Source organism: Bos indicus, chromosome X (assembly GCF_029378745.1).
Source record: "Bos indicus isolate NIAB-ARS_2022 breed Sahiwal x Tharparkar chromosome X, NIAB-ARS_B.indTharparkar_mat_pri_1.0, whole genome shotgun sequence".
Taxonomy (NCBI): Eukaryota; Metazoa; Chordata; class Mammalia; order Artiodactyla; family Bovidae; genus Bos; species Bos indicus.
Window position 1 is genome coordinate 95,568,238 of NC_091789.1, and position 144,179 is coordinate 95,712,416.

A 144,179-nucleotide genomic window follows, 5' to 3' on the forward strand; every position below is an offset into this window, starting at 1 on the left:
CTCAGGTCCATTGAGTCAGTGATGCCATCCAACCATCTCTTCCTCTGTCGTCCCCATCTCCTCATGCCTTCAATTTTTCCCAGCATCAGGGTCTTCTCCAGTGAATCGGCTCTTCACATCATGTGGCTGAATTATTGGAGCTTCAGCCTCAGCATCAGTCCTTCCAATGAATATTTAGGGTTGTCCCTTAGGATTGACTGGTTTGATCTCTTTGCTGTCCAGTTCAGTCGCTTAGTCGTGTCCAACTCTTTGCGACCCCATGAATCACAGCACGCCAGGCCTCCCTGTCCATTACCAACTCCTGGAGTTCACCCAGACTCATGTCCATCGAATCAGTGATGCCATCCAGCCATCTCATCCTCTGTCGTCCCCTTCTCCTCCTGCCCCCAATCCCTCCCAGCATCAGGGTCCTTTCCAATGAGTCAACTCTTTGCATGAGGTGGCCAAAGTACTGGAGTTTCAGCTTCAGCATCATTCCTTCCAAAGAAATCCCAGGGCTGATGTCCTTCAGAATGGACTGGTTGGATCTCCTTGCAGTCCAAGGGACTCTCAAGAGTCTTCTCCAACACCACAGTTCAAAAGCATCAATTCTTCGGCCCTCAGCCTTCTTCACAGTCCAACTCTCACATCCATACATGATCACAGGAAAAACCATAGCCTTGACTAGACGAATCTTTGTTGGCAAAGTAATGTCTCTGCTTTTGAATATGCTGTCTAGGTTGGTCATAACTTTCCTTCCAAGGAGTAAGCGTCTTTTAATTTCATGGCTGCAGTCACCATCTGCAGTGATTTTGGAGCCCCAAAAAATAAAGTCTGACACTGTTTCCACTGTTTCCCCATCTATTTCCCATGAAGTGATGGGACCAGATGCCATGATCTTCGTTTTCTGAATGTTGGGACTCTCAAAAGTCTTCTCCAGCACCAAAGCTTGAAAGCATCAATTCTTCAGTGCTCAACTTTCTTTATGGTTCAACTCTCCCATCCATATATGACTACTGGAAAAACCAGACAGATGTTTTTGTCAGCAAAGTGATGTCTTTGCTTTTAACATGCTGTCTAGGTAAGTTATAGCTTTTCTTCCAAGGAGCAACTGTCATTTCATGGCTGCAGTCACCATCTGCAGTGATTCTGGAGCCCAAGAAAATAAAGTATGTCAGTGTTTCCATTTTTTCCCCCATCTATTTGCCATGAAGTTATGGGACCAGATGCCATGATCTTAGCTTTTTGAATGTAAAGTTTTAAGCCAGCTTTTTCACGCTCCTCTTTCACTTTCATCAAGAGGCTTTTTAGTTCCTCTTCACTTTCTGCCATTAGGGTGGTGTCATCTGCCTATCTGAGGTTATTGATATTTCTCCAGGCAATGTTGATTCGAGCTTGAGCTCATCCAGGCTTGCATTTCCCATGATGTACTCTGCATATAAATTAAATAAACAGGGTGACAATATACAGCCTTGATGTACTCCTTTCCCAATTTTCAACAAGGTTGCACTAGTACAACCCATTTCTATATTTTGATTTGAATCATTACTACATTTTTTCTTACTTAAAATTGTCTTTGATTTTCTGTTTTCCTCATAATTAAGCTCAAACTCCATAACATGGCATGCAAGGTTCTTCCTTGTCTGATCTCTTACATTCAGCCTTCATCTCTCATCACTGCTTCTTTCACACTATACTTCAAATCCACTATCTTTCTTCCTTTCCATTCATCCATTCCATCATGTAGTCAACATTAAACAAGTCTTCATTGAGTACCCTCTAGTATATAAGGAGTATTTTAGATTTTAATTATTCACCAATTGATGGAGTAGCCATAGTTTCAACACTGTCTTCTCTTCATCTATTATTATTGTCACATTATAGTGCTACTAGTTGTTTATGTGTTCATTTTGCTCACTGGTTGGAGGGTCTTGAAATCCAGGATTATATCTTAATCTTCTTCATATGGACAATATCAGAAACAGAACCTTACACCAAGTGGTTGTTCAAAATCTGTTGGTTGAATGACAAAACATGAGTCAAATGCTGAAATGAACTATACAAATACTAGCAAAAGTAAAGACCTTGTGCTAGCCCTTGTCATTACCCTGACCACATTTTGGTAATTTATTTATTCATTCCACAAGCATCTATAATCACCTATTTTATGCTAGACTCTTATGTGTTTAAATGTTGCCTTAGCTCCTAGGCTGTGGGCTTCTAGTGCCATGTCTCTGGGTCTAGCATAGTATTTGGTACACTTGCGAACTGGCTGAAAATAACCACAAAAGAGAAGAACTGGGGTATAGATTTTGGCCCTAGAGGAGTTTTCTGGAGGTAATAGCAATAGGTAACTCAATATTGAACTTTTAACCAAAGTAAGGCTTATTCTTATTATTGAAACTTTTTGTCATTTATCATTGTCTTCATTTGGGTGGGGGATATAAAAGTACACAAGAATGCTTTCTAAATGAGCTCACTTTCATTTGCAAATTTGAGTATGGAATGTCACTCTCTGGATACCATTTCAAGACAGAAATGATTCAGATTTAAGACTTTTTAAAGATCTTGAAATTTTTATACCAGTAATTAAAATGAACTTATTTTTTAATTCCAGAAAGCAGTTAATCAGTATGGTAAATATGTAACTGTAGACATCCGAGAGTTAAGGAAGGAACAGTACTTGAAAGTCTGAATCAGCAAGGCGAGGTGACAAATAGGATACATAGAGTTTGGCAGAGATGCCTCAGTTCCTGGGATGACTAGGGCTAGTAGGATTTGTAAAAAATTACTGATTCCTTCTTCCAGACATTCTACGTCACTATCCAGGTGCGCATCTGGTGAGAGAGCCATTGAGATACAGTATTTCAAAAGCTTGCTAGAAAGGCACAGGAAGTTGTCTGGAGTGAAGGCGGAGGTGGGGGCGGGGAGTGATGAGGGCGGGGGTGAGGGTGTGGCGTCCCGGGCAAAAGCTTCCGCCAACAAAAGAAATTAGCACTTCCGGTCACGCCTTCATCTTGTCGCGGCGTTCTTCACTAAGGTGAGTGTAAAGAAAGGGATTGATAATTTTCACAAGTGAGTCCCCAAACACTTCAGGAACGCTTTCCTCTTTGTTTCATCACGAGGTGGAAAGAATTCATCTCCAGGGTACACTGAAGGATGTTTGTGACGCTTGTGGTTCTGATCTCTATCTCCACTCTCTCACTCCTCAGGAGATGGCTGGCCGTCGTCCCCTCCTTCTGACTCTTATGGTCCTTTTATGCCTGATTATTCTTCACTTCACCTCTTTATCTCGAATCCTCTTCCTGGTCTTTATGAATTTGGGTCATTCCCTGTACCATCGATTTTCTTTCCTACCTCTTACTCCCACCTTCCACCCCGCCCTCCTCTTAGCTTCAGAACTTTTGCTACCCTCTTCCCCGACTCTGGCTTCCATGATGGCTCAGACAGTAAAGCGTCTGCTGCAATGCGGGAGACCTAGGTTCGATCCCTGGGTCGGGAAAATCCGCTGAAGAAGGAAATGGCACCCCACTCCAGTACTCTTGCCTGGAATATCCCATGGACGGAGGAGCCTGATAGGCTACAGTCCATGGGGTCGCAAAGAGTCGGAAACGACTGAGAGACTTCTGTTTTCTTTCCCCTAGTCTGAGCCTACATTCTTCCCTTTTTTTTCCCTTTAGACCCCAGTATTTTATTCCCCCTGAAGGCTTTTGATTCTCTTTGGTCCTACTTCTGCAGAGGACAGTGAATTATTTATTAATACTTTATAAAACCAGGTGTGGCTTCTATTTCAAGGGCAAGGCTGTTTTTGTTGTCTTTAAAAATAAGCAAAGGAGCAGAAAATTTTTAGAGCTCTCAGAGACGTAGGAACTTGTTCAGATTATGTACTTGTATTTATTTATTACCCTAAACGAAATCACATATCAGATATTGCACTGGTTTCAGCCTATGACATAAAAAAATTTTGGTATACAACTGAATCTCCAAATTTTGAGTGGCAAACATAGTGAGTTTTGCTTATAACTTGGTGTCAGCTTTAGAGGGTGGAAGCTTTCCCATCTTTAGAATTTCTCACAGGGCAGAAATGGTTGACAGATATGACATCCAATCACAAATTTATTAATTCATGTGAGTTGGGTTTATTATGTAAATATTTTCCTGGTGTTCAGTAGCAACATTGAAGAACAAGTTGACAGATTTTTAAGGCGATTTTTTTTTTTTTTGGAGCTATGCGTGTATTATCTATTTGGTGCAATATGAATTTTGTCTTTTTCATTTGTTGCAATGTGAATTTATGTTTTTGCACCATTTATCGTGTGTAAACTGTCTTGCAAGACTATTCATTAATTATCACAATTTATTATTTCAATTCCAAGAGAGAAAATTAAATTTATAATGAGGGTGAGGGGTATTTCAGGTTATAAAGAGGAATTTAACTAGCAGTCTCCTTGAACAAGCAACTTATTCCCTCTTCTGTAATGTGTTAGACTTGCCAAAATAAGGGATGATTAAGTATAGTTGAGAGACAATGAGTGAATATATCATAAATATATAATAGGTTGTGATAGAGAGGGTTGTACTATGTTAGATAGGAAAGGCAGAAAGGCCTCCCTGGTATTGTGACATTTGAGCAGAAATCTAAAGGAAAAGAGGGCACAGACTATACATATATGAGTGGGAAGCTGGGATATATTTATGACAGCGGCTTTGCATTTGTTGGTCATTTTGCTTCCAGCATTCCCTCTTCTCCCCTCTACCTGTGGTCACTAGCCAATGGCAACCCACTGCAGTATCCTTACCTGGAAAATCTTATGGACAGAAGAGCCTGGTGGGCTGCAGTCCATGGGGTCGCAAAGAGTCCGGCACAACTGGGCGACTAACACTTACTTACTGCCTACTCGAATGATCTAATCTGTCCATGTAGGTTCCCCATATTGTCTTTCTCCTGGCTAGCTTCTTGCTACATTTAGGTGAATTGTCAGTTACCAGCCCCTCTGGGAAGACATGTCTGCCTCTATCCTCACCTCTTCCTCAATGTGTTAATTTGTGGTGCACTGTATGCTAACCTGCAGCATATTCGCTTTCCTCTCTCACTGCTCTTTTCTCTGCATGTTCGTAATGTTGCCCATAAATGTTTGGTGTGGTAAATTGAAATGAATTTAGTGCCTGTCTTTTATATACAACCTTTTTAATGTAGTTGGCTCCCTAATTAATGTTCAGAACCACTGTTTAAAAGTCAGTATCATCATTGTCATTTTCCTGATGACAAAACCCAGACTCAGGTGGGCAGTAACTTGCTAAATGGTGGTGGAGTTAATGGAGTTAAAGTCTGTCAGATACTCAGTCCTGGCCTGATTGTCTCTTTCTCTCTCTCTGTCTCTGTTTATTAATGAGAAGTAGAAAATACACAAAATTTTATTAGACATAGTCTGGATATAAAAATTTCATTTTGTAAGCTCTCTTTCACAAGTCTGATTATATCAGGTACTTGATTTACTTCCTAGTTATAAATGTTAAGAGCTGAAAAGTGTGATGACTTTTTACTTTATTTTTTTTCCCATTTTCAAACTTTTTATTCTTTTTTTCCTTTTTAACTTTTATTGGGGTATGAATACGTAAGGGTACAGCTGAAAGCATTGTCACCACTGTGTAACCTACCACATGATCCAGCAATTCCACTCATGGTGTATATCTGGAAAAAGTGAAAACACTAATTTGGAAAGATGTGTGCACTCCAGTGTTCTTAGCAGTACTATTTACAATGGCCAGGATATGGAAACGACCCAAGTGTCCATCAGCAGATGAATGGATAAAGATATGGTGTATATGTACAATGGAATATTGTTCTTTAGTCACTAAGTCGTGTCCGACTCTTTTGCTACCCCCTGTACTGTAGCTCGCCAGGCTCCTCAGTCTGGGGGATTTCCCAGCAAGAATACTGGAGTAGGTTGCCATTTTCTTCTCAAGGGGATCTTCCTGACCCAGGGATCCAACTCGCATCTCCTACATTGGCAGGCAGATTCTTTACCACTGAGCTAGCAGTGAAGCTTTGCAATTACTCAGCCATAAAAAAGAATGAAATTCTGCCATTTGTAGCAGTGTTGTATGTACCTAGAGAATATTATGCTTAGTGAAACAGAGAAATACAGATACTTTATGGTATCACTTATATTTGGAATCTAAAAAATAATACAAATGAATATATATATAGCAAAACAGAAACAGACTTGGTGATATAGAAAACAAACTAGTGGTTACCAGTAGGGAGAGGGGCAAATAGCAGGTATGGGGTTAAGAGATACAAACTACTATGTATAAAATAGATAAGCAATAAGGATATATTGTATAGCACATGGATTTATAGCTATTATATTGTAATAATTTTAAATGGAGTATAATCTGAGTCACCATGCTATACACCTGAAACTAATATAATACTGTAAATCAACTGTAAATTCATGTTGGGCTTCCCTGGTGGCTCATTGTTAAAGAATCTGCATGCCAGTGCAGGCAATGCAGGTTCGATGCTTGGTCCTGGAAGATCCCCTGGAGAAGGAATGGCACCTTGCTTCAGTATTCTTGCCTGAAAAATCCATGGATAGAGGAGATTGCAAAAAAGTGGGACACAACTTAACGACTAAACAACAGCATACTTCATTTAAAAAAAGCAATTATCAGTATCTGAAATCCCTTGAATATATTTCCCTACCAGTTACAATCTAAACCTCAAATTAACCACATCTTGGCTTCTATCACTGTATAATAATTTTCCCGTTTTGGGACTTTATAAAGATTTGGTATGTTTTTGTGTGTGGTTGACTTTGGCTTAAGATTTTGTTTTTGATACTGAGCCAAGTTATCGAGTGTAGTAGTAATTCCTTCATTCTTATAGCTCTGTATTCCATTGTGTGAATATGCCACAACTGATAGGCAATTTGCAAATAGTACTATAAACATTCTACAACATGTCTTTTGGTGATATATACACAGATTTCTGTTGAACATATACCTAAGAGTAGAATTGATTAATTCATAGGTTATGGATAAGATTAGCTTTAGTACGTATTGCCAACCAATTTTCCAAAGCAGTTGTACTAAAAAAACTCCTAATAGAAAATTTTAAGAGTTCCAATGCTCTTGACTATTGCCAACACATACTGTGTTGTCTTTTTAAGGAAAAAATATGTAACCATTCTAGTGGTTATTAATAGTATCTTGTGGTTTTATTTTGCATATCTCTGCTGATAAATGTGCATCTTTTCCTGTTTGTTGGCTTAGATATCTTTTTTTCAAGGTACCTATTCAAGTCTTTTGACCACTTTTTCTCCTGGACCATCCTTTTCTTATTGTTCTGTAGAAGATCTTTCTTTAGTAAGGATGTGAATACTTTGTTAGATCTGTTTATTGCAAATTTTCAATTGCTTGCACTTTCAGACTCTTAATGGTGTCTTTTGATGAACTGAATACAACCACATTTTGGAGATATTGCAGGTTTGCTACTACCATTGCAGTAAAGTGAATATCACAATAAAACAAATCATACACATTTTTTGGTTTCAAGTGCGTTTAAAAGTCAATTTTGCACTATGCTGTAGTCAAGTAAGTGTGCAATGCATGCATGCTCAGTCGTTAAGTCTTGTCCAACTCTTTGCGACCCCATGGACTGTAACCCACCAGATTTCAGGCAAGACTACTGGAGTGGGTTGCCATTTCCTCCTCCAGGGGATCTTCCCAGCCCAAAATCTGTGTCTCCCGCATTGGCCACCTGGGAAACTCCAAGTGTGCAATAGCACTGTCTAAAAAAGAATATACCTTAATTAAAAAATACTTTATTACTAAAAAGTGTTAACCAGCATCACACAGGGTTGCCACAGACCTTTAATTTGTAAAAAATGCAGTATTTGTGAAGCACAGTAAAACAAGATATGCTTGTATCTCAATTTTAATATTGTTGAGTTCATAATTTTTCCTCTATATAGGTAGTGCTTGTTTGTCCTGGTTAAGAAATCTTTGCCTTTCTCAAAGTCATAGAGATGTTTTTCTATGTGATGTTATTGTTTAATCTCATTTATATTTCTAGTTCATTTGATACTGATTTTATTGTATGTTGCCAGTATGATATATGGATAAAGGCCCATTGTTGTTGTGTTGTTGTTTTGAAACAGACATCCAGCAATTCAATACCATTTATTGAAAAGATCATCCTTTCCCTCTAGCATCATCATCTTCTTCATAAATCAGATGATTAGGTTATATATGTGGGTTTATTTCTGAATTCATTTCATTTTGGTTTTTCTATTAGTACCACTGTCATAATTAATGTAACTTTATAATGTATCTTATATATGGTCAGTAAGTCCTACAATTTTGCTCTTTATCTTTAATAATGCTTTGGTTATTCTTGGCCTTTTGAATTCCATATACATTTAAAAAAACTAGTTAATATATTTATTTTAATTGGAGGCTAATTACTCTGCAATATTGTAGTGCTTTTTGCTATACACTGACATGAATCAGCCAGAGGTGTACATGTGTCCCTCATCCCGAACCCCTCCCCATCCCAGCCCTCTGGGTTGTCCCAGTGCACTGGCTTTGTGTGCCCTGTTTCATGCATCGAACTTGGACTGGTGATCTATTTCACATATGGTAATATACATGTTTCAATGCTATTCTCTAAAATCATCCCACCCTCACCTTCTCCCACCGAGTCCAAAAGTCTGTTCTTTATATTTGTGTCTCTTTTGCTGTCTCACGTATAGGGTCATTGTTGCCATCTTTCTAAATTCCATATATATGCATTAATGTACTATATTGGAGTTTTTCTTTCTGACTTACCTCACTCTGTATAGTAGGCTCCAGTTTCATCCACCTCATTACAACTGGTTCAAATGCATTGTTTTTAATAGCTGAGTAATATTGTATTGTGTATATGTACCACAGCTTTCTTATCCATTCATCTGCCGATGGACATCTAGGTTGCTTCCATGTCCTAGCTTCCATGTAAACAGTGCTGTCATGAACATTGGGGTACATGTGTCTCTTTCAATTCTGGTTTCCTCGATGTGTATGCCCAGCAGTGGGATTGCTAGGTCAAATGGCAGTTCTATTTCCAGTTTTTTAAGGAATCTCCACGCTGTTCTCCATAGTGGTTCTACTAGTGTGCATGCCCACCAACAGTGTAGGAGGGTTCCCTTTTCTCCACACCCTCTTCAGCATTTATTGTTGGTAGACTTTTTCATAGCAGCCATTTTGACCAGCATGAGATGGTACCTCATTGTGGTTTTGATTAGCATTTCTCTGATAATGAGTGATGTTGAGCATCTTTTCATGTGTTTGTTAGCCATCTGTATGTCTTCTTTGGAGAAATGTCTGTTTAGTTCTTTGGCCCATTTTTTCTTTGGGTCATTTATTTTTCTGGTATTGAGCTGCATGAGCTGCTTATATATTTTTGAGATTAATTGTTTGTCAACTGCTTCATTTGCTATTATTTTCTCCCATTCTGAAGGCTGTCTTTTCACCTTGCTTATAGTTTCCTTCGTTGTGCAAAAGCTTTTAAGTTCAGTTAGGTCCCATTTGTTTATTTTTGCTTTTATTTCCATTCCTCTAGGAAGTGGGTCATAGAGGATCCTTCTGTGATTTATGTCGTAGAGTGTTTAGCCTATGTTTTCCTCTAGGAGTTTTATAGTTTCTGGTCTTATGTTTAGATCTTTAACCCATTTTGAGTTTATTTTTGTGTATGGTGTTAGAAAGTGTTTTAGTTTCATTCTTTTACAGGTGGTTAACCAGTTTTCCCAGCACCACTTGTTAAAGAGATTGTCTTTAATCCATTGTGTATTTTTGCCTCCTTTGTCAAAGATAAGGTGTCCGTAGGTGTGTGGATTTATCTCTGGGCTTTCTATTTTGTTCCATTGATCTATATTTCTGTCTTTGTGCCAGTACCATACTGTCTTGATGACTGTAGCTTTGTAGTATAGTCTGAATTCAGGCAGGTTGATTCCTCCAGTTCCATTCTTTTCTCAAGATTGCTTTGGCTTTTCAAGGTTTTTTGTATTTCCATACAAATTGTGAAATAATTTGTTCTACTTCTGTGAAAAATACCATTGGTAGCTTGATACAGATTGCATTGAATCTATAGATTGATTTGGTTATTATACTCATTTTCACCCGTATATATTTTTTAGAGGGCTTCCCATGTGGCACTAGTTGTAAAGAACCTGCTTGCCAATGCAGAAGACTTAAGAGATGTGGGTTTGATCCGTCAGGAACATCCAGTGGAGGAGGGCATGGCAACCCACTTCAGTATTCATGCCTGGAGAATCCCATGGACAGAGGAGACTGAAGGGCTGCGGTCTCTAGGGTTGCCAAGAGTTGGACACGCCAGAATTGACTTAGCATGCACACATTTTAGAATCAGCTTGTCAGTTTTCACAAAAATCCTTGGCATTTTGATTCAGATACCAGTTTAATAGGTCAATTTGATACTTTTCCCACAAATATCTCATTGTTCATCTCCTAATATTAGGAACACTTTGTAAATAATTTAATTGCCATCATCTTACTAAGAAAACTTAACAATAATTCCCTAATATCATATACCTACCTACTGCATTTTCAGATTTTTTTCAAACTGTCTTTTATTTAAAACTATTATCCAACCTAATGTGTTTTTATATTTCTTACGATTTTATTGTTTTCTATATTTTATTGAACTTGTTATATATTTAGTACTTTTCAAGTCATTACTTCTTCTGTTGCTCAAACTGTCTGGTTTGGAAGTAGTCATATGAAACTCCTTCACGTTGACTTCTGTTTTTTTTTTCTTTTATTCCTGAAATTTTCAAATAGTTTTAAAGAAGAAAGTAGTAAGCACACGCACCACACATAACCATGCATAATCCTTTCCCAAGCTTCAACAATTAATACTGTTTAACCAATTTCGTTTTATTTTTTCTCCTCACCCACTTTTCTCACTGGGGTATTTGAGAAAACGGCACTCAGCCACTATGTCATTGGACAGATAAATAACTCATTATGGATCCTTAAGTCATAGGTGTGTTAAATAAGGAACCACAAGGGGACGACAGAGGATGAGATGCGTGGATGGCATCACTGACTCAATGGACGTGAGTCTGAGTGAACTCTGGGAGTTGGTGATAGACAGGAAGGCCTGGCGTGCTGCGATTCATGGGGTCGCAAAGAGTCGGACACGACTGAGTGACTGAACTGAACTGAGGCTGTTATACTTAATAAGATTAACAGTAATGCTTTATATTATCTAATACTCAGTTCATATTCAGATTTCCATGATTGTCTGAAAAATGTCTATTTACAGTAGCTTTGTTAAATCTATATCCAAAAAAGACCATTTATTGCTACTGGCTGTTTTTCTCTTGAGTCTCTTTTCCTGTAAATCCTCTAAAGCCCCCACCCCCATGCCCTGCCAGTTTTAAAGACTGTTGATTTATTGGAGAAACTAAGTCATTTGTCTGATTGACAAATGGACTTAGATGATTGCTTCTTTGATGTGGTTTTTATTGTTTTCTCCTTCCCATATTTCCTCTTCACTGGAATTTAGAGCTAGAGGCTTGATTAGCTTCAGTTTAATTATTTTTTAAAGGTAAGAATCATCTCAGGCAGTGTAATGCACTTTTTATTGCAATACCTCATGGGTGATTTTATCTTTTTAACTGATGCTGGGGTTGATTTGTGTTTTCAGGTGATCTCAGCCTGATCCCTCCATTGTAGCATTTCCTCCCAACCTTTCTCCTGTTGATTTTCAGAGCCATTGGAGATAACTGTCTAAATTCAGTATTTCAGTAGTGGTTGTAAAGTAGTGGTAGAATTCTACCAGTTATTCTGCATTTATTAGCTGGGATTATTTTATAAAGGAGAACTTTTCCTTGCCAGATATGTTTTTTTGTTCTAATTTATGTTTCATTAAAAGAAACTCAAGATTTATGAACAGAAATAGACTCACAGACATAGAAAACAAACTGACGTTTACCAAATGGGATAGTAGGATTAGGGGAGCAAGAGATAAATTAGAAGTTTGGGATTAAAATATACACTACTATTTATAAAACAGATAAACAGCAAGATCCTATTGTGTAGTACAGGGAACTGTGCTCAGTATCTCATAATAACTTACAATGGAAAAGAATGTGAAAAGCTATATATACATACACATATGTGTATATAACTGAGTCACTTTACCATACACTTGAAACTAACACAACAGTATAAATTAACTGTAGTTAAGTTAAAAACTGTTAACATTTAAAACAAAGGATAAATGCTTTTTTTCATATATCAGTTTTCAGAATTGATTTCCTAGAGACCTTCATTGCTTAATATCATTAAGAATTCATGGATTTTTATGTATTTAATGTGTATCCATTGTGATTAAAATTTTTCACTGAGGTATAGTTGGTTTACAATGCTGTGTTAGTTTCAGGTCTACAGCAAAGTGATTCAGTTACAGACATATATTTATTCTGATTATTTTCCATTAGAAGTTATTATAAGATATTGAATATAGTGCCTATGCTATACAGTAAATCCTTGTTACTTATCTGTTTTATATGTATATTAGTGTGTATTTATTAAACCCATCAGTTCAGTTCCATTCAGTCACTCATTCATGTCTGACTCTTTGTGATGCCATGAACTGCAGCACACCAGGCTTCCTGGTACATCACCAACTCCCAGAGCCTGCTCAAACTCATGTATGTCGAACTGGTGATGCCATCCAACCATCTCATCCTCTGTCGTCCCCTTCTTCTCCTGCCTTCAGTCTTTCCCAGCATCAGGGGCTTTTCCAGTGAATCAGTTCTTCACATCAGGTGGCCAAAGTATTGTAGTTTCAGCTTCAGTATCAGTCCTGCCAATGAACACTTAGGACTGATTTCCTTTAGGATTGACTGGTTGGATCTCCTTGCAGTCCAAGGGACTCTGAAGAGTATTCTCCAACACCCCAGCTCAAAAGCATCAATTCTTTGGTGCTCAGCTTTCTTTATAGTCCACCTCTCACAGCCATACATGACTACTGGAAAAACCATGGCTTTGACTACACAGACCTTTCTTGGCAGAGTAATGTGTCTGCTTTTTCATATGCTATCTAGGTTGGTCATAGCTTTTCTTCCAAGCAGCAAGTGTCTTTTAATTTCATTGTTGCAGTCTGCAGTGCAGTTCGCATCTGCAGTGATTTTTGAGCCCCCAAAATAAAGTCTCTCACTGTTTTCATTGTTTCCCCATCTATTTGCCATGAAATGATGAGACCAGATGCCATGAACTTAGTTTTCTGAATGTTGAGTTTTAAGCCATCTTTTTCACTCTCCTCTTTCACTTTCATCAAGAGGCTATTCAGTTCTTTGCTTTCTGCCATAAGGGTGGTGCTATCTGCACATCTGTTTTGCCCTGCTTCATTTTGTACTCCAAGGCCAAACTTGCCTGTTACTCTAGGTATCTCTTGACTTCCTAGTTTTGCATTCCAGTCCCCTATGATGAAAAGGGCATCTTTCTTTTGTTGTTAGTTCTAGAAGGTCTTGTAGCTCATCATAGAACCTTTCAACTTCAGCTTATTCGGCACTGGTGGTTGGGGCATAGACTTGTATTACTGTGGTATTGAATGTTTTGCCTTGGAAACCAGCAGAGATCACTCTGTCGTTTTTAACATTGTACCCAAATACTGCATTTTGGACTCGTTTGTTGAATGTGAGGGCTAGTCCATTTCTTCTAAGGGATTCTTGCCCACAGTAGTAGATACAGTGGTCTCCTGAATTAAATTCGCCCAAAGCGGGAGTATGGGTTTAATGGGGATTATTCAAGATGATGGAGTTGAAGGATGTACATTCATCTTCTCCTGTGAGAACTCTAAAACTGCAACTCACTCTGAACAACCATTGACAGGAGAATGTTGGATCCCACCAAAAAAGATACCCCACGTCCAAGGGCAAAGGAAAAACCCCAACAAGGCAGTAGGGAGGCAAAATCATGTTTAGAATCATACCTCACACCTGCCAGAGATGCTCAGAGGGATCAAACAAATTGTGCCATTTTAGAAATTAGAAGTAGTTTTCATTTGTTTCCTGTATCATTTGACAAGAATTCATTAGATCTTGACTTCATTGCTCTCTGATACATTTTAGGCTCATCATGTACACTGTCTGCCCCAGTGCTGGAATCAGTCATTTTGCAAGGAATCGTGTATTCTTTCAGTAAGGATTGGTACTTAGAAAACAAGATGTGAATGCTCAGGAGATTTTTTTTGTCATGTGCTCTTTTCCTCTCTATTTTGAATACATTTGAATGGCTTTATTTATGTAGTTTTTCATTCATTCAGCAAAAATTCACTTACAATGATATATATGGTGTTATGTTTGGTATAGGAGATGTGAAGGTAAATCTGACTAGTTTCTTGTCCTTGATGAAGGTTCATTATAGTGGTAATATGAATAAACAGTCAGTGACTAAAGTATGATCGGTACTCTGGTGGGCATAGGCAAGTGGGATTGACAGTCTGTGGCAGCAGAGAATGGGCATTTGAAAATGCCTTGGAAAGAGGAGATCAGATCAGATCAGTCGCTCAGTCGTGTCCGACTCTTTGCGACCCCATGAATCGCAGCACGCCAGGCCTCCCTGTCCATCACCAACTCCCGGAGTTCACTGAGACTCACGTCCATCGAGTCAGTGATGCCATCCAGCCATCTCATCCTCTGTCGTCCCCTTCTCCTCCTGCCCCCAATCCCTCCCAGCATCAGAGTCTTTTCCAATGAGTCAACTCTTCGCATGAAGTGGCCAAAGAACTGGAGTTTCAGCTTTAGCATCATTCCTTCCAAAGAAATCCCAGGGCTGATGTCCTTCAGAATGGACTGGTTGGATCTCCTTGCAGTCCAAGGGACTCTCAAGAGTCTTCTCCAACACCACAGTTCAAAAGCATCAATTCTTCGGCGCTCAGCCTTCTTCACGGTCCAACTCTCACATCCATACATGACCACAGGAAAAACCATAGCCTTGACTAGACGAACCTTTGTTGGCAAAGTAATGTCTCTGCTTTTGAATATGCTGTCTAGGTTGGTCATAACTTTCCTTCCAAGGAGTAAGTGTCTTTTAATTTCATGGCTGCAGTCACCATCTGTAGTGATTTTGGAGCCCAGAAAAATAAAGTCTGACACTGTTTCCACTGTTTCCCCATCTATTTCCCATGAAGTGATGGGACTGGATGCCATGATCTTTGTTTTCTGAATGTTGAGCTTTAAGCCAACTTTTTCACTCTCCTCTTTCACTTTCTTCAAGAGGCTTTTTAGTTCCTCTTCACTTTCTGCCATAAGGGTGGTGTCATCTGCATATCTGAGGTTATTGATATTTCTCCTGGCAGTCTTGATTCCAGCTTGGGTTTCTTCCAATCCAGCGTTTCTCATGATGTACTCTGCATATAAGTTAAATAAGCAGGGTGACAATATACAGCCTTGATGAACTCCTTTTCCTATTTGGAACCAGTCTGTTGTACCATGTCCAGTACTAACTGTTGCTTCCTGACCTGCATACAAATTTCTCAAGAGGCAGATCAGGTGGTCTGGTATTCCCATCTCTTTCAGAATTTTAATGTTTGATATTGGATGAATGAAGAAGTATGAAGGTAGAGGAGCTATGAAGGGTTTCAGTCAGAGGAAACTGAAAGAGGCAGAGGGATCTTGATGTATTTAAGGAAAGGTATGTATATAGTTGGTCATAACTGAAACATAAGTTTTATGTAGGGGAAGAGAGACAAAATTGGAGACCTGGATGGGGTCCAGGATGTTGAGAGCCCCAAAAGTCAGGTCAGAGAACTGAGATTTCACTCTGAAGGCTATGAAGGAGAAGTAATGAAATTGTCTAAAGCAGATAAGATATATAATCACCCCTGTGATGTACTGATGATACACTGGCTGGGTGGGGAGGAATGGGGCAGTAGGAGAATAATGAGGAGGAGAAACAGAGGAGGAAGAATGTCATGTTACAGTGAACCTCAGGTATGTGTGTAGCATGTGGGAGAAGTGTGTGTGTGCATTACAATAGGTTATAACATATATACTATAGAGTATATATATACACACGATAGATTATATATATTACACATAGAACTATATGCAACAGGTATATATAAAGTGTTTAATATATAATGTATATACATACACACACACATGACTGTCCCACACACCACACATACATATAGAATAATATATTAAAATAGATCTGTGCATACACACATAGATGTAGTGTTATGTGTTTATAATTCTGTATGTGGGTGTATATCCAGGGGCTGTCTCATTGCCATGGATGTAGACTTTAGAATATTTCAGTGGAGAAGCATTTCCCATGGAAGGCGGAGGGATGGGAAACCACAATAAAGATTCTCCTTGACCTAACATTAGTCATGCTCCTTTGAGCCCTTTTTTCAACTAAACTTTATCCTTGGGCATTGCTTGGCCTACTTAGCTCAGTTTTAGAAAGAATCCTGCCAAGTCAATTTAGCAAGAGTCCCCCCACCCTTGCTTGATATTTTAGCACTCTGATCTGCCTTCAGCGAGAATCCCAAGTCAGTTTAGCAAAGATCAACTTAGTTCTGATGTCTCCTTTTAGTAATTTTCTATAGCTCCATGCCTGTAGATCCCCAACTGTCTTTAACTGTATTCATAGTTGAGTCCAATCTCTCCCCTGTACTGCAGTAGTCTTGACACCTATCACAGTAGTCTTTAATAAAGTCTTTCTTACCATTTTAACAAGTATCAGAATGATTTTTTATTTAACAGGCCACACCAAAACTTTGGCTTATTGTGCTTTTCCTCTTCAAAGCTCCACCAGTTGGCACTGAGGCCCAATTGTGTATCCTTAAGTAATATTGAGAATTCCTCTTCCTCCTCTCCTTGGGATTTAAGGGTATGGAGAGGGAGGGAGTGAGGTGATTTTTTTTTGGCTTCTCCTGGAGGTTAGTATGTCGCTTTAACAGTTATCTCTGGGAGAGTGAAATGATGATTGAAGATGCGTATCTCCTTTTATATGTTTCTCTGTGCCGGGCATTGCTGTATACTAAAAAACGTGTATTGCACTTCTCTTTTAAAACTACTGTCTTAAACTTTTAAAAGTATATAATGTGAAATTCATCTACATGGATATATAAGATACAGACTTGAGACGGTTCTGTTAGGTTAAGGATTTAGGGGAAGCCAGGGCAGTGAGTGTGTATCGATCTGTGTTGGTGAAGGCAGAGAGAACCAGTAATGTAGTTGGCAAAGGTGTTGATGAAATGAATGTAGACTGTTGTCTATGAAAAGTAGAATAGATAACAAGTGGTATATGTATATTTTCAGGATGAGAAATTTGAGCATGTTTATATGCTCTGTAGTGGAGGAGCTAATAAAGTCAAAGAGGTTGTTGAAAATAGAGGAGAGAAATGGGGTAACTGGAGAAACAGGTGTGGAAAAGGTATGGTATAGTGAATATGTGGAAGAACTGGCCATGAGCAAGAGAAGGGGCATCACTTCTAATATCAGAGTTAAAGAGGGTCAGAAAGGCTTGTTTGTGAGGTTGTGGAGAGGCAAGAAATTGAGAGTTTCTTTCTTGCCCTGGTACATTCTCTGTGATAAGGTAGTAAGGGCTTTCTGGAGTGTGCGAGGGGATGAACAGGGGCCAGAGGAAGGAGGAGTGAGGTTGCACCCTTCTCTGGGGAATGGGAGAAGATTGATGGGCAGTAAGTAATAAATGCATATCTGAGCTGGAAATAAAGTGATTTTAGTCTTGTCCTTTTTTCCAGGTGTATTCAGCTGCCAAGAAGTGGGAGCAAGGAAGGCAAACGTTGAATTTGATTTTAGATTTATGAATGTGTGATGATGATTTTGAGTGGTGGGAGGTTTGAAGGGCTAAGTGGGTTGTTGAGGTTACTGATGAGGTTTGTTCAGGTTATAGACCATGGGATCTAGTCTTATCAGGAAAGAGTGTATTCTCAGTAGGATTCTGTAGAGAAGCTGGGAAGATATGAAGCTGTATGGCAACTTCAAAGCTCAAAGAGTGGATGTTTAAAAGGTGGAATTGCGAATAAGAAATTATGGTCAGAGTAGGATATTGGAGTTTAAGATTTCAGAGGAAAAGTAGTTCTGAATGATGAGAAGGTTCTGTGGGTGGGTGAATTGGAGTGGAGGAGGTCAAGTAACTGTGAAACTGGGAGATGAACAAGCTAGCCATGGGATCATCAAAGATGGGTAAAGATACAGGGTTTAAGAGTGGAGAGGAAGGTGAGAAAGATGCTCTATTTTGTAGAAGAAGGGGTGAGTGTGGCTGAGAAGCACATGGTATGACATTGATTGGACATTGGATATGACATTGATTGGACAAAGGATAGGACATTCCTATCCTTTGATAGGAATGGAGATTTTTACAGAAGGGAGGAGGATGGAAGCAGCTTTGCACCAGATCCCTTGGGTGGTCCTGGCCTTGTTTCAACTTTGTCTTTGCTTCACAAACTTTTTTTTTTTTTTTGGCCAAAAACCAGGACTAGGAAAAAACCAGTGGTAAAATCTTGAATGTAAGGGAAGCTAAGATAGCATTCTGTTCCCCGATTCCTGTGCTTGGAGGGACTTGAACAACTGCCCTTAGCAACTCTCAGGGAAATGGCACTGCTGGTAGGACCGTAGCCTGCCCGGGCTTCCCGTTCTAAGAATTCTATTATAAATGAATGTGGATAACCAGTGCCTATAGCTTTCACAAAGGGGTGGATGCTTTTTATATCATCCCTTATGAGATTGAGAACACATGCTCTTAGGGGATGCTTTAAAGGAGTTCTATATGAAGGCCCTAGATTCTTTTTTTTTTAATGTTTTTCATATTGTGTAATATAATAAAAATACCAAAAGTTGCATTAAGTGTAAAAGTACACTGAAATGAGTAATTATAAAGTAAACACCCATAAAAGAACCTTTCAACACCAAATATAGAACATTGCAAGTTATCTAGAAGCCTCAATTCTCTACCAGAGGTAATGGTTCTCTCTCAGAGGTAACCATTTATCCTGACTTGCCTTTTATGGTAATCATTTCTTCACATGTGTATACAGACACGTTTCCACATGCACACCTACTTGTGCATTCTACTACTTATGAACATTTGGATTGCTTTCAGTTTTTGGCTGTTGTGAACAGTACTGCTCCTGTTCCACATGTGCTTGAGATACATATCTGGGAGAGGGATTTGCTAGTAATAGTTTATGCATATCTTCAACTTTACTTTGTTGTTGTTCTTCAGTCACTCAGTCATGTCCGACTCTTTGTAACCCCATGGACTATAGCAAGCCAGGCTTCCCTGTCCTTCATTATCTCCCACAGTTTGCTCAAACTCCTGTCCATTGAGTTGGTGATGGTATCTAACGATCTCATCTTTTTCCCCCTTCTCCTCCTGCCCTCAATCTTTTCCAGCATCAGGGTCTTTTCTAATGAGTTCGCTCTTTGCATCAGGTGGCCAAAGTATTGGAAATTCAGCTTCAGCATCAGTCCTTCCAATGAATATTCAGGGTTGATTTCCTTTGGGATTGACTGGTTTGATCTCCTTGCTGTCCAAGGGACTCTCAAGAGTCTTCTCCAATACCACAGTTCAAAAGCATAAATTCTTCTGTGCTCAGCCTTCTTTAGGGTCCAACTCTCACATCTGTACATGACTACTAGAAAAACCATAATTTTGACTATATGGATCTTTGTTGGCAAAGTGATGTCATTGCTTTTTAACCTTAAAAGATAACTTTAAGAGATAATTAAAAGATAATGGAAAGTTGATTTTCAAAAGGATTGCACCAGTTTTGACTCCCAGTAAAAGTATATGAGGATTCATACTTTGGTTCTTTTCTCCCCTAGTTTTGAGGCCAGAATACTATGGCTTGGAGGTGATCAGAGATAGCCAAGGACTCGTGATTTGCTGTGAATATGGGGGACTTGATTACAATCTTACCTTTCTCCTGTAACAGTTGCCCTTAACTGCTTCAGTAGAGAACCTTGGTTTGGTCCTATCTTTCCCAGAATTGCTAGGCCCAAGAATTGGGCCATAGAATTCAGTGTGGTTGCTCAGCCTTTGAGGCCATTTGAGAATGCAGATAACCTGGGTTACCATCCTACAATACTCCTCTTTCTTGGATGGTCCAAACAATGATCTTAGCAATTAGCCAGGGGTTCTGTGTGTGGACTCTAACTCAGTTAACTCTTCCTCATACTCAGGGCTTAAGAACTGAAACCAGGAATTGATCAGAGATAATTAGCATATGTGGATAACAAGATATAAAGACTTAGATGACCCTGTGTCTTTGGAGGATCCTTGAATAACCGTCTTTAGCCAACTCCAAGGAGGGAGCTGGCTTGTTCCTTTCTTTCCCAGAGTCTGTCCCTTAGGGAATCTTTTCCTTAGGGAGGGCCATGGCTTGTTTGTTTCTTTCCCAAAGTCTCAACTATTGAGAACCTTGGTTGGTTTATTTCTGTGGCCAGTGTGAAGTGAAGCTGGCTGGGTAAGCATTTGGATTGCTTACCAAAGTCTGCTTACCAGACTCTCATTTTTTTTTTTTTTTCAGTTTCTTCTCTTATTTATTTGGGGTTTGATCTTTTCATACAATCATGCTCAACAGAAACCAAACTCTCTGGAAGATGCATGTTCAACTTTAAAATGCCTTACATTTCTAATACTGGGGAAAGGCATTGTCTTCTAAATTGTCTCGGGGTCTAGAAAGTTGCTTTTAAATTTTTATTTATTTTTTAAAATAATTTATTTTTTTGTTGAAGGATAATTGCTTTACAGAATTTTGCTGTCTCCTGTCAAACCTCAACATGAATCAGCCATAGGGATACATATATCCCCTCCCTTTTGAAGCTCCTTCTCATCACCCTCCCCATTCCACCTCTCTAGAGCCCCTGTTTGAGTTTCCTGAGCCATATAGCAAATTCCTGTTGGCTATCTGTTTTACGTATGGTATGTAAGTTTCCATGTTACTCTTTCCATACATCTCACCCTCTCCTCCCATAAGTCAATAAGTCCATAAGTCAATTCTCTATGTCTGTTTCTCCATTGTTGCCCTGTAAATAAATTCTTTGGTTCCATTTTTTTAGATTCCATATATATGTGTTAGAATATGGTATGTATATTTCTCTTTCTGACTCACTTCACTCTGTGTAATAGGTTCTAGGTTCATCCACCTCATTAGTACTGACTCAAATGCATTCCTTTTTATGGCTGAGTAATATTCCATTGTGTGTATATACCACAACTTCTTTATCTATTCATCTGTCGTCGGACATCTAGGTTGCTTCCATATTCTAGCTATTGTAAATAGTGCTGCAATGAACAATAGGCTACATATGTCTCTTTCAATTCTGGTTTCCTCAGGGTATATGCCTAGGAGTGGGATCCTGGGTTATATGGTGATTTTCTTCCTAGTTTTTTAAGTAATCTCCATACTGTCTTCCATAGTGGCTGTATCAATTTACATTCCCACCAACAGTGCAAGAGTGTTCCCTTTTCTGCACACCCTTTCCAGCATTTATTGTTTGTAGACTTTTTGATAACAGCCATTCTGACTGGTGTGAGGTGATATCTCATTGTAGTTTTGATTTGCATTCTCTAATAATGAGTGATGTTGAGCATCTTTTCATGTGTTTGTGAGCCATCTGTATGTCTTCTTTGTGTGTTTAGGTCTTTTTTCCACTTTTTGATTGGGTTGTTTGTTTTCCTGGTATTGAGTTGTATGAGCTGCTTGTATATTTTGGGAATTAATCCTTGGTCAGTTGTTTCATTTGCTATTATTTTCTCCCACTCTGAGGGTTGTCTTTTCACCTTGCTTATAGTTTCCTTTGCTGTGTAAACACTTTTAAGTTTAATCAGGTTCTACTTCTTTACTTTTGTTTTTATTTTTGTTACTCTAGGAGGTGGGTTATGGAGGATGTTGCTTTGATTTATGTCATCGAATGTTCTGCCTATGTTTTCCTCTAAGAGTTTTATAATTTCTGACCTTACATTTAGGTCTTTAATCCATTTTGAGTTTATTTTTGTGTATGGTGTTAGGAAGTATTCTAATTTCATTCTTTTACATGTAGCTTTCCATTTTTCCCAGCACCATTTATTGAAGAGGCTGTCTTTGCCCCATTGTATAGTCTTGCCTCCATTTTCAAGAGTAAGTTGCCCATAGGTGTATGGGTTTATTTCTGGGCTTTCTATCTTGTTCCATTGGTCTATATTTCTGTGTTTGTGCCAGTACCATACTGTCTTGATGACTGTAGCTTTGTAGTGTAATCTGAAATCAGGAAGCTTGATTATTCCAACTTCATTCTTTCTCAGGACTGCTTTGGCTATTCGGGGTCTTTTGTATTTCCATATGAATTGTGAAATTTTTTTGTTCCAGTTCTGTGAAAAATGCCACTGGTAATTTGATAGGGATTGCATTACATTTGTAGATTGCATTTGGTAGTATATTTTGATAGTATATTTGGTTATTTTCGCAATATTGATTCTTCCTAACCAGGATCATGGAATATCTCTCCATCTGTTTACATCATCTTTAATTTCTTTCATTAGTGTCTTATAATTTTCTGTGTACAGTTCTTTTGTCTCCTTAGGTAAGTCTATTCCTAGATATTTAATTCTTTTTTGTTGCAATGGTGAATGGGATTGATTCCTTTATTTCTCTTTCTGATTTTTCCTTGTTAGTATATAGAAATGCAAGTGATGTCATCTGCAAACAATGAGAGCTTTACTTCTTTTTTGATCTCAAATCCTTTTATTTCTTTTTCTTCTCTGATTGCTGAAACTGGAACTTCCAAAACTATGTTAAATAATAGTGGTGAATGTGGACACTCTTGTTATGTTCCTGATCTTAGGGGGAATGCTTTCAGTTTTTCACCATTGAGAATAATGTTTGCTGTAGGCTTATTATATATGGTCTTTACTATGTTCAGTTAGGTTCCTTCTATGCCCATTTTTTGAGGTTCCTTCTATGCCCATTTTTTGAAGAGTTTTAATCATAAGTTGTTGGTGAATTTTGTCAAAGGCTTTTTCTGCATCTATTGAGGTGATTATATGGTTTTTATCTTTCAATTTGTTAATATGGTGCATCACATTGATTGATTTCCATATATTGAATCCTTGGATCCCTGGAATAAACCCAACTTGATCATGGTGTATGAGCTTTTTGATGTGTTGCTGAATTGTTTGCTAAAATTTTATTGAGAATTTTTGCATCTATGTTCATCAGTGATATTGGCCTTTAGTTTTCTGTTTGTATGTTGTCTTTGTCCAGTTTTGGTATCAGGGTGATGGTGGCCTCATAGAATGCATTGGGAAGTGATCCTTCCTCTGCCATTTTTTTATTATAAATTTATTTATTTTAATTGGAGGCTAGTTACTTTACAATATTGTATAGGTCTGCCATTTTTTGACAGAGTTTTAGAAGGATCGGCATTAGCTCTTCTCTAAATGTTTGATAGAATTCTCCTGTGAAGCCATCTGGTCCTGGGCTTTTGATTTTTGGGAGATTTTGGATCACAGCTTCAATTTCAGTGCTTGTAATTGGGTTGCTCATAATTTCTATTTCTTCCTGGTTCAGTCTTGGAAGATTGAACTTTTCTAAGAATGTGTCCATTTCTTCTAGGTTATACATTTTATTGCCATATAGTTGTTCGTAATAGTCTCTTTTAGTCCTTTGTATTTCTTCATTGTCTATTGTAACCTCTCTTTTTTCATTTCTAATTTTGTTGATTTGATTCTTCTCTCTTTCTTGATGAGTCTTGCTAAGGGTTTGCCAATTTTGTTTATCCTCTCAAACAGCCAGCTTTTAGTTTTATTACTCTTTACTATTTTTTCTTTCATTTCTTTTTCATTTATTTCTGCTTGTTCTTTATGATTTCTTCCTTCTAATTTTGGGATTTTTTCTTCTTTTTCCAGTTGCTTTAGCTGTAAAGTTAGGTTGCCTCTTCGATGTTTTTCTTGTTTCTTGAGGTAGGATTGTATTGCTATAAACTTCCCTCTTAGAACTGCTTTTGCTGCATCCCATAGGTTTTGAGTTGTCCTGTATTCATTGTCATTTGTTTCTAGAAATTTTTTATTTCCATTTTGATTTCTTCAGTAACCTGTTAGTTATTTAGAAACATGTTATTTAATCTCCATGTGTTTGGGTTTCTTACAGTTTTTGTCTTGTAATTGATATCTAGTTTCATAGCATTGTGGTCAGAGAAAATACTTGATACAATTTCAGTTTTCTTAAATTTACTGAGCTTTGATTTGTGAGCCAGGATGTAGTCTATCCTGGAGAATGTTCCATGTGCCCTTGAGAAGAAGGTGTATTCTGCATTTGGATGGAATGTCCTGAAGATATCAATGAGATCCATCTGATCTAATGTATCATTTAAGACTTGTGTTTCCTTAGTAATTTTCTGTTTTGATGATCTGTCCATTGGTGTGAGTGGGGTGTTAAAATGTCCTATTATTACTGTGTTACTGTCAATTTCTCCTTTTATGTCTGTTAGTGTTTGTTTTATGTATTGAGGTGCTCCTATGTTGGGTGCATAGATATTTACAATTGTTATGTCTTCCTCTTGGATTGATCCCTTGATCATTATGCAGTGTCCTTCCTTATTTCTTGTAATCTTTATTTTAAGGCCTATTTTGTCTGATATGAGGATTACTGCTCCAGCTTTCTTTTGCTTCCCATTTGCATGGAATCTAATTTTCCATCCTGTCACTTTCAGTCTGTATGTGTCTTGAGGTCTGAAGTGGGTTTCTTGTAGACAGCATATATTGCATCTTGTTTTTGTATTCATTCAGCCAGTCTGTGTCTTTTGGTCAGAGCATTTAATCCATTTACATTTAAAGTAATTATTGACATATATGTTCCTGTTGCTATTTTCTAATTGTTTGGGGTTGATTTTGTAGACCTTTTTTCTTCTGTTGTATTTCTTGACTATGTAAGTCCGTTTAACATTTGTTGTGAAGCCAGTTTGGTGGTACTGAATTGTCTTAACTTTTGCTTGTCTGAAAAGCTTTTTATTTCTCCATCAATTTTGAATGAGATCCTTGCCAGGTACAGTAATCTTGGTTGTAGATTTTTCCCTTTCAATACTTTAAATATATCCTACCATTCTCTTCTGGCCTGCAGAGTTTCTGCTGAAAGATCAGCTGTTAAGCATATGGCGTTTCCCTTGTATGTTACTTGTTGCTTCTCCTTTGCTGTTTTTAATACTCTTTCTTTGTGTTTAGTCTTTGTTAGTTTGATTAGTATGTGTCTTGGCCTGTTTCTCCTTGGGTTTATCCTGTATGGGACTCTTTGTGCCTCTTAGACTTGATTGACTATTTCCTTTTCCATGTTGGGGCATTTTTCAAGTATAATCTCTTCAAAAATTTTCTCATACCCTTTCTTTTTCTCTTCTTCTTCTGAGACTTGTATAATTCGTATGTTGGTGCATTTGATATGGTTCCAGAGGTCTGTGAGACTGTCCTTAGCTCTTTTCATTCTTTTTACTCTATTCTGCTCTTCCGAAGTTATTTTCACCATTTTATCTTCCAGCTCACTGATTTGTTCTTCTGCTTCAGATTTTCTGCTATTGATTCCTTCTAAAGTATTTTTAGTTTCAGTAATTGTGTTGTTTGTCTCTGTATGCTTAGTCTTTAATTCTTCTAGGTCTCTGTTAATTGATTCTTGCATTTTCTCCATTTTGTTTTCAAGGTTTTTGATCATCTTTGCTGTCATTATTCTGATTATTTTTCAGGTAATTTTCCTATTTCCTCCTCATTTATTTGGACTTCTGTTTTTTTAGTTTGTTCCTTTATTTGTGCAGTATTTCACTGCCTTTTCATTTTTTTAAAAGTTATTGTGTTTGAGGTCTCTTTTTCCTAGGCTTTCCTTGAAGAAGATTGAGTTCTTTCTTCCTTTTGGTTTCTGCCTTCCTCAGGTTGGTCCAGTGGTTTGTGTGAGCATTGTATAGGGTGATATTTGTGCTGAGTTTTTGTTTGTTTGTTTGTTTTTCCTCTGATGGGCAAAACTGTCTGAGGTGGTACTCCTGTCTACTGATGATTGGGTTTGTGTTTTTTGGTTTGTTGTTTGGATGAGGCGTCCTGCACAGGGTGCTACTGGTGGTTGGGTAATGCCGGGTCTTGTATTCAAGTGGTTTCCTTTGTGTGAGTTCTCATGATTTGATACTCCCTAGGGTTAGTTCTCTGGTTGTCTAGGGTCTTGGAGTCAGTGCTCCCACTCCCAATGGCTCAGGGTTTGATCTCTGGTCAGGAACAAAGATTCCACAAGTGGTTTGTTATGGCATTAAGGGAGAGTAAAACAAATATCCAAAAATGAGAAACCAAAGATGAACCCCAGACAAATGGCAGTTACAAAATCAGACAAGTGATAATTAAAATAATGGAATATACACATATACACCCATGAGCAAAGTGAAAACAGTCCAACAAAAATACAGTACAGTAGATTGGTCTGGCGAACAAAGGAAAGAAAAAATTATATTTACCAGTTAACAAAACTAACTTAAGCACAAACTGGAAAACAAAAATAAAGCAAGGTGCCAAGTGGGGAATAAAGCAATGAAAACAAAACTAACAAATATGTTGAGAGGAAAGGAAAGAAAGAAAGAACAGATAAGTTAAATAGAGTGAGATAAAGAGGATTTATATACATTAAAGATTAACTACAAGGGGAAAAGAACAGTAGGAAAAGCAAAGAAAGGAATAAATTTGGAAAAAATAAAAATAGGTTTTAAAAATTAAAATGAAAAAAAGGAAAACTCCATACAACTGCAAAAGCCTAATGTAGAGGCAGAAGTTTATGACAACAATAAAAAATGTGAGTGAGAAAACAGAAAAAGCTCAAAAGTTTCATTGGATTTCTTAGTGCCAATAAAATCGACAACCACAACAGACCAGGGTGGGGGTGGCAGGGGGAAGGGGGAAAAAAATGAAAAAAAAAAAAAATCCAAAAGAATCTACAGAACAAGTCAAAAAATAAGAATAATAAATGTTTTTTTTTTTTTTTTGATTCTCTACTGTCAGAGTCCTTTCCCGTGCTGGGAATCACCATCCACCTTACCTCCCTAGGATGCCCTCCAATAGGGTACTGATCTTTGGACCTGCCGTCAGGGCTCTTCAGATTCTAATCTGGTCCTACTCCTGTGTGTTCTGCCTCCAATGTCCACAGCTATCACAGCCAGTGCGTTTTCTTTTGTGGGAGCTCTCAATGGCCTTTTATATATTCCATAGACACAGAGTCTGCTTAGTTGATTGTGTGGATTTAATCTGTAGCTTGTATAGCTGGTGGGAAGGTTTTGGGTCTTCTTCCTTAGCCATACTGCCCCTGGGTTTCAATTGTGGTTTTATTTCCACCTCTATATGTGGGTTGTCCACTGGGGTTTAGCTCCTGAGGCTGCCCTGGAGGGCTTGGGTTTGCCCCTTTGAGGGCCAGGTGTGGAAGTGGTGCAGCTGCTTGGGTCACAGAGGTTCTGGCAGCACCAGGTACTCAGGGGCATTGGCGGCTAGGGCAGCAGGAAATACCATGCTTTAGAAGGGTATGGCACCCAGTGTTTGCCAATATGCTCCAGTATTCTTGCCTGGAGGACTCCTTCTCTGACAGAGAAGCCTGGCAGGCCACACTCTACAGAGTCGCAAAGAGTCAGGACCAAAGCGACCCTGAGCGCATAAACACAAGACTTTTTTTTTTTTTTTTTTTTGCCAGTGGCAGCTCTGCTCCAGTGAGAGTTGAGCATGAAGGTGGTACAGCTGCTTGGCTTGCAGGGACCCTGGCGGAGCCAAGTGTTCAGGGACACAAACTGCCTCCATGGCAGGAATTATGTCCCTATCAGAGTCTTTTTTCGAGCCTCTTGTAGGTGGCAATCAGAAGGCCTCTTTGGCTAGTGTTTCTCTGTAGCTCTGCCCATTCAGGCACTTAAAGGCATCCCTTGCCTGGGGTCCTTCTTTGTTGTTCAGCACATCAGGCACATAGAGGCCCCCCCACCCCCGACTGGGGTCCTACTTTATAGTTCAGTACTTAAGTCACTTAAAGGATCACCCTGGGTGGGGTCCTACTTCATCGGCCAGCCTCTCTATTATTCAGCTGCTGATGCTGGCCTATGGAGAGGGAGAGGCTATGGTGATGACTCTAGCCCCTACATGTGACTCAGCAGTATCACCTTGCTTCGATGGCTGCCTGGCTTTCCTCCACAGGCATTTCCCACCATGATCTCCTCCCTCACATCCCCTTGATCCATCTTGCTGCAGTCAACAGCAGCCCTTGCCCTGGGATTACTCCACAATCCCTAAACTCCAGCTCCTAGCTGCTGCCACTTCCAGGACACCCGTGTTCCTGCTTACCATATGTATGGCTGCGGCAAGGACTGTCTGATTCTCATTCCATTTAGGCTGCCACAGATCAGCTGTTTCACTCTCAGCCTTAAATGTTTCTCCTCTGACTCAGACAGTTGCCCTGCGGTAGGGATTGGATCCCTGCTTCAAGTCCCCCACCCACCAAGGGTAGGTCCAGTCCTACTAATACTCCTGTTTTTTCCCCCTAGTTCCTTTGTTCTACTGAGTTTTGCATGGTTCTATACATTCTTTTGGAGAAGGCAATGGCAACCCACTCCAGTACAGTCCTCCTGTCCAGAGTCTCATTTTTTATGCTTGTTTGTTTATGGCACACCTTGAATTACCTGAGTTTAGTGGAAATACACTTACAGTGGTCAAAAATTGAGTTTATCAACTTTCAGAAAATTGACAATGTTTTATATTAAGATGTGAAATATTATGCATATGTATTATTGATTTTTTATTTTAAAACTAATAATAGAATAATAGCTCTACACCTTAATTAAAGTTAGTATTTAATGTACTTCTTGGATCTGACTATATATAAGTTATTTCATTAATATTACAGCATATTTAAAATTGGGCTTCCCAGGTTCCACTAGTGGTAAAGAACCCATTTGCCAGTGTAAGAGATGTAAGAGACACAGGTTCAGTCCCTGGGTTGGGAAGATCCTGAGAGCATATTTAAAATTAGGAGGTGCTTATTTCATATTTTAGTTCACTGTTTCTTTACTTTTTACTGTTATTATTTCTGTTTTCTCTATGTATGTTGAGAATTAGAATTTTCAAGATATTGAAAGCAGTGGCATATTTATTGTGCTTCTCCACTTGATGTCCTTTCATCCTTTGGCTTCTGTTTGTGTCAGTCTGTTTAATGCTCTGGCTGCATTTTCATACATACTCACATGGAAAAATTATTGTAGAATAACTTTTGTTATTCTATGTTCTAGAAAACATCCTCTTTATTACCAGTTGGACACTACAGTGTAGTCCTATAGTACAGTTAGTGTAGGGGCCTGTTATCTTTTATGACACATTGGGCTTTGCTCTATTTCACAGGGCAAGCCACCTGAGAATGTCCGTCTGACAGATGTTGCTTGAGTACTATGTTATGCAGAGGTTTCACATACCAGTGTGTGTAGTTTACCAGTTGGGAATTTTGCGACCAGGGATGTGGGAGATCCAGCAGGCTCAGGCTCCGTTTATGGCTTGGAGGTGAAGGGTGTGTTCTATACATCACTGAAGGGTGTTTTGAGCTTATTTTTCAAGGAGGAGGGGATCCTGGAGATCACAAAGGAGAGATTCTAGGTGGGAAGGAGAATAGTGAACAGATAACTTCAGGAGGCAATGAGCATACCTTCCTACTTTTCATTTCCTCTATTTGTTTTCTTGGTTATTAGAAAAATATTTTCCCAAGGCCCTGGTAGACAAAAAATGTGAGTGAACAAAGGGGGAAGCCATAGTAGATGAGAGAGGAAAACGTACGTAGTCTGAGAATGTTAGAAGTGCTAGGATACCAATGGAGAAGATCAGTTGATTGCAAACCTTAGAAAAATTAGCTAGAAACTGTTAATAAAGAAAATAAGTTAAAATGTAGTGATATAGATAGACTCTTTGCTGCAAAATAAGCAGGTGTAGTTGAATTAGATGTATTTTCTACTGAGTCTGGTGGGTGAGATAGACACAGGCATTGCAACAGGGAATATTCTGATGAGACCAGGGTGTGGTACTTTCAGTAGCAATATGGAGGAGGGTATCTCTAACCCATCCTGGGGCAAGGTTCAGAGAAGACCTCCTGGAAGGGCCCATGGGAAGAACTTATTTTCCATAGAAGTAGCAGTTAACCTGGCAGTGGATGAGAATCCTCTGGATGTTGGGACCAGAGAGCAGGTGGTCATCTAGACCATGTAGGTCATCTAGTCTTGAGCTTGGGAACTACCTGAAGAAATGGACAGTTGGAGGCCACTCTGGTCTAGACAAGCTAGAAAAGGGGGGCAGATAGAAATAGTTGCATAAATGGTTCAATTTATGCTATGATATTGATCACCTTAAAAAGCAGAGACATTACTTTGTCAACAAAGGTCCATCTAGTCAAGGCTATGGTTTTTTCAGTGGTCATGTATGGATGTGAGAGTTGGACTATAAAGAAAGCTGAGCACTGAAGAATTGATGCTTTTGAACTGTGGTGTTGGAGAAGACTCTTGAGAGTCCCTTGGAGTGAAAGGAGATCCAACCAGTCCATCCTAAAGGATATCAGTCCTGGGTGTTCCTTGGAAGGACTGATGTTGAAGCTGAAACTCCAGTACTTTGGCCACTTGGTATGAAGAGCTGACTTATTTGAAAAGACCCTGATGCTGGGAAAGATTGAGGGCAGGAGGAGAAGGGGATGACAGAGGATGAGATGGTTGGGTGGCATCACCGACTCAATGGACATGGGTTTGGGTAGACTCTGGCAGTTGGTGATGGACAGGGAGGCCTGGCGTGCTATGGTTCATAGGGTTGCAAAGAGGACATGACTGAGCGACTGAATTGAACTGATTGATCACCTCAGCCTTCATGGAAGAGCAGCCACTTCCATTTCCCTATGAAATTATCAGTTTCTCTATATGCCATGGTTTTTGCATCTTTTTGAAGGAATTCTTTCTCATCGTGATTTCATAAAGGTGTTCTAGTATGCTGCTGCTGCTAAGTCACTTCAGTCGTGTCCAACTCTGTGCGACCCCATAGACGGCAGCCCACCAGGCTCCCCCGTCCCTGGGATTCTCCAGGCAAGAACACTGGAGTGGGTTGCCATTGCCTTCTCCCTGTTCTAGTATATCTTCCTATAAAATTCTTGTAATCTTCAGAATTAGATTTATGACTCACTTTGAATTCATTTTTATGTATTGTACTATGTAGAGGTCTTCATTTTTTTCTGAATGATTAATAAGTAGTTCAGGACTGTTTACTGTGTTGTCTGTTCTTTCTCCACAGATTTATAATGCTGTCTCTATAATATACCAAGTTGTTATGTATGTATATATTTATGTATCTGTTTTTAGATTTTCTGTTCTGTTCCACTGGTCTATTTGTCTCTTCTACACTAGTATTACACTGTTAATTACTGTAGTTTTATAATGTATCTGATATTTGATAGGGAAAGACCCCTTCCTTATTCCTCTCCCTCAAAAGTATGGTCTTTGCTGTTTACTTTTTCATATGAATTTTGAGATAAGGTTAATACGGTCTCTAAGAAACTGAAATTTTGATTAGAACTACATTTTAGTTATAGATTATAGATACAGAAATGGCATCTTTACAACAAGAATATAGTTTATCTCTCCTTTTATCTAGGTATTTTTAATGTCTTTGAAAAAAGTTTTATAATTTTCTCTGCAAGGGTCTCATACCTGTTTTGTTTCTTTGTATTGATAGTTTTTGTTGCTCTAGTTAATATTTTTAAATTATATTTTGTAATTTGTTGTGACTAGAGTATAGGAATGCTTGTTTCTGGTGTATGGTTTTTAGATCCATTAACCTTACTAACCTTTGTCCAGGCCCAATTGTTCGTTTGCAAATTTTATGAGTTTTTACATAATATTTATGTAAAACATACTTAGAAGTGTGTTTTATACATGAATTATACAGTTCAGTGAATCATTGGAAAATGCTTTTGGTTTGTTCATGTAATTTGTGAATAACTGCAATTGTTTTTCCCATTCAGTCCTTATACCTCTGTAAGTTGATGTCACTGTAGATAAAGTAAAGTAGAATTCTTTTGTGAAACAGTTTCACTTGAGCATCTCTTGAGGCCTCCTGCTCTAACGAGCTGTGTTTGATGTGTAAATACTGCAAAATTCATCAAAGAAAGGAAATTACCTTTATTTGGAAATTTTACCAGTACTTAATAAAAAACCCTGTTGTTTAGTCGATAAGTCGTGTGTGACTCTCTGACCCCATGGACTGTAGCCTGTCAGGCTCTTCTGACCGTGGGATTTCCCAGGCAAGAATACTGGAGTGAGTTGCCATTTCCTTCTCCAGGGTATCTTCTCAACCCAGGGATCAAACCACATCTCCCCCATTGCAGGTAAATTCTTTACCACTGAGCCACCAGATGGTAGTATTTCAGTTAAGTGACTACTATCTGGGTGGTGCTAGTGATAAAGAACCCTGCAATGCAGGAGCTCTAAGATCCTTGGGTCAGGAAGATCCCCTGGAGGGAAGGGCATGGCAACCCACTCTAGTATTCTTGCCTGGAGAATCCCATGAACTGAGGAGCCTGGCAGGCTACAGTTCATGGAGTTGTGGAGTCAGACACGACTGAAGCGACTTAGCATGCTTGCACGTCCAGGATTTGGTCTTTAGCATTTGTGAAATGCTAAAATGAAACTTGGTGATAAACAAACACAAATTAATTTACTGAGACTAAGATATATACAGAGAGAAAAGCACATATGTCTTACACTACTATTTTCTTTCTGATAACCCAGAACACTCAGGTCCTCTTTCTAGGGCATGTCATTTGGGGTACTTGGAAAGTCAAACTAAGAAAACATCATGTTGCTCATTATAAGCATGGAATTACAGAAAGAGTATCTCACAAACATGGAGTTTTTTGTGCAGCTGTGGTTTGTCTGAGGAATAGATTTAGATGTTCTACCCTCTCTTCATCACATCCCAAGTAGTTTGAGAGGCAGCAAGATGTAGTGAAAAAATATTGGACTTTGTAGCCAGTAGATAGGGATTTGAATCCTGGCTCTTTGTGCACTGACCTTAGATGTTTCATTTTTCTCACTGGTGAAATAGAAATCATTATAAATACATCCTCTCAAAGTATTTTTTACATAGTGAGTCCAGTGGAATCATGGGTTTATGTTTACCCATGCCTATGGGTAGAGAAGAAAGTGCCAATGATCCCTACCCAATTTGTCAGAATGATCTTAAAAGTATTAATCTGTTTTTAAATAGAGAGATGGCAATTTCAACTTTATCACCAGATGTATTAGTTTCCTATTGCTGCTGTAAAAATTGTGGCATAGATAATAAACACAAATTTACTGTCTTGCAGTTCTGGAGGTCAGCAGTCCTAAAATCAGTGTATTATCAGAGTTGAGCTCCCGCCTGAGGTTCTAAGGGGAAATCTGTTTCCTTGCTTTTTGCAGCTTCTTAGAGGCTTCCAGCATTCCCTTGGTTCATGGTCTTTTTCTCCATCTTTAGATCTACCCGTATATCATCTTCATCTCTCTGATTCTGACCTACTTTCATGTTCATAGCTCCTTCTCTGACTGATCCTCCTGCTTCCTTCTTATAAAGACTCTTGTAATTACATCGAGTCCACCAGGATAATTCAGGATAATCTCTTCATCTCAAAATCCTTAATCTCAAATGCAGAGTTCCATTTGCTATGTAAGGTGACAAATTCACAGGATCAGGATGTGGACATCTTGGGAAGGCCATTATTTTGTCTACCATACCAGGTTAATGAATTATCAAGTAAGAATTACACGTTTCTTTTGTGGGTTATTTTCATAGAACAAAACATCAATTTCTAAAGTTGTAGAAGTCTTATCCCTTTCTTTAAATAATACTTTTAAGGAAAGATTTGTATTAACAGAGAATAGAATTAGTTGGTAGAAGTAATGAATATTCATAAGTCTCCGTATTGTAAAAGAGCACAAGATTGACATCTTATTAAAATTCTCAATTTAACATCTTTCAAATTTAGAATATTTGAAATGATTGTGAAGCAAAATGATTTCCACCCCTCCAAGGCTGTAGGGGAGTGAGTCCAGAGCCCACATCTCTTTTTGATTTTCCTTTTGTTGATTGTGAACATTTGCATTTGTAAAATTAGGTTATGGACTTTTACTAGAATATTTTTAAAGAAAAAGCAGGTCTGGAGCCCAATTTTTCTTTTAGAAATGGAAAAAGATATGAAAAGGATTTTATTTATTATCAGTGAAATTCTGTATTTTGTGTCTCATAAAGTAGTTAAGATTTAGTGTGATCACTTTTACAAAGTTCTTATACCTGCTTGGTGAGTAAGAGCAATTTAAATCTCTTACAGTCTTCTGGGGCTTTCCAGGTGGCGCTAGTGGTAAAGAACCCACCTACCAATGCAGGAGTCGTAAGAAACCCAGGTTCAATCCCTGGGTCAGGAAGATTGCCTGGAGGGGGAAATAGCAACCTACTCCAGTATTCTTGCTGGAAAATTACATGGACAAAGGAGCCTGGCAGGCCACAGTCCATAGGGTTGCACAGAATCGGACATGAGTGAAGCGATTTAGTGTGCACACACCTATACTTACATTCTTCTGTACTTTCCACCTTTTGACTCTTTTTAATTTCCTCTGACTTGTCTTAAATTTTCACAAATTATTTTCCTAGTCTCCCTACTGAAGCTATTCCTTGAACTTTTCATTTAGGATATTGTATTTTTTTTTAGTTTGATTAGGTTTAATTATTATATACTAGTTATAATTTCCTGTTGCTTGGAAATATCTAAGTTTGTTATTTATCTGTGAAAAATACTTATTTATGGCTTGGGTTTGCTAATCCCAGTGTTTGAAATCTTTTCTGTTATCCTGCTGATTTGCTTCTTTGTCTAATTCAAGGTTCAAGGATCCCAGGGCAAGTCCTGTAGTTGAGCTGCAAAATGACCTCCTTCCCATCTATCCAGCTGGTTGTAGGGAGGGTCTCCTGATAGTTTTCCTACTGTAAGTAGTTCTGGGCTTTAATCTGTTTCCTTTGCCTTTCAAGACAACTGAAATGGAAGTTAAATTTGTGGGGATTGCCCTCAGGGCAGAAATTGCCTCTGCTTATATTTACTTTTCTAGGTTCCCCTTTTCTCATGGTGTTGCTTTGTTGCCATATTTTTATTGCCGTTTTTGTTGTTTTCAGGTAGTTGTTACTTCTTTTTTACCAAGATTTTTTTCAGTTGTTTTATTATGAGAGTTTGTCCAAACAAGCTGGGGGGCAATTACCAGAACTAGAAAATTTTCCTCGAACTCTTTCCTGCCTTTTTTTTTTTTTGAGATAAGATTTAGGCTCAGGATGTTTCATTACCTTCAGGGTTTTATTTTCTTCATTTTAGAAAGGAAAGATCTGTTGGCTGAATTAAAATGTACAACCTAAAAGTTGGGAGTTAAGTTTGATTCGGGAACCTTACTGAGGGAGGAGACAGGATATATAGGAGGGTTTTTTTTTTTTTTTTTCTGGGAAAAAAATGTACTCAAACCTCAAAATATTATTGTTAATCACAAAGATATACATCTCTAGTTAATGATTTTAGTGTTTATGTTTGGGAAGATGCAGGAGTCTGGGATCAATTTATTTCTTACATATGCATTTTATGACTATCTAGAGCAAGTGTCCCCAGCATAGATTGCTTCCTGTTTTTCTCTATTCCCTTCAGAATGAACCACGTGGAGGGAGGCGGGGTGGGGGGGTCGGGCGCGGGGGCGGGGGGTGGTGTCTCCGGTGGCTGTTGACTTGACGGTGGATAACATCTGTTGTTTACTGGAATGGCAGGCAACATTGTTTCCACACATCCAGTGCTCAAAAAAGCAAAGATACTTGCCCAAGGTCCAATAGCAAGGAAGAAACAACATTGGGATTTTAGCCTTGCTCTGTTTAACCCTGAAGGCTATGTGCTTAACCAGTTCAGTGCACTCTAACCTTTGGATTCCAGAGTTTTTTGTTTGTGGATTATGGAACAAATCCATGAAGAGTAAATGACTTTTTTTTTTTTTTTATCGAGTTTTCATTGATCAAGGTCAGTACCCTCTCCCTGGCCCTTGGAAACACAAACATTTCTATGCCTCTTTCATAAGACCTTTGCCTGGTTCTGAAACCTCCTGAGTAAAAAACGCCCTTCCACCGCCCTCCCTATACCTTTCAGAACTGAATTTAGGGACATGAAGTACCCCAATTCTAACCACAAAGTTTTGTTTGCTTTTCAACTGCAGGATTTTCCACATCAAAAGACCAAAATAAATTCCCAGCTGAACTTGGAAAGAGCTGAGGACAAAGAAACCCAGAAAGAAATCTTCTTAGGTGAGCACAGAAAGGAAACTGAGGCAGGCAGAGGCTTGTGAACTTATACCTTTATTAGATAGTGTTAAGGTAGTTTTGGAATTTTGGTTGGTGCCCACAGGCCCCTTTGCATGGTGGGAAAACACAGGTTAAGAGCCAGGCATACTTGAATTGGCTGTCAGTTCCCCTACTTACTAATTCTAAAATACTGGTCAGTTCCCCTCTCTGACCATCAGTTTCTTCATCTATGTATTTGAAATAATATCTGTCTCTCAAGGTTTTCCATGTGAAGTACAGCCTTTCAGTGAAGTGCTTGTGCTTTTGTTATCCTTATTGTTGCAATTGTAGGGGCGGGAAATTTTTTCCTTCTTCGTTTCTAGGTTCTTTGGCTGGTCTAATAATTGACATATGACAGATTAACAGGAGAAAAACTAATTTTTAAATTAATTTTAATTGGAAGATGATTACTTCACATATTGTGATGTTTTTGCCATATAACAACATGAATCAGCCATGGGCGCACATGTGTTCCCCCATCCTGAATCCCCCTCCTACCTTTTCCACAACCCTATCCCTTTGGGTTGTCCCAGAGCACCAGCTTTGAGTGACCTGCTTCATGCACCGAGTTTGCACTGGTTATGTAGTTTACATATGGTGATGTACGTGTTTCAATGGTATTCTCTCAAATCAGAAAAGCTAATTTAATTTTGTATGTACAGTAGTCCTACAAAAATGTGAAACTCAAGTGACCAGAGCAGAGCTGTTATATACCTTTTAGACAAAACAAAACCCAATAAATTTATGAAGTATCAACAAGGCATAGAGGGTTTGGGGCTAGAAGTAGTAAATAGTAAAGAATTAATAAGGTTTCTGTCCGGCCGTCTTGGGCTCTAAATTACCTGTCTCTGGTGATAAGGATGCCTTCTACCACACGGAAGATATCTTTCCCTTGAGAAACTTTTCTCCTGCTTTCAGGGAGACAAAGGAGGTCCAGAGTATCCTTGTACTAGCTGTTTCTCAAGTACCTTTAATTCAAAATAATCAATATGCGAACATGGCATATTTTGGGGTGACATTCTGAACCCCTATGCCTGTCTCAAACTCTCCATCTGGTGGGGGCCACAAGACCAGGCAAAGGAGGATTTTTTCCTGTTTTCTTTGTGGCTGCCTTTTTGTTAGCATGCCCAGTTACTTCTTACTTCTCTATTGCTTCCCCTTTTTCAGTACCCTGAAAATGAATCTCTTGCTGTCTTCCTTCTTCCAAATCCTTGCTTTTCACTCTTAGCACCTCCTTTGTTCAGGTCATCTTCTGATTTCTCTACTCAGTTGAATTTCCTTCACTGTCTCTGCCACTACCTTCCAAACAAACCAGTCATCCTGACATTACTTTGCTTCTCCAAGCCTTCCTGAGTTGAGCAGCCACCTAAAAATGAGACAAAGCCAAGAAGTTCCTGGGTCTTACTTTTCTGACCAATTTTCTTTCTACCTCATTTTGGCAGCTTCATCAAGTAAAAGTTATATGATTTTTTTCTGTCAGTTCTTTTAAAATTGTTTGCTTATGGATATCTGTACCTTTTTTAAAACATATTTTGTATTAAAACTTTATAGGGAAGGAAATAAACTTGTTCATTTCATTACCCAGCTATAAATCCTATTAACTAATTGATATATTTTCTTTCAGTATATACAGTTTTGTATTCTGCTATATTAGTTTGCCATTGCCAGTACTGCCATAACGAAATACAGGGTGTTGATAGGGTTAGTTTCTTCTCGGTCCTCTCTCCTTGGCTTGTAGATAGCTATCTTTTCTTCTGTGTCATGTCTTTACATGTTCTTTCTGCTGTGTGTCTCAGTGTTCTAACTTTTTCCTGTAAGGACACCAGCCATATTGGATAAAGGCCTACCCTAATGACCTCATTTTAACTAAATTACCTCTTTAAAGGTCCTGTATCCAGATAGTCACATTCTGAGGTATTGGAGGTTAGGACTTCAACATAAGAATTTTGAAGGGATGCAATCAGCTCATACTTTCTCCTCTAAAACCTACTTTCTTTAAAAATTATCTCATGAGAATCTCCCTTGTCAATAACAACTTTTGGCAACATTTTTGATGTCTGCATAATATCCCATCAGAAGAGTATACTGCAATTTTTTGAGTATACTGCAGTTTCCATGTTTTTGGATATTTTGTGTTTCCATTTTTTCACTAATATTAATGCTTCCTTAAGTCATTTTGTACGTGAATTTTTATTTGCAATCTGACCATTCTGTTGGATAGATTTTCTAAAGAGTGGCTCAAAAGGTACAACTATTTTTCTGACTGATAATTACACATTGGGAAGTTGTTTTCTAGAAACTGGTACCAGTTTACATTCATAACAGCAAAGACCACAATCAAACATGCACTCATATAAATTGCTTGGTGAGAATGAAAAAGGAACAGTTAACCTCACATGGTTGTTTCAATTTGTTTCAGTTATTGATGACTAATAAGGTGACGTATTTCATGTGTTTACTATCTGTTTGTATTTCCTTTTTGTGAATGGTTTACACATATTTTATACCCATTTATGTTTGAGGATCTATCATTTATAATTAAGTACGATCTACTCGATAGAGGGAAATTTCAGAAAAAGCCAAATTTCAGAGAATATTATAAATCCAGAATCTAAGACCAATTGGTCAGAGTCTCTTTTGTGGAGAAGACTAACATGTGATGACATAGGCTTCAAGAAAGCTTGGCAGGAATGAATCTAACATGTTCCCTTTTCCAGGGAGGTCTGTTGCAGGCACAACACTGCCTGCCACTTATAAAAATAATCCTACTGAAGAGAAAGGCTGAGAGTGCGATGGCTGAGAATAGGCTGAGCTAGATGTCTGCTATATGAGGAAAACCTCTAGAAGAAATAGCATAGAGTTACAGTTCCTAGGACTATCACTCTGAAAAATTTTTAGAATGTATGACACTGGGAGATTTTTGATGCACAGAAATTCTGTGTGTATTTAGTGTCTGAAAGCTTTTTGATGTTGTTGTTAGTGTTCATGCTTGATGCCTCAGAATACTCTAGTAGAGAGAAATCTTATGAAGGTAATGAATATAAAGTAATTTTTAGTCATTGAGGTTGGTTTTATTTGACATCTGAGGATTCACTCCTGAGAACTTATTCATTCATGTGACTGTAAAAATGTGGGAAGGCCTTCAGGCAGAGCTCAATTCTCCTTCAACACCAGAAATTTCATAGGGTAGGGAAACATTCCCAATGTGAAAGAAATTGCAGTGAATAATCAAGCTTTTTCCAGTATATGAAGAAGCATAGTGAAGAGAAACCCTGTGAATGTATTAACTGGAAAAGACTTTAAGAAAAGCTCAGAGATTTTCTTTTGAAACATGAGAGAGAGAAGAGAATATTTGATGGGAAAAAAAATCCTCCATGCTTGTAATGCCTGTGTGGAAAGCTTTTCAGATCCAGTTCAGACCTTACTAAGTATGGAAGAATTCATGGTGCAAAGAAACCTTATGCGTGTAATGAATGTGGAAAAGAGATTTTGCTGATATCAGCCCTATAAAACATCAGAAAATTCATAGTGGAGATGGAAAGAGATCCTTCTTTATCATCGGCAAATTCATGGTGAAAAGAAACTACTAGAATGAAGAAGCCTTAAATTAGAGGCTGTCTTATCTATCATTAAATGATTCATAAAGGCAAGACCCTCTGTGTAAATAAAAATTATAAGTATGCTTTCAGCAGGATTTAGCCTTATTTGATATCAGTGAGTTCATAGTGCAGTAAATGTAGAAAGGCCTTCAGTTTGAAGTGTAATTTTACTCAGCATTAGACAATACAGGAATCGTATTAGTGTAATGCTATGGAAAGGTCTTTGTGAGAAAAATCAAATTTTGGTAGAAATGAAAAGAAGGTTTATAATAAAAGTTAATTAAAATGCTTTCCAGTTATTGCATATAATTATGCACCTACCATGTGTGAGAGTTGGACCATGTAAAGAAGACTGAGTGCCAAAGAATTGATAATTTTGAATTGTGGTGCTGGAAAAGACTCTTGAGAATCCCTTGGACCTCAGGGAGATCAAACCAGTCAATCCTAAAGGAAATCAACCCTGAATAGTCATTGGAAGGACTGATGCTGAAGCTGAAGCTCCAGTACTTTGGCCACTTTATGCGAAGAGCCAACTCTTTGGAAAAGACCCTGATGCTGGGAAAGATTGAGGGCAGAGGAGAAGGGGGCAACAGAGGATTAGATGGTTGGATGGTATCACCAACTCAATGGACATGAGTTTGAGAAACTCTGGGAGATGGTGAAGTACAGGAAATCCTGGCTTGCTGCCGTCCATGAGGTCATAAAGAGTTGGATATGACTTAGCAACTGAACAATAACAGCCATGTGCTAAGCACTATAGGAACTTTACATAGTTAGTTTAATCATTTAATTCTTACAACAGTCATAATATAGGAACTCTCATTCTTTTTTTGCACATGAAGAAACTGAGAAAAAGAGATGAAAGAATTTCCCCAATGTCACAGAGCTATCACTGGAAGAGCTAGGATTTGAATCCCAGAGAGTTTAATTCTTCTGAGTTTATAATGGCAATGTGTAAATCTTCAGAGATGTGTTAGCCTTTATTTATCACTTAGGGATTCATTCCAGAAATCACAATTCATTCTTCAGTGCAGTGAGTTTTTGTAGCATTAAGTCAGTTGTGGGATCTGGTAAATACTCCCAGAAATTGCACATCGGTCTCCAAAAAATGGAGTAAAGGTTATAAAGAGTTTATCCTATAACTCCCTTTGAATAGGGATCACCTCCAATTTTGAAAGATTTCATTAATAGCCTGATTCTCTTCTCAAATGTTCTTCATAACCACTTCTTATGGTGTAGACTCTGAAATTGGCAAAGACAGTTTTGTTGTTGTTTTTCAGTCGCTAAGTCATGTCTGACTCTGCGACCCCATGGGCTGCAGGGAGGAAAGAAGATGCTAAGTTGCTGGCTTTGATAATGAGTAAAAGAGTCATGAACTAAGAAATATAGACTCTCTGGAAGCTGGAAAAAGCAAGAAAATGGATTCTCCCCTAGAACTTCCAGAAGGAATGCAACCTTGTGAACCCATTTTAGACTTTTGACTTCTAGAATTATAAAAGAATAGACGTAATGCTGCTTTAAGTCACTAAGTTTGTGGTAATTAGTACTGATGATAGGAAACTAATACACTGCACAGGTAGCCCAGTTTGCCTGGAGGTTCCAGGCCAGTTACTTCTGGCCATGAAAAGTCTTGTCGAGTATAGCCTCGTGTCTGTACATGTCACGTTTTATATATGTGTTATGGTCTTAAGATTTGGAAACAGTGCTCCAATAAATTGTTCCATTTAAGGAAAGAGCTTTTATCCTTTTCTGTACTTTTCCCCAGAGAAGGTAATGGCACCCTACTCCAGTACTCTTGCCTGGAAAATCCCATGGACGGAGGAGCCTGGTGGGCTGCAGTCCGTGGGGTCGCTAAGAGTCGGGCACGACTGAGCGACTTCACTTTCACTTTTCACTTTCATGCATTGGAGAAGGAAATGGCAACCCACTCCAGTGTTCTTTCCTGGGGAATCCCAGGGACGGGGGAGCCTGGTGGGCTGCTATCTGTGGGGTCGCACAGAGTCGGACACGACTGAAGCGACTTAGCAGCAGCAGTACTTTTCCCAGGGGTCCTGGATGCAGAAGGAATGAAGATATGTCGATTCATGGTTTCTCCAGGTGTGATACGCCTGTTAGCTCAGGTACAGCACTTTGCTTGTTACCAGATTTCTGATCCTTAGGAATATTTTCTGAATCAGTTGAGACAAAATTGAAGTATAAATCAGAATACCAATATATGGAGTTTTGTTTCTTCTGATGATAAGATGTTTCTTCAGTGGGCAGTCTGTATGCACATGGACAGAATTTACCTCCCAGTGCCGATTTTTGGTACAACATACTGTTGAAAGAGTGTTTAGGAGATACTCTGCCATTAGTTATGTTACTTCTCCCATGCTAGTTCTCTTAGATCAACTCTTCTTATTACTTAGGTGCTCCATTGTGACAGCCTACATTCCAAGATAAATAAGTGTTTTGTGCCTATTCCAACCGATTGAAATAGGTTTTCATACTATGCTGTCTTGACAGTGATTCTGAGGTGCAAGGGGGCAACTGTTTGGCAGATTACTGATATTTGCCAGAGATCGGAGACTGGCATCAGGCTGGCCTCATATACTACATCCTGATGATGATTTTTTAAAGAAATATTTTAAGTTTCTTCTCTATACCAGGTACTCTGATATATAGTTTGATAGAGATAAGCAAAAGATATGTTCCTGGTCATAGAGAAACTGATGTTAGTAAAAAGAGACATGTAAACAAATCTACACAGCAACATATCACAGATGCTTGATAAAAAGTCTATATAGAATACATTAGAGACACAAAGAAAGAAATAGTTAATTCTGCTGGGTGAGAGAGGGTTCCAGAAAAAAATTAATGCATACATCTTGAAAGGTGTGTTGTCAGTTTTAACTGTTGGATCTGAGAAATAAAGAGTCATTTCAAGCAGTGGTGGTATGAGCAAAGACACATTATATGAAATAATTCAATGTTTACAGTATGTTTATGATATGTTAAAGATCATTAGTAAACTTGGAACATAGAGAGTGAGAGGGTATTTAATAAGCAGGAGATAGTGGCTGGATCATGGAGAGCCTTGAATGCTATACTAAGAACAGTGGGAAGACATTTGGGGATTTCAGTCAAAGAATTAACAGGGTAAGATTTGCACTTTAGAAATATCCAGTGGGTGAGATTGTGATGGATACACTGAAGAAGACAGAACTGGGTACAGGGAGACCATTTCAGAGGCTATTACAAAAGAGGAGAGATGTTGATGCCTGAGTTAAGGCAGTGGGAATGAAATTAGAATACATGTATATAAGGAATTAAGAACTTGGTGCCTGACTGGAGGATATGTGAAGGCTGATGAGAAGAAGGAATCGAGGATGATTCTCAGTTTTCTTACTGCCTTGGGTGGTTGAGATTTAAAAGCCATTCCCTGAGCTGGGGAACTCAAAATGAGGAACAGGTTTGAGGGCGAAAATGATGAGTTCAATTTTGAACAGTTGAAATCTGAAGCACCTTTGGAATGTCCAAGAGGAATTACTCAATAAGCAACCAGCAATTTTATTCTGCTGCTGTGAAGAAAGTAGGGTTAGATAGTTTTGGAGGTCAAATGCAGAGGTGGTGATTTTAATTAAGGTATGAATGAGACTGCCCCAAGAGAATATGTGGAGTGAGAAGGGGGAGCAGGACAGAATCTCAGAAATACACGCATGTGAGGGTGAAGGGTGTGGGCAAAAAAGATGAGAATGAGCAGCAGGAAAAATGGAGGGGAACCAGGGGAAATACTGCATTCTTGTTGTGCCCTCTTGTGGCGATCTGAGTTTCTCTCTCAGAATAAATTTCCCCTCTCCTGTCTTCAGTCTCCTCTGTCCGTGACTGTTTTGGACCAGTAATTTCCAGCTCCACTCTATCTGTGACTGGAGCTACCAAGTCATATGGTGGTTCACCTTGTGATTCATCTAGCCTGGCATTTCACGTGATGTACTCTGCATAGAAGTTAAATAAGTAGGGTGACAGTATACAGCCTTGATGTACTCCTTTCCCAATTTGGAACCAGTCTGTTTTTCCATGAGCACCGAAGAATTGATGCTTTTGAACTGTGGTGTTGGAGAAGACTCTTGAGAGTCCCTTGGACTGCAAGGAGATCCAACCAGTCCATTCTAAAGAAGATTAGCCCTGGATGTTCTTTGGAAGAAATGATGCTGAAGCTGAAACTCCAGTACTTTGGCCACCTCATGCGAAGAGTTGACTCATTGGAAAAGACTCTGATGCTGGGAGGGATTGGGGGCAGGAGGAGAAGGGGATGACAGAGGATGAGATGGCTGGATGGCATCACTGACTCCATGGACGTAAGTTTGCGTGAACTCCGGGAGTTGGTGATGAACAGGGTGGTGATGGACAGGGAGGCCTGGCGTGCTGCAATTCATGCTGTTGCAAAGAGTCGGACAGGACTGAGAGACTGGACTTGATGAAGATTGAGGTCTATGTATCTTTTTGAATGAATGTTTCCATTTTCTTTGGATATGTACACAGGAGTAGAGTTGCTGAATCACATGGTAGTTCTTAGGTTTAGTTTTTTTGAGGAGCTTCCATAGTGTTTTCCATAGTGACTGCACCAATATACATTGCCACCAACAGTGTGAGAAGCTTCCCTTTTCTCTGCATCCTCACCAACATTTGTTACTGGTGTTCTTTTTGATGACAGCCTTTCTGACAGGTGTGAGGTGATAGACCTCATTGTGGTATCTCATTGTAGTTTTGATTTACATTTGTCTGGTGATTAGCAGTGCTGAACGTATTTTCATGTGCCTGTTGGCCACCTGTATGTCTTTGTCGGAAGAATGTCTGTTAGTGTCTTCAGCCGATTTTTTATTAAGTTGTTTGTTTTTGATACTGAATTGTATGAGCCTTTTATATTTTGGATATTAACCCCTTGTTGGTCGAGTCATTTGCACATATTTTCTCTGGTTCTGTAGGTTTTCTTTTGGTTTCATTTATGGTTTCCTTTGCTGTACAAAAGCTTTTAAGTTAATTAGGTCCCATTTGTTTATTTTTGCTTTTTCTTTTTTCTTTAGGAAAAAGATCCAAGAAAACATCGTTATGATTTATATCAAAGAATGTTCTGTGTTCTCTTCCAGAAGCTTTTTGGTTTCAGGTCTTAACCTTTAGGTTTTTAATCCATTTTGAGTTTACTTTTGTCTATGATGTGAGAAAATGTTCTCATTATTTTACATGTAGGTGTCCAGTGTTCCCAATACTACTTGATGATGATGAGACTATCTATTCTCCAATGTATATTCTGGTCTCTTTTGTCATAGATTAATTGATCGTAGACGTTTGGCTTTGTTTCTGGGCTTTCTGTCTGTTCCATTGATCCGTGCCAGTGCCATATTGTTTTGATTACTATAGATTTGTAGTATAGTCTGAAGTCTTGGAGGATGATATCTCCAGTACTCTTTTTTCCTAAATATTCGACAGTTTGGGGTCTTTTGTGTTTCCATGTGAAATTTAGGATTGTTTGTTCCAGTAGTATGAAATATGTCATGGGTATTTTGATAGGAATTGCATTAAGTGTATAAATTGCTTTGGATAGAATGGCCATTTCAACAGATTAATTTTTCTAATCCAAAAGCATGGAATATCTTGCCCTTTTTTGGTATCATCTCCAATTTCTTTCATCAGTGTTTCATAGTTTTTATTTTTTTTACATAATTAATATTTTTACAATTTTCACACAACAGTAGGGTATAAATTCTTTTCAAGTTCCCATTGACTATAAGTTGGGAGACACTGGAACATATCCAGTTTATGTTTAGGGACATAAAACAAGGTGCAAAAGTTTCATGGTCTAAATGTGTTGAAGTCCTACAGAGTCTGTGCCCTTATAACTGTGGAATTATTTTAGAAACCAGTATCAAAAGATATTTGAAAATAGCCCACATATTTTCAAGTGCAATGTGACATTTACCAACAGAGATCTTTGACCTAGCCACTGAAAGCCTCAATAAAATTAGAAGACTGAAAACACACAGAGGGTGATTGGAGAGAGGAAAGCATTTAAATGAGAAATTAATATCAGAGATTTGTTTAAAACCTCATGTATTTTGAAATTAAATGCCCCCTTTTAAATGGTGGCTGTGAAGAAGCCATAACAAGGAAAACTAGAAAATACTTGTAACAGAATAAAACTGAAGAGAGAATTTACCAGAATTTGTTGCAGGCAGCTGAAGGTACTCAATGCAACTAAATACTGTGTGGTATCTGGAATGAGGTGTGAATGAAAATAGTGGACACTAGCATAAAACTGTGAAGTTTGAACAAAATCTGCACTGTAGTTAATAGTGTGGCATCACATGTTAATTTTATATATTTTTAAACAATATAGTATTTCTTTATATTCTCAGAATTGAATTAGAAATTTCAAGCCTCAATAACAAATTTTTTTTAATCATTAAGGTAATAAACTTTCTAGACTTTTAGCCATAATACTAGATGCCAAAGTACATGGAACTATATCAAAGTTTTGAGTGAATATAAATTACAGATTTAGCATTCTGTTCATATTAATTCAAACAAGTGGAATCAAGATGTCATAAAATTTTCAGCTAGGCAAAAATTAATGAGTTTTCTAGAATATATATTATGCATGCTATTTATATATATATGTATACAAAAGCTTTTCTACTATGCTTAAAAAGGGCTTGAGAAGCAACTTCTGTAGCTCAATACCAGAAAAATAAATGACGCAATCAAAAAATGGGCCAAAGAACTAAACAGACATTTCTCCAAAGAAGACATACAGATGGCTAACAAACACATGAAAAGATGCTCAACATCACTCATTATCAGAGAAATGCAAATCAAAACCACAATGAGGTACCATCTCATGCCAGTCAGAATAGCTGTTATCAAAAAGTCTACAAACAATAAATGCTGAAGAGGGTGTGGAGAAAAGGGAACCCTCTTACCCTGTTAGTGGGAATGCAAACTAGTACAGCCAATCTGGAGAATAGTGTGGAGATTCCTTAAAAAACTGGAAATAAAACTGCCATTTGACCTAGCAATCCCACTGCTGGGCATACACACCGAGGAAACCAGAATTGAAAGAGACACATATACCCCAATGTTCATCGCAGCACTGTTTACATGGAAGCTAGGACATGGAAGCAACCTAGATGTCCATTGGCAGATGATAAGAAAGCTGTGGTACATACACACAATGGAACATTACTCAGCTATTAAAAAGAATGCATTTGAATCAGTTCTAATGAGGTGGATGAAACTGGAGCCTATCATACAGAGTGAAGTAAGTCAGAAAGAAAAGTACCAATACAGTATATTAACACATATATATTGAATTTAGAAAGATGATAATGATGACCCTGTATGCAAGGCAGCAAAAGAGACACAGATGTGAAAAACAGGCTTTTGGACTCGGTGGGAGAAGGCGAGGGTGGGATGATTTGGGAGAATAGCATTGAAACATGTATATTATCATATGTGAAAGAGATCGCCAGTCCAGGTTTGATGCATGAGACAGGGTGCACTGGGATGACCCTGAGGGATGGGATGGGGAGAGAGGTGGGAGGGGGGTTCAGGATGGGGAACACGTGTACACTCATGGCTGATTCATGTCATTGTATGGCAAAAACCACCACAATATTGTAAAGTAATTAGCCTCCAATTTAAATAAATAATTTTTTTTTAAAAAGGGCTTGAGAAAGAACAACAACAAAGAGATGGAGAAACTGGAAAACAAACTAAGTGAAATGGGAACACTGAATACGAAATAGAAAAAGTTAAAAAATTAGAAGTAAAAGATCATCATATAGACTAATTGTTTTTAAACATGGCTGCTCATTAAAAACACATTTGGAGCTTTGGAGAAAAAAGCAATGCCTGGGCATTTGTATTTTTCAGAAAATTCCAAGATAATTTTGATATACATCTGGAATTTAAAAAGTGGTTATGGGCTTTTCTATTAAATGGTGGTTTAAGTGATATAGAATTACATTGTTTTCTGTTGACCAATCATGATACAATGGTATTTAGCAAATAATAGTTACATAGTTGCAATAGTAAAAGATGTTTATCAATTTTCACATTCAATAACCAGACAAAAAATAAAAAGATAATTAGAATTGCAAGCCATAATGGAAATATGATTAAACTAACATCCCATGGACAGAGGCCTGGCAGGCTACAGTCCATAGAATCACACAGAGTCAGTCATGACTGAAGCAACTTAGCATGCATGAATATAAAATAATTATATACAATTTGGTGGGTTAAGTAAAATGATGTGATAAGTGGAAGTACATACATGCACCTGTTTTTATGTACTAGCCTGTCTTTGTCTTTTGGTTGATGTATTCAATCCATGTACACTTAAGGTAATTTTCTATATGCATGATCCTATTACCACTTTATTTTGGGTTTATTTTGTGTTGGTCTTTTCCTTCTCGTGTGTTTCCTGCCTAGAGAAGTTCCTTTAGCATTTGTTGTAAAGCTGGTTTGATGATGCTCAATTCTCTTAATTTTTGCTTGTCTGGAAAGCTTTTGATTTCTCTGTCAAATCTGAAGGAGAGTCTTGCTGGGTAGAGTATTCTTGGTTGTAGGTTCTTCCCTTTCATCACCTTAAATATACCATGCCATTCCCTTCTGTATAGTTTCTGTTGAGAAATCAGCTGATAACCGTATGGAAGTTCCTTTGTAGGTTATTTGTTGTTTTTTCCTTGTTGCTTTTAGTGTTTAATTTTTGTCTTTGCTTTTCATTAGTTTGATTACTACGTGTCTTGATGTGTTCCTGCTTGGATTTATCCTGTCTGAGACTCTGTGCCTCCTGGACTTGGTTGACCATTTCCTTTCCCATGTTAGGGAAGTTTTCAGCTATTATCTCTTCATATATTTTCTCGAGTCCTTTCTCTCTTTCTTTTTCTTCTGGGACGCTTAAAATGTGTTGTTGGTGTAATAATGTACCAGAGGTTTCTTAGGCTGTCTTCATTTTCTTTGATTCTTTTTTCTATATTCTGTTCTTCAGCAGTGATTTCTACCATTATGTCTTCAAGGCTGTGATTTCCACCATTCCGTCTTCCAGGTCACTTATCCGTTCTTCTGCCTCCGTTATTCTGCTATTGATTCCTTCTGGTGTGTTGCTCATCTCTGTTTGCTTGTGCTTTAGTATTTCTAGATCTTTGGTAAACGTTTCTTACATTTTCTCCATGCTTTTTCCAAGATCCTGGATCATCTTCACTATCATTCTGAATCATTTTTCTGGAAGGTTGCCTCTCTCCACTTCATTTAGTTGTTTTTCTGGGGCTTTATTTTGTCCCTTGAGCTGGGACATAACCCTCTTCTTTTTCATGCTGATTAGCTTTCTTTGATGTGGTTTTAATTCTAACAGCTGCAGGAATATAGTTCTTGCTTTTTCTGTCTGCCTTCTGGTGGATGAGGCTAAGATTCTTGTGTAAGCTTCTTAATGGGAGGGACTGGCAGTGGGAAATACTGGGTCTTGCTCTGATGGCATGCTCAGTAAAACTTAAGTCCAATTATTTGATGATGGATTTTGTCAGTTGTTTGGCTTGAGGTGACCCAGCCCTGGGTCTAGGGCTCTATAGTTGGGTTAATGGTGACCTCCAAGAGGGATTACACCAAGGGATACCTTCTAGGACTGCTGCTGCCAGTTTTCCCATCCCCACAGTGAGCCACTACCAACCTATGCTTCCACAGAAGACCCTTCAACACTAGCAGGTAAGTCTGGTTCAGTACCCTATGGGGTCATTGCTCCTTTCCCTTGGGTCTTGGTGCACACAACATTTTGTTTGTGCCCTCTAAGAGTGGAGTCTCTTGTTCTCCCAATCCTGTGGAAGTCCTGTAATCAAATCCCACTGGCCTTCAAAGTCAGATTCCCTGGGAATTCCCAGCCCCTTTTCTGGATCTCCAGTCTGAGAAGCCTGAATTGGGGTTCAGAACTTTCACAACAATGGGAGAACTACTTTGGTATTATTATTCTCTAGTTTGTGGGTTGCCCACCTGGAGGGTAAAGAATTTGATTATGTCATGATTGTGCCCTTCCTACCATCTTGTTGAGGCTTCTCCTTTGTCTTTGGACATGGGGTATCTTTTTGGGGGGTTGCATTGTCTTCTCATCAATGGTTGTTCAACAGCTAGTTGAGATTTTGGTGCTTTCACAGAAGATAAGCACACATCCTTCTACTCCACCATCTCAAACCCATAGTGTGTTATAGTTTAGAGTATAGGTGTTTCACTTTCATAGTTATGTTTATTCCTAGGTATTTTACTCATTTCAGGGCTCATCAATGACTTTCATTTTATTATGTAATTGGAATTTTTTTAAGCTTTGAGATTCAGAAAGGTTTTGGTATATGTGCTGTGCTTGACTTTCCTTAGGTATTCTAAAAAGAATACCTCTTCAGTTAGGTTTTCACATATATTGTTCAGCAGTTTTATTTTTCTTTGTTTGCTGAGACATATTTTATATGTGTATTTGTTTTTATGATCACTATTGCCTCCAATGTAGGCTGTAGAGGATATATTTAGGTCAGTACCACTAGGGCACCCAACTATGTACAAGTATGAAAAGTGTTGCTATGCAAAAGAGATCACATGTAAAGTGCAGTCTGCTTTATTTCTGGAGAACAGTTCTTTACAACACAAATTGTCCTAGGGCAAAAACTGTGAAAATTCCATTATTTGGCCCTACTTACCTTGGACACAAATTGTACTCTGAAATGGTGTTATTTCAGTAATAGCAGACAAGCACAGTATTTAAGTTTGTATGCAAGGGCTTGAAAGCTAACACAAAGCTAGCTAGCAAAAGGAAAAAAAATAGCCAAAATGACTGTCAGATCTCAATTTCCAGAGAACTTGTTAAAAAGAACATCCTATCAGAGTAAATTCTAGTTGTTTATTAAAAGGTGTTTTTATGCCTTAAGAAATGATTCACTGATGTAAAATCTGTCTTACTTTAAAAAGGCTTCCATACATTTAGATGATTATCTAACTTCCTTTCTAATATTTCACATAAAGGTTTGTCATCCTATCCCAGGAAAGAGTTATTTTGGTTATGCTCTAGTAAGACTTATCAGTGTGGCCAAGGAGGATAGATCCAGTTGGTGCTTGGTCCCCACCATCCTGATTAATTAAGTAGCACCTACTGTACTATAGTATTTCTATCCCTTAAGAATTTGAACTCCCTAATCCAGGGCAGTTGGGAGTCTAGTGGTGGTGGACATAAAGTTTCATGTTTAGATTTAATCTTCAATTCAGTTCACTTCAGTTCTGTCACTCAGTCGTGTACAACTCTTTGCGACCCCATGGACTGCAGCACAACAGGCCTCACTGCCCATCACTAACTCCCGGAGTCCACTTAAACCCATGTCCATTGAGTCGGTGATGCCATCCAACCTTCTCATCCTCTTGTCGTCCCCTTCTCCTCCTGCCCTCAATCCTTCCCAGCATCAGGGTCTTTTCAAATAAGTCAGCTTTTTGCATCAGGTGGCCAAAGTATTGGAGTTTCAGCTTCAACATCAGTCCTTCTAATGAACACCCAGGACTGATTTCCTTTAGGATGGACTGGTTGGATCTCCTTGCAGTCCAAGGGACTCTCAAAGAGTCTTCTCCAACACCACAGTTCAAAAGCATCAATTCTTCAGTGCTCAGCTTTCTTTATAGTCCAACTCTCACATCCATACATGACCACTGGATAAACCATAGCCTTGTCTAGACGGACCTTTAATTGCTGCCAAATATTTGTCTTAAGTGCTAATCAAAAACAAATTGCACCTAGAAACTTGTTTATGTTAAAAGATTGATAAAGCCAGTAAAGTGAATTTACGTGATTTTAGTGGTCTGCATCATGTAGGAGTTGTAAGGGATCAGTACACGGCATCCATTCCCATCACTTGATGGCAAATAGATGGAGAAACAATGACAACAGTGGCAGACTTTATTTTTCTGGGCTCCAAAATCTGCAGATGGTTACTGCAGCCATGAAATTAAAAGATGCTTACTCCTTGGAAGGAAAGTTTTGACCAACCTAGACAACATATTAAAAAGCAGAGACATCACTTGGCCAACAAAGGTCCATCTAGTCAAAGCTATGATCTCTCCAGTAGTCATGTATGGATATGACACTTGGACTATAAAGAAAGCTGAGTGCTGAAGAATTGATGCTTTTGAACTGTGGTGTTGGAGAAGACTCTTGAGAGTCCCTTGGACTGCAAGGAGATCCAGCCAGTCCATCCTAAAGGAAATCAGTCCTGGATATTCACTAGAAGGACTGATGTTGAAGCTGAAACTCCAATACTTTGGCCACCTAATGCGAAGAGCTGATTCATTTGAAAAGACCCTGATGCTGGGAAAGATAGAAGGCGGGAGGAGAAGGGGATGACAGAGGATGAGATGGTTGGATGGCATCACTGACTTGATGGACATGAGTTTGAGTAAACTCCGTGAGTTGGTGATGGAAAGGGAGGCCTGGCGTGCTGCAGCTATGGAGTCACAAAGAGTTGGACATGATTGAGTAACTGAACTGAAGTAAATAACACTTGTATTCCTTGCCCAGGTTCAGAATCAATTGAAATATAAATGTAAGAATCAGATAGATGGAGATCAAAACATTATCTTCATTACTCATAAAGCTGCTTGGAGAAGATGGTTTTAGTGTGAACTTCCAATTAGTGTGGACCCCAGAGTTAGGCAGACTTAGACAACTACAAAACCACAGGACTCCAGGCCAAAAGTAACCCCCTTCTTGCATAGCAAGGAGCCAGTCAGAATGCATGTTCACTGTAGACACACAAGTTACTGAAAGGGAAGCAGAGCACAAGTGCCGGAGCCAAATCTACTCAGATATTTCTCCTAAACATACTAGGCATATAACTCATTTCTTCTCCCATGGGCAGAAGAGCAGGAGTGTTAGTCTAGTTGAAGTTCTTCCACATGGAAACATGAGAAGTAAAGATTAAGTGTCCCATCTAACATAGCTCAGTGATATATTCAGTACTGCCATTTACTTGAAACTGTCTATCCTCTTCAGTACCAAAAATATCACACTTTTGCTTCCAGGTTCACACAAAAAATCTATTGGGATATTTTGGGAAGACTAAAGTATAGTGCAAATAATTGCATAGTATCATATTAAAGTCATATCAGTGGAACATTTCAAAACTTCATCTAAATGCAATAACAAAACATGAAGAAATGCTTCTTAAAGGCAAATGTACTGAAAGAAATCCATTCACAACTATCAAGTGGGAACTCTAAATATTGTAACTTTTGAGCAAGGTATGTTCTTCTAGTTACTAAAGCTCTGAAATGAGGCTTCAAGTAAGAAATTTCCGTATTATATTTGCATTCATGTAATATCCTCATATTGGGAGAGTTATGGTATGGGGGCAGGAGAAAAGAGAAAGGAAGAGGAAAAAAGAAATGAGAAAGATTGCAGTGGCTTGGCACCATGTATAAAATTGTGGATGATCTGAGCTATATATTTGATGCAGAAATGGGAAGAGTATTGAGTGACAGTGGGATAGTGTGGTGGTGAAGTGCCAGGGTTTGTGTGATCGTGGTGGCAGTGGGGACAGTACGAATAACAGTGGAGGACGATATGAGGTCACTGGAAATGAAGTTGAGCAGTGTGAATGATAGTGACAGGGCAAGAGCAGAATGTATGTGGTAATGATAGTTAGGGACACAGTGTATGTCATACTGTGGAAGATGAAAATTGTGCATGTGAATGGATGTGTGAAGGAGTAGGGTGGGAGAGACAATGGTGAGAAAGGATATGAAGTTAATGAGACACTGGGATCTTTGTGTGTTTGAAAATTGTGGATGGGGCATTTCAAGCAATAATAAGAGGATGTAGACAGTGGATGGAATGGGGAAAATGTAGTGTGATGGTAGAAGATAGGTACATGGTGGAAGTGATAGGGTTAGGGCATTTGTATGCTTGTATGTGATTCGGTGGGCAATGAGAAGTGTTACCAATTTGCGGGGGCAGATGGGTACAGTGAGCATGCCTGACAGTGGAGAATGATAACATGATCATTTGGAGCATGGAAATCATGAGTGTCTGAGTGGGGTTGTTGAATAAAGTGTATGTTGGGAAAATGCAGTTTCTGACTGTCAGGAATGGCGCAAGTATGTGTGTGAGGATGGAGGTAATGTGGATATTCATTGTGAGAGTGTATGATATGGAGATGACATGAGCATGTGGGAAAGGAGTTTTGGAGGATGATGGAGATTTTATAGTGGGGATGTGGACTCTGTGTGATAGTGGGTGTGGATAGGCGCTGTGTGATAGTGTAGGGATTGAGTAATGGTAGATGTGACTGAGTGATGGAGATGGTGTGTGTGATAATGTAAGTTGATTAGAGATAGTCGTATTTGACAATGGGTATTGTGATACTGTATGGACTCTTGTGTGTATGATAATACAGGATAGAACAATGTATGTGCAGAAATGGGAGTAATAATGACAGTTGTGTGTTAGTGTGAGAGTTTAGAGAATTGGGATAGTATATGGAGATCATAAATTAGTCATTATCATATAAGTTGTAGAAGGAATCATGTATGAATGAGATAGTATGTTAAAGACTGTGTATGTTTGTTAGAGAGATTTCATGTTTTGTGATAGGTATTTGAAATTGATATGATATGAGTAACAGTGATCTGAAAAATAAGTTGCTTATAGGGGATAGTTTTATCTTACCCAAAACAAATCCAATGGTATAAAGCCCAAGACTTCCATGATTTTCATCAATATCTTAGCTACCACATATTTTATTATTTGTTGTTCCATGACTCCTACTTAGCATGCTGTTTCCATCATAGTTGCTCAATGGCTGCTGCAAGTCTGTTCCAGGTTGGAAGATGAGGAAGAGGAGAAGGCAAAATATCTTGTCAGTAGAGTTATTCTCCTTTACACAAAGCTTTCCCCTAAATCCTACCCAACAGTTTCCACCTACATCCAGTGTCCAGTGGACAGATCTGTGACACATGACCACCAGTATCTGCAAGGTTGTCTGGGAAATATAAGTTTAGCATTGGGAACATTATCACCCATAATAAAAAAAAAAAGGTTTATCTAAATAAGAAAAGAAGATGTTGGGTAGGATACAGCCAGTAGACAAAGAGAGGTTGAACATATGGAAAAGAGGGTGTAATGAATAGATTAAAATATCAGATGTGAGAGATACAGGATTCAGGGTACAGGGACACTATATAATTGGCATAATTTGAGATGCTGGGGATGATGTTGTGGTAGGCAAAAATAAACATGTTTTCTCTGTCATCATTGACTTTTACTATCTTGTGAAGAAGGCAGACATTAATAACAAACCAAATTTTTGTGAAGTTGATACTGCTGTGGACGGGAAGTACGGGGTTCTGTGAATAGGTTTAAAGAGAGGTTGATCTACTCAGGGAGGTCAAAGACAGAGGAAGTGATGATTGAGCCGAGATCTGAAGGCAGAGTCAGAGTTAACTGGATGAAGGATGATGGATGGTTGGGATGGGGGAAAAGTGTTCCCAAAAGAGGAAACAGGATAAATGGCATTTGTGTACTGTTTTTTAAAAAAAATTTTAGCTTTAATTTAGAATATTTGCTATTGTTATGTCTTCAAGTTCACTAATGTTTTTCTAGTTAATTCCATCCAGTGTATTTTAAAATTTCAGTTATTATGGTTTTAATCACTACACCTATGATTTGCATCTTATTAATTATATATCATTTCTCTACTTAACATGACCATTGTTTTCTCTAGCTTTTTGGTCATATGGAACACATATATGTTATCTGCTAAATATAGCATCTATATAAGTTCTGTGTCAGTTTGGATTGATTTTTTTTTTTCTCCTCATGATGGGTCATGTTATTTTGTTTCTTCATATGCCTGGGTTTTTTTAATTGGATGCCAGACATAATGAACTTCACTTTTTGGTAAAATTTTGGTATATATGTTTACCTTTGGGTGCTATTTTTGTATTATTATACATATTCTTTAGCTTTATTACAAGAAGCAGTTACTTTGAAGTAATTAAATCTTTTTCAAGCCATGCTTTTTAAGACTGATTAGGCAGGACCACAGCAGTGTTTGCTAAATCATCCCAGTGTACTGAAGCAAGACTCCTCTGAATAACCCATGCCTCAGGAATTATGAGTTTTTCTGCTCTGAATGTTGGGAACAGTCCACAGACCTGTTTGAGCTTTTGACACTTGTTCCCTCTAATACTTTCAGGTGGTTCTTTTCCTAGCCTTGTATGATTTCCTTAAGTGCATTCACTAATCAGTACTCTCCTGAATACTGCAATCCTTCAAAGGTCTTTGGAGTACTCCCTAAGTGCAGCTTTCTCCTTTTTAGTATTCTCTGAACTCCAGCCACCTTGGTCTTTCTGGTCTTATCCCTGTCACCTAATAGAATCCTCTGAGGCTTGACTGCATTCTCCCTCATTGTACCACGCACTGGAAACTCCCCCAGATTGTAAAGGTTCACCTCATTTTCCTTTATCTCTTAGGGATCACTGTTTTTCACTTCCTGATGTCTAGTGTCTTTAAAAAAATTATTTCACATTTTTGGTCCTGTCTTTTTAAGTGTTTTTTGTCAGGTTGGAGTATAAATAGTCTCTAGCTTGCCTCTCAGGAAGCTATGTGGAGGAGACTTGTTAAAGAATTCTTTCCTTTCTTTCCATTTTCGTTTCTATTTCCTTTTGCTCTTCTTCTTTATTCTTCCTCTCCCCTCCTGTAAGCTGGTTGATTTCCTCACTGCTGCCATGTATCAGGTATAAGTGATGGCTGTACTTTAAAATTTGTGTTGTCAGATAAAGAGAAAGAGCCTGATCAAGAAAAAGAACTTTATTCAAAATCAAGGATTGGAGGAAGATTTTGGGTCATAGGGAATGTGACCACATATTTCAAGGGTCACTCTTCATGATTATGAATTTAAGGAGCTTCTGAGTGTAAAGACAGGTTAAAGAGGTGGATTAACTTCCCGTCAAAGGATAGATGTTTAAGCCTTGGAATAGATACTCACAGAATTGGTTCCCAACCAGAGAGCTTCCAGGACTATAGTAAGTGTTAGAGTAACTGTGCTTTAATCTCAGACTCTGTCTTATATTAGGATAAATCCATACATAGGACAGACAGCCCATGATGTAGGTCACATGATTATAGCTTCAGTCCAACTGTAGAGATCATAAGTCACCAAGAAGGTCATGATGGTGAGAAAACATGTGCAAAGAGCATTGAAGAGCCTTTAACCAGACTTCAGATATTGCTAACACCAGAAAATTCATCAGCAGAAGTAAACCTTACAAATGTAGTGATCATGGCTGATCTTTCAGCCATAGTTCAGATTTACTCAACATCGCTAGCCATTAGTTCAGTTCAGTTGCTCAGGCGTGTCTGACTCTTTGCGACCCCACAGACTGCAGCATGCCAGGCTTCCCTGTCCATCACCAACTCCCAGAGATTACTCAAACTCATGTCCATCGAGTGATGCCATCCAACCACCTCATCCTCTGTTGTCCCTTTCTTCTGCCTTCAGTCTTTCCTAGCATTAGGGTCTTTTCTAGTGAGTCAGTTCTTCATATCAGGTGGCTGAAGTAATATCAGCTTCAGCATCACTCCTTCCAATGAATATTCAGGACTGATTTCTTTTAGGATGGACTGGTTGGATCTCCTTGCAGTCCAAGGGACTCTCAAGAGTCTTCTCCAACACCACAGTTCAAAAGCATCAATTCTCTTGAGCTCAGCTTTCTTTATGGTCCAGTTCTCAAACCCATGCATGACTACTGGAAAAACAATAGCTTTGACTAGATGGACCTTTGTTGGCCAAGTAATGTCTCTGCTTTTTAATATGCTGTCTAGGTTGATCATAGCTTTCCATCCAAGGAGCAAGCGTCTTTTAATTCATGGCTGCAGTCACTATCTGCAGTGATTTTTGGAGCCCCAAAAAATAGTTTTTCACTGTGTACATTTTTTCCCCATCCATTTGCCATGAAGTGATTGGACCAGATGCTGTGATCTTCATTTTCTGAATGTTGAGTTTTAAGCCAACATTTTCACTCTCCTCTTTCACGTTCATTAAGAGGCTCTTTAGTTCTTCTTTCCTTTCTGTGATAAGGGTGGTGTCATCTGCATATCTGAGGTTACTGATATTTCTCCTGGCAATCTTGATTCCAGCTTGTGCTTCATCCAACCTGGAATTTCATATAATGTCCTGTCATATAAGTTGAATAAGCAGGGTGACAATATGCAGCCTTAACATATTCCTTTCCCGATTTGGAACCAGTCTGTTGTTCCATGTCCAGTTCTAACTGTTGCTTCTTGACCTGCATACAGATTTCTCAGGAGTCAGGTCAGGTGGTCTGGTATTACCATCTCTTACAGAATTTTTAAGAGTTTGTTGTGATCCACACAGTCAAAGGCTTTGGTGTAGTCAGTAGAGAAGTAGTAGATGTTTTTCTGGTATTCTCTTGCTTTTTTGATGATCCCATGGATGTTGGCAATTTGATCTCGGGTTCCTCTGCCTTTTCTAAATACAGCTTGAACATCTGGAAGTTCATGGTTCATGTACTGTTGAAGCCTGGCTTGGAGAATTTTGAGCATTACTTTGCTAGCATGTGAGATGAGTGCAAGTATTCAGTAGTTTGAACATTCTTTGACATTGCCTTTCTTTGGGATTGGAATGAAAACTGACCTTTTCCAGTCCTGTGGCCACTGCTGAGTTTTCCAAATTTGCCAGCATATTGAGTGCAGCACTTTCACAGCATCATCTTTTAGGATTTGAAATAGCTCAACTGGAATTCCATCACGTCCACTAGCTTTGTTCGTAGTGATGCTTCCTAAGGCCCACTTAATTTTGCACTCCAGGATGTCTGGCTCTAGGTGAGCGATCACGCCATCATGGTTATCTGGGTCATGAAGATGTTTTTTGTATAGTTCTTCTGTGTATTGTTGCCACCTCTTCTTAATATCTTCTGCTTCTGTTAGGTCCATACCATTTCTGTCCTTTATTGTGCCCATCTTTGCATGAAATATTCCCTTGGTATCCCTAATTTTCTTGAAGAGATCTCTAGTCTTTGCCATTCTGTTGTTTTCCTCTATTTGGATTGATCACTGAGGAAGGCTTTTTTTAACCTTTCCTTGCTATTCTTTGGAACTCTGCATTGAAATAGGTATATCTTTCCTTTTCTCCTTTGTCTTTTGCTTCTCTTCTTTTCTCAGCTGTTTGTAAGGCCTCCTCAGACAACCATTTTGCCTTTTTGGATTTCTTTTTCTTGGGGAGGGTTTTGATCACTGCCTGCTGTAGAGTGTCATGAACCCCCATGCATAGTTCTTCAGGCACTCTGTCTATCAGATCTAATACCTTGAATCTATTTGTCACTTCCACTGTATAATCATAATGAATTTGATTTAGGTCATACCTGAATGGTCTAGTGGTTTTCCCTACTTTCTTCAATTTAAGCCTGAATTTGGCAATAAGGAGTTAATGATCTGAGCCACAGTCAGTCCCAGTCTTGTTTTTGCTGACTGTATAGAACTTCTCCATCTTTGGCTGCAAAGAATATAATCAATCTAATTTTGTGGTGATGTCCATGTGTAGAGTCTTCTCTTGTGTCATTGGAAGAGGATGTTTGCTATGACCAGTAGGTTCTCTTGGCAAAATTTTGCCCTGCTTCATTTTGTACTCCAAAGCCAAACTTAGTTGTTACTCCGGGTATCTCTTGATTTCCTACTTTTGTATTCTTTCCCCGATGATGAAAAGGACATCATTTTTCGTGTTAGTTCTAGAAGGTCTTGTAGATCTTGATTGAAGCATTGAACTTCAGCTTCTTCAGCATTACTGGCTGGGGCATATACTTGGATTACTGTGATATTGAATGGCTTGCATTGGAAATGAACAGAGATCACTCTGTCGTTTTCAAGATTACAACCAAGTACTGTATTTTGGACTCTTTTGTTGACTATGAGGGCTACTCCATTTCTTCTAAGGGATTCTTTGCCCACAGTAGTAGATGTAATGGTCTGAATTAAATTCGCCCATTCCAGTCCAGTTTAGTTCATTGATACCTAAAATGTTGGTGTTCACTCTTGATATCTCCTGTTTGACCCCTTCTGATATATCTTTATTCATGGACCTAACATTCCAGGTTCCTATGCAATATTGCTCTTTACAGTATCAGACTTTACTTCCTCACCAGTGACATCAACAACTGGGCATTGTTTTTGCTTTGGCTCCATCTCTTCATTCTTTCTGGAGTTATTTCTCCACTCTTTTCCAGTAGCATATTGGGCACCTACAGACCTGGGGAGTTAATCTTTCAGTGTCGCATCTTTTTGCCTTTTCATACTGTTCATGGGGTTCTCAAGGCAAGAATACTGAAGTGGTTTGCCATTCCCTTCTCCAGTGGACCACATTTTGTCAGAAATCTCCACCATGACCCGTCTGTCTTGGGTGTCCCTACAAGGCATGGTTCATAGTTTCATTGAGTTAGACAAGGCTGAATGGATAAATGAGTTAGACAAGGATGAATGCATAAAGATGTAGTATACAAATACAAAGAAATACTAACCATAGAACAAATGAAAATCTGTGATTTGTAACAACATAAATGGTCCTAGACAAATACTGTATGTTATCATTTATATGTGGAATCTGAAAAATAAGACAGATGAATGAATATAGCAAAACAGAAACAGACTCTGAGGTACAGAGAACAAGCTAGTGGATACCAGTGGGCAGAGGGAAGGAGAGAAGGGCAATGTAGGAGTAGGGGATTAAGACGTATGAACTACCATGTGTAAAATAAATAAACCACAAATTTATATTCTGCAGCACAGGGAATTTATAATTCCTTTAAATAGAATATATTCTATAAATGTATTGAATAGTATTGAATAATCTATAAAAGTATTGACCACTGTAAATGTTGTATACTTTAAATGAATATAATATTGTAAGTTAACTAAATTTCAATATAAAAAAGTTCCTAACTGTAGTTCAATGCATGGTGATGAGAAGCCATAGGCATGCACTCTAAAAGTCTTTAGGAACAAGTCAAACCTTAGTAATCATCAGAAATTCCAACTTGGAGGGATACTGTTGACTATCCAAAATGTAATGCAAAACTCCCCTGTCTTCATTTAAATAATTTTTTGGAGTATAGTTACTTTACAATGTTGTGTTATGTGCTGCTGTACAGCAAAGTGAATCAGCTATATGTATACATACATCCCCTCTTCTTTGGATTTCCTTCCCATTTAGGTCACCAGAGGGCATTGGGTAGAGTTCCCTGTGCTATACAGTAGGTTCTCATTTCTTATCTATTTCATACATAGTAGTATATGTTTGTCATTCCCAGGATCTCCCAATTCATCACTCCCACTTTCCCTTTTGGTGCCCATACATTTGTTCTCTACATCTGGGTCTGTATTTCTGCTTGGGAAATAGGTTCATCCATACAGTTTTTCTAGATTGCACATATATATGTTGATATATGATATTTGTTTTTCTCTTTTTGACTTACTTCACTCTGTATGGTAGTCTCTGAGTCTATCCACATCTCTGCAAGTGGCACAGTTTTGTTCCTTTTTATGGTTAAATAGTTTTCCAGTGTATGTATGTGCTACATCTTCTGTATCCATTCCTCTGTTGATGGACATTTAGGTTGCTTCCATGTCCTGGCTGTAGTAAATAGTGCTACAATGAACTGTTGGTGGGAATGTGGTTAGGTGCAGCCGCTATGGAGAACAATGGGGATGTTCCTTAAAAAACTAAAAACAGAGCTATCATATGACCCAGTAATTCCACTCAAGGGCATATATATATATACACCCAGAGAAAACCATAATTCCAAAAGATAACATGCATCCCTTCTCTTACCTCATGCAGATTCCCCCTAATCTCTGTAAGTGGTTCTTTGGATCCCTCGTCACATGGCTTTGGGCTTCCCTGGTGGCTCACATGGTAAGGAGCCTGCCTGCAATGTGGGAGACTGGTTCTGTCCCTGGGTTGGGAAGATCCCCTAGAGAAGGAAATGGCAATCCACTCCAGTATTCTTGCTTGGAGAATTCCATGGACCAAAGAGCCTGGTGGGCTATTGGTCCATGGGGTCATAAAGAGTCGTACACGACTAAGCAATTAACACTCACATGGCTTTGGTAAGGGAATCACATGCCCTTCCCTTCTTCAAGAGAGGGAAAGATACTACCAAGCCAAGGACTCACAACACTGTAAATTGTTCTCTGATTCTTTCTAGTCTCGAAGTACATTTGATTTGGGCTGAAAAGGAATGGAATAAGTATCAGTAGCATGACTAGTCAGCCACCCCTGCCTAAGCCCTATAGGATTGTGTTCAGGACTCTGTGGTGTCTTCTTTTTAGAATATGGGGATACTTGGCATCCTTTTTTGTTTGCTTGTTTTAGCAATGCAGCTTTAACCAAAATTCTGAGGCAACTGTAGAAGTCCCATTAAATGTCCTGCTGAATTTGTATTGTGTTTTCTTACTTTATACTTCTGTAGAAGCATGCTTCTGTCATGAAAAATCATCAAAATAATTCAGAATTTTATCATTTTCACTTAGTCTTGAAAGGTAAATTACTAAGAAAGCCTTTTTAGGCCCGAAATCCACATTTCCAAATTAATTTCCAGAAAAATAAATGTCTATTTGACTTTTGGATTGCCATAAAAAAATAGACTAACAGTGGAAAAGAAAGCAATGGTTTACCTTTTTTCTTAGATCAGGAATTCATAAACAAAATTAAAAGGCAAGCTACAAACTAAAAAAAATGCAACAAATGTGCTAGGTATAAGGTCAATATCATTAATATTTAAAGAACTCTCAGGCAGAAATACACATGACTAATAAACACTGAAAGTGTGTTGCGCTTCATTAATCATGAAAGAAATACAACTTAAATCAATTAAGTATCAGTTTGTCTATCAAACTGGAAATATTTTTAAGGTAAACATTCAATACTAACACTCTCAGAGTACATGAGACCTCTTGTACATTACTAGTATTGATTAAAAATTCTTACTGGAAAACATTTTGGTAAAAGAGTTCATATACCTTTGCCTAGTAATTCCATTCCTAATAATATACCATAAGGAAATAATTTGAGATATGCATTTAAGTTTGTGGGGGAAAAGTCACCACAATGATAATCTAATGAACAAAAATAAATAGAAATAATACTTTTGTTAATTAGGCATAGGTAAATTTATATCCTTGGATAGTGCATAGTTATTATAAAGGGAGTTTGCAAGGCTTTTTAATGTCATGGAAAATATTTTGTGAAAATAATTGTGATGTAACATCACGTACTGAAAACTGTCTTAGATGGAGTACATCTATTACTATTGTGCATGCAAGTGTGGTGTACAATGTTGGCGTTGGTATGGTATTCCAGTGCTTTTCAGATGATCCTTGTTTCATAAAATGTAATCAGGAAATGCCATAAAGCTGAAGTATGTGAAGACTTGTCTAAGCCCAGATCCTTATCTGTTACAGTTGTTGTTAATGCTTCTTGATTCTCAAATTACATCTTATATTGATACTGAACATTAAGACACACATGGAGCTAAATCATATTGCAGGTATCTGAGAACGTAGATATATGTATGGATTTGCCAGTGCAAATGATAGAGAGCCTGTATGTCACAAGATACTGAGAGCCTGTGTGGCATGATCATCTGATAAAATATCAAACAAACATTCTCAAACTGTGTGGAAAGTTCTACTAGTAGGCTTCTTCCTCTTGTCTCTTCTGGTAATCTTCTGCCTATTAATGGAATGTTAGTTGTTAGGTGATGGGAAGGAGGAATTAACTGGAAGGGAAGTGGGTGGGGGTAATGAAAGAAGGCAATGGCATCCCACTCCAGTACTCTTGCCTGGAAAATCCCATGGATGGAGGAGCCTGGTGGGCTGCAGTCCATAGGGTCACGAATAGTTGGATACAACTGAGCAACTTCACTTTGACTTTTCACTTTCATGCATTGGAGAAGGAAATGGCAACCCACTCCAGTGTTCTTGCCTGGAGAATCCCAGGGACGGGGGAGCCTGATGGGCTGCCGTCTATGGGGTCGCACAAAGTTGGATACGACTGAAGTGACTTAGCAGCAACCTATTTAAGTTTATAACAAAATCATTTGATGTAATCGCAAGATGTCAGTTTGACGGCTCCCATGATGAAAATTGGCATGAAAAACACAGTAAGGTTTCTTAAAATTGTGTGTGATTGGGCTCAGTTGTTTATGTAAGACTGAGATCCATTAGTCCTTGAAAGCAGTTACTAGGTGTGTTTTTGCTCATCATTCTATCCCCTACACTTATCACAATACATAGCATCTCATAAGTATACAGGACTTTAAATTTCTATGTTCTTTTACATATGTAATGAAAGAGATGAAATCAAGTTACCTCCATTTCAGAAAACATGGAAGAGGGATTTAAGAATTCCATAATGCTCATTTTGAGGCACCATGGTGTTTTATGTTTGGGCTTTGATGTATAGTATCTTTGTAAGAGTTTCAAGAATCATATTTGTTTATTTTTAATCATAGTTTGGCCACTCATTGTGGCATGCAGGATCTTAGTTCCCTGATCAGGAATCAAACCCATGCCCCCTGCAGTGGAAGCACAGAGTCTTAACCACTGGACCACCAGAGAAATCCCTCAGAAGTCGTATTTTGAATGATTAGTTTATCATTTACTTAGAAAGGGATGTTATAATCACATGCTGTGATTTGGGTTTTTTATTCCTTGTACATCTATCGAATTGTTTTTTGTATATTATTCTGTTTACATTATGCAAGAAACTTAATCTAAAATAATGAATCTAATATGAATATATCTTTTTGTTTATTGATTACGTGCCATAACTTATTTCATCCTTTTATCCTTGCTGTATGTTTGTGGTTGAGATAGTTCTTTTGTGAATTTCATGTAATTATTTAATAATGAAAAAGGTATTGCATAAATTTCCTTTTATTAAAGCATCCCCAAGATATCTGTAATTGTAGTTTGGATTTCCTCTTTGAAGGAAAGCTTCACTTATTCCCTCTCTAATGCTTTTCCTGTCTTTATATAATTCTACGTTTCTGCCCTGTGTCATTTTTCTTGTGCCTGATAAATCTTTTAACACTTCTTGTAGGGTGGATCTTCTGGTGATGAATTCCTTCAGTTTTTGTTTGTCTGAGAAAGTCTTTATATCTCCTTCACTTTTAAAGAATACTTTAGCTAGACACAGAAATCTAGGCCATTGGGTTTTATTCTTTTAACATTTTAAAGATTTCACTTCACCTTCTTCTTGCCTACATAGTTTCTGATGAAGTCTTCTGTAATTCTCATCCTTATTCTGCTATAAGTATACTTAGATTTATTTCTCCCTTGGCTTCTTCCAGTATTTTTTCTTTGCTTCTGATTTTCTGCAGTTTGAATATGATGTTCCTCAATGTAAATTTCTTAGTGTTTTTCTGCTGGTGTTCTCTATCTAAGTTTCTTGAATCTGTGATTTGTTGTCTGCATTAATTTTGGAAAAGTCTTAGTCATTATTATTTGCAATATAATGTTCCATTCCATTCTTCTGTTCCATTCTCTCTTTTTTCTTCTTCTTTTGTTCCAATTGTGGCATATGTTGAATCCTTTGAAATTGTCTCACAATAATGGAATGTTCTGGTTTTTTTTGTTTGTTTGTTTGTTTTTTCCTTTCTTCTGTTTATATTTGTTTGGGAAGCATCTCTGGCCATATCTTCCAAGTTCACAGATTCTCTCAGCCATGTCTAGTCTACTAATGACCCCATCAAATGCAATCTTTATTTCTTTTATGAGATTTCTGTATTTCTAGCATTTCCTTTTGGGGGGACAGCACCCCTTGGCATGTGGGATCTTAGTTCCTGGATCAGCAATGGAACACATGCCCCCTGCAGTGAAAGCATGGATTCTTACCAGTGGGCTGCTAGGGAAGTCCTTCTGGCATTTCCATTTGATTCTTTCTGAGGATTTCCATCTCTTTGCTTACATTACCCATTTGTTCTTGCATATTGTCTGCTTTTTTATTAGAGTCTTTGACATATTAATTATAATGTATTAAATTCCCTAATAATTCCAATAGTTCTGTCATATTTGAGTCTGTTACTTTTGCTTTGTCTCTTCAGACTTTTTCTTCTTGCCTTTTGGTGTGCCTTGTAATTTTTTTTGAAAGCTGGACAAGTAATAGGAACTGACAGAGGGGGGCCTCTATTGTGAAGATTTATGTTTGTCTTACTAGGAGTTGGGCTTCGTTTAAATTTTGCTTTAGCAATTAAATTTTGCTTTAGCAATAGGTAGCAGAGGCTTCATATTCCTTTAGTGTCCTTGATTTTGTCTCCTGTCTTGACTTTGGGCTTCTTCATTCAAATATAATCCATTATAATATACTTGAGCCCTGTTGGTATGGTGGTAGGTGCTCTCTTGCTCTGTCATGTCCAATTCTTTACAGCCCCATGAACTATAGCCTGCCAGGGTCCTCTGCCCATGGAATTTTCCAGGCAAGAATACTGGAGTGGGGTGTCATTTCCTACTCCAGGGGATCTTCCCAACCCAGGGATCAAACCCACATCTCTTAAATATCCTGCATTGGCAGGTGGATTCTTTACTACTGAGCCACCTGTGAAGCCCAAGGTATGGTATGGTATGGGGGAAAGGGAGTGTTTTGTAATATTCCAATTATATTTCAGTGTTTTAGTGGGCCTGTGACTCTGGCCTGTGGCCTTTACAAGTATTTCTATTTGTTTAGTCCTCCCCTGCCCCCACCCCTCCCACCCCTTCTCTGCCACACACACACCTTAGGTGAGACAAGAAAGGTAGAGAGGGGCTGAAACAAAGCTCTGGTAGTCTTTCCTCTTGAAAAGTAGGACTTTGTTACAGAGTAGGCTCTGGGCATATTTCACAGGTATAATCACAAAGACTCTTCCCCTGCTTATGCTGGGGCCATAGCAGGGGGTCTTTCTCAGATCTTGACTGTGAGAACCTGGTGAGATTCCTGAAATAAAGCCCATGAAAATGTGCTTCCCCAACAGGACTACCGCTCCCAAGAGTTTCTCACTCTCATTTTAGTCCACATTCAGCCTCTAGGAGTTGGTCACATTTTCATTTAAGAGTTCCTACAAGTTTATGGCTCTAGTGTCTTCTGCCTTAGGTAAGCAGATCTTATTTGTGACCCTTGATTTGCCTGTCCTTCAATATTACAGGATGGTGATTTGCTCTGAAACCTCATTTTTCTGTTGAGTACAAGGAAAGTCATTGACTGTTAGTTTGTTTAGCTTTTTTGTTGTTAGCACTTCTTTTCAAGACTCTCTAGCCTCACATTCACTGTTTTGTGAAGAAATGCAAAAAAAGAGTCAGTTGATATTGTGGGTTCCTGAAAAAAAAGGAGAAACCTAGACCCTGTATTCTAGTGATGGGAAGAAACCCCAGATAGGTTTGTAAGATTCTCTAACAGTGTGGCTTTGCATCTCACTTCCTGGGAAAGGCCAGGAAGAGGATGAGAACAAGACTACAAAATAGAAATGGTTGTGTGGTGTCTTTAGGCATTCTGAGCTTTGAGTCTCCTCACATAGTTTCTCTCAGCTCAGGATATCATGGAAGTATAAAAAGAGTATGTTCATCAAAGACAGCCTCACAGAGATGAAAAAGCCTCAGCATATTATAGGAGTAGCAGGGTATTTCCCATGTATATGAGTGGAATATGACACCCTCAGAGAGAGTGAGACCCCATCAGGGCTTTGTGGTAGAAATTGAGGCTCAAGTCAACAGCTACCTGCTTGGACAAACAATGGTAAACCAAATACGACATCATATCATGCTGGCATGTATATATGATACCCAACATATATCACACATCCTCATGTTTTTGACACTGAGATACCATAATTTAGGCACAACCCCAATAAATGGGGTGAGGAGAACTTCACACTGCTGGAGTTGAGTTTCAGCCGCTCAGTAGATTGGGAAATTGACAGAATTCAAGCTAAGTTGCAGAGAAAAAGAAAACTTGCATTTCTTGTATACCTAAATTTGTCAGATGATATCCATACCTGATGAAGAACCAGCAGCAGAAAGTATGTGATAAATGCTGAGTGTGTGTGCTAAGTTACTTCAGTTGTGTCCAATTCTTTGTGACCCTATGGACTATATAGCCTGCCAGGCTCCTCTATCCAAAGCATTCTCCAGGCAAGAATACTGGATTGGGTTGCCATGCCCTCCTCCAGGGGATCTTCCTGACCCAGGGATCAAACCCATATTTCTCTCTGTCTCCTGCATTGGCAGGCAGATACTTTACTACTAGCGCCAGCTGGGAAGCTCTATAAATACTGAGTATCACAGACAAATTTATCTATTCAAAACATGGGCCGCGTGGCTCTTATTGATTGAAAACCACAGTGGTCTTACCTCCAGGCAAGAGTGACATCATGTGAGAAATGACCCCTGGCACTTTGATGAGTACCAAATATAAAGGGAACTAGATATTTGAGGAGCAAAAAGAAAGAACTTCTAACATTAAGCATTCTTTCTGCAGTGAAAGCTGCCATTCCACATCACTCCTCCTCCTCCACATTTTCCCTCTTACTTCAGACACTTCTCTTTTCTCCCTAGTTATTTTCTCTACATTCCTCTTCTTTTTCTTCTTTCCCCTTGTTTATTTTCCTTTCTTTTTCATTTACCCCTAACCTGTTTTATCTCCTTCCATTTCCTTTACACACCCTTCCATTCTACGTCCCTTCTCCCTTCTGCATTCTACTTCCTTATTCTCTTCCTGCTTTTTCCATTTCAACTTAGTATCCATTGTTTCTCCATTCTCTTGTTTCTCATTATCTTACTAATTCTATTTACTTGCAATTGTCATTAATTTTTTCTTTTATTACTGTTTTCCTGTTTCTTTTTTCCTTCCTCCCTTTTCTTCCTCTTATACCCTCTCTTTTCAATTTTTCTCTCTTCATTTCTTCCTCTCTTCATGCTTCTAACAAGGTGATAAAAAGTAAGAGAATAGAATGGAACCAAGGTGTACTTAAAATGGTACAATCAACAGGGATAGGATTTGGGAAAAAAGGCAGAAAAAAAAAAACATGAAAAACTGTAAGTAAAAAAGAGAAATAAACTACTAAATATGATGTTTAAAAACTACTTATAAAAAAGCAACAACATTCTAAATGGTAAAATGGTAAAGTCATTTCAAGAAAAAGAAAGGGATATTACTTATTGAGATTATTACTTAATATCTTTTTTGATGTTTCACCAAGTCATCAGAATAACTGTAATATATAACATAAATTCAGTTCAGTTCAGTTGCTCAGTCTTGTCCGACTCTTTGTGACCCCATGGAGTGCAGCACGCCAGGCCTCCCTGTCCATCACCAACACCCGGAGTTTACTCAAACTCATGTCCATTGATTTGTGATGCCATCCAACCATCTCATCTTCTGTCATCTCCTTCTTCTGCCTTCTGTCTTTCCTAGCATCAGGGTCTTTTCAAATGAGTCAGTTCTTCGCGTCAGGTGGCCAAAGTATTGGAGTTTGAGCTTCAGCATCAGTCCTTCCAATGAATATTCAGAGCTGATTTCCTTTAAGGAAAATGTAGTGTACTTTTTAATGTAAATTAAGTGATCAAATTATTTTTATAGTATGATTTTACATTAGAGATCTCAATTTTTAAAAAAATACTTGACTTGGGGACTTAGACCTCCAGCAAGAAGGAATAAATGGTGTAGATGTACTCTTCCATGCTTGTCCTTGTGTGCATTCTGTATAATCTAAATGTGAAATCACGCTGAAAGGAGAAGATACGATGGTTATGGCTATAGTCTCTGGCTATGTAATTAGGCACCCAGGTCTCTTCCAGTCAGGGCAGTATTCCTACAAGCTTAATACGGAGTTGGAACTCTCATTTAGCCCTCAGTAACAAGGAGCCCCTCTCTCCCAGGTGTCAGTGGAGGCTGAGTGGGAATATGGACTTCCACTCACATGTGATAAGCCAGAAGATTAAATAAGATTCAGATCCTTATAAGATGCAAAATATCTTGGATACAATTGAAAATCACTTGTCATATCAAGAAATATGATAATCACACCTTGAATGAGAGAAGACAGTCAACACATACCAACATCAAGATGATACAGATATTAGAATCATCTACAAGGGTTTTTAAACAGCCATGATAAAGATGTTTCAATGAGCAACTGTTCATAGAATACAGAAAGTCTCAGCAAAGAAATAGAAAATCTCCAAAAGAAATAGAAAGTATAAGGAGCAATCAAAAAGAAAATTAGGAACTGAAAAATCCAAAATCCAATAAATGAACTTAACTAATAATAGATGAACTCAGAAGTAGAATAAATAGAAAAATGAATTAATGAACTTAAGGTGGAATGACAGAAAGTATCATATCTGACAGGTAAAAATAGACTGAAAACCAAAAATAAACAGAGCTTTCAAGTATTTGTTGGACTACTGCAAAAGATCTAACATAGGTGTCATCATGGGAGGAGGGACTGAAAAATGTCTGAAAACTTCCCATGTTTGGAAAAAAGCATAATTGGATAGACCCAACATCATCAACCAACAGGATCTAATCGATATTTATAGAACACTCCCCCCAACAATGACAGAATACAAAAAAACTGTGATTAAGAAGTCAAAGAAAATCAAAATAAAAGGAGAGAATGCCCACAGATTGAATGCAGTTGCTATCATAATTACAGTAAGATGCTTTGTGTGTGTGTGCCCAGTCATGTCCTACTCTTTGTGACCCCCGTGGACTGTAGCCCACCAGGCTCCTCTGTGCATGGGATTTCCCAAGCAAGAATACTGGACCATTTCCTTCTCTAGGGGATCTTTCCAACCCAGGGATTGAACCCAAGATACTTTGTAGATATAAATTATTCCCAAATGTATGGGAAAGCAGAAGAACTAGAATAACAGATAAAATAATTCTGAAAAAGAACAAAATTCTATTCAACTTCAGGACTATTGTATAGCCACAGTGGTCAAGACCACTGCAGTACTGATGGAGGAGTAGACACATAGACCAGTGGAACAGAGTAGAGAACTTGAGAAATAGCCTTACACAGGTAATGGCCAACTGAGCTTTTACCAAGGTGCAAAAATAACTCAATGGGAGGATTATCTTTTAACAAATTGTGCTGGAATGATAAGATGGATTTTTGTAGCTCTGCCTCTCCCATCCCCCCAAATAAAACTCAACCTAGACCTCACATCTAATTGAAAATTTAAATCCAAATGGAAGATAGACTTCCATACAAAAGTTAAAACCACAAGACTTCTGGAATATAATACATGATAAAATCTTCAGATCGTTAGGGCTTGTTGAAGAGTTCTTAGAAATGACATAGATCTTTAGAAGGAGAAAAAATCAATAAATTGGACTTTCTAAAAAAATGTGCCATGTGACTCTCTTAAAGAGGATGAAGACAAAAGTTACAAACTGGGAGAAACCAGTTTGTAAACCATATATCTGACAGGGGACTTACACATAAAATACATAAATTCTTAAGACTCAACACTTAAAAAAAAAACAAGCAATTAAATTAGAAAACTGGACAAAAGACATGAAGAAACATTGCACCAAAGAGGATATATTGATGGCAAATAGGCATGTTAAAAATATTCAACATCATTAACCATTAGTGTTAGCTGCTCAGTCATGGCCAACTCTTTGCGATCCCATGGACTGCAGCCCATCAGGCTCCTGTGTCCATGAGATTTTCCAGGCAAGGATACTGGAGTGGGTTGCCATTTCCTTCTCCAGGGAATCTTCCCAACGCAGGGATCAAACCCAGGTCTCCTGCACTGCAGGTAAATTCTTTACCGACTGAGCTACAAGGGAAGCCCATAAGTTCTTATTTCTCTGGGATAAATGCCCAAGAGGGCAATTGTTGGATTGTGTAATAGGAGCATGTTAGGTTTTATAAGAAACTTGCCAAACTTTCCCAGTGATTGTATCATTTTACATTCCCAGCAACAATATGTGAGTGGATCTATTTTCTCCAAATCCTTGCCAGCACCTGTTGTATTTTTTGTAAGCATTCTGATAGATGTGAAATACTAACTCATTGTGGTTATAATTTACATTTTCCTCATTAACCTGAGCGACTGAACTGAACTGAACTGATGACTGTTTGTGCAATAGAAGACTTGACTCGGCAGGTCTGAGGTGTTCAGACCCTGAGCATTCCAGAAAAATGTCTGCACATTCCAAAGAAAGGTCCAGCTCTTGACAAGCTCCTGGGAGATAACCTTTAAACCTTTGGCATATTATGCCTGATTAGAATCTTTTTGTTCAGCCGGGGCTTTGGGCCAACAGATGGTTTATGTTAAGAGTATGATTTATAGTGGGGCCTTGAGCCTTGTGGCATTAGTTTGACCTCAGCACAGGCTGGAGACTGAGTAGCTAAGGTTAGCCACCCAGGTGTTCCATGCCTACGTGACTAACCTCCAGTAAATTCCAGGGATCAGGTTTGTCACACATCTTGCTGGGAGAATTAAGCACTGGCCATACAGTTCCACTGAAAGGGAACAAATGGAAGCTCACCCCTGTTCTCTCCTGGACATGTGAATTATCCACCTTTTAGCTTTGTGGATTTAAATTGGTATCCTTGCATTGTAATAAACTATAGCCTTGAATGTAGCACCTATCCTGAGTTCTGTGAGTGCTTCTAGTGAATCATTGAATGCAAGGGTGGTCTTCAGGACCCTGCTGCTGCTGCTGCTAAGTCACTTCAGTCTGTCCGACTCTGTGCGACCCCATAGACGTCGACCCAGTAGGCTCCTTCAGGACCCTACCACTGGTAAATCCTAGGTCACATTCTTTTAGCTGATAAGGTGGCTCTTGCAGTTGGAACTGTTACGTAACAGAGTATACACACTGTATTACCTTACTAAAATGTGAAAAAAATATTTGCAATACATCTAGCCCTACGGGATTTCAATTAGCATCTGTAAGACTGTTCAAAGAAATCTCCAAAATAATTAAGACAAAGACAACACAAGAAAAATAGGCAAAAGACTTGCACAAGCACTTTACAAAAGAAATCCAGTAGGTCCATTGACATATGAATATGTATTCCACTACTTACTTACCAGAAATGTAAATTAAAACCACAAGGAGATACTAATAAAACACACACCAGGTTGGGAAAAAAACTGGAAAAGGCTTATGATGCCAAACACTGTCTAGTGTATTGATCTTACTCCTGGGCATCCGATGTCACAGGAATAAATATTAAGCATTAAAAGTAATGATATATGTACAGTTATTTTATTGCAGTGTTGTCAGTATGTGCTTCCTCCCCACACCAAAACACCTGAAACCAAAATGAATTACCATCAATGAGAAAATGATTTAATATATTGTGGTCCCTCTCTATCATGGAATAGTATGCAGCAGTGCAAAAGAATGAATCAGAGGTAGATTAACATTAACTGAGATAAATCAGATAGATTAAAATATATATAATATGATCTTCATTTTTGTAAAACAATAAAGGACTTTTTGAACATGATAGAATATAAAAAATGGTTTTTAAAATGCATGTCTCAGATGAGGGTAGAGGTAAAAGCAAGTGGGAGGCAGTAAGTATTAATAAAAGAATGCAATTCAAAGTAATCCCATTTATGTGAGAATATATGTACATAAAGTGTTGTATGAGAAGTTAGCAACAAACCGTTAACAGTTAACTCAAAGTGGTGAAATTTGGAGTGATGGCTACTTAATTTCTGAAATACTTAGGTAATGTTTGAATTTTTAATGACAGATATGCATTTGTGTAATGAGGAAAAGTAGGTGAATTCATCACAGGAAAGAAACAAGAATGCCTCTGAGGTTTCTTGTATAAGCAACAGAATGGATGGTGGTATTCATTCATTCATTAAACAAGTATTTTTTGAGCATATAAAATACACTAGGCACCATTTTATGTTCTAAGGATACAGCAATGAATAAAACAAAAATCCATCTCCCTAAAAGGATTCTAATGGTTGTCAGATTACAGATTTAGAATTCATAAGTCAAGACTGGAGATAATAGATATGGGATCAGAAAGCATATAAAATGGTGTTTTAGGCCTCCTTTCTTGAGTCTGATCACGTCCCACTGCAGACACTTTCCAGAGGAAGTGCTGAGAAAAAACAGGCAGCTGACAGAGGAGGTTGCTATGCAACAGATGGGGAAAGTTATCCAGCCAGGCAGAATTGATGTTGGCCCTTGGGGACCAAATGCTGCAGTACTTCCCAGCATTAGCTTCCTTTTGTATGTTGGCTTCTGGCAGGAGCTGATGCCAGAATAAATGTGAAAGGTACAAAGATGTACCTTGGATGTTTGGAAAGTATCAGTTTAGTTTGAGTCATTTCACATCTATGTAACATTTTCTGCCTTTTTAAGCCTCTCCATTCTGGAAGCACAGTTTGTGTCATTGCATAGGACCCCAGTAAGTGCTACTTGTCTTTCCCATTTTGCATGTTGAGAAGCCAGACTCAGAGAATTCCAGTGGCCTGAGTGGGCTCACACAGCTAGTGACAAACTGGCCCAGCACTCCATCCCAGGAACTGAGGCCCAGCCCTGGAAGGAACCAGGGCAAACATTCACTCTCAGTCAAGGCTTGCCATGATTCAGACACACAAGTACCTGAGCGTCCTGGCTGCTCTGGAGGGCACCAAGAAGGCCTCAGGGACATTTGTGCCACTTAGAGCAAAAGAGGCCTGACGGATCAGGGAGTGGACCCCAGAGAGCAATTTGCACACCTGGGTGGACCCACATAGAGCAGGCAGGGGTGGGGAGGGGGTGCTGGGGCCCCTTCCTGTGTTCTCCACGATGCAGAGCATGAGCTCAAGTTTGGGATGGACGTTGACAGAGTGGGGGAGGTTGAGTGAATCTGCTGCTCAAACTGAAGAAGTGAGGGTGCCTCAGTCCCTGAGCCAGCAATGGTGCAACATGGGTTTTAGGGTCTGGAAAACCAGGTCCACATTTTGCATTTTCCGTTTACTGACTGTCCTTGTCTAGTTCATGCAATATGTCTGTACCTCATTATCTTGATCTGTAAAGTGGAGATGCTGATATCCACTTTTCAGGGCTTCTGTGAGAGGAAAACAAGCCCCAGCATAGATCCTGCTGTTAAGTACAAGCTGTACCCATCCCTCCCCACCTCCCCACACAAAATAAATAGCTGGAGCTGCACAAAGGGCAAGAAAGTAGCTAATGTTTGAGTCCGGAAACTGTTGAGTGGGGAGGAGATCTTGTAGGGTCACATGGCAGGCACAGATTTTTTTCTACCGCCATTAATGTATCCCTCTCTGGCCATTTTCCTAGGTGCCTAAATGGATGAGATTATTTTTAGCAGGAGCTTAGCACTTGTTGCAATTAGAGACCCTACACAGAGACCTCTTTAATAGTGACCTAAATGCTGCTAGACAAGCGGGTGGTTGATGTACGCTGACTGACAGGAGGGGCCACTAGAGGGGAGGGAAAGAACAGAGACGCATTGCGGAAAAGGTAGGGGGGCCGACGCGTGGGGCAAGGGGTGGGATCTAGAGGCACAGCGCATCTGTTTGGGGGAGGGGCCGATGCATACTGTCAACCTGGTTGGTGATGGGGTGGTGTGTTGGCAAAGGGGCGGGACTGCCTCCCACTGCACATGCTCAGCATAGCCTTCAGGGCGAAGCTTTTGTTGGGGAAGCGGGCGGGACTCTTATTTGGTCGATCAGGTCTTGCGCATGCGTACAACCATCTGAGGTGGTGGGTGGTATATTAGGCGAAGAGGCGGGGTCGTCTTAGCTGCCGCGCTGGCATTTTCTCCTGGACAAGGAGAGGGTGCGGCTGCTGAGAGCCGAAAACTGCAATCCCGATCCTCTGAGTCGTGAAGAAGGGAGGCTACGAGGGGGTTGGGGTTGGGGCCTGAGGCAAGGTGAGAATTAGCCCCCAGATAGGGCATCTTGCCCCCTGGTGCGGGCCCCCTATTTTTCATCCCGATCCCTTTATCCCGGATTCTTATCCCTTTTCCACTCCCCAAGCCCCGATTCACACCCCTCACCCGATTCTCCCTTATTCAGAATCCCTGTTCGCTCTCTAAACCCCTCCCATCGTTCAAAACCTCTACAGATTTCTCGACTTCGGTCTGTACTGTTATACGATTCTCATTATTTGAAAACTCCATTCAATTTCCCAAATGCGAATCCTAATTCAATCTGCCTGGATTCAGAATTCTTATCTGAATCCCGATTTGAAGCTTCTCTTTGTAGCTTCTCAGGATTCAGAACCTCCATCTGGACATCCATTCACTTTTCCCACTCCAGTCTGGCCCGTTCCTCTCATATTCAGCACCTCATCCGCCCCCACAATCAAACCTCAAACACCACCATCTCCCCAAATTCGTTCCTTCCCGTTTGCCCTCTAGTATAACGCTCCCCAAATTCGTTCCTTCCCGTTTGCCCTCTAGTATAACACCCAACTCCTCCTCCACACCCCCCAGGCTCTGCTCTTGCCAGAGGGACAAGAATCATGTCTGAGAAAATGGACTGTGGTGCGGGCCTCCTCGGCTTCCAGGTGAGATCTCCACTCCCCACCCCACCGTTTCCCTAGCCGACAGTTCCCCCGGGGCTCCTTTGGTTGTCCAGACGCTTGGATCTGATGTTGCCTTCTTGATGCCTAGATTCCGTCATTTTTCAAATTCCTATGGTTTAAGGTGTGTGTGTGGCGAGGGGGGCGGGTGTCATCCCTTTTCAGCCGTCAGTTCCCCTTCAGATAAAGGGGAGACCCTGTTAATAGTAAGGGCAATCTGCCCAGAGAATCCCGATTGAGTAAGGAACCTTCCCCCCGCCCCCCCATAGTCCTGGCGCTTATGGAGCTCTCTGCCGCCCCCTCCCCCAACCTCCTGCCTCCACCTTCCCTTTCTCCCGCATTCCCCACCCCCTGAGACCCCCTTATTTTCCTCAACTCCTCAAGGCGGCACTCTTGTTCCACCTCCTCCTCCTGAGCTCCTACCCCAGGCTGCATTGCTCTGCTCTAACCTCACTCCTAGATCAGCAGCCCCCCTCCACACTTGTCCCCTCTCTTCATTTGGCCCCACTCCTTGTTTACCCACTGCCTCACTCAGCCCCTATCAGATGTTTTGTAACCCCTTCATGCCACTCAGGCCTCTAGATGTCTTACTCACCCTTCTCTTTTTGCATCAACCAGCCTCACCTTCCCTACACATTGTGCTCCCCACCTCACCCTTCCAACCCCACTTCGGGAGCCCAGAGATTTAATTTTTACCCCTTATTTGCAGGCTGAGGCCTCCGTAGAAGACAGCACCTTGCTTATGCAGACCCTGATGGAGGCCATCCAGATCTCGGAGGCCCCGCCTACCAGCCAGGCCACAGCAGCTGCCAGTGCACCGAATGCTAGTCCTCAGAGTTCACAGCCCCCAGCAGTCAGTGAGATGGCTGATACGCAGGCTTCAGCAACTGCCACTAAGCCTAAGACAGCCTTTAAGGTCCAGAATGCCACCACAAAAGGTCCAAATGCTGCCTATGATTTCTCCCAGGCATTTAATGCCAAGGAGACTCCCAACATTCTGCCTACAGCACACTTTAAGTCCCAAAATGCCCCCGCAAAGGGCCCAAATGCTGCCTATGATTTTTCCCAGGCAGCCCCTACCGGTGAGTTAACTGCCAACAAGTCAGACATGGCCTTTAAGGCCCAGAATACCACTACTAAAGTGGTCCCAAATGCGGCCTACAATTTCTCTCAGTCTCTCAATGCCAGTGAGATGGTCAACCCTCAGCCCAAGACAGCCTTCAAGGCTTGGAATGACACCACTACGGCCCCAACTGCTGATCCCCAGACCCAGAATGTTAACCCAGCCAAGATGGCCACTTCCCACACTGACATAGAGGCTGACCCAAGCCCAGGTATCTGTGAATCTGATGGTGCAGCTGCACAGACATCAGCGGATGGTTCCCAGGCTCAGAATCTGGAGTCCAGGACTATAATTCGGGGCAAGAGGACCCGTAAGGTGAGATCCCTGCTAGTTCTATTTTGCTTTGGGCTCTCTCCTTTCTTCTTTGAGGCGGTTCATTTGTTCTAAACAAGACAAAACTAAATATATATATAACTGTATTCAGCTACATTGTAGGGGATGATAAGGTAAATATGATTCTTGTTAGTCCACAGACTAATGGGGAGATGAGACATGGACCCGTAATATATACAGTCTTTGTGTAATTCATTTTACATTTTAAAAGTAGCCATGTGTTAGATCTTGGCCTAGGCACATTCACGCAGGTTATCTCACTTACTAAATCTTCGAGGTACCTCATAGCAGCTAGGGATCATAGTTTCAGTTTTACAGAGAAGGAAAATAAGTCCCAGAGAGGTGAAGTGACTTGAGTGATTTGTCCAGGGTGGTACAAGCAGAGCCAGTGATGGACATAGGAAGAGGAGAAGCCTCAGGCCCCACCCTTGGGTTGCTCCTGGCCTGGTTCAGAGATGAAACTCCTGCCTGGAAGACAGTGAAAGACAAGCCCAGGACTCAGGGTGACCATTGGCTAGTAGGTCAGGCTGTCACTACAGGTGAGGGTTTTAGGGGGCCTTCCTGAAATAGATATGGTGAGGACATAGAAACACTTGGTAACCCTGATCTTCCTTTTCTTTGATAATGCAGATTAATAACTTGAACGTGGAAGAGAGTAGCAGTGGGGATCAGAGGCGGGCCCCACTGGCTCCAGGGACCTGGAGGTCTGCACCAGTTCCAGTTACCACTCAGAGCCCACCTGGCGCACCCCCCAATGTGCTCTGGCAGACCCCATTGGCCTGGCAGAATCCATCAGGCTGGCAAAATCAGCCAACCAGGCAGACCCCACCAGCACGTCAGAGCCCCCCAACTAGGCAGACCCCACCAGCCTGGCAAAACCCAGTTGCTTGGCAGAACCCAGTGATCTGGCCAAACCCAGTGATCTGGCAGAACCCCGTGATCTGGCCAAACCCCATTGTCTGGCCTGGTCCGGTTGTCTGGCCAAACCCACTGGCCTGGCAGAATCCACCTGGGTGGCAGACCCCACCTGGATGGCAGACTCCACCAGGCTGGCAAGGTCCTCCAGATTGGCAAGGCCCTCCCGATTGGCCACTACCCCCTGACTGGCCACTGCCACCCGACTGGCCGCTCCCCGCTGACTGGCCGCTCCCACCTGACTGGATCCCCACTGATTGGCCAGTTCCACCAGACTGGCAAAACCTGCGCCCCTCACCGAACCTGCGCCCCTCTCCTAATTCGCGTGCCTCACAGAACCTGGGTGCCTCACAGCCCCGAGATGTGGCCCTTCTTCAGGAAAGAGTAAGAACTGTAACTCCCCAGTTGCTTCTCCCCACCCACCCTCACTTCTTTTCTTTGTTGTATTTCTATCTATAATTCAATCAAGTGTTCTGTCAATATCTTATAACTTGAATGATTTCCTTTTTCCCTCTCAGGCTAATAAGCTAGTCAAGTACCTGATGCTTAAAGATTACACAAAGGTGCCCATCAAGCGCTCAGGTAGGCATTCAGTACCCTCTCCCAGAGATCTGCCCTTCCCCTCACCCCATTCTCTGTGGATATCTCTGTGCTTATATGTCCCCTCCCCTTCAATCTCCTCCTTCCATGGTTGAGTTTTCCTTTTTCACTTACTGTGCTCCCCTGGGCAGGGCTGGCAAAGATGTCACAGCTCTGTGGCCCCTGCTCAGCTCAGATGCTTCCTCCTCTCACCTACAGAAATGCTAAGGGATATCATCCGTGAATACACTGATGTGTATCCAGAAATCATTGAACGTGCATGCTTTGTCCTGGAGAAGGTGAGAAGGCAACCCTGAAGGACAGAATGATGGGGAAAGGTTTGCGAGGAGGGGCTTTGATAGATATTATGAGAAAGTCTTGGTTTAAAAGATTCATGGGATTCCTATTGGGAGTTTGATGCAAATCACAGGGAGTGAATGTGGGTATGCTTATGCTAGATTCTGTAATTTCATAGTCCGTTTTCTTGCCCCTGTAGAAATTTGGAATTCAACTGAAAGAAATTGACAAGGAAGAACACCTGTATATTCTCATCAGCACCCCTGAGTCCCTGGCTGGCATACTGGGAACGTAAGATGGGAAAGGAGGAGAGACATTGCCATTCTCAGTGGTGGTTTTTTCCTGGGAGTTTCAAGTAGATCAGGGTTCAGGATTCAGGGTCACATAGCAGGTCATGGGCAGAGTTGGGATAGAGTTGTCTCCTAGCTGAGGAATACTAGGAAAGCTGGATGGGTAAACGGCCTGGGGTGCCTGTGTAAATGGCTGCTGAAAATATGTATATATATTTTTTTACTTCTTTAGGACCAAAGACACACCAAAACTGGGTCTCCTTTTAGTGATTCTGGGTGTCATCTTCATGAATGGCAACCGTGCCAGTGAAGGTGAGTGGCCGGGCCAGCAGCTGGGGGTTGGCTACCGCCTGATTTACATGTTCATTTTCCATCCCTTGTCTCCCCTTGCCTCCCATTGCAGCTGTCCTCTGGGAGGCACTACGCAAGATGGGACTGCGTCCTGGGTATGATTGGGCTCTCTCATCTCTTGCCTGTTATATGATTCTTTGGCAACAGAGGATGGTTCCAGGATTGCATCAACCTGGTAGTCTAAGGGAATTGGTTTGGGGAGGTACAGAGCCCAAAGATGTGACCTGGGTGGATGGGGAAATAGTCCTGGTCTCTTCCTCTTCTCTTATCTCTGACTTCTGTGCTGGAAAACTCTTTTCTTTCCTTTGGGCAATGTCACAGTCTCTAATTATGGATCTCTCCTTTTTTTTTTTTTTTTTTGCTTTCAGGGTAAGACATCCCCTCCTTGGAGATCTGAGGAAGCTTCTCACTTACGAATTTGTAAAACAAAAGTAAGTGATGCCTAAGCGGCTTTGTCTTGTCCTCATCAATTCTGTGTGCTGGTCAGCCTCAGAAAGCCCTTCCCATGCTGCTCATTTCTTATATTAACTATACCTATGCATATGCACACATATATACTCAGGAGTATTTACTGAGTATATTCCTTGTGGCTAAATTTTCCTGCAGTATAGCTGTCTTGCAAGTGGAGCTTGTCCACCACGCCTACAGTAGATATTCCCAAGGCTGGGTTAGCAGAGGCTTTTCAATGGGCCTATCTGTGGTTCAGTAACAAGATTGTAAGAACCTGGAGTCAGAACTGTGGCAGAGGGGGTGAAAAAGTGTTGTCCTTTCTATGACTCTATATAAGTCATCCTCTAGTCCTAGGTGACTGGTGTAGAAACACAGGAATTTGAAGGCTTGATTATTAGAGGGTAAATAATCTGTGTTTTGGAATGAGACTGGAGGGAGTTGCTACCTGAAATCTGAGGTGTCAGAATCTCGGATTATTATGCATTGATGAACTCTGATTTTGGCTGGGTAGAAACAAAGGCCTTTCTCCTCTTTCTAAGGTACCTAGACTACAGACGAGTACCCAACAGCAACCCTCCTGAGTATGAGTTCCTCTGGGGCCTCCGATCCTACCATGAGACTAGCAAGATGAAAGTGCTACGATTCATTGCAGAGGTAATAGAGGAACAGCTCTAGACTTGATAGGTTAAGGGATGAAGTATGACTGGCTGGGAAAAGTCCAGAGCAGGAATGAGATCTTTCTTAGGTATTGCACATGGTAGGTGCCACATTATTGGTGGTATTTGTTGTTGTTACTATGTAAACAGTAGCACAAAGTAGGGTGCTAAGTATATAGTGGGTGCTTCATAAATATTAACTAATACTATCACGGGCTTTATTTTCTACTCCTCATCTCAGGTTCAGAAGAGAGACCCTCGTGACTGGACTGCACAGTTCATGGAGGCCGCAGATGAGGCCTTGGATGCTTTGGATGCTGCTGCAGCCGAGGCTGAGGCACGGGCTGAGGCGAGAACCCGCATGGGGATTGGAGATGAGGCCGTATCTGGGCCCTGGAGCTGGGATGACATTGAGTTTGAGCTGCTGACGTGGGATGAGGAAGGAGATTTTGGAGATCCCTGGTCCAGAATCCCATTTACCTTCTGGGCCAGATACCACCAGAATGCTCGCTCCAGATTTCCTCAGACCTTTGCCGGCCCCATTATTGGCCCTGGTGGTACAGCCAGTGCCAACTTTGCTGCCAACTTTGGTGCCATCGGTTTCTTCTGGGTTGAGTGAGATTTTGGGTAGGTATATCACTTTGGATTGGGCACTTAGGGTCACTGGGAGTTATAGAGTCCATGGGAATGTATTTATGTGCTCTAGCTGGGAGTTCTAGGAAACCCATGGTGATGAGATGAAGGAAGTATGGGGAAGCAGTATTTGTTATTTATATTCCTTACTACTTGGTATATGCATTGATTTTTAATTTTTTTTTCTTTTTTATGTTCACAGATATTGCTAATACGTTGCAACTGTCTTTCCCCTGAGTGAGGATGAAGCCTCAGAATCCTTCTAAACGCAGCTATCTAGAGAGCCACATCCTGTTGACTGAAAGTGGCATGCAGGAAAAATTTATTTGCTGTTCCTTGTCTATTGCTTACCCCCTCCCTTGTGTGCTGTCAAGTTTTGGTATCAGAAATAAACGTTGAAACTGCAAAGTAAATTAGATGTGTTCCCTGTTTTTTTTGGGTTTAATGAAAAATCACCATGTTTGAATGGGAGAAATGGGGCCTCAGTACTAGCCTGAAGGGCAGATCCGTTTTCTAGCTAATGGATAGGGAAACAAAAGAGTGATTGATGAACATGAATGTTAAAGAGGTCTAAAAATAGGTATGGTATTAAATATCACTTAAGTGAATCATGTGATAGATATGCTGCTAGATGTTTTGGAGTGACATTGAAAGATGAAATGAGAGAGGGTGTAGGTGGTCAGACAGTTGCATTTAAGAAGACAGAGGAGGTAGAACTCCAGGTAATAATAATAGAGTTCAGAGAGTGGGTAGTTGAAGGGAAGGGAATATAGCTGTTCCTGGAGATAATGTTCTGGGGACTCAAGGGTGTTGGTTATATTATCCATGTGGAAAGTGAAATAACTCTTTGATGGGGGCAAGAATAGGAGCAGAGAACATGATGAACCAGGTGCCAAAGATTCCTGTGTGAGAAGAAAAGTCTCATACCTAATCACATTGCCTGTAAAGGAGTGGGCCCACTGATCCCCCCACTTCCATCCCCGCTGCTATCTCTGGAAATGCTGCCCAGGAATCTGCCTCTAGAAAGCGTTTGCAATTCCCTACCCCCACAGGAACAGGATCTCATCACAGAGACAACATCTTACGCATAGTGAAGGAGGCCTCACAATGGCTTCTCCCCTCCTCCAGGGAGAAAACGGAAATTATTGCTTATGTGTGCATGCTAAGTCACTTCAGTTGTGTCTGACTCTGACCCTACAGACTGTTGTCTGCCAGGCTCCTTTGTCCAAGGAATTCTTCAGGGAAGAATACTGGAGTGGGTTGTCATGCTCTCCTCCAGGGGGTCTTCCCAACCAGGGATTCAACCCTGGTCTCTTATCTCCTGCATTGGCTGGTGGGTTCTTTACCACTAGAACAACCTGGAAAGCCCCCTTTATTGCTTAGGGAACAAAAATTCAGAAAGGAAGACAAAGTTCCATGCAGAGCCAGTCAGCCTTTTGGCTGTTGTATGGGAATGGCTTGAACTGCTGGAGTCTTGCTGGAAGCAGAGTTCTCTTGCTGAGGATCAAGTTAGGTTGAGGTCATAACTTCCTCAAAGGCTTAGTGGAACCCACGCATGTGGGCAAGGTCAGATGTAGGAGCTCTTGGGACTGAAGAAAGCAAGAGCCAAGAGTTTAGCTTCCTGGGAAGGGCTCGGCAGTGGGCAAGGACAGTGTCCAAGGCTTCTTTCAGGTTCCTGGGTAATATCCATCCTCTGAGAGGAAGAACCCAGTGTTAGTTGGAAGGAGCCAGTAGTCTGGAGCCCCCACCCCTCCCTGCCTTTTGTCCTCACTGCCAGGCTTCCCTCTTTCAGCCAGGCCTGGGTCCTGACCACTTTCTTAGGCAAGCTTGGGGGAACTGTTGAATCCTGCCCCAGTCCCCTTTTACCAAGGCCACAGAAGCAGAGCCCAGAACCAAGGACACCTCCAACGCTAATTGAACCCCTTTGTAATGTTGCCAAAAGCCCCTGATCATCATTAACAAGCTTCCTGACTCCAACTTAGCCAAAGATGCCCACTCCAGTAAACACCTATAGCACCCCAACCAATTACCTAATGCCAACCTTAAAGCAGGATTTTTTCTTTGACTTGAGGCTATAAAAATCGGCTATTAACTCATGAAAACTGTTGACTCTCTTTGGCTTGTCAGGAGTTGTCAGCCTGCTGCACTTGCAGTGCCCACTTTATCTCTGATCTTTGTTCTTGATAAACTTACTCCTATCTGTGGTACTCTGTATTTGGAAATTCTTTTCCAACTCATGGTTGGACTGGCCCAACATTTGGTGGACTGTACAGGGACTACTCTCAGGGAGCTCTACCCCACTCTCCTTTTCTCTCTTATTTTTTTCTCAAACCCTCTGTGAACAGGCAAGTGGCCGTGGAAGCAATTGAGCAACTCTGGTCAGGGTTACTCTCTGGCATGTTCCAAAGGCTCCACTGCCCACGCCCCAGTATCTGCCACCCAAGTGGATGCTGCTGCTGCTGCTAAGTCGTTTCAGTCATGTCCGACTCTCTGCGACCCCATAGACTGCAGCCCACCAGGCTCTGCCGTCCCTGGGATTCTCCAGGCAAGAATACTGGAATGGGTTGCCATTGCCTTCTCCAGTGCATGAAAGTGAAAAGTGAAAGTGAAGTCGCTCAGTCCTGTCTGACTCTTAGCGACCCCATGGACTGCAGCCTACCAGGCTCCTGCGTCCATGGTATTTTCCAGGCGAGAGTACTGGAGTGGGTTGCCATTGCCTTCTCTGCAAGTGGATGAGGGCTCTCGTTTTCTCTTTCTCCTCCTCCATTAAGCTGAGGACCAGGCCAATTAAAATTGTGTGGGTATGGGTCAGGCACTTAAAACCATTAGGGCACCTGCTGCTTGAAGACTCACATGACAGGATAAGGGGAATCACAGAACAGACCAGGCTATCAGAGCATCTGCCCCCAGCAAGACCACTTTGTGCACTGTCTCAGGCACATATTGCTTCAAGCAAAACAGCCCACTCCCCAGGTCGCTGCCTTCCCAGCAGGGCTACAAGGCAGATTCCTCAGCCTGTCCTCTCTGCTACTTTCACTTTTCCTCCCTCTGTCCAGATTAATTTACAGGAGCCTAAAAGCAGCCTCTGAGTCGTCCCAAAGAGTGCCGTCCACATTTCAGGGAATCGTCAAAAAGCATTCACAGTTGGTTCCAGGAAACTCTTTTCTGTTGTCACTGACCTTAGCCACCAGGTGTATTTTCACAGTGTGTGCCTAGGCTTGGGCCTAACTGCATGGTTTTGTGCCACTCTGTCAAACACTCGGGTCACCTCGCACTGTCAGATGCGGTTGTTGGGACAGTTGTGCATTTGTGCCATTAGCCACATGTGGTGCCTTGTCACACGTGGAGGATTCACTGGGAAAGTTGGGATGGTTTTTGTGGCTAGTGAGCTCTCAATACTCGCATTCTAAGAATGGATTCATGGTACATGAATGGTACATCTTGAGAACCTCCCTTAGACTCACCTCTAGGCTGTATTCTCAGTAACTGGAAAAATTTGACCCTGGAAATCTTGAAAAAGCTCACATTCTTTTGCAACAAAACTTGGATCTGGTATAAATTGGGGAACCAAGAGGAATGGCCTCTTAATGGCACATTAAATTATAACACAATCCTCAACTTGATTTCTTTTGCCATTCCTTGTGCTAAAACCTTAATGGCACTTAGTCAGAATCTGTACTTGAGGGACTCATGCCACATATGTCTTTCTGTTGCCACCCCATCTCCTCAACTCCCTCTGTCTCTCCCTTTCCATCAGATCTCCTAACCCAGAACTTTTTCCTATAATCAAAAGCCTGGGGAAAACTCTTCTAACATTCTACAGAATCCGCTTCTAACTCCTATCTCCTGGGGCAGTAGAGGGTGGGGGGAGGAGAAGAAAACAGGAAAAGAACCTTCCCCTATTGCAAGTTCCCTTACTCCTTCAGATTCTTATCAAACTAAGACCCCTACCTCCCCAGATAAACAATTCTGGCTGGGAAAACAGTCAGAGTCAATCTGAACATGCTATGGTTTAAAATTTTTAGCTATGAGACCATGACCACAGAAAAGAAAAGGACAATATAGCCAGAATATTGTTAGACTCTGGAGAAAACTGGTTAAAATGAATTTTTTTTGAAACTGCAAAACTGGTTCTTTTCACATGTGCAATTAGAAAAAGCTGGCTTGTTAAAATACTTTTTTGGAGCTCTGATCCTAATATAACAGAAACACCCCTGGGTAAAAGCCTGAAGTTAACTCTTACCATGTCCTTTAAAAAGCCTCTTGATGAAAGTGAAAGTGGAGAGTGAAAAAGTTGGCTTAAAGCTCAACATTCAGAAAACAAAGATCATGGCATCCTGTCCCATCACTTCATGGCAAATAGATGGGGAAACAGTGTCAGACTTTATTTTTCTGGGCTCCAAAATCACCACAGATGGTGACTGCAGCCATGAAATTAAAAGACGCTTACTCCTTAGAAGGAAAGTTATGACCAACCTAGATAGCATATTCAAAAGCAGAGACATTACTTTGCCAACAAAGGTCCGTCTAGTCAAGGTTATGGTTTTTCCTGTGGTCGTGTATGGATGCGAGAGTTGGACTGTGAAGAAGGCTGAGGGCCGAAGAATTGATGCTTTTGAACTGTGGTGTTGGAGAAGACTCTTGAAGAGTCCCTTGGACTGCAAGGAGATCCAACCAGTCCATTCTGAAGGAGATCAGCCCTGGGATTTCTTTGGAAGGAATGATGCTAAAGCTGAAACTCCAATACTTTGGCCACCTCATGCGAAGAGTTGACTCATTGGAAAAGACTCTGATGCTGGGAGGGATTGGGGGCAAGAGGAGAAGGGGATGACAGAGGATGAGAGGGCTGGATGGCATCACTGAGTAGATGGACATGAGTCTGAGTGAACTCCGGGAGTTGGTGATGGACAGGGAGGCCTGGTGTGCTGCAGTTCATGGGGTTGCAAAGAGTCATCGATGACTGAATGAGTGAACTGAACTGAACAGGGAATGGAATTACACTTTATTAAGTGAAATGGCAGTAAATGTGATTTTACAGGTGGTTGTTCTCTGTATGGGCAAATAAGTGATGAATCAGTTCACTTCAGTTCAGTTGCTCAGTCATGTCTGACTCTTCGCGACCCCAAGAATCGCAGCACGCCAGGCCTCCCTGTCCATCACCATCTCCCGGAGTTCACTCAAAGATCAGAGATCATTCTTCAAATTTGAGAATGCACCCAAGCACTGCTTTTAGGACTCTTTTGTTCACTATGAGGGATACTCTAAAGGATTCTTGCCCACAGTAGTAAATGTAATCAAGATGGCAGAGTAGTAGGATGTGTGCTCATCTTCTCCTGTTTGAACTCCAAAATTAAAACTCACTGCTGTACAACCCAGAGAAGGAAATGGCAACGCACTCCAGTACTCTTGCCTGGAAACTCCCATGGATGCAGGAGCCTGGTAGGCTGCAGTCCTTGGGGTCGCCAAGGGTCGAACATGACTGAGTGACTTCACTTTCACTTTTCACTTTCATGCATTGGAGAAGGAAATGGAAACCCACTCCAGTGTTCTTGCCTGGAGAATCCCAGGGACGGGGGAACCTGGTGGGCTGCCGTCTATGAGGTCGGACATGACTGAAGCGACTTTGCAGCAGCAGCAGCAGCAGCTGTACAACCATCAATAGGAGAATGTTGTGTTCCACCAAAAAACAATACCCCACGTCTAAGGGCAAAGGAGAACCCCCAGAAAGATGGTTGGAGGGGCAAAATCACATTTAGAATCAAGACCCATACCCGCCAGAGACGTTTGAGGGCTCAAACAAAACCTTGTGTGTACCAGGACCCAGAGACCCCACAGAGACTGAGCCAGACCTGCGTTTGAGTGTTTGAGTGTCTCTTGTGGAGGTATGGGTCATCAGTGGCCTGCTGCAGGGGCAGGGACTCTCTGTGCAGCAGACCTGTATCACACAGCTTGTGCCATATGCCCTCTTGGAGGAGGTCACCATTAAATCCACCATAGAGCCCCTGAGCAGATGGCTCACAAACTGTAGGACAATTATACCAAATAAATTCTCACACAGTTAAGAAAGTTCTAGGACCCACAGCAGATTTCCCAACCTGGGGATCTGGCAAAGGGACTGAGAACCCCCAGGTAATTTGACTTTGGAGGCCAGTGGGATTTGATTACAGAACTTACACAGGACTGTGGAAAGAGACTCTTGGAGGACACAAACAAAACCTTGTGGACACCGGGACCCAGCAGAAAGGAGCAGTGACCCCACAAAAGACTGACCCAGACTTGCCAATGAGTGTCCAGGAGTCTCCGGTGGAGGTGTGGGTTGGCTGTGGCCTGCTTCAGGGTCAGGGGCACTGAGTGTGTCAGTGCGTGCATGGGACTTTTTGAAGGAGGTTGCCATTATCTTCATTACCTCCACCATAGTTTGGTCTCAGGTCAAGCAACAGCCCTGCCCATCAACGGAAAATTGGATTAAAGATTTGCTGAGCATGGCCCTGCCCATCAAAACAAGACCCAGTTCCCCCCACATCAGGAAGCTTCCATAAGCCCCTTATCCTTACCTGTCAGAGGGCAGACAGAATGAAATCCACAATCACAGAAAACTAATCAAACTGATCACATGGACCACAGTTCAGTTTAGTTACTCAGTCATGTCCGACTCTTTGCAACCCCATGAATCGCAGCATGCCAGGCCTCCCTGTCCATCACCAACTCCCGGAGTTCACTCAGACTCACGTCCATCGAGTCAGTGATGCCATCCAGCCATCTCATCCTCTGTCGTCCCCTTCTCCTCCTGCCCCCAATTCCTCCCAGCATCAGAGTCTTTCCCAATGAGTCAACTCTTCACACGCGGTGGCCAAAGTACTGAAGTTGCAGCTTTAGCATCATTCCTTCCAAAGAACAGCCAGGGCCGATCTCCTTCAGAATGGACTGGTTGGATCTCCTTGCAGTCCAAGGGACTCTCAAGAGTCTTCTCCAACACCACAGTTCAAAAGCATCAATTCTTCAGCACTCAGCTTTCTTCACAGTCCAACTCTCACATTCATACATGACCACTGGAAAAACCATAGCCTTGACTAGACGGACCTTTGTTGGCAAAGTAATGTCTCTGCTTTTGAATATGCTATCTAGGTTGGTCATAACTTTCCTTCCAAGGAGTATGCGTCTTTTAATTTCATGGCTGCAGTCACCATCTGCAGTGATTTTGGAGCCCCCCAAAATAAAGTCTGACACTGTTTCCACTGTTTCCCCATCTATTTCCCATGAAGTGATGGGACCAGATGCCATGATCTTCATTTTCTGAAAGTTGAGCTTTAAGCCAACTTTTTCACTCTCCTCTTTCACTTTCATCAAGAGGACCACAGCCTTGTTTAACTCAATGAAACTATGAGCCATGCCATGTAGAGCCACCCAAGACAGACAGGTAGTGGTGGAGAGTTATAACAAAACGTTGTCCACTGGAGAAAGCAATGGCAAACCATTTCAGTATTCTTGCCTTGAGAACCCCGTGAATAGTATGAAAAGGCAAAAAGATATGACACTGCAAGATAAACTCCCTAGGTTGGTAGGAGCCAAATATACTACAGGAGAAGAGTGGAGAAATAACTCCAGAAAGAGTGAAGAGATGCAGCCAAAGCAAAAACAACTCCCAGTTTTGGTTGTGACTGGTGATGGGAGTAAAGTCCAATACTGTAAAGAACAGTATTGCATAGGAACATGGAATGCTAGGTCCATGATTCAAGGTAAATTAGAAGTGGTCAAACAGGAGATGGCAAATGTGAATATCAACATTTTAGTAATCAGTGAACTAAAATGGATTGGAATGGGTGAATTTAATTCAGATGACCATTATATCTACTCCCGTGGGCAAGAATCCCTTGGAAGAAATGGAGTAGCCCTCATACTCAACAAAAGAAAATGCAGTACTTGGGTGCTATCTCAAAAACGATAGAATGATCTCTGTTAGTTTCCAAGGCTGCACCTAAGGAAAGTTCTTAAATTCTTACCTATGACCTTTCTATAACTGCTAGCTATATTGTTTTCTATATTGCCTGTTTTACAGAATTGTCTCTCTCACATTATTAAATGTGTGACTGAGTTTCTAATGAAATGATGATGTATAGTTCCATATGAGATCAATGATTGTAATAATGTTACTCTATATATGGGATAAAGCAACAAGAGGGAATATTTTTCTAGACTATGAGACTACTAGTTAGACAGATATGGCCCAGGAGTTTTGCTACTTTCATAGTCCAGTAACAACATATTGCGTGACCTTTCAGAAAAATCTTCACCAGACCTGGGAATGGACTTTCACAGCACTATAGGACAAAATGGTCATAAAATACCCCCAGATCATGGTCAAATTAATGCCCATGAAGAGGCCCTGCCAACTGGAAACTGCCACTTGCTATGTGCCTCTGCATAGATTAAATTAGGAGCTGCTGCAACTGCTGACTTTGAACATCCCCTGAAAAGAGTTCATGGTAGAAATCAGGAATGAGGTACTCTGTGCTCTGGGAAAAACTGGCAGGACAGGCCTTCAGATAGTTAGATATTTTCAAGTAAAGGTTTTCATGAGCCCCAATTCTTGCATCTTCCACATACCCAGAGGAAAACTTACATCACAGGCCAATGTCTGGTCCTGACTCTCTTGACTGGCCCCCCTTTTCTAGGCCCCTTGGCAGCTTTTCTGCTTCTGTTAATCTTTGGGCCATGTATCTCTAACCTTCTTGTTGAGTTTGTTTCATCTAGAATGTGATAAATAAACCTCCAGTTGTTGCTACAACAAGGATAGCAGCCTGTTAGTACACAGACTGCACTGGAACAAGTCACTTTATCATTCCACAGACTCTCATTTCCCTCTGCAAATGCACCCTGGCAGAGAGCAGGCATTGGAACCCAGGACCCCACAATGCCTCTCTCCAGAAGGAAGAAGCCAGAGTGGTCTCTGCCCCTTTTCTAATGACCTGGGTCCTCGTGACCTAAGATGAGGATAAGCAGGTAGACATGAGCAGGGTGTTAAGGGGCCAAAGATTTGGCACATTGATAAGAAGAGAGAAGAATGTAGAGTCTCGCCCAAGGCCACAGGTGTGAAGCCTTGTGCCAAGGCCACAGAAGCAGAGCCCAGAACCAAGGACACCTCCAAAGCTAACTGAGCCCCTTTGTAACATTGCCCAAAGCCCGTGATCCTCACCTAGAAGTTTCCTGACTCCAAATTAGGCAAAGATACCCACTCCAATAAACACCCTATAGTGCCCCAACCAATCACCTAATGCCAGCCTTTCAGCAGAAATTTTCTTTGTCTTGAGGCTGTAAAAATTGGCTATTAACTCACAAAAACTGTCCCTGGTCTGTCAGGAGTTGTCAGCCTGTTGCGCTCACAGCGCTCACTTTATCTCTGCTATTTGTTCTTGATAAATTCACTCCTATCTGCAGTATTCTATATCTGGAAATTCTTTTCCAACCTCTTTTAAGACTGCCACAACAGAACCTCACCCAGGCCTTTCAGGCAGGGTTGCTCTAGACCTGCATCTTATGGTACCTTGGGTCTGGACTGATGTCCTTACATTTTTTGGGTGCTGGTTATTCTACGTGTTGGTGGAAACACCCAAGCTCTGTTGGACTGGGGCTGCCTTTCTGCAGGGGATGGTGCTTTCACCACGTCCCAGCTTCAGCCACAGAGGCCCTCACCTACCCCAGGCTTCTCCCAATACTTGTTTACAGCACCCACGTTCAGGTAGATGGACTCTATTTTGCAGCCTCAGGAAAGAACAATGTGTCCATCCGTAAGCCACCCGGGTAAGCGCAGGTCTCCCCTGAGCTATCATTCCCTCTCCCCATCAACACCCACACCCCCAGCTCCAATTTGTGTGCAGATTATAGCTGACCTTTAGGGAGGGGAGCTATAGGGGCTTTTGGCAATGTTATAAAACTTCTCTTTAGACCAGCTGTGTGATGTCTGGGGATGACACCAGGCCTAAGAAGCAGGCTCTTCCCTTAATAGTCTCAGAGTTCTTTGAGGCTCCCTTGCCCAGTTGTCAATGGAAAATGACAGATGAGAAGAGATGATCTCTTCCCCCCTCCTTAGCTCTTGTCTGTGAGACATAAACCTAATCTGTGTAATAAGGATGGAACTCTGTGCATCCTCCCAGCTGTGTTAGGTGCTGAAGTGCTGGAAGAATCTTGGGATCACTGCCTTTGGACAACTAATCCCAGGTAAATTATATTTCAAGAACTATGTGGTTACTGTAGCAAGGAGAGCAGCAGTGTGCAGATGGCTCTGAACTTTCTCCACCTCTGAGGGCACTTGGAGAACTTTTCGTTCTTCTCTTACCTCGCCCACACTCTCCTTTGGAAAATAAATATGTTTAAATGTGCAGCAGAAAGATCACTGACTTTGGTGTGAGATCTGAATTTGAATCCAGCTTTCACTTATTCTTAGTGTAATACTGGTCAAGATATTCAGTCTAGAGTCAGTTTTCCTATCTGTAATATAGAGGCAGAGAGCTTGGCTGGTGGTGGGCCATGCAGGCAGCAGGTTGGCCCCTGGTCAACCAGAAGCAGCAGTGAAGTCAGGGAGCTCTCCACTTCTGAATATCCTCCAACCTTGACTCCAGCCTTCCCCAGACCTCCCAGTGACTCCAGCAGGGCCTTTGCCCAGGCCCCCAGGTAGCATGCTGACTGACACCTGGTGGCTGGTGTAGGTTTACATGGTTAATGAAGACCAGCAGTGAGACAACCAAGACACCATACATGTCACCGAGCTATGTGGAGCAGCTGAGGGGCATGTCCCTGCTAGACAGTGCCTGACAAAACGTGGTCCACTGGAGAAGGGAATGGCAAAACACTTCAGTATTCTTGCCTTCAGAACCCCATCAACTCAATGAAAAGACAGAAAGTACGACACCAGAAGATGAGCCCCCCAGGTCAGTAGGCCTCCAATATGCTACTGGGGAAGAGCAAAGAAACAACTTCATAAAAAATGAAGAGGCTGGGCCAAAGAGGAAACTTGGCTCAGTTATAAATGTGTCTGGTGGTAAAAGTACAGTCCAGTGCTGTAAACAGGTTCTCATTGCATAGGAACCTGGAATGTTAGGTCCATGTATCAATGTAAATTGGAAGTGGTCAAGCAGGAGATTGCAAGAGTGAACATCAACATTTTAGGAATCAATGAACTAAAATGGACAGGAATTGGTGAATTTAATTCAGATGACCATTTTATCTACTACTGGGGGTGGGGGCAATAATGCCTTAGAAAAAATGGAGTAGCCATCAAAGTCAACAAAAGAGTTTGAAATGTAGTACTTGGGTGCAATCTCAAAAATGACAGAATGATCTCGGTTTGTTTCCAAGGCAAACCATTCAACATCAGAGTAATCTAAGACTATGCCACAACCACTAATGGTGAAGAAGCCAAAGTTGAATGATTCTATCAAGACCTACAAGATCTTCTAGAACTAACAGCCAAAAAAGATGTCCTTTTCATCAGAGGGGACTGGAATGCAAAGTAGGAAGTCAAGAGATACCTGGAGAAACAGGCAAGTTTAGCCTTGGAGTACAAAATGAAGCAGGGCAAAGGCTAACAGAGTTTTGCCAAGAGAACACACTGGTCATAGCAAACACCCTGTTCCAACAACCCAAGAACCCAAGAAATGACTCTACACAAGGACATTACCAAATGGTGAATACTGAAATCACACTGATTATGTTCTTTGCAGCCAAAGACAGAGAAGCTCTATACAGTCAGCAAAAACAAGAGCTGGAGCAGACTGGGGCAAAGATCACCAGCTTCTTATTACAAAACTCAGGCTCAAACTGAAGGAAGTAGGGAAAACCACTAGGTCATGCAGGTATGACCTAAATCACTTCCTTTACGATTATACAGTGGAAGTGATGAATAGATTCAAGGGATTGATCTGGTAAACAAAGTTCCTGAAGAACTAGGGATGGAGGTCCTAACATTGTAAAGAAGGCAGTGACCAAAACCATCTCCAAAACAGAAACACAAGAAGGAAAAGTGGTTGTCTGTGGAGGTATTACAAATAGCTGAGAAAAGAAGAGAAGTGAAAGGCAAAAGAGAAAGGGAGAGATATACCCAACTGAATGCAGAGTTCCAAAGACTAGCAAGAGAAGATGAGAAAGCCTTCTTAAGTGAATAATGCAAAGACATAGAGGAAAACAATAGAATGGGAAAGACCAGAGATCTCTTCAAGAACATTGGAGATACTAAGGGAAGAATTCATGCAAAGATGGGCACAATAAAGCACAGAAACGACAAGGATCTAACAGAAGCAGAAGAGATTGAGAAGAGGTGGTAAGAATACACAGAAGAACTATGGGAAAAAGATCTTAATGACTCAGATAACAGCTATGCTATGATCACACACCTAGAACCAGACATCCTGGAGTGTGAAGTCAAGTGGCCCTAGGAAGCATTACTACGAACAAAGCTAGTGGAGGTGATGGAATCCCAGCTGAACTATTTCAAATCCTAAAGGATGGTACTGTTAAAGTGTTGCACTCAATATGCCAGCAAATTTGGAAAACTCAGCAGTGGGCACAGGACTGGAAAGGTCAGTTTTCATTCCAATCCCAAAGAAAGACAATGCAAAGATTGTGCAAACTACCATACAATTGCACTCATTTCACATGCTTGCAAGATTATGTTCAAAATTCTTCAAGCTAGGCTTCAGCAGTATGTGAACTTTCAGATGTACAAGCTGGATTTAGAAAATGTAGAGACCAGAGATCAAATTGCCAACATCCCCTGGATCATATACAAAGCAAGGGAATTCCAAAAACTTCTGCTTCATTGACTATGCTAAAGCCTTTGACTGTGTTATTTCAGTTCAGTCACTCAGAGATGTCCAACTCTTTGTGACCCCATGGACTGCAGCACAGCAGGCTTCCCTGCCCATCACTAACTCCTGGAGCTTGCTCAAACTCATGTCCATTGAGTCAGTGATGCCATCTAACCATCTCATCCTCTGTTGTCCCCTTCTCCTCCTGCCCTCAATCTTTCCCAGCATCAGGGTCTTTCCCAATGAGTCAGCTCTTCCCATCAGTTGGTCAAAGCACAGGAGCTTCAGCTTCAGCACCAGTCCTTCCAGTGAATATCCAGGACTAATTTCCTTTTGGATTGACTGGTAGGATCTCCTTGCAGAACAAGAGACTCTCAAGAGTCTTCTCCAACACCACACTTCAAAAGCATCAGTTCTTCAGAACTCAGCTTTCTTTATGGTCCAAACTTCACATCCATACATGACTACCAGAAAAACCATATCTTTGACTAGATGGGCCTTTGTTGGCAAAGTAATGCCTCTGCTTTTTAATATGCTGTCTAGGTTGGTCATAGCTTTTCTTCCAAAGAGCAAGCATCTTTTAATTTCATGGCTGCAGTCACCACCTGCAGTGATTTTGGAGCTCCCCAAAATAAAGTCTCTCACTGTTTTCATTTTTTCCCCATCTATTTTCCATGAATTAATGGGTCAGTTTTCATTGCAATCCCAAAGAAAGGCAATGCCATGCTCAAACTAACACACAATTGCACTCATCTCACACGTTAGTAAAGTAATGCTCAAAATTCTCCAAACCAGGCTTCAGCAATACATGAACCCTGAAATTCTAGATGTTCAAGCTGGTTTTAGAAAAGGCAGAGGAACCAGAGATCAAATTGCCAACATCCATTGGATCATTGAAAAAGCAAGAGAGTTTCAGAAAATCATCTATTTCTGCTTTATTAACTATGCCAAAGCCTTTGACTGTGTGGATCACAATAAACTGTGGAAAATTCTGAAGGAGATGGGAATACCAGACCACCTGACCTGCCTCTTGAGAAACCTGTATGCAGATCAGGAAGCAAAGGTTAAAATTGTACATGGAACAACAGACTGGTTCCAAATAGGAAAAGGAGTACATCAAGGTTGTATATTGTCACCCTGCTTATTTAACTTATATGCAGAGTACATCATGAGAAATGCTGGGCTGCAGGAAGCACAAGCTGGAATCAAGATTGCCAGGAGAAATATCAATAACCTCAGATATGCAGATGACACCACTTTTAAGGCAGAAAGTTCTTCTTCTTTAGTAAGTTCTTTTTACTAAAGAGCCTCTTGATGAAAGTGAAAGAGGAGAGTGAAAAAGTTGGCCTAAAGCTCAACATTCAGAAAACTAAGATCATGGTATCTGGTCCCATCACTTCATGGCAACTAGATGGGGAAACAGTGGAAACAGTGGCTGACTTTATTTTGGGAGGCTCCAAAATCACTACAGATGGTGATTGCAGCCATGAAATTAAAAGACGCTTACTCCTTGGAAGGAAAGTTATGACCAACCTAGACAGCATATTCAAAAACAGAGACATTACTTTGTCAACAAAGGTCCATCTAGTCAAGGCTATGGTTTTTCCAGTAGTCATGTATGGATGTGAGAGTTGGACTATAAAGAGGGCTGAGCACAGAAGAATTGGTGCTTTTGAACTATGGTGTTGGAGAAAACTCTTGAGTGTCTCTTGGACCAGTCCATCCTAAAGGAAATCAGTCCTGGGTGTTCACTGGAAGGACTGATGTTGAAGCTGAAACTCCAGTACTTTGGCCACCTGATGTGAAGAGCTGACTCATTTGAAAAGACCCTGATGCTGGGAAAAATTGAGGGCAGGAGGAGAAGGGACGACAGAGGATGAGATGGTTGGATAGCATCACCGACTCAATGGACATGGGTTTGGGCAAACTCTGGCAGTTTGTGATGGATAGGGAAGCCTGGCATGCTGCGGTTCATGGGGTCCCAAAGAGTCAGACACGACTGAGTGACTGAACTGAACTGAAATGAATGAGACTGGATGCCATAATCTTGAGTTTTTTGAATGTTGAGTTTTAAGCCAACTTTTTCACTCTCCTCTTTCACTTTCATCAAGAGGCTCTTTAGTTCCTCTTCAGTTTCTGCCATAAGGGTGGTGTCGTCTGTCATCTGCATATCTGAGGGTATTGATATTTCTCCCTGCAATCTTGATTCCAGCTGTGCTTCATCCAGCCTGGCATTTTACATGATGTACACTGCATATAAGTTAAATAAGCAGGATGACAGTATACAGTATTGACATATTCCTTTCCCAATTGGAAACCTGTCCGTTGTTCCATGTCTGGTTCTAACTGTTGCTTCTTTACATGCATACAGATTTCTCATCACAACAAACTATGGAAAATTCTTAAAGAGATGGCAATACCAGATCCCCTTACCTGCCTCCTGAGAAACCTGTATGCAGATCAATGAAGCAACTGTTAGAATAGGACATGGAGCAACAGACTGGTTCAAAATTGGGACAGGAGTATATCAAAGCTGTATATTTTCACTCTGCTTATTTGAGTTATATGCAGAATATATGGTGCAAAATGCCAGGCTGGGTGAATCACAACCTGGAATCAAGACTTCCAAGAGAAATCTCAAGAACCTCAGATATGCAGATGATACCACTTTATTGGCAGACAGCAAAGAGGAAGTAAAGAGCGTCAAAATGAGGGTGAAAAAGGAGCATCATAGCACCCAGTTCCCTCAAAAAACGAAGTCTTGGTACCCGGTTCCAACACTTCATGCAAATAAAAGGGGGAAAAATTGGAAACATTGACAAGTTTTATACTCTTGGGCTCTGAAATCACTGTGGATGATGACTGCAACCACGAAATTAGAAGATATTTGCTCCTTGGAGAAAGAGCTATGACAAACTTAGTGTATTGAAAAGCAGAGACATCACTTTGCCAACAAAGGCCTGTATAGTCAAAGCTATGGTTTTTCTGGTAGTCATGTATAGATGTGAGAGTTGGACAATAAAGAGGGCTGAGGACCCAAAAATTGATGCTTTCAAACTGTGATGCTGGTGAAGACTCTTGACAGTCCCTTGGATAGCAAGGAGGTCAAACCTGTCAATTCTAAAGGAAATCCACCCTGAATATTCATTGGAAGGACTGATACTGAAACTGAAGGTCTAATACTTTGGCCACCTTATGTGAAGAACTGACTCATAGAAAAAGACCCTGATGCTGGGAAAGATGGAGAGCAAGAAGAGAAGGGGGTGACAGAGGATGAGATGGTTGTCTGGCATCACCGACTCAATGACATGAGTTTGAGCAAACTCCTGGAGATAGCAAAGGACAGGGAAACTTGGTTTGCTGCAGTTCATGGGGTCGAATGAGTAGGACATGGCTTAATGACTAAACAAAACATTGTGATTACTGCAAGATCATATGTGTGGAAGGCCACAAGGTAGTTCTTGGGATACTGAAGTAAGAGGAAGGTGGTGCCATTGAGACCTGGAGCTGGCAGAGGAGGCCCAATGCCTGTGGAAGCCTCTTTGGCTCCAACTCTGGATTTCACCCTAATCCTGGCTTCCGTATACCATCTGCCCTGTTCACACCTCAGAAGAGATTCAATACTTTCCCTTCTCTGCTCACAAAATTCTGGTGCAATTTGGATAGCTGACAAAATCCAAATAAGGTCTATTAATATCAATGTTACTGGTCTGGGTTTGATTATTGTACTGTTTTCTATAAGAGAATGTCTGCAACTTACTCTCAAAATATTTTAAAATTTATGTCCTTGTGTGTGTGTGTGTGTGTGTGTGTGTGTGTGTGTAGAGAGTGAGAGATAGAGGGAGGATAATACAAATATAGTAAAATATTAACATTGGAGGACCTAGGCTAACTGTATATGGTAATTCTTTTCATTATTCTTGCAACTCTTTTGTAAGTCTTAAATTATATAAAATAAAAATTTAAAAATTATTTTTATTTTAACAAATATTACTCAAGTTCATTTATCCAACATCTATACACACTTCTTTCCATTGCACTCTTTGAGGTTATATATGGCCTTAGGAACATGATTTCCCTGTTCAAAGGCTGATAGCCAACTTGTCAACACTATACTGAATTCCTAGTATATACTAATCTCAAGGACCAGTCAGTCAAGTACTGAGGGCATATGTTAATTAATTTGAACCCATTATATCATGGAAGAGTTAGTTAGCTTTATAATTTCTCTGCAGTAAGTGAGTATTCTAGACATGGACTTACCTTCACTGCCTGCAGTACTTCTGTCAATACCACCATCTGTGATTTCACAGAACATTTCATCCATATTACAGAAACTTCATCCATGTGAAATTTCATGAAGAATTGCTTCTGATCAAGGGATTATTTTAAACCCAAACAGTGTGGTGATTGGTTTATACCTGTGGAATTCACTGCTTTTATCATGTACTCCATCACTCAGAAATAAAAAAAAATGTCCTTATCCAATAGAATAATGACTGTATTGAAGAAAGTTATGCCACAAGTTGAGAGACAACACGTTTTGTGTTAGAGGTGCTGCCCTACAATATAATGCTATATGTCTTGAAAGTGAAAGTGAAGTCGCTCAATTGTGTCCGACTCTTTGCGATCCCATGGACTGTAGTCTACCAGGCTTCTCTGTCCATGGGATTTTCCAGGCAAGAGTACTGGAGTGGGTTGCCACTTCCTTCTCCAGGGGATCCTTCTGACCCAGGGATCAAACCCAGGTCTCCTGCATTGCAGTCAGATGCTTTACCCTCTGAGCCACCAGGGAATACTACATATGTCTTGAAGTAGCCACAAATATATATGAGGTCATCTAGTGGCTCAGTCGGAGAAGGCAATGGCAACCCACTCCAGTACTCTTGCCTGGAAAATCCCATGGATGGAGGAGCCTTGTGGGCTGCAGTCCATGGGGTTGAGAAGAATCGGACACGACTGAGGGACTTCACTTTCACTTTTCACTTTCCTGCATTGGAGAAAGCAATGGCACCCCACTCCAGTACTCCTGCCTGGAAAATCCCATGGATGGAGGAGCCTTGTGGGCTGCAGTCCATGGGATCGCTAAGAGTCTGACACGACTGAGCGACTACACTTTCACTTTTCACTTTCCTGCATTGGAGAAGGAAATGGCAACCCACTCCAGTGTTCTTGCCTGGAGAATCCCAGGGACAGTGGAGGCTGGTGGGCTGCTGCCTATGGGGTCGCACTGAGTCGGACACGACTGAAGCGACTTAGCAGCAGCAGCAGTGGCTCAGTGGCAAAGTATCCACCTGCAACGCAGGAGACGAAGATGTGGATTTGATCTCTGAGTCAGGAAGATCCCCTGGAGGAGGAAATAGCAACCCATTCCAGTATTCTTGCCTGGAGAATTCCTTGGACAGAGGAGCCTGGTGGGCTACACTCCATGGGGTAGCAAAGAGTCAGACAGGACTGAGCACGCATGCAGGCAATCAACAACCAGAATTCCTATGTCTAAGAATGGAAGAATGGAAGTTAGAGTTGCTCCTAAAGACCTATTCACAAAATGTTTTTGTTCCCTGAAACTTTGGACTCTACTGGGTTAGAAGTTTTTAGTATCTAAGGAAGGCATAGTCCTATCAGATTACTCAACAATGTCTCCATTGATTTGGAAGTTTAGATGGCCACCTGGTGATTTTGGAATCTCCGTGCCAGTAGACAAATAGGCAAAAATTGGGTCTTTTGAACTGGCTAGATGACCGATTTCTTTTTTCTTTTCAGAGTGTTAAGATTTTATTTAAAATAAGAGGTTTAGAGTTCCCTGTAGAAAGTAAAGGAAAAGATTCCCCTTCCTTCTTTTTTCATGTACTTTAGAAACCCTAAAGTTGTTAGTAATTTCTTTACATTTCTTTGAAATGTAGATAAATCCTTTCACGAACTAGATAGGTCTTTTGTCAGCTTTACAACCCAGAAATGCCTTTCTCAAAGACTGGAACCCATCTCTTTAAAATGCAAATGTCAAGGCAGATACCCCTAACTCCCATTTTCTGGGAAGTCGGGGTAGGAGTCTAACATCTGTGGGTACCGGATCCAAGCTGTACAGCTACCTTCAGTCATAAAGAGATTAGAAGTTTGTTTTACCTCTATATAAAATCAATTAGCTAACCTATATTATCACCCCAATTACTGGGTAAAATTAGTGACAAATGGTGTTGTCAAGTGCTAAGATGACTGATTTCAATCTTCAAGGGGAAGTAAGGTTGATCCTACATAATGGGGGCAGAAAGAAGTGTGTCTGGAGACCAGGAGATCTTCTAGGGTAACTTATCATGTCCCAACATGGTTAAAGTTATTACACAACTACAGCAGCCCCATAGAGACAAGGCTACCAATCTCTCAGACTCCACATAAACAAATGTTTGAATTGTTCTTCTAGATCTAGAAGCCATCCAACTGAAATGCTCACGGGACAAAAGGAAACAGGACATGAAGAGTAAAGAAAGAAAGTTTATATCAACTTTGACCTTGCAACAAGTTTTAGAAATGAAGACTGCAATAGTTAACCATATTTGATTCTTCACAACAATATGCATATAAGTATATATTTTTAGCGTGCCCCTTTATCATTCACTTTTAGCTACTATTTTATGTATGATGAGGGTTTCCCTGGTGACTCAGATGATAAAGAATCTTTCTGCGATGCAGGAGATCCAGGTTCAATCCCAGTTCAACAATATCCCCTGGAGAAGGAAATGGTAACCCATTCCAGTATTCTTGCCTGGGGAATTCCATGGACAGAGGAGCCTCGTGGGCTGCAGTCCATGGGGTCACAAAGAGTCAGACATAGCTGAGTGACTAACACTTATACATGATGAGTTAGTGGTAGATTTATTTTGTATTTATCCATTTTATTACAGAATATTGATTCAATATTTGTATTGAACCAGAAGAAGAATTGATGCCATCTGAAGATCCTGAACTTGGACCTGGATACTATGATTGGTAACACTTCAGGTTTGGCTCCCTTTGGGGATGAGCAAATACATTTCTGCTTGTATGAAGAACAGTTTCATGTTGTCATTTTCCCAGCATATGAGATGGCAAAAGTGTGTGTATATATTGGACAAATGGACTGTAAGGAATATCTGTCTTGTTGGTATCCATTCATTTTCTTAGTGGCACTCAATTTCCTTTTAGAATATTATAGTTCTTCCATTTTTGTAGTAGACAAAACTATGGTAGTTAGGATTCTAGGATGAATCACAAGATCCCCACCTCTGGTGTACATACAGCTTCTCACAGTTATTCAATAAAGCACCAATCTAGACACTGACGTGAAGAGATTTTCCACATGTAATAAAGGTCCCAAATCAGTTGACCTTAAATTGGGAAGATCATCCTGGATGGGCCTACACTAATTAGATGAGGTCTTAGGGGGACCTGTACTCTTCCTGTTAAGAGATATTTGAAGAGTGAGAAGGATTTAGTGCATGGAACTTACCCATTCCTGGATTTGAAAATTTGAGGGGCTATATGGCAAAGAATATGGGTGGCTTCTATGAACTAAATGAAGCCTTCAGTTGATAGTCAGGAAAGAAACAAGGACCGCAGACCAACAACTACAAAGACAGGAGTTCTGCCAATAGTCTGAATGTACATGGAATTGAATTCTTCCCCCAGAGGCACCATAAAGGAATGTGGACCTACTAATACTTTGATTTCAGGCTTGCCTGAACAGAGAACCCAGTCAAGTTGTGCCTAGACTTCTGACCTACAATTACTATGAGATAATAAATGGATGTTATTTTCAACTCAAATTGTAGTCAGTTGTTTTTCATTAATAGAAAACATACATAGTCTTTGTAGGATGACATGTTCAGATATGTGCCTCATCCTATTGAAATGTCATAAGCCAAATTCTTCCTCTCCCTGTCCTGCTATTGTAAAGGGGCAGGCATGCAACCTACTCTGCTCAATCACATGCCTTTCCTTTGGACTTTGAAGCTTAACTTATTGACCCAAGATGGTTTATGTGATTTTTATCCCCAGAGCAGCATCCTGATCAGACTATTCCTGTTTTTCTGCTTTGTGCTCCCTATCCAGTTCTCAGATTCCTTTTTCCAGTCTTCCTCCAGTTCTGTGAGTCTCTGACATCTTTCTAATAAAGTCAACTTCCTATTGCTTATGACCAATAACGTGCTGGGGCCAGCTTTCCCCTATGTGTACTTCATCCTGTCTTTACATTCAGTGAAACTGGTAACTTGAAATTGGTCATGGTGGAATTATGTACTCTATGAAAAGTGGCAAGGATTACCATTCAGGGATATTTTTTGTTACATTTGGAGAACCAGTTGTTAACCATTACCAGCATATCATGCTTATAATAAAAATCTTAGATGGTGAAATGTGTGAGAGCATGGAAAAGGGCTGCAATACTGTGAGATTTGGAGGGCAGAGATAGTAGGATGTTGTAGAAAGAACTTAGATTTTGCCATCAGAGAGCCCTAGCCTCTAATTCTGCTTCCACCTATGGTGTGAGTTGAGGCAAGTATTTTCTCCTTTCTGTGTTTTAGTTTACTTATCTATGAAAGTATATGACAAAGGCCATCTATGGCAAACCCACAGCAAACACCATTCTCAATGGTGAAAAAAATGAAAGTACTTCCTCTAAGGTCAGGAATAAAACAAGGATGTACACTCTTGCCACTTATTATTTGCTTCTTTGCTTTCTTTTCTTTTTTTAAAATTTATTTTTTGATTGGAAGAAAATTGCTTTATAATAATGTGATAGTTTCTGCTGTGAAAGTGAAGTGAAAGTCACTCAGTCATGTCCAACTTTTTGCAACCCCATGGACTACACAGTCCTTGGAATTCTCTAGGCCAGAATACTGGAGTGGGTAGTGTTTCCCTTCTCCACGGGATCTTCCCAACCCAGGGACTGAAGCCAGGTCTCGCACATTGCAGGTGGATTCTTTAGCAACTGAGCTATCAGGGAAGCCCATAAGGCACTGCAAATTAGCCATAATTATACATATATCAAATTGCCAACATCTTCTGGATCATCAAAAAAGCAAGAGAGTTCCAGAAAAACATCTATTTCTGCTTTATTGACTATGCCAAAGCCTTTGACTGTGTGGATCACAATAAACTGTGGAAAATTCTGAAAGAGATGGGAATACCAGACCACCTGACCTGCCTCTTGAGAAACCTGTATGTAGGTCAAGAAGCAACAGTTAGAACTGGACATAGAACAACAGACTGGTTCCAAATAGGAAAAGGAGTATGTCAAGGCTATATATTGTCACCCTGCTTATTTAACTTATATGCAGAGTACATCATGAGAAATGCTGGGCTGGAAGAAACGCAAGCTGGAATCAAGATTGCCGGGAGAAATATCAATAACCTCAGATATGCAGATGACACCACCCTTATGGCAGAAAGTGAAGAGGAACTAAAAAGCCTCTTGATGACGGTGAAAGAGGGGAGTGAAAAAGTTGGCTTAAAGTTCAACATCCAGAAAACAAAGATCATGGCATCTGGTCCTATCACTTCATGGGAAATAGATGGGGAAACAGTGGAAACAGTGTCAGACTTTATTTTTTTGGGGCTCCAAAATCACTGCAGATGGTGACTGCAGCCATGAAATTAAAAGACGCTTACTCCTTGGGAGGAAAGTTATGACCAACCTAGATAGCATATTCAAAAGCAGAGACACTACTTTGCTAACAAAGGTCCGTCTAGTCAAGGCTATGGTTTTTCCTGTGGTCATGTATGGATGTGAGAGTTGGACTGTGAAGAAAGCTGAGCGCCGAAGAATTGATGCTTTTGAACTGTGGTGTTGGAGAAGACTCTTGAGAGTCCCTTGGACTGCAAGGAGATCCAACCAGTCCATTCTAAAGGAGATCAGTCCTGGGTGTTCTTTGGAGGGAATGATGCTAAAGCTGAAACTCCAGTACTTTGGCCACCTCATGCGAACACTTGACTCATTGGAAAAGACTCTGATGCTGGGAGGGATTGGGGGCAGGAGGAGAAGGGGACAACAGAGGATGAGATGGCTGGATGGCATCACCGACTTGATGGACATGAGTTTGAGTGAACTCCAGGAGTTGGTGATGGACAGGGAGGCCTGGCGTGCTGCAATTCATGGGATTGCAAAGAGTCAGACACAACTTGAGCGACTGAACTGAACTGAACTGATACATATGTCACCCCTCTCTTGAGCCTCCTTCTGCTCCCCCATTCCTATCCCTTTAGATCATGACAGAGCTTATGCATGGGCTCCCTGTGTTAAACAGCCACTTCTCACCAGCTCTCTGTTTCACACATGGTAGTGTATATATGTTGATGCTACTTTCTCCACTCATCCCACTCTGTCCTTCCCCCACTGTGTCCAGAAGTCCCTTCTCTATATCTGCCTGTCCATTCCTTCCTGGCAAATAGGTTCATCAGTACCATATTTTTAGATTCCATATATGTGTGTTAATATACTATATTTTTCTCTTTTACTCACTTCATTCTGTATAAAAGGCTCTAGGTTCATCCACCTCACTAGAACTGACACGAATGTATTCTTTTTTTAATGGCTGAGTAACCTTCCATTGTAATATGTACCACTCCTTCTGTATTCATTTGTCAATGGACGATGGCTTCCACGTCCTCAGTTCAGTTCAGTTGCTCTGTCATGTCCGACTCTTTGCGACCCCATGAATTGCAGCACGCCAGAACTCCTTGTCCATCACCAACTCCCGGAGTTCACTCAGACTCATGTCCATCGTGTCAGTGATGCCATCCAGCCATCTCATCCTCTGTCGTCCCCTTCTCCTCCTGCCCCCAATCCCTCCCAGCATCAGAGTCTTTTCCAATGAGTCAAGTGTTCGCATGAGGTGGCCAAAGTACTGGAGTTTCAGCTTTAGCATCATTCCTTCCAAAGAAATCCCAGGGCTGATGTCCTTCAGAATGGTCTGGTTGGATCTCCTTGCAGTCCAAGGGACTCTCAAGAGTCTTCTCCAACACCACAGTTCAAAAGCATCAATTCTTCGGCACTCAGCCTTCTTCACAGTCCAACTCTCACATCCACACATGACCACAGGAAAAACCATAGCCTTGACTAGACGAACCTTTGTTGGCAAAGTAATGTCTCTGCTTTTGAATATGCTACCTAGGTTGGTCATAACTTTCTTTCCAAGGAGTAAGCGGCTTCCATGCCCTAGCTATTGATAATAGTGGTGCTATAAACATTGGGGTACATGTGTCTTTTTCAATTATGGTTTTCTCAGGGTATATCCCCAGTAGTGGGATTGCTGTGTCATATGGGAGTTTTATTCCTAGTTTCATAAGGAGTCTCCATACTGTTCTCCATAGTGATGGTATAAATTTACATTCCCACCAACAGTGCAAGAAGGCTCTCTTTTCTCCACATCCTCTCTACCATTTATTGTTTGTAGATTTTTTGATGATGGCTATTCTGACCAGTTTTGATTAGCATTTCTCTAATAATTAGTGATATTGAGCACCTTTTTATGTGTTTATTAGCCATCTGTATATCTGCTTTGGAGAAAGATCTGTTTAGGCCTTCTGCCCATTTTTTGATTGGGCTGTTTGTTTTTCTGATATTGACCTATATCAGCTGCTTACATATTTTGGAGATGAATTCTTTGTCAGTTGTTTCACATGCAATTATTTTCTCCCATTCTGAAGGTTGTCTTTTAATCTTGTTTACTTTGCTGTGCAAAAACATTTAAGTTTCATTAGGTCCCATTTCTTTATTTTTATTTCCACTATCCTAGGAGATCACTCAAAGAGGATCTTGTGGTCATTTATGTCAAAGAATGTACTGTCTATGATTTCCTCTAAGAACTTTATAGTTTCTGGCCTTAAATCTTTAATGCATTTGAGTTATTTTCATGTATGGTGTTAGAAAGTGTTCTAGTTTCATTCTTTTACATGTAGCTGTCCAATTTTCCCAGTACCACTTATTGACGAGGCTATCTTTTCTCACTGTATATTCTTGCCTACTTTGTCAAAGATAAGATTCCCATCGGTGCATGGGTTTATGTCTGGGCTTTCTATCTTGTTCAGTTGGTCTATATTTCTATTTTTGTGCCAATCCCACACAGTTTTTAATGACTGTAGCTTTGTAGTATAGTCTGAAGTCACAAAGGTTAATTCTTCCAGTTCTGTTTCTCTTTGTCAAGATTACTTTGGCTATTCAAGGTCTTTTGTGTTTCCATACAAATTGTTAAATTTTTTGCTCTAGTTCTGTGAAAAATCCTATTGTTATTTTGATAGGGATTGCATTGAATCTGTAGATTGCTTTGGGGGTGTGTGTATGTTAGTCATTCAGTCATGTCTGACTCTTTGGAATCCATGGACTGTAGCCTGCCAGGCTCCTCTGTCCATGGAATTCTCAAAGCAAGAATACTGGAGTGGGTAAGAATTCCCTAACCAGGGGATCTTCCCGACCCAGGGATTGAACTTGGGTCTTCCGCATTACAAGCAGATTCTTTACCCTCTGAGTCACCAGAGAAGCACAGATTCCCTTGGGTTGTTGTTCACTTGCTCAGTTGTGTCTGATTCTTTGTGACCTCATGGACTGCAGCACACCAGGCTGCCTTGTCCTTCACCATCTCCCGGAGCTTGCTCAAACTCATGTCCATTAAGTCAGTTATGCCATCCAAAAATCTCATTCTCTGTCATCCCTTTACCTCCTGCCTTCAATCTTTTCCAGCATCAGGGTCTTTTCTAATGAGTTGGCTCTTGGCATCAGGTGGCCAAAGTTTTGGAGCTTCAGTTTCAGAATCAATCTGTCCAATGAATACTTAGGATTGATTTCCTTTAGGATTGACTGGTTTGATCTCCTTGCAGTCCAAGGGATTCTCAAGAGTCTTCTCCAAAACCACAGTTCAAAAGCATCAATTCTTTAGCATTCAGCTTTCTTTATGGTCCAACTCTCACATCCATATATGACTACTGGAAAAACCGTAGCTTTGACTAGGCGGACCTTTGTTTGCAAAGTAATGTCTGCTTTTTAATATGCTGTCTAGGTTGATCATAGCTTTTCTTCCAAGGAACAAGCATCTTTTAACTTCAGGGCTGCAGCCACAATCTGCAGTGATTTTGGAGCCCAAGAAAATAAAGTCTGTCATGGTTTCCATTGTTTCCTCATCTATTTCCCATGAAGTGATGGGATCGGATGCAATGATCTTAGTTTTTTGAACGTTGAGTTTTAAGCCAGCTTTTTCACTCTCCTTTTCACTTTCCTCAAGAGGCTCTTTAGTTCCTCTTCACTGTCTGCCATAAGGTTGATGTCATTTGCGTATCTGAGATTTTTGACATTTCTCCCAGCAATCTTGATTCCAGCTTGTGTTTCATCCAGCCCAGCATTTTGTATGATATACTCTGCATGTAAGTTAAATAAGCAAGGTGAAAATATACAGCATTGATGTACTCCTTTCCTGATTTGGAAGCAGTCCATAGTTCCATGTCTGATTCTAACTGTTGCTTCTTGACCTGCATACAGGTTTTTCAGGAGGCAGGTAAGGAGGTCTGGTATTCCCATCTCTTTAAGAATTTTCCACAGTTTGTTGTGATCCATACAAAGGCTTTGGCTTAGTCAATGAAGCAGAAGTAGATGTTTTTTTCTGAAATTCTCTTGCTTTTTCAATGATCCAGTGGCTGTTGGCAATTTGATCTCTGGTTCCTCTGCCTTTTCTAAATCCAGCTTGAATGTCTGGAAGTTCACAGTTCATGTATTGTTGAAGCCTAGCTTGGAGAATTTTGAGCATTACTTTGCTAGCATGTGAAATCAGTGCAATTGTATGGTAGTTTGAATATTCTTTGGCATTGCCTTTCTTGGAGGCTTGAATGAAAACATCTTTTTCAGTCCTGCGGCCACAGCTGAGTTTTCCAAATTTGCTGATGTATTGAGTAGAGCACTTTGACAGCATCACCTTTTAGTATTTGAAATAGCTCAACTGGAATCCCATCACCTCCACTAGCTTTGTTCGTAGTGATGCTTCCTAAGGCCCACTTGACTTCGCATTCCAGGATGTCTGGCTCTAGGTGAGTGATCAGATCATCATGGTTATCTGGGTTATTAAGATCATTTTTGGTACAGTTCTTCCATTATTCTTGCTACCTCTTCTTAATATCTTCTGCTTCTGTTAGGTCCATACTATTTCTGTCCTTTATTTTGCCCATCTTTGCATGAAATTTTCCCTTGGCATCTCTTAATTTTCTTGAAGAGATCTCTAGTCTTTCCCATTCTATTGTCTTCCTCTATTTCTGCATTGTTCACTTAGGTAGGCTTTCTTATCTCTCCTTGCTATTTGGAACTCTGCATTCAGATGTGTATATCTTTCCTTTTTTCTTTGCCTTTCACTTCTCTTCTTTTCTCAGCTATTTTGTAAGGTCTCCTCAGACAACCATTTGCCTTCTTGTACTTTTTTTTTTTCCCTTGGAAATGGTTTTGATCACCACCTCCTGTACAATGTTACAAGCCTCCATCCATAGTTCTTAAATGACTCTATCAGATCTAATCCCTTGAATCTATTTGTCACTTCCACTGTATAATCATAATGGATTTGATTTTGTTTGTATCTGAATGGCCTAGTGTTTTTCCCTACTTTCTTCAATTTAAGTCTTAATTTTGCAACAAAGATGTCATTATCTGAGCCACAGTCAGCTCCCGGTCTTGTTTTTGCTCTCTGTAAAGAGCTTCTCCATCTTCGGCTGCCAAGACTGTAATCAGTGTGATTTCAATATTGACCATTTGGTGATAGCCATGTGTAGAGTCGTCTCTTATGTTGTTGGAAGAGGGTGTTTGCTATTATCAGTGGGTTCTCTTGGCAAAGCTCTGTTAGCCTTTGCCCTGTGTAGTGTAGTCATTTTCACAGTATTGATTCTTCCAGTCCAAGAATATTATCTCTCCATCTCTTTGTGTCATCTTTGATTTCTTTCATCAGTTTCTTATGGTTTTCTGCATACAAGTCTTTTGTCACTTTAGGTAGGTTTATTCCTAGGTATTTTATTCTCTTTGTTGCAATGGTGAATGGGATTGTTTCCTTAATTTCTCTGATATTTTCATTGTTAGTGTATAGGAATGCAAGGGATTTCTCTGTATTAATTTTATATTCTGTGACATTATTATATTCATTGATTAGCTCTGGTAATTTTCTGTGGCATCTTATGATTTTCTATCTATAGTATCATGTCATCTGCAAACAGTGAGAGTTTTACTTCTTTTTTTCCAATTGAATTCTTTTTATTTCTTTTTTCTACTCTGATTGCTGTCACTAGGACTTCCAAAACTATGTTGAATAGTAGTGAGAGTGGGCACCATTGTCTTGTTCCTGATCTTAGAGGAAATGCTTTCAGTTTTTCTCCATTGAGAATAACGTTTGTTGTGCATTTGTCATGTATGGCCTTTATTGTGTTGAGGTAGATTCCTTCTATGCCTACTTAATAGAGAGATTTCATAATAAATGGGTATTGAATTTTGTCAAAAGCTTTCTCTGTATCTTTGAAGTGATCATATGGTTTTTATCTTTAAATTTGTTAATATGGTGTATCATAATGATTGATCTTCATATATTGAAGAATCCTTGAATCCCTGGGATAAACCCCACTTGATCATGGTGGATGATCCTTTTATTGTGTTGTTGGACTCTGTTAGCTGAAATTTTGTTGAGGATTTTTGCATCTATGTTCATCAGTGATGTTGGCCTGTAATTTTCTGGGGTGTTTTGGCATCTTTGTCTGATTTGTTATCAGGGTGATGTTGGCCTTGTAGAATGAGATTGAGAATCACTTTCACCAGTTTTTTTCAACATAGTTTTGGGGCTCTTAGCCACAGCAATCAGAGAAGAAAAAGAAATGAAAGGAATCCAGGCTAGAAAAGAAGAAATAAAACTGTCACTGACAGGATACCAAATGTAGAAAATTCTAAAGATCCTACCAGAAAACACCAGAGCTCATCAATGAATTTGGCAAAGTTGCAGGATACAAAATTAATGCACACAAGTCTCTTTCATTTATATGCACTAACAATGAAAAATCAGAAAGAGAAATTAAGGAAATAATCACATTTATCATCATATAAAAAGAATAAAATACCAAGGAATAAACCTACCTAAATGAGGCAAAAGACCTGTACTCGGAAAACTATAAGATAACAATGAGAGAAATCAAGGATGGCACAAATGGATGGAGAGATATACCATGTTCTTGGATTGGAAGAATTAATATTGTGAAAATAACTATACTACCCAAAGTAATCTACAGATTCAATGCAATCCCTATCAAATTACCAATGGCATTTTTTTCACAGAATTATAACAAAAGAAAAATAATTTTTATGGAAATACAAAAGATTCCAATTAGCCAAAGCAATCTTGAGAAAGAAAAACAGAGCTGGAGGAATCAGGCTCCCAACTTCACACTATACTACAAAGCTAGTCATCTAGACAGTATGGTACTGGCACAAAAAGAGAAATATAGATCAATGGAATAGGATAGAAAGCCCAGAGATAAACCCACACACCTTTGGTCACCTAATCTCTGACAAAGAGGCAAGAACATACAATGGAACAAAAACAGCCTCTTCAATAAGTGGTGCTGGGAAAACTGGGCAGCTACATGTAAAGGAATAAAAATAGAACATTCTTTTATAGCATACACAAAAGTAAATGCAAAATAGATTAAAGACCTAAATGTAAGATCAGATACTACAAAACTTTTAGAGGAAACCGTAGGCAAAACATTCTTAACATTAATCACAGCAAGATCTTTTTTGATCCACCTCTGAGAATAATGAAAATACAAATGAAAGTAAACAAGTGGGATCTAATTAAACTTAAAAGCTTTTGAATATAAAAAAAAAAACCATGAAAAAATGAAAATAAAACTCACAGAATCAAGGAAAATGAAGCCATCAACAAGGGGTTGATCTCCAAAATATACAAACAGCTCATGTAGCTCAATATAAAAAAAACCCATACAAATCGAGAAAGTGGTCAGAAGCTCTATATAGACATTTCTCCAAAGAAGACATACAGATGGCCAAGAAGAACATGAAAAGATGCTCAACATCCTCATTATTAGAGAACTGCAAATCAAAACTAAAATGAAATATCACCTTACACTGGTCAGAATGCCCATTATTAAAAAATTTACAAACAATAAATGCTAGAGAGAGTTTGGAGAAAAAGGAACCTTCCTACACTGTTGGTGGGAATGTATATTGGTATCGCCACAATGTAGAACAGTGTGGAGTTTCCTCTGTTGTTGTTCAGTCATTGTTATGTCTGACTCTTTGGGATCCCAGGGACTGCACCATGCCAGCCTTCCTTGTCCTTCACTATTTCCTGGAGTTTGTTCAAACTCATGTCCATTGAGTCAGTCATGCCATCCAATCATCTCATCCTCTGTCGCCCATTTCTGCTTCTGCCTTCAATCTTTCCCAGCATCAGGGTCTTTTCCAATGAGTCAGCTCTTCGCATCAGGTGGCCACAGTATGGAGCTTCAGCTTCAGCATCAGACCTTCCAACGAATATTCAAGGTTGATTTCCTTTAGGATTGACTGGCTTGATCCCCTTGCTGTCCAAGGGACTCTCAAGAGTCTTCTCCAGCACCATAGTTTGAAAGCATCAATTCTTTGGCACTCAGCCTTCTTTATGGTCCAACTCTCACATCTGTACATGATTTTTGCAAAAATCACAGCTTTGACTATATGGACCTTTGTCAGCAAAGTGTATTCCTTAAAAAACTAAAAATAGAGCTACCATATGATCCAGCAATCCCACTCCCAGGCATATGCCCAGAGAAAATAGTAAATTGAAACGATACACGTGCCTCAATGTTCATTGCAGCACTATAAACAATAGCCCAGAAATGGAAGCAACCTAAATGCCCATTAAAACAGGAATGGATAAAGAATATATGGTACACATATACAATGGAATATTACTCAGCCATAAAAAAGAATGAAATAATACCATTTACAGCAATGTAGATGAACCTAGAGTTTGCCATACTAAGTGAAGTAAGTCAGACAGAGAAATACAAATATATGATATCACTTATTGATGAAATCTTAAAAAATGGTACAAATGAGCTTATTTACAAAACAGAAATTGAGTCATAGATATAGAAAATAAACTTATGGTTATCAAGAGGGAAAGAGGGGAATAAATTGGGAGATTGGGATTGACATATACACACTACTATATATATAAGATGATTAATAAGAACATACTGCATAGCACAGGGAATTCTATTTGTTCTGTAATGGCATCCCACTCCAGTACTCTTGCCTGGAAAAGCCCATGGACGGAGGAGCCTGGTAGGCTGCAGTCCATGGGGTCACTGAGGGTTGGACACGATTGAGTGACTTCACTTTCACTTTTCACTTTCATGCATTGGAGAAGGAAATGGCAACCCACTCCAGTGTTCTTGCCTGGAGAATCCCAGGGACGGGGGAGCCCGGTGGGCTGCTGTCTATGGGGTCACACGGAGTTGGACACGACTGAAGTGACTTAGCAGCAGCAGCAATGACCTATATGGAAATGGAGTTCTAGAGTCACTTTGCTGTACAGCATAAACTAACACAACATTGTATGTCAACTGTATTTCAATAAAAATTGTTTAAAAAGAGGAACTATATGAGGAAAATTCACTATTTGGCAAACAAAAATAAAAAAATAAAAAACACGAAAACCACTTAGTCTTGTTTCTCAGCCACCTTTGCAATTTTGTTGGGATCATATGACTATTTCTAGCCAGTTGATAGAAGTAACATGTGCACTTCCAGGACAATACCTAAGAGTCCATATATCTTTGAAATAAAGTGTGCCCTGCAGACTCCTGGGGGAGGTTCCCTAGATGGATACTTGGATGTTGTGGTGGAAGTAGGACCAGTAGTAGTAGGATGAAAACATGGAAGGACTGGGGTGGCCTCTAAACCCGGGGTCTGGCCGCAACTTTCTCTGTCTCTGCCAGAGCACTGAGCTACCAAAAATTTCACACACAGAAGTAGTTGATTTTAGTTATTTGCTTTGTTATAGAGAAGGGCAAGTTAATGACATAGGTGGACTGGAGTAGGGGTCCCAATCCAAAGGGAAACAATGGAATTAGTGTAGGTTGGGGTCATATTGAAGAAAAGCCTCAAGACCAGCCTGGTCAGCTTAGATTCTCTTCTGGGGTATTAATAAGCCTTATACACGATGCCAATTTTTTCACCCACTAATTTTAGTATCCATTGATGAGTCTTGCTTCATTTGATTATTATCATGCTTATTGTCCAAAAATCACTTTGTACTTTCATCACTTTTTCTACTTTTAAAAAGTTGAATTTCTACTATTGAATTTTCGTCTATAAAGAAATTTCTTTCCCTTCTCATGTGTTATAAGAATGTATATATGCATCGAACTTGGCCTGGTGATTTATTTCACATATGGTAATATACATGTTTCAAGGCTATTCTTTCAAATCATCCCACCCTCTCCTTCTCCCACAGAGGCCAAAAGTCTGTTCTTTATATCTGTGTCTCTTTTGGTGTCTTGCATAAGGTTCAATGCATGCAACAGGGCACTCAAAGCCAGTGCACTGGGACAATCCAGAGGGATGGGATGGGGAAGGAGGTGGGAGGGGGTTCAGGATGGGGGACACATGTACACCCATGGCTGATTCATGTCAATGTGTGGCAAAAACCACCACAATATTGCAAAGTAATTAGCCTTCAATTAAAATAATTTTTTTAAAAGAATGTACGTATGTGTGTATATGTATATTAATGTTGACTCATTGTTATTCTAGCCAATGTAGTATAATACTTTACTAAGATTATTTATATATGCAAATATTTACACATTTGATAGTAGGAACCCCTTTTAGTTGACATTTGAGTTTATTTGATGCATTCCATAATTTTTTGAGTATTTCTTATGTTTGGCACAGCAACATAACACAGACTCATTTTGTATGTCTCTGGCTTCAGCCATCATACATTCCATCATGGAGGTCTTGTTTTTTTTTTTTTTTTCCCCAGTGGGTGTTTATAAATCAAGACTTGGGTTCTAAGTGTGCTCACTGCTATTGAGGTATCATTGTTACTATTCCATCTCAGAAGACAGATATAGGAGATGTGTGTGTCTCCACATCTTAATCTATTTTAGATCCATTTTTTAAAATACGAGTTCATACTGCAGTGTACCCCAATCCTCACCCCCAGTAAAGGTCAAATGGAGAGTCTAGATTTCTACACTTGCATGAGTGTAAACAGGCACTCTAGACTCTGACCCTGCCAGGATGGTGTCAGAGAAAGGTGAATGGGGATCTAGGACTTCCATCCTCTCTGGGTGGCAACTAATTCCACCCCTCACCTCAGATGTCAAGACCACATGCAGCAGTAATGAGTTCTTCTTCTTCCTGACTCTGGTGATGTCAGAGAATACCTAAGTGGAGAGTCAGAAATTTCACCACCTCTAGGGTAAGGAGTCCACCTTTGTACCTGGTACTCTTGTACTCCAGTACTCTTGCCTGGAAAATCCCATGGATGGAGGAGCCTGGTAGGCTACAGTCCATGGGGTTGCAAAGAGACAGACATGACTGAGCAACTTCATTTTCACTTTGTACCTGGCAGTGTCAATGAAGACAATGTGGAGTCTGGACTTCTACACCTACTCAGAAATAATGAAGCACTCCTCCATCCCCAGTAGGGTGGTGTCAGAGAAGGTCTGTAGAGAGCCAGGACTATCACCACCCCTTATCCTTAACAAGGCTGTGTCAGTAGAGACCACATGGAGTACACTAAAAAGGCACTTCTGCCTCTACTGGCCAGGGTGATATCAGCAGAAGCCTAAGGAGGATCCTGAACTCCTGACCCTGCACAGTGATATTAAGAAGTCCCTCTTGCACTCTGGGTATCAACAGAAGTGAAGTGGAAAACCTGCACTTCCGTTCCTACCTAACAGGAATAAGGCAATTCCACCTTACAATAGTTGGAGCAGTGTCAGAGGATGCCTGCTAAAACATAGACTTTAAATAAGATATTTTTTTAAAATTTAAATAAGATTTTGACACCCATCACAAAATACACCAAATTTCCAAACTGCAATATGAAATCACTTATCAGGGTGAAAACTTAATTCATGTTTTAAATATTTTAGTTCAATTATTTTTTATTATGGCAAAATACAAGTAGCATAAAACTTAGTATCTTAAGCATTTTAAAGTGTATAGTTCAGTGATATTATATATATTCATATTGTGCAAGTATCACCATCATTCATCTCCAGAATTCTTCATCTTGCATAACTAACTCTGCACTCATTAAATAATAACTCCTCATGACTCAGGCTCTGGTAAACACCACTCTACTCTTTGTTACTACAAGTTCAGGTTTTTGTTTGTTTTTATTATTATATGTTCCACATATAAGTGAGACAATATAGTATTTTTCTTTCTCTATCTGATTTATTTCACTTAGCATAATGTCCTTAAGGTCTACTAATATTGTCACAAATGGTGAGATTACCTTTTTGTGAATAATATTCTATTACACATAATTAGCTATTATGAATAATGCTATAATGATCATGGGGTGCTGATCTCTTTGAGATAGTTGGTTACATTTTCTTCAGATATATATGTAGGAGCAGGATTGCTGAATCATGTTTTCCATAGAGGCTGTACCTGTTTATTTTCCTACCTAGAGTACATAAAAGTTTCCTTTTTTTACAGTCTCTCCAACAGTTGTTTCTTGTCTTTTTGATAATAGCCATTCTAACAGGTGTGAGGTGATAGCACATTGTAGCTTTGATTTGAATTTCCTTGATGATTAGTGAGGTTGAGCATCTTTGCATGTGCCTGTGGGCCATTTATATGTCTTTGGGGAAATGTCTGATCAATTCCCTTGCTCGTTTTTTTTTTTTTAATAGGATCGTTTAATAATTTATTTTTTTACTATTCAGTTGTGTGCATTCTTTATACATTTTGAATATTAATCTCTTATCAGAGCGTTAGTAAATATTTTTTCTCAATCTGTAGTGTAGCTTTTAATTATATGGATTGTTTCTTTTACTGTGCAGAAGCTTTTTTGTTTCATCCAGTGCCACTTGTTTACTTTTGCTTTTCTTGTGCTTTTGATGTCATATCCAAAAAATTGTTGCTAAGACCAATTTCAAGGAGCTTTTAACCTATGTTTTATTTTAGTAGTTTTACAGTTTTGAGTCCTATGTTTAGGTTTTTATCCATTGTGAGTAAATTTTTATAAGTCATGTAAGATGCAAATCTAATTTCTTTATTTTGCATGCGAATACACAGTTTTCCCAACACCATTTACTGTAGAGACTATCTTTTCCCCATTGAATACTCTTGGCTCTCTTATTGAATATTCAGTTCAGTTCAGTCACTCAGTCATGTCCGACTCTTTGTGACCCCATGAATCACAGCTCCTCAGGCCTCCCTGTCCATCACCAACCCCCAGAGTTCACTCAGACTCAAGTCCATCGAGTCAGTGATGCCATCCAGCCATCTCATCCTCTGTTGTCCCCTTCTCCTCCTGCCCCCAATCCCTCCCAGCATCAGAGTCTTTTCCAATGAGTCAACTCTTCGCATGAGGTGGCCAAAGTACTGGAGTTTCAGCTTTAGCATCATTCCTTCCAAAGAACACCCAGGGCTGATCTCCTTCAGAATGGACTGGTTGGATCTCCTTGCAGTCCAAGGGACTCTCAAGAGTCTTCTCCAACACCACAGTTCAAAAACATCAATTCTTCGGCACTCAGCCTTCTTCACAGTCCAACTCTCACATCCATACATGACCACAGGAAAAACCATAGCCTTGACTAGACGGACCTTCGTTGGCAAAGTAATGTCTCTGCTTTTGAATATGCTGTCTAGGTTGGTCCTAACTTTCCTTCCAAGGAGTAAGCGTCTTTTAATTTCATGGCTGCAGTCACCATCTGCAGTGATTTTGGAGCCCAGAAAAATAAAGTCTGACACTGTTTCCACTGTTTCCCCATCTATTTCCCATGAAGTGATGGGACCAGATGCCATGATCTTCGTTTTCTGAATGTTGAGCTTTAAGTCAACTTTTTCACTCTCCTCTTTCACTTTTATCAAGAGGCTTTTTAGTTCCTCTTCACTTTCTGCCATAAGGGTGGTGTCATCTGCATATCTGAGGTTATTGATATTTCTCCCGGCAATCTTGATTCCAGCTTGTGTTTCTTCCAGCCCAGCATTTCTCATGATGTACTCTGCATATAAGTTAAATAAGCAGGGTGATAATATACAGCCTTGACGTACTCCTTTTCCTATTTGGAACCAGTCTGTTGTTCCATGTCCAGTTCTAACTGTTGCTTCCTGACCTGCATATAGGTTTCTCAAGAGGCAGGTCAGGTGGTCTGGTATTCCCATCTCTTTCAGAGTTTTCCACAGTTTATTGTGATCCACACAGTCAAAGGCTTTGGCATAGTCAATAAAGCAGAAATAGATGTTATTCTACCCCACTTCCGAGGTCAGGGGCAGCAGCCAAGAGGAACTACCCAGTGTCCGAGGTCAGGGGTGGCGGCCGAGAGTGCCAGGCTGCGACAGCACAGGAGCAGCTGAGAGGAGCTACCCCACGTCCAAGGAGCGGTGGCTGCGCGGGCGCAGGAGGGCCTAGAGGAGCTATTCCACGTTCGAGGTCAGGAGGGGCAGTGGTGAGGAGATACCCCTCGTCCAAGGTAAGGAGCAGCCGTGAAGAGATACCCCATGTCCAGGGTAAGAGAAACCCAAGTAAGACGGTAGGTGTTGCAAGAGGGCATCAGAGGGCAGACACACTGAAACCATAATTACAGAAAACTAGTCAATCTAATCACATTAGGACCACAGCCTTGTCTAGCTCAATGAAACTAAGCCATGCCCTGTGGGGCCACCCAAGACGGGCAGGTCATGGTGGAGAGGGCTGACAGAATGTGGTCCACTGGAGAAGGGAATGGCAAACCACTTCAGTATTCTTGCCTTGAGAACCCCATGAACAGTATGAACAGTATGAAAAGGCAAAATGATAGGATACTGAAAGAGAAACTCCCCAGGTCAGTAGGTGCCCAATATGCTACTGGAGATCGTGGAGAAATAACTCCAGAAAGAATGAAGAGATGGAGCCAAAGCAAAAACAACACCCAGTTGTGGATGTGACTGGTGATAGAAGCAAGATCCGATGCTGTAAAGAGCGATATTGCATAGGAACCTGGAAAGTCAGGTCCATGAATCAAGGCAAGTTGGAAGTGGTCAAACAGGAGATGGCAAGAGTGAACGTTGACATTCTAGGAATCAGCGAACTAACATGGACTGGAATGGGTGAATTTAACTCAGATGACCATTATATCTACTACTGTGGGCAAGAATCCCTTAGAAGAAATAGAGTAGCCATCATGGTCAACAAAAGAGTCCGAAATGCAGTACTTGGATGCAATCTCAAAAACGACAGAATGATCTCTGTTCATTTCCAAGGCAAACCATTCAATATCAAATATTAGTTGACCATATACAGATAGAGTCAGGCTTCCCAGGTGGTGCTAGTGATAAAGAACTTTCCTGCCAATGCAGGAGACATAAGAGTTGTGAGTTCAATCCCCGGGTTGGGAAAATTCCCTGGAGGAGGGCATGGCAATCCAGTATTCTTGCCTGGAGAATCTTATGGACAGAGGAGCCTGGTGAACTATGGTCCATAGGGTTTCATCAGATTTGGACACGACTGAAGCGAACTAGCACACACACATGTAGATTTTATTCTGGGCTCTTGATTCTATTCCATTGGTCTTTATGTCTGTTTTTATCCCAGTACCATGTGGTTCTGATTACTATAACTTTGTAATAAAGTTTGAAATCTGGGAGTGTGATGCCTCTGTTTTGTTCTTCTATCTCAGGGATTGCTTTGAGTATTCAGGGTCCTTTGTGGTTCCATACAAATTTTAAGATTGTTTCTTATACATCTGTGAAAAATACCATGGGAATATTGATATGGATTTCACTGAATCTGTAAATGATTTTGGGTAGTATGGGCATTTTAACAATATAAATTCTTCCCAAACATGAACGTGGAATATCTTTCTACTTGTTTGTGTCTTCCTCATCAGTTAGATAGTACTCAGTGTATACATCTTTCACCTCTTTGGTTAAATTTATTCCTAGATATTTTCTTATTTTAATTTTATTATAAATGAGATTTTTACAATATCATAAAAATAATTTTCATCTTTTCAGATAATTTGTTGTCAGCAAGTAGAAACACAATTGATTTTTATATGCTTATTTTGTATCCTGCAAATTTAGTGAGTTTGTTCTAACAGGTCTATTCTGGAGTCTTTAGGGTTTTCTATCATGTCATCTGCAAATAGAGACAATTTTATTCTTTCTTTCTGAATTTTGTGCCTTTCATTTCCTTTTCTTGCCTAATTGCTACTAGAACTTCCAGTACTATATCGAATAGGAGTAGTGAGAGTGGGGACCCTTTTCTTATTTCCTTAGCAGAAAAGCTTTAATAGTTTCACCATTGAGTATGATGTTAGCTGTGGATTTGTCATATATGGCCTTCATTATGTTGAGGTACACTCCTACTATACCCAAGCTGTTGAGAGCTTTTTGTATGAAAGGATGCTGCATTTTGTTAAATGCTTTCTCTGCATACACTGAGATTATCATATGATGTTTTTATTTCATTCTACTAATGTATGTCACATTTGTTGATTTTCGTATCCTCACATCAGAGAGATAAATCCCACTTGATCATGGTGTATGATGCTTTGAATGTATTGTTAAATTTGGTTTGCTAGTATTTTGTTGGGAATTTTTATAAATATATTCATTGGGGATATTGGCCTGTGGTTTTCTTTTCTTGTACATCTTTATCTGGCTTTGACATTAGGATAATGTTGGTCTCATAAAGTGAATTGGGGAGTGTTCCTCTCTCTTCAATTTTTTGGAAGTGTTTGAGCAGGATTGGTATTAATTTTTCTTTGAATGTTTGGTAGAATTAAATTGTGAGGTCAGCTTTTGCCTGGGAAAATTTTTATGTCTCCAATTCTGAAGCACAACTTCTATAGGTGAAGTATTTTTGGCTGGTATTTTTTTTTCTTTCAGTATCTTGTATATACCATCCCACTCTCTTTTGGCCTGCAAGATTTCTGCTTAAAAATCCACTAATGGCATTAAGGGGTTTTCCTTGTATGTAACAAGTCACTTTTCTTTTGTCTTTCAAGATTATCTGTGTCTTAACCTTTAGACAATTTAAATAAAATATACCTCAGCATGGATCTCTTTGGATTTATATTGTTGTTATCATTTGGGTTTTCTGAATCTGGATGTCTGCTTCTTTCCCCAGGTTTGAATAAACTTCCTAACCCTTTCTCTCTCTCTTCTCTTCTGGGATACATAATTCATATATTGATCCACTTTATAATGTTGCATAAGTCCCTTAAGCTATCTTTGCTCTTTTTCATTCTTTTTTCTTTTTGCTCCTCTGATTGGAATATTTCCACTGCTTGTCTTTGAGTTCTTTGATCCTTTCTTTCACTTGATCTAATCTTATGTTGAATCTTTTAATTGAATTTTTCAGTTTAGTTACTATTTTCAGTTCTATGATTTCTGTTTGGTACTTTCAAATATCTTCTGTATCTTTCTTGAAATTCTCACTTTGTTCATGCTTTATTTTCCTGACCTAGTGAATATATTTATGACCATTATTTTGAACTCTCTGTTAAGTAAATTGCTTATTTCCATTCCATTAGGATTGGTTTCTGGAAATTTATCTTGTTCTTTTGTTTGGAATATATTCTCCCACTTGTTTATTTTCTTTGACTGTGTTGGTTTTTGGGCATTAGGTAAAACAGCTATTTCTCCTAGTCTTGACAGACTGGCCTCATGTAGGAGATGAACTTCATGAATCAGCTCAGCTTGAGCTCCTGGTTGCCTTTCAAATCTTTCTATTTGTCTAAGGTGGTATCTTTGTTCTTAGTGACTCCTGGTAGATTAATATTACCATGACTTTTCAGAATCCCAAATGCTTGGGAATGCCTACATTCTTGTTCAGGCTCCTAAAGGACTACTACTTGACTACTTCTTCAGCTTCCTGAGGCAGGCTAATTATTAATAGACGTTCAACTTTTAGGATGCAAGTGGGAATGTCAGAACCTTAGATATGCAGTTTGTCCTCTATCAGGGGGAAACCAAGAGCTGGGTGTTTGTGCTTACTCACTTAGTCCTGAGCCAGAGGGAATAGCCATTGGAATGCTTATGTACTCATATATAATCCCTCTTTATTTGTGTGTTTCCTAGGGGATTTGTGAATGCCAAGCCCCATCATCTTCCAGAAATAGGTAATTTGGAAGTTCATTCTCAGCATGGCAGCCACAACAGTTAAGGTGCTATATTTATGGAAAGTTACCTTCCAAGAAGAAGCTGGATATTTGATTTTACTGTCAGAGAGAGCCAGTGGGAGAAGGTAGGAGACATGGCCACCAGCTCTTTCTGTCTCCTGAGAGGATCACAGTCAGCTCTCACATGCAGGCTGATTAGAAACCAGACCCTCAGACAACAGCTGGGAAAGTATGCAAACTTCTTTCAAGGAAAACCTGGGAAATTGGTGTTTTTACTATTCCCTTTGTGCTAAGCCTGGGGATATAGTTTCAGGAAGTGTTTATGCACCCACTTAAAAACTGATTCTTTATTTAATGTGATTAATATGGTCATGTGGGGCTAGTGAGTGCCAAGACCCACTGGCTATCAAAGCTAGGAAGACTCATCCATTTGGTGGAAGCTTTAAAAGTTGGGGTGCTGTGTGCACAAGCTCCTTCCAAGGAAAAAAAGCTAGTGACTTGGTTTTGTTTGAATAAACTTGCGAGAGAAGGTGGTAAACATGCCTACCAGTTCTTTCAGGCTTCAGGGAGCATCTCAGTCAGCTCTCAGGTAGGGGCTCATAACAACCTGATCGAAGGCTGCAGCTGGAAAAGTATGCAGTTATAACTCTTCCAGGGAAAAACTGAGATAGTGGCATTTCATTCTTGCTTCATCTGCACTGCACTAAATTTGAGTAGAAGATAGCAGCAGGATGTGTTCATATGCCCTCTAACAACTACTTCTTTCTTTGCTATGATCTTATGGGACTCAAATGCTGAGCCCTGTTGGTTCTCAGAACTAGGTGATTTGAGTGTCAGCCTTAAAAATTGAACACTAAGAGGGGATTTGGCTTCCCTGTTGGCTCAGAAGGTAAAGAATCCACCTGCAATGCAGGAGACCTGGATTCAGTCCCTGGAATGGGAGGATCCCCTGGACGAGGTCATGGCAACCCACTCCAGTATTCTTGCCTGGAGAGTCCCCATGGACAGAGGATCCTGGTGGGCTACAGTCCATAGGGTAGCAAAGAGTCGGACATGACTGAGCAACTAAGCACACAAGAGAGGATTAAGATAGCAGATTAAGAGGATGTAGGGTTCACCTCTCTCCACAAACACATCAAATACATTTACATCTGTAACAATTCTTATGAGAAACTAACTGTAAACTGGAAAAAGAATTCCCATACAACCAAGGCTGTAAGAAAGATACACACATGAGACTTCACTGGTGGTCCAGCGGTTAAGACTGTGCTTCCAATGCCAGGTGCAATCTCTAGCTGGGGAACTAAGATCCCACATGCTGTGCAGTGCAGCCAAAAAATAAAAAAATAAATAAAATAAAAATTTTAAAGAAAGAAAGATAGACATTTAATTGGGCAGGATGGAAAGACAAGCATTGGGTCAGGATTTGCCCCTGGGAGGGGACTAAGAGGAAAAAGGAGATTGCACAGGTGGACAATGGAGAGTGAGTGAGTTGAGCCACAGACTGGGTGTCCCAGTCCTAGGGACCTGTGCATGGGAGACAAACCCCCTTGGCTGCTTGGAGAATCACTGGGACAGATAAAAATGTTTAGACTCCACTCAAGAGGAGTGTGTAGGTACTGGCTTGTCACCAGACAGGGTGGAGAGAGGTGTGTCCTAGTGGCTTCTACCTCACTGCACTCCTTGATCCAAACTTGAGCAAACACTTACTCCATGCCACAGCTTAGCACAGAATCTCTGGTGGCCAGGACCTGGGAAAATACTCAGTCTAGGAACAGAGGTGGCTTAGGGGACCAAGGTGTGGTCCAGGAGAGACAGCAGTGGCCATGGTTGGTGCTTACTCAAACAGAACTGCAGAAACAGCCCAGACTTCTGACTGCCATGCAGCCATGTGAATTCCCACAATCACATGCCTGTCCCCCAGTCCCAACCAAGTGAATGTTCCAGTCAAGGCCCCTCCATGCCACAACCTAACACTAGATCTAGGACAACCACAAGATGGGAAATGATGTGATGGTTGTCTGAGTCTGAGCAGAACTACAGATATCTACACAGGCAGACCATCAGACTACTGCTGCTGCTGCTGCTAAGTCGCATCAGTCATGTCTGACTCTGTGCGACCCCATAGACGGCAGCCCACCAGGCTCCACCGTCCCTGGGATTCTCCAGGCAAGAACACTGGAGTGGGTTGCCATTTCCTTCTCCAATGCATGAAAGTGAAAAGTGAAAGTGAAGTCGCTCAGTCGTGTCTGACTCTTCGCAACCCCATGGACTGTAGCCCACCAGGCTCCTCCGCCCATGGGATTTTCCAGGCAAGAGTAATGGAGTGGGGTGCCATTGCCTTCTCCGCCATCAGACTACAGTAAACACACAAATCCCACTTGGGGCAAAGGCCCCAGTGCAGGAAGAAGGAAAAACACACAAAGTAAACAGAACCAGTTTGAACCTGATCTTCAGGGCTTCCATTTTAACAATTTGGGAGAAGAACCTGCCCCCAACAGTGATAACAGCCACTGAGCAGAAAGAAAATCATGCCTCACATCCTGTACAGACTCTAGATCCTCTATAATAAGACATACCCCCTACCAAAGTGATAGTGACCAGGACATGATGAGGAAAGATGTAACTGGTGTCAACATTAAATCCATTCCTCACACCAGTCTACATAGGGACACTCTCACATAAGAACAACTCTTCAAGATCACAATAGATAACTGTTTCATCTAAATTCTTAGAGACAGAGAAAGTTAAGTAGAATAAAAAGTCAGAAGAGCTACACTACATTGAAAGAGCAAGAGAAAATCTTTGAAAAAATAGTGAAACAGATAATCTTTCTTCCAGACAATAAATTTAAAACATTGATAATTAAAATGACAAGTGAATTAAGAAAAAGAATTGATCTAAGCACAGATCATTTTAAAAAATAACTTAGTAACTATAAGGAAGACCCAATCAAAAACAGATGATTCAATTCCTGACATAAAAAGCACTCTAGAAGCAATGAATGACAAAAAAGAGTGCATAAGTGATCTGGAAGATAGAATAATGGAAATTACCCAATCAGAACAGCAAACAGAAGGACAATGTTTTTTAAATAATGAAAGCAACATATGAGATCTATGGGATAATATAAAATGTGCCAAAATTAGCATCAAAGGATTTCCAGAAGGAGGAGAGAAAGGGATCGAAAACATATTTGAAGAAATTACGGCTGAAAGCTTACCAAACCTATAGAAAGAAACAGATACCCAGATACAGGAAGCATGGAGAACCCATACAGACCCACAGCAAGACACATTATAGTTAGAATGATAAAATATAAAGATAAAGAGAGAAATCTAAAGGTAGCAAGAGAATAATAAACAGTCATATTCAAGGGAATCCCCATAGCGTTATTAGCTTATTTCTCTGCAGAAACTTTGCAGGCCAGAAGGGAGTGGCATGATATATTTAAAAAGTCCTGAAAGGGAAAAACTTGCAGTCTACAATGTTCTATGCAGCAAGGTGATCATTTAGACCGGAAGGAGAAATTAAAAAAAAATACTTCTGAGTTGAGCAACAGTTAATAAATTCAGCAATCTACCCTAAAATAAATGTTACAGGATCTTCTCTAAATGGAAAAGAAGTAAGAATCTATATGAAAGGAAAAGTCACAATAGGAAAGGCAAATATATAGTAAGAATAGAAGATCACTTAAGCCAGAACATAGATTCAAAGACAAAAAAATTGCAAAAATAAATATAACTATAACAGACAGTAAAGGTATAAGCATGAAGATGTAAAATATGACATCAAAAACACAAAATGTGGTGGAGGGGAATAAAAATGTAGATCTTTTAGGATGTTTTTGAACTTAAATGACTATCTATATGAAGCAAGTAACTATAATTATGGGTGAACATATGTGAACCCCATGGTAACCACACATCAAAAGCTTCCAATAGATATAGAAAATAGATTACACAAGCACGAAACCCAAGCATACTACAAAAGAAAACAATTAAACCACAATGGGAGGGGAAAAAGATGAACCAAGAGGAACTACAAAAACAACTGGAAAACAAGTAATAAAATGGCAATAAGTACATAAATATCAACAATTACTTTAAATGTCGGTGGACTAGCTACTCTGATCAAAAGACATAGGGTAAGTTGATTGTATAAAAAAACAAGACCCTTCAATAAGCTGCCCTCAAGAGACTCACTTCAGTGTCAAAGACACACACATGGTAAAAATTAGGGGATGGAAAAAACATATTTTATGCAAACAAATGAGAAGAAAGCAGAGGTAACAATACTCAGACAAAATAGACTTTAAAACAAAAGCTACAATGAAAGACAAAAAAGAGCATTATATAATGATAAAAGAATCAATACAAGAAGGGAATATTACACTTGTTAACATATAAATACCCAATACAGGAGCACTGAAATATATAAAGCAAATACTAACAGACAAATGGAAAACTGACAATAATGTGATTATAGTAGGAAAATTTAACACTCCACTGACACTAAAGGACAGGCCATACAGACAGAAAATCCATAAGGCAACAGTTAAATGTACAGTCATTTGTAGTCGTAAATGACACAATCATATATGTAAAATAGATGCAATGTCATACATATACATATGATATACACATATATATGTCATATATATAAATATATGACATATATATATGACATTACATCTATTTTTAAAAAGCAGAATACATAATCTTTTCACATGCACATGGAATGTTCTCCAAGATAGATCACATACTAGGTTGCAAAACAAGCCTCAACAAATTTAAAGATAGAAATTATATTAAGCGTTATTTCCAACCATGACAGTATGAAACTAGAAATCAATTACAGAAAGAAAAGTGAGAAAAGAGCCAACATGTGGAGACCAAAAAATATGTTACTGAAAAAGCAACAGTCAATGACGAAATCAAACAAGAAATCAGAAAATGAAAATTGAAGCACAACTTTTCAAAATCTGTGGGATGCAGCAAAATTAGTTCTAAGAGGGAAGTTCATAGTGATACAGACCTTCTTTAAGAAACAAGAAAAATCTCAAATACACAACCTAACCTGCCACCTAAAAGAATTTTAAAAAGAAGAACAAACAAACGCCAAAGTCAGCAGAAGGAAGGAAATTATAAAGCTCAGAGAAGAAATACATACAATAGAAATTTTTTTAATTGATAAAACCAAGAGCTAGTTTTTTTTAAAAGGATACACAAAATCAATAAACCTCTAGCCAGGCCCATCAAGAAGAAAAGAGAGCTTCCATAAATAAAATAAGAAAAGAAAGAGAAAAAAATAACAATTGATATTACAGAGATAGAAAAAAATCATTAAGAGGACACTATGAACAATTATATGCCAACAAAGACTCAATAAGATAAAGACAACATTTCTTCTCAAGCCAGTCCATCAGTTAAGATCAGTTCAGTCATTCAGTCATGTCTGACTCTTTGCGACCCCATGAATCGCAGCAGGCCAGGCCTCCCTGTCCATCGCCAACTCCCGGAGTTCACTCAGACTCACATCCATCGAGTCAGTGATGCCATCCAGCCATTTCATCCTCTGTCGCCCCCTTCTCTTCCTGCCCCCAATCCCTCCCAGCATCAGAGTCTTTTCCAATGAGTCAACTCTTCGCATGAGGTGGCCAAAGTACTGGAGTTTCAGCTTTAGCATCATCCCTTCCAAAGAAATGCCAATCCATAGGTTTAATGAAATTCCTATCAAAACCTCAGCAGGATATTTTGTAGAAATAGACAAGCTGATTCTAAGTTAATGTGGAAAGGCATTAGAATATAAAAAATAATTTTGAACAAAGAATGAAGTTTGAGGAATAAGACAATCTGATTTTAAGAATGACTATGCAGAGTTTCTCAATTTCAGTACCATTAACATTTAGACCAGTTGACATTTAGCAACAGCATCACCACCTCCAATTGTGACAATCAAAATATCTCCAGCTATTGTTAAATATCTTTTAGAAGCAATATTATTTCCCACTGAGAAACACTTGGTATAGTAATGACAGTGTGGTATTGGCAAATATATAGACATAGATCAATGAAACAGAATAGAAATTTGATAAACTGAGAAACAGATACACACAAATATGGGCATTTGATTTTAACAACAGTGCAAAACAATTAAATGAGAGGACAGTATTTTCAACAAATGTTGGAGCAACTAGATCTCTATGTGCAAAAAGAAAATTGAACCTGGAATTAAACTACTCACCTTATACAATATTTAAGTTAATAGAGATTATAAATCTAAATATCAATATAAAATTATAAAGAGGAGAAAACATAGAACAAATTGTTGCTTGAATTAGGCAAAGAGTTCTTAGATATAACAGCCAAAGCATCATTTGATAAATGAAAATGGGATCAATTGGACTTCATTAAAATTTAAAAGTTTTTCTTTGGGAGGGATATGGTTAAGAGAAAAGGCAGAAAAGACTGAGGGAAAATATACAAATCATATTTTTAACAAAGGGCTTGCATAAAGAGTATGTTTTTAAAACCTACAAAATTCAATACTAAAACAAACAAAAATTTTAGAAATGAGCAAGAGACTTGAACAGACACTTCAATGGACAATAATACATAGAAGACAAATAAGAATGTGAAAAGAGGAACAACATCACTGTGTGCTTAGTTGTTCAGTCGTATCCAACTCTTTGTGACCCCATGGATTGTAGCCCACCAGGCTTCTCTGTCAATGGGGATTCTCCAGGCAAGAATACCGGAGTGGGTTCCATGCCCTCCTCCAGGGGACTTTCCCAACCCAGGGATCGAACCCAGGTCTCTCACATTGCGGGCAGATTCTTTACCATTTGGGCCAACAGGGAAGCCCATGAATACCAGAGTGGGTGGTCTATCCCTTCTCCAGGGGATCTTCCCGACCCAGGAATCCAACCGGGGTCTCTTGCACTGCAGGTGTATTTTTATCAGCTGAGCTATCAGGGAAGCCCATACAACATCATTACAGTGTGTTAGTCACTCAGTCGTGCTCAACTCTTTGCAACCCCATGGACTGTAGCCTGCCAGGCTCCTCTGACCAAAGGATTTTCCAGGCAAGAATACTGGAGTGGGTTGCCATTTACTTCTCCAATACAACATCATTAGGTAAATGTAAACTAAAACCGTTATGAGCTACCACTACTTGCCTATTAGAATGTCAAAGATGTGGAGAAAATGGATCTTTCATACATGGTATGATAGAGATTTCTGTGGTGATGGAATAGTTTTGTATCTTGACTGCCATGGTTGCTACAGGAATTTATACATGTGATAAAATAGATATAACTGTACACCTTTTCCCTTTCTATTTGCCATGGAGTGATGAGACTGGGAGCCATGATCTTAGTTTTTTTTAATATTGAGTTTTAAGCTGGCCTTTTCACTCTCCTCTTTCACCCTCATCAAGAGTCTTTTTCATTCCTCTTTGCTTTCTGCCATTAGAGTTGTGTTATCTGCATATCTGAGGTTGCTGGTATCTCTCCCAGAAATCTTTATTCCAGCTTGTAACTCATCCAGCCTGGCATGTCTCATGATGTGCTCTGCATATAAGTTAAATAAACAAGGTGACAATATAAAGCCTTGTCATACTCCTTTCTCAATTTTGAACCAATCAGTTGTTCCATATAAAGTTCTGTTGCTTCATGACCTGCATATAGGTTTCTCAGAAGACAGGTAAGATCATATTAGGTCTGGTATTCCCATCTCTTTAAGAGTTTCCCACAGTTTTTTATGATCCATACAGTGAAAGGCATTAGCATAGTCAGTGAAGCAGAAGTAGATGTTTTTTCTGGAATTCCCTTGCTTTCTCTATGAACCAGCAAATACTGGCAATTTGATCTCTGGTTCCTCTGCCTTTTCTAAACCCAGCTTGTACATCTGGAAGTTCTCAATTCAAATACTGCTGAAGCCTAGCTTGAAGGATTTTAAGCATAACCTTATTAGCATGGAAAGTGAGCACAATTCTCCAGTAGCTTGAACATTCTCTAGTACTGCCCTTCTTGGGAATTGGGATGACGATTGACCTTTTCCAGTCCTGTGGCTACTGCTGGGTTTTCCAAATTGGCTGACACATTGAGTGCAGCACTTTTATAACATCATTTTTTTTAAAAGGATTTTAAATAGCTCAACGGAATTCCATCACCTCCACTAGCTTTATTGGCAGCAGTGCTTCCTAAATCCTACTTGACTTCACACTCCAGGATGTCTGGCTCTACGTGAGTGAACACTATCATGGTTATCCAGGTCATTAAGATCTTTTTCGTACAGTTCTTCTATGTATTCTTGCCATCTCTTCTTGATCTCTTCTGCTTCTATTAGGTCTTTACTCTTTCTGTTCTTGATTGTGCCCATATTTGCATGAAATATTCCTTTGATATTTCCAATTTTCTTGAAGAGATCTCCAGTCTTTCCCCTTCTGTTGTTTTCCTCTATTTCTTTGCATTGTTCATTGAAGAATGCCTTCTTGTCTCTCCTTGATATTCTCTGGAATTCTGCATACCATATGCTAGAGAACTATGGAGCAACTGAAAATCTCATACATTGCTGATAGGAATGCAAATGGTAAAAGCAATGTAGGATATGATTTGGAGATTTCTTATAAAGTTAAACATAAGTTTGCTATATGATCCAGCAATCACTTTTGTGTATACTTACCCTTGACAAACAAGTTTATAGCTAAACATAAACCTGTATATGAATGTTTCTACCTGCTCTATGTAAAATCTTCACAATTCTGAAAACAAGTCAAATGTCCTTAAACAGGTAAATGAATTAAAAATCTTGGGTACAGCCAATAAATGGAACATGCTTCAGCAGTAAAAAGAAGTGAACTATTGATGGATGTGATAATTTGGATGAATCTCAAAAGCATGCTTAGTCAAAGAACCCAGTTTCAATGAGTTATATAATGTATTGTTCTAGTTATAAGATATTCTCAAAAAGATAAATGTATAATAATGTAGAACACATTGTGATTATTGTCAGGAAAAGGACTGGGGACAGGGAGTGACTATAAGGCAGTGGTACATCACGATGGGAAATTATTTTTCTCCTGCCCAGGGAACATTTATTTGGCAATGACTCCAGACAGTTTTGATTGTCACTAATGGAGGAGGGGTGCTACTGGCACCTTGTGGGCATAGGTCAGGGGTGCTTCTAAGCATCTTACAATGCACAGAAAAACTCCCCACAACAAAGAATTATCCAGCTCAATATCAATGGGCTTCCCTCCTGGCTCAGACAGTAAAGCTTCTGCCTGCAATGCAGGAGACCCAGGTTTGATCCCTGGGTTGGAAAGATTCCCCTGGAGAAGCAAATGGAAACCCACTCCAGTACTCTTGCCTGTAAAATCCCTGGACAGAGGAGCCTGGTAGGTTACAGTCCATGGGGTCGCAAAGAGTCAGACATGACTGAGCAGCTTCACATATATCAATAGAGCCAAGATTGAGAAATTCTGCTATGAAGAGATGGCACAAGGGAGTTATAGAAATGATAGAATGGCTCTCTATTTTGACTATGACAGTGGTTACACAAGTGAGTGCATGTGTCGAAATTCATAGGACCCAGGGAAGAGTTCGATTTCAATGTAAGACAATTTTAAAAATACAATGAATTAAAAATGTTATACCACCTGAGTCGCAGCCCCAAATAAAGCAGATGGGAGCTATTTAATATTGTTCTAAATATATAATAGCAATAATCAGAGGAGCAAGCCAGAAGGTACAGAATGCTGTCAAAGCATGCACAATGTTCTACAGCCCAAGTGCAGGATTTTTATGCACAATAAGTTTAGAAACATTGAACACCAGCATGCTTGGTGTTCCTTTCTACTTAAAGGACTAGTTGGCATTTCCTGTAGGCCATTTCTTGTAGTAATGAACTCCCTCAGCTTTTTTTTAATGTGAGAAAGTCTTAATTTGTCCTTCATTTTTGAAGAATGGATTTGCTGTATATAGTATTCTTGGTTGATAATTTTTCCTTTCAGCACTTTGAATGTATTAACCCGCTTCCTTCTGGACTGCAAAGCTTCTGTTGAGATTTCCACTGATAATTTTTAGAAGCTTCTTTATATGTAATGAGTCTTGCTGCTTTTTATATTCTCTCTTTGTCTTTGAATTTTGACAGCTTAATTATAATATACCTTATTTGGATCTTTTTTAGTTTACCTTACTTAGTTCAGTTCAGTTCAGTTCAGTCGCTCAGTCGTGTCTGACTCTTTGTGATCCCATGAATCGCAGCACGCCAGGCCTCCCTGTCCATCACCAACTCCCGGAGTTCACTCAGACTCACTTCCATCGAGTCAGTGATGCCATCCAGCCATCTCATCCTCTGTCGTCCCCTTCTCCTCCTGCCCCCAATCCCTCCCAGCATCAGAGTCTTTTCCAATGAGTCAACTCTTTGCATGAGGTGGCCAAAGTACTGGAGTTTCAGCTTTAGCATCATTCCTTCCAAAGAAATCCCAGGGCTGATCTCCTTCAGGATGGACTGGTTGGATCTCCTTGCAGTCCAAGGGACTCTCAAGAGTCTTCTCCAACACCACAGTTCAAAAGCATCAATTCTTCGGCGCTCAGCCTTCTTCACAGTCCAACTCTCACATCCATATATGACCACAGGAAAAACCATAGCCTTGACTAGACGGACCTTTGTTGGCAAAGTAATGTCTCTGCTTTTGAATATGCTGTCTAGGTTGTCGTAACTTTCCTTCCAAGGAGTGTCTTTTAATTTCATGGCTGCAGTCACCATCTGCAGTGATTTTGGAGCCCAGAAAAATAAAGTCTGACACTGTTTCCACTGTTTCCCCATCTATTTCCCATGAAGTGATGGGACCAGATGCCATGATCTTCGTTTTCTGAATGTTGAGCTTTAAGCCAACTTTTTCACTCTCCTCTTTCACTTTTATCAAGAGGATTTTTAGTTCCTCTTCACTTTCTGCCATAAGGGTGGTGTTATTGATATTTCTCCTGGCAATCTTGATTCCAGCTTGTGCTTCTTCCAGTCCAGCATTTCTCATGATGTACTCTGCATATAAGTTAAATAAGCAGGGTGACAATACAAGGTGACTTACTCCTTTTCCTATTTGGAACCAGTCTGTTGTTCCATGTCCAGTTCTAACTGTTACTTCCTCACCTGCATATAGATTTCTCACTTAGCTTCTTGTTTTTGGATATCCATGTCTTTCCTGAGATTTGAAAAGTTTTTGGCTAATTATTTCTTTTAAGTTCTTGGTTCCTTTTTCTTTCTCTTCTGCTGGGATTCACATAATGCATATACTGGCCATTCAACAGTTTCTCATAACTGTTAAGGCTCTATTTTTGAGATTATATCCACTTTTCTTCAGCCTTTTTTCTTTTGTTCTTTTGACTCAGTAATTTAAATGACCTGTCATCACTGGTTTTTTTTCTTCTAGCTGATCAGATCTGCTGTTGAACCCCTCTAGTGAATTTTTCAATTCAGTTATATTTTTCTGCTCTAAATTTTCTGCTTGGTTCTTTTTAATAATTTTAACCTCCTTATTGATATTCTCATTTTATTGGTATCATTTTTCTGATTTTGTTTAGCTATCTCTCTGGGTTCTCTTTTACCTAATTGAGTATCTTTTAAAAAAATTTTTTTTTAATTTTATTTTATTTTTAAACTTTACATTTCATTTTTGGCTGTGCTGGGTCTTTGTTGCTTTGTGTGGGCTTTATCTAGATACACTGAGCAGGAATTACTCATTGTTGTGCTCAATCTTCTCACTGCAGTGGTTTCTCTTGTTGTGGAGCACAGGCTCTAGACAGTCGGGCTTCAGTAGTTGTGGCACATGGGCTCACTGGCTGTGGCTTGCAGGCTCTAGAGCATGGGCTCAGGGGTTGTGGTTCACTGGCCCAGTTGCTCTGCAGCGTGTGGCATCTTCCTGGACCAGGGATTGAACCTGTGTCCCCTGAACTGGCAGGTAGATTCTTATCCACTGCACCACCAGGGAAGTCCCATTGAATATCTTTTAAAAGTTGTTTTAAATTATTTTTAAAGAATTTAAAGTCAGGTAAGTCAGAGGCCTGCATTTCTTTAGGTTGATTTCTAGAGATTTCGTTCCTTTCAATGAGCCATCTTTTTCTGTTTTTTGTGTTTTTTTTTTTTTGACTGCTTTGTGATATTTTGTTGAGATTTTGGCATTTGAAAAAATAGCCACCTCTCCAAAACTTCATGGACTGGCTTTGTGGAGGAAAAGAACTTCACTGACCAGCTTATTTTAAAGGCACATTATTCTCTTAAGCCTTTTCTGGTATTTTTTTACTGGGCTTGTGTTTTAGTTTTATTTTAGTTCTTGTTGTATAAGCTGCTTTTAAATGGTCTGATTTCCTTAAGAGTCTTACCCCTGCTTCTTTTCAGAAGCCGGTTTTCTATTGTATTCCTCTACCCTCTGGTGCCTGTGTGTCTGCAGATATCATGAGCTCTGTTGCACAGACTATTACTCTCTGTTTCCTAAACAGTTATCCAAAAAATGATAGGGGACACAAAAACTAATCCCTTGGACATATATGAACAGAGAACAAGCAAGTTACATTCCTTACCTAAGACAGGAACTGGGAACTGGGAAGTTTCTTCCCAACCATACTGTGCTGTGCTAAGGAGGAGGTAGGACAAGAGTGAACAAAATGTCATGTAATTTCCTACCATCTTAGTTGTGGCTTTTCCTTGTTTAGATGTTTGCTTGGTTGCTGCTGCTTCTCACCTGGTTTCTAGAGTTCTCAAAGCTCTTTTGGTTCATACATTTTGGTTTATTTAGTGTGTCTGTGGAAGACGGAATGCCTAGAGCTTCTTAGTTGATCTTCTTGCTGACATCACTCTCTCTTCTTTAGGCTTTTGATATGGTGGATTGTATTGATTTATTTCAGAATGCTGCACCAGCTTTGCATAATTAAAATAAATCCTCCTTGGTTATAGGGAGCAATTCTCTTTATACATTTCTGAAATTGATTTGCTGCTTTTTGTCAAGAATTTTTGCATCTATTCTCATGAAAGTTATTTATGTACAGTTTTCTGTTTTTGTACTGTTTGCCGGAATTTAGTACCAGAGTAATATTGGCTCATAAAATTAATTTGAAACTGTTTCATATCTTCCATTTTCTGTAAGAGATTTTATAAAATTATTATTAATTGTTTAATCATTTGGTTATGTTCTTGTGTGAAGACTTCTGGGCTAATAGTTTTTCAGGAGTTTTACAGAACAAATAATTTCTTTGATAGTTATATATCTCTTTTTTTCTTAATTGAATTTTGACATCTTGTAGTTTTGAGGAATTGGTCTATTTCTTCTAAGTTGTGGATTTTATGAGTGTTAAGTTGTCATGTTCCCTGTTATCCTTATAAAGCTTGCAAAATTTATAGTGTTATCCCTTATTTTATTATTAATATAGATAATTCTTATCTTCTCTTTGTATCTTTGTCAGTTTTGCTAAAGTTTTGTCAATTTTATTGATCTTCTCAATGAATCGATTTTTTATTAGATTTTCTCTATACTTTCTCTCTTTTCATTGTTATTGTTTTCTACTTTTTAAAATAATTATTTCCTTCCTTCTAATTTTTTGTGTTAACTTTATTTTCCTAGTTTCTTGAGATAGAAATTTTAGGTAATTGATTTTAGACCTTTACTCTGTTACAACACAAGAGAAGACTCTATACATGGACATCACCAGATGGTCAACACTGAAATCAGATTGATTATATTCTTTGCAGAGCTGACTGTGGCTCAGACCATGAACTCCTTATTGCCAAATTCAGACTGAAATTGAAGAAAGTAGGGAAAACCAGTAGACCATTCAGGTATGACCTAAATCAAATCCCTTATGATTATACAGTGGAAGTGAGAAATAGATTTAAGGGCCTAGATCTAATAGATAGAGTGCCTGATGAACTATGGAATGAGGTTTGTTACACTGTACAGAGACAGGGATCAAGACCATCCCTATGGAAAAGAAATGCACAAAAGCAAAATGGCTGTCTGGGGAGGCCTTACAAATAGCTGTGAAAAGAAGAGAAGCAAAAAGCAAAGGAGAAAAGGAAAGATATAAACATCTGAATGCAGAGTTCCAAAGAATAGCAAGGAGAGATAAGAAAGCCTTCTTCAGCAATCAATGCAAAGAAATAGAGGAAAACAACAGAATGGGAAAGACTAGGGATCTCTTCAAGAAAATCAGAGATACCAAAGGAATATTTCATGCAAAGATGGGCTCGATAAAGGACAGAAATGGTATGGACCTAACAGAAGCAGAAGATATTAAGAAGAGGTGGCAAGAATACACAGAAGAACTGTACAAAAAAGATCTTCACGACCCAGATAATCACGATGGTGTGATCACTGACCTAGAGCCAGACATCCTGGAATGTGAAGTCAAGTGGGCCTTAGAAAGCATCACTACGAACAAAGCTAGTGGACGTGATGGAATTCCAGTTGAGCTATTCCAAATCCTGAAAGATGATGCTGTGAAAGTGCTGCACTCAATATGCCAGCACATTTGGAAAACTCAGCAGTGGCCACAGGACTGGAAAAGGTCAGTTTTCATTCCAATCCCAAAGAAAGGCAATGCCAAAGAATGCTCAAACTACCACACAATTGCACTCATCTCACACACTAGTAAAGTAATGCTCAAAATTCTCCAAGCCAGGCTTCAGCAATATGTGAACCGTAAACTTCCTGATCTTCAAGCTGGTTTTAGAAAAGGCAGAGGAACCAGAGATCAAATTGCCAACATCCACTGGATCATGGAAAAAGCAAGAGAGTTCTAGAAAAGCAACTATTTCTGCTTTACTGACTATGCCAAAGCCTTTGACTGTGTGGATCACAATAAGCTGTGGAAAATTCTGAAAGAGATGGGAATATCAGACTACCTGACCTGCCTCTGGAGAAATCTGTATGCAGGTCAGGAAGCAACAGTTAGAACTGGACATGGAACAACAGACTGGTTCCAAATAGGAAAAGGAGTACATCAAGGCTGTATATTGTCACCCTGTTTATTTAACTTATAAGCAGAGTACATCATGAGAACCGCTGGGCTGGAAGAAGCACAAGCTGGAATCAAGATTGCTGGGAGAAATATCAGTAACCTCAGACATGCAGATGACACCACCCTTATGGCAGAAACTGAAGAGGAACTAAAAAGCCTCTTGATGAAAGTGAAAGAGGAGAGTAAAAATGTTGGCTTAAAGCTCAACATTCAGAAAACGAAGATCATGGCATCTGGTCCCATCACTTCATGGGAAATAGATGGGGAAACAGTGTCAGACTTTATTTTTCTGGGCTCCAGAATCACTGCAGATGGTGACTGCAGCCATGAAATTAAAAGACACTTACTCCTTGGAAGGAAAGTTATGACCAACCTAGATACCATATTCAAAAGCAGAGACATTACTTTGCCAACAAAGGTCCGTCTAGTCAAGGCTATGGTTTTTCCTGTGGTCATGTATGGATGTGAGAGTTGGACTGTGAAGAAGGCTGAGTGCTGAAGAATTGATGCTTTTGAACTGTGGTGTTGGAGAAGACTCTTGAGAGTCCCTTGGACTGCAAGGAGATCCAACCAGTCCATTCTGAAGGAGATCAGCCCTGGGATTTCTTTGGAAGGAATGATGCTAAAGCTGAAACTCCAGTACTTTGGCCACCTCATGCGAAGAGTTGACTCATTGGAAAAGACTCTGATGCTGGGAGGGATTGGGGGCAGGAGAAGAAGGGGACAACAGAGGATGAGATGGCTGGATGGCATCACTGACTCGATGGACGTGAGTCTGAGTGAACTCCGGGAGTTGGTGATGGACAGGGAGGCCTGGCGTGCTGCGATTCATGGGGTTGCAAAGAGTAGGACACGACTGAGCGACTGATCTGATCTGATCTGTTTAATGGAAACATTTAGTGCTATGCGATACTGGATGCTTGGGGCTAGTGCACTGGGACGACCCAGAGGGATGGTATGGGGAGGGAGGAGGGAGGAGGGTTCAGGATGGGGAACACATGTATACCTGTGGCGGATTCATTTTGATATTTGGCAAAACTAATACAATTATGTAAAGTTTAAAAATAAAATAAAATTAAAAAAAAAAACATTTAGTGCTATGAACTTCTCTCTCATCATCACTTTAATTGTATCCCAAATAATGTTTCATTTTTATTTTCTTTCAGTTCTTTGTATTTAAAAATTTTCCTTTGATACTTCTTTTATCCATGGATTATGTAGAAGTATCAACATTTTGTTTTATTTTTAACTATGTGTACATTTTCTGTTGTTTTTCTTCTATTGATTATTAATTTGATGGCTTTATGGTTGGTGAACATACTCTGTATAATGTCAATTTTTTAATGTTGTTGAGATTTGTCTCCAAGGTATGAGTTATCTTGTTGAAAATTCATGGGTACTTAAAAAGAATGTATTTTCTGTCATTGATGTTGTCTGTAAATACATCAATTACACTATTTTGGCTGATTGTATTGAAGAAGAAAAGTTAACATTTTACATAACCTCCTGTTCCCTCTGCCTCTGTAACTCAGCTTGCTCTTTGCAAAGTCTGGATCCCATAGGCCACATACTGGTTTCTGCAACATTTCTGGAAGCCCCAGACAGATTCCAACCATGCCGGCCCGTTGAGCTGCCGGACTGATGGCTTGGCCAGGCTGGAGCGAAGGAACCCCGAGACGAATGAGGAGGTGCACCACCTGATAGTATTCTGGGTTCTCTTCAGACCAGTGTTCTGACTCTCTGGACAGCCAGGCCCCAGCTGTACTCATTGGAGGGACAGACCAACTCACCAGGAATGGCCACAGAATCAGGTAAGGCCCCAGGGCCAGTCCCCAGTCAGGTCCTACCCCAACGGGTAGAAGAGGAGACTGACCACCTCCTTGGAGCTCCTAGGGAGGGAGCAACAGTTAAGGAAACCTGGGGACTCAGGAGAAGGGGGACATTATGATAGACTCTGAATGATTGTGAGTGTGTGATCGCTGATTGAACAGAGAGAAATTTTTGTTCTTGGAAACTGCAAAACCAATTCTTTTTTGCATATGCAATTAAAAACAACTAGCTTTTTAAAAGACCTGCCTAAGAAAAAGCTTGAAGTTAACCCTTTCCATGTCCTTGAAATACACAGCCCACTTTGCCTGAGACCTCAGCCTTGGGCAAGTTAGAACTTCAAGCAAAGAAAGAAAAAGGGGTCAAAGAGATATTTTGAATCTCAAGCAGAAAACTATAAGATCTCTGTCAGCCTGTCTGTCTGGATTTATGTATATCTCAGTGTATATCTTTTGTTTTTTTTCTGATAATATTGTTGAAGTTGTAAATGAGTTCTAATTTAAGTGGCCTAAAGAAAAGTAAGCGCTTACAAATCAAACAATTCTAAATACAGAAAAATTAACCTAAATAAATTTCAGATTCACATAAACTGGGAAATATTCAATATTAAATATCTAGTATTAATGTTTGATAATCAAGTAAGTTGTATGTTTTAAATAAAGCAGATATAAAAAATAAAATTACATTTTATAAAGGGAAAAGAAAGTAGGCCTGACTTACAGGTGGCTATTACAGAAAGTGATTAAAAATTTTGTGAAAAGTGGACCCTGAAAAAAAAGTTTTGTGCATGGTTAGGACTAAGTTTAAAAATAAATTTAATTAAGTTTACCTAAATGAGTTTAAAGTAAGTAGGTGCAAAACTTGAATTCGGCCTTTCTCTCTGTTAAGAGGACATACTTTCTTCAGATGTTGAACTGCTTTTAATAATAGATTTAAGTTTCTTTATCTCTTAATTGATCTGTCCTATATTTACCTGTGAAATCTTTTGTTACCTTTGGCTAAGTAAATATTATTTCACAGCGACTTATATGATCCTACCTGACTGAGTGTTATAAACCCTTTTGATAGTATTGACAAAACTTCCTAAATAACTTGACTTCTAGCTAACTTTGGGGTGCTTCAGAGGGCCCCTGAGACATCCCAAAGAGCTATTAAGCTACCTGGGTTCATTTGACATGTTAAATGACATGAGAAGTACTGTTGAAGGGGTGATAAATCTTTTCAGGTTATACTGTATGGTTATGTTATTAATATAGATATCCTAAGATTATGTGAAATTAATATAGATCTGATATGTCCTGATAAAAGAAGGTCAATTATAATTCTAGTTGTCATATTAAAGTGTTATGACCAGGTTTCTTTGTCCATTGCAATAGAATCAGATTTTAAACATGCCTTCTATGGTTTTACTCTCATGCCTTTAGAAGAATACTGCTAGTTCTTCAAAATTTATGGAAAAGACTCTCTAAGATTAAGCAGATAAACAAATTTTTTTATTAACAGTAAGCTGGTACCAGACTAGAATTTGGTCTTCTCTTTGTTTAGAGAAAAAAGTTTTCTTAGAATGCAGCTTTTGATAACAGATTATGAGGTTCTTTGCCTTTAAGTGATTTACACTTGTTTTAAAACCTTTTTGTTACTTTAGTAAAGTAAATAAACATTATTTAAGATTATGGTACATGTAGACAAAGCTCATTCTGCTTCTACAAAAAAAATAGCCCCTTATGGTTAGACTTTTGCTATCCCGATGTCCTTAAAACATGGCAATAGTCTGCTCCTATTGAAAGTGGATATAAAGCTAAAAATCAAAGAGCGAGAGCTATGGGCTCTCCAGGCTCCCTGACAGATCTCATTTTTATTTGATAGGTTATAACTTTACATGGCTACAGTGTTAATGCCCTCACAATGAGTTCTCCAAAAAGGAAAAAAATTATGTTTCACTGAACATTAAGTTCTAGTTTTGTTAATTAAGGTCTGTGCTTACTAAGACTCACTTTTGAGATCACTCCTTGTTATGTTATATTGCTAAAAGGTTTAATTAAGTTAATAAAAGGACACTCTTAAGATTGTTTCTAAAGCTTATCTTAGTAACCAATCTCTGGATAAAGGTCAGATGCTCCATGATGTACAACCAGGATTTTAACACTTGGCTATAATCATTCAACTGAGTCAGATGACCTGGAGTATACTGGGCTATACCCAATGAAAGTTCTTGACTTAAACTCTTGCTTGTGACCTTATTAATAACTGCTGGCTATATTATTTTCTATGTAGCTTGCTTCAGAAGATTACTTCTTACATTATATTGTGTGACTGAATCTGTAATAAAATGCTGATATACAGTTCCATATGAGATCAATAATTGTAATAATGTAACTCTAGATATGGGAAGCGGAGAAGGCGATGGCACCCCACTCATGACTGAGCGACTTCACTTTCACTTTTCACTTTCATGCACTGGAGAAGGAAATGGCAACCCACTCCAGTGTTCTTGCCTGGAGAATCCCAGGGACGGGGGAGCCTGGTGGGCTGCCGTCTATGGGGTTGCACAGAGTCGGACACGACTGAAGCGACTTAGCAGCAGCAGCAGATATGGGAAGAAGCAACAAGAGGAAATATTTTCCTGGACCAAGAGGCTAGTGAGACAGGTATGGTCCAGAAACTTTTGCTACTTACAAGGCCTGCTCTAGTGACAACACATTAAGTGGCCTGTCAGTGGAATCTTTGTTAGACCTGGGAATGAGCCTTCCCAGCCTTGTTGGACACAATGATCATGAAATGCCCCCCTAACATGGTCAAATATGTGGCTATGAAGGGGCCCTGCTTACTGGAAATTTGCCAGCTGCCTCTACAAAGGTCAAATCATGACCATTACAAGATGCTGACCTTCAACACCCCCTTGAAAGGAGTTCAGGGTGGAGACAAAAAATAAGGCACTCTGTGCTCTGGGAAAAATCCAGAAAAACAGGCCTTCAGATAGTCAGATGCTTTCAGGTAAAGATTTTTATGAGTCCAAATTCTTGCATCTTCCCATACCTAGAGAAATACTAATGTCACAAACCAATGTTTGGACCTGGTTCTCCTGGCTAGCCCCCCAGCAGCTTCCCTACTTCTATTAATCTTTGGGTCATATAGCTTTAACTTTCTTGTTAAGTTTGCTTCTCCAAGTAGTAGTATGAAAAGAATATCCCCTGGACAACACCCAGACAATGCTGGAACAAGCTGCCTTATCATTCTGTGGACTCTCCATCTCTCTCTGTGAATACACCTCAAGGTCCTCAGGCTATTCTCCCTTTAAGATCTTATATGGGAGACCACCTCTAGTGATAGAAAAGCTCAACAGAGACCACCAGCAACTAGCTGACCTGGAGATGTCCCAACACCTCCAGGCCCTGGGAAAAGTCTTCCGCCATACTGCCTGATAAATCTTAGAGAGGACACCCATTCCTTTGGGCAATTGGGTTCATCCCTATCAGCCAGGAGATGAGGTATGGGTTAAAGGTTAAAAAAAAAACACTTCAGGCAGTTTGGACAGGCCCTCACACTGTCGTCCTGGCAACCCCTACAGCTGTTAGAGTTATAGGTGTCATCCCTTGGATCCACCACACCAGAGTCAAGAAGGCAGCGACTTCCTTTGATGAGGACACCTGGAAAACAATTCTGGACCCCTGAAAATTCCCTCAAGTTCTAGTTCCAGAAACAACGGCCCTAACCCAGGAAGGACGCTGAGCCCTGCTCTAGTCACTCAGGAAGCTGACTAGTCAACACACGGCAGAAGCTTGAACAACACACAGCCTTGCTGCAGCCACACTCCATCAGCTGCCTCGTCAACACATGGCAGAAGCTTGAGGGTCTGGTTATCAAAATATCAATGGATTTTCATTGTCAACGCTGGACTCTATCCCTGATTGGTATTATTGCTCTGATCTTCGCTATAGTACTAGCTTCAGTCACACCCCAGGACTGGGATTTGGGTCAGAAGCTGCAGTTAGCTGTCTGTTATCTTGCTGTAGTGGGAAGCCTCATTCTCATTAGATGTCTCTTGTGATCGATTCTCCCTAGTAACTAAATTGCTCACAGTATAGCTGACCCCCCTTCACAATAGGCTCAGTTGCTATAGCCAGGACAACCCAAAGATGGGAAGAAAACCTTTTGCTAGTTTTCAGTTATCTGTTGTGTGCAGGCTGCTTTGCAGTCTTTTTGGTGTCCCTTGCTGTAAAAGATGGTGCCATTCCTTATCCATCATGCACCTGTAAACATTACAGTCAACCCTTAGAAAATCATCAGCTAGAACAATGTATAGATAGCCAATCCTATAGGCCGATCACCTACTGCCTTCATAACCATGTGATGTATATCCAGGGGCCTGGGTGCCAAAAATGTTTTCCAGTTGTGCCCGCCACTGCTTCTAACTCTCCCCCATCAGAGGATCCAAACCCCAGGTGGTATCCTGACACCATGACATTGCCATCATGCCCCTGTTCCTTCATCTACCCCCGAATGCCACACAGATGTTACAACCCAGAACAGGTGTCTGTCTGCCAAATGAATGGAAAAACCTACTGGACAGGAACAATAATGCAAACAAATGAAATCACAGACCAATTTTGCCTTAAAAAATCAGACTGCTTGTTGGCAGTATGACCCAGGTTACAGAGTTAACTCCCCCTTAGATGCTCGTCTATACCAGATTCTCACGGAGAAGGCAATGGCACCCCACTCCAGTACTCTTGCCTGGAAAATCCCATGGATGGAGGAGCATGGTGGGCTACAGTCCATGGGGTCGCTAAGAGTCGGACACGACTGAGTGACTTCACTTTCACTTTTCACTTTCATGCATTGGAGAAGGAAATGGCAACCCACTCCAGTGTTCTTGCCTGGAGAATCCCAGGGACGGGGGAGCCTGGTGGGCTGCCATCTGTGGGGTCGCACAGAGTCGGACACGA

General features: G+C 40.1%; 1 protein-coding gene across 5 annotated transcripts; it reads left to right on the plus strand.

Moving 5' to 3' along the window:
• The first annotated feature begins 2,920 nt into the window (after positions 1-2,920).
• MAGED1 (MAGE family member D1) lies at positions 2,921-82,664 on the plus strand. Of its 5 annotated transcripts, none has more exons than XM_070784013.1 (14): positions 2,970-3,019; positions 36,279-36,366; positions 76,536-76,609; positions 77,334-78,062; positions 78,711-79,379; positions 79,514-79,577; positions 79,794-79,873; positions 80,071-80,162; positions 80,394-80,473; positions 80,565-80,607; positions 80,881-80,943; positions 81,502-81,616; positions 81,860-82,245; positions 82,454-82,664. In XM_070784013.1, the coding sequence occupies exons 3-13, from the start codon at positions 76,565-76,567 to the stop codon at positions 82,235-82,237; spliced, it is 2,358 nt and encodes a 785-aa protein (XP_070640114.1). In that variant the 5' UTR covers positions 2,970-3,019; positions 36,279-36,366; positions 76,536-76,564; the 3' UTR covers positions 82,238-82,245; positions 82,454-82,664. The 5 variants fall into 5 exon arrangements, with proteins under 5 accessions (XP_070640113.1, XP_070640114.1, XP_019811647.2 ...); XM_019956088.2 differs by lacking the exon at positions 2,970-3,019 and adding an exon at positions 34,936-35,027; XM_070784012.1 differs by lacking the exon at positions 36,279-36,366 and having other exon boundaries at positions 2,921-3,019.
• Positions 82,665-144,179: the final 61,515 nt, after the last annotated feature.

Bases quoted from the DNA above. Each gene is read 5' to 3' on its own strand.
- MAGED1 (XM_019956086.2), top strand. From the start codon at position 61,951: ATGGCTTTGGGCTTCCCTGGTGGCTCACATG. The intron at 76,610-77,333 runs GTGAGATCTCCA...CCTTATTTGCAG, and splicing joins CGGGCCTCCTCGGCTTCCAG to GCTGAGGCCTCCGTAGAAGA. The intron at 79,380-79,513 runs GTAAGAACTGTA...TTTCCCTCTCAG, and splicing joins TGGCCCTTCTTCAGGAAAGA to GCTAATAAGCTAGTCAAGTA.